Here is a 114,286-nt window from a genome sequence, read left to right on the forward strand (position 1 = left end):
CACACGAAGTTGTGTGTTTATGAGTGTGTTTTTTGCTGGCTTGTGATGTCTGAAGCCTGTATTGTTATGTGCGCTCCTCACTACTTGCCTAGATTTGACTTCGTTTATTGACTCGCCAGCACGCTGTTTGGAGCTGGAAAAGATCAAATGAGCACATTTGTGGCAGAGTGCTTCCTAGAATGGTTGTGTACTCTTCCTAACCTGCTGATTACGGCGAGTGCTTAAACTTGTGATTGTGTTAATGCTTCACACAAATCCCACCATCCCCCTCTCTGCTGTCCTCCACAGTTTTGAGCTTTCTCCATTGATAATGAATGAAGAATGGCGGCTTATTTCATCTGCGGCACCGCATTCAGATAAACTATTCCAGATAGAAATTCGTATTCTAAAATAGTTTAAATTGTTTTCCCCCCACATCAATCTACACACAATACCCCATTATGACAAAACAAAAACAGGTTAAGATTTTTTTGCTCATGAAAAAAAATACAAAACTGAAATATGACTTTTACATAAGTTTTCAGATCCTTTGCGGTGTTGAGTCTTCTTGGCACACCTGTATTTGGGAAGTTTCTCCCATTCTTCTCTGCAGATCCTCTCAAGCTCTGTCAGGTTGGATGGGGAGTGTCGCTCCAGGTCTCTTCAGAGATGTTCAAGTCCGGGCTCTGGCTGGGTCACTCAAGGACATTCAGAGACTTGTCCCGAAGCCACTATGCGTTGTCTTGGCTGTGTGTTTTGGGTCGTTGTCCTGTTGGAAGGTTATCCTTCACCCCTGTCTGTAGCCCTGAGCCCTATGGAGCAGGTTTTCATCAAGGATTTCTCTGTACTTTGCGCTATTCATCTTTTCCTAAATCCTGACTAGTCTCCCAGTCCCGTGCTGAACAAAATCCCTACAGCATAATGCTACCACCACCATGCTTCACCGTAGGGAGGGTGCCAGGGTTCCTCCAAATGTGACGCTTGGTGTTCAGGCCCAATAGTTATATCTTGGTTTCATCAGACCAGAGGATCTGGTTTCTCATCGTCTGAGTCTTTAGATGCCTTTTGGCAAACTCCAAGTAGGATTTCATCTGCCTTTTACTTTGGAGTGGCTTCCATCTGGCCACTCTACCACAAAGGCCTGATTGGTGGATTGCTGCAGAGATGGTTGTCCTTCTGGAATTTTCTCCCATCTCCACAGAGGAACTCCATCGGGTTCTTGGTCACCTCCCTGACCAAGGCCCTTCCCCCAATTGCTCAGTTTCTGGGTACCCAGCTCTAGGAAGAGTCTTGGTGGTTCCAAACTTCCATTTAAGAAGAATGAAGGCCACTGTGTTCTTGGGGACCTTCAATGCTGCAGAAATGTTTTGGTACCCTTCCCCAGATCTGTGCCTCGACACAATCCTGTCTCGGAGCTCTACAGACAATTCCTTTGACTTCATGGCTTGGTTTTTGCTCTGAGATGCACTGTCCACTGTGGGACCTTATATAGAGAGGTGTGTTCCCTTCCAAATCATGTCCAATCAATTGAATTTACCACAGGTGGACTCCAATCAAGTTGTAGAAACATCTCAATGATGATCAATGGATCAGCATGCACCTGAACTCAATTTCGAGTCTCGTAGCAAATGGTCTGAATACTTATGTAAATTATGTTTGTTTTTTTGTTTTTTAAATAAATTTGCAAAAATGTCTAAACCTGTTTTCACTTTGTCATTGTGGTGTAGTGTGTGTAGATTGATTGATTTAAAATATATATATATATATGTTGTATACATTTTAGAATAAGGATGTAACATCAAAGGGTCTGAATACTTTCCGAATGCACTGTATTCAACTTCTCAGATGCATTCAGGTTCAGTTTTCTAAATTCAGATTCAAAACCAGAGACATCATCCTGGGCCCTCAAACCAACAAGAGGCAAGGTACAACCAAGCCCACACACACACACCAGAACAACAGTGGAGCGCACCATAGGCCTGCTGAAAGGACGTTAGCTGTCTGGGACAAGAGGCACACTGCAATACAAATACTAATTTCATATGCCTATGAAATGACATATCTTCAAATGACATTACATGAATGTAATACAATGTGCAAATTCCTTTTTAGGTTTTCTACATTGTCAAGGCTTGCAGTGTGCTCCACAACATTGCAATCAAAAATGTCATTCCACTGAATGACCAACTGAGACCTGATGAGCCCATGCCTGACAGGGAGTGTTTCCCACCACCCATAGCCCTGGCACTGAGGACCAGAGTCAATAGCATACACTGGGTTTAGGTATCTGTTCTTCCAAATATTGTAATCAAATCGACAAGGAAAACACATTTACATTGCGCCAGAATTTGTCTCACATGTTTGACACAATCAACAAGTTCTTTCAATTATTGATTTCTATATCAGACTGTTGCATACATCCTCCAGCTGCTGTTTGAGTCCAATAATTGATGTGTTGATCTCTTCTTGTTGTTTCAGGACTGCATCACAGGCTGACTACATTGCTCGCGTCGCGTAGCAAAATAAATGTAGAAATCTATATTATTCAATTATTGCACCCACGTGCCTGGGTTGCCAAGGACTAAAATAGAAGTCAGTTCTATTTGTGATGCAGATCGCGCTGCAAATCCTGCCTCTCCCATCTCCTCATTGGTTTATAGAAGCAGGTACCCCCGTGCCAACTCCTTATTGGTTATACCCACGCGGGGGACTGAAAGACGAACGAGGTCAGTGGCGATAATGCACCTAATTTATGAAAGTTGCCAATCACAATATAAAGTCAAGAGAAGAAAAAGCCTGGAAGGAAGAGATGACTAGAAACGATTTGATGGCCGTTTTATGTGTGGATTAATTGTCGGAGTAGAGGACCTTGTGCATTTCAGGTAAAATAACAACTCAATGTTTATATCCCAGGACAAATTAGCTAGCAACAGCAAGCTAGCTAAATAGGACAAATTAGCTAGCAACAGCAAGCTAGCTAAATATCCATAAAGGTTTAATGCTTTTCGTAATGTAATTGGTTCAGAGTTTGTTTTGATATTTTAACATGTGTTTGGCGACAAAATACATTTATGCTTGATGGCAACCGGTTTGGGTTCCATGTGAGACCTCTGCAATTATGCTGCCAATGTGCTGGTCCATAGCAGACAGTGAAGAGTCACTCTGCCCTCCTGTTTTTTTTCTTTCTTTGATTTCTCCATGTTGGCAAACAGAAATTAGTGACATTTCTTGCAGCTTTAAAGGGAAGGTTTGTGAACATAAATGGTCATTTAGGGTGGTTATTTATGTAAATGAGACTTCCCGTGCACTAGCTCAGTGTTTTAGAACGTGTCTGATTTATCAAGGCAAAATACTTTCAGGTGTGTGTAAATCAAGCATACGAGCAATTGCTAAATACCAACCTTTTTGTACTTGCGAACTTAAAAAAAAGACAAAGCTAAGAATCTCTAGATTAACTACCATGTAGTTATGAATAAGTTGGCAAAATGTCTTTAAATTGACAATTCTGCGAACTGTCTTGTTCAAGTTTTAAATTGATGTAATACCTGTTAGCAAAGGTGTCAGATTGAGATGATGTGCAGGAGCTTGCAGGGATTTGTAGTCTTTCATGATGTCTACTTTGATGCAAATTTTTGTAATCTGAGAGTAAATGGAGACAAATAAAATGATAAAAGTCATCTTCTCCGAGAGAGATTTAAATGGTTATCAAAACGTTACGCCAGGGTAAGCCTACACGAAACAGTCTTTATTTTGAAGTGTTTCTAAAATCCCCTATGAAAAAAATGAATGGTGGAAAAACGATTGGAACCGTTTCCCTGTTTGACAGCTAGGTTTTATGGGTATTATGACACTTCCAAATGCGGGTCTCTATAGGCTTTAGCTAAATGTGCGAACAGTCTTTAATCTGTCCTCCTCTGCGAAGTTGCAGCGCTTGACTTGGGCAGGAGCGCACCAGAGCTGAGTACCAGCATTTCAAATGTTCTACTGCTTGAGCTCCTGTTACTTTAGAAAATATTAGCTCAAAAGTATTGTGGAGCTTCTGGACCTAAATATAAACAGTACCTGCACCCAAATTGAGTACTGGCACCTATTTCAGACCAAGTCAAGCACTGTAAAACACCAGGATGTTGTCTCCGGTTTTCAATCTGAATTTGAAATCTGAATGCATCTGAGAAGTTTAATATATGAATTTACATCAACTTTAAATTATAGTTTGCAAACCAGGTACACAGACAGTGAATGCAATATCTACAACATTGAAACTAAATATATAAATATTTAATTGTAATATTCAATTGAATTTTAAAACGGAATGCAATATTAATTCAATTCAGTTTGAAATGATTAAATAAGTTCAATTTATGAATAAAATGTGTGCGTTACAAAATAAAATAATATTCAATTTCAAAATACAAAAAAAAAAAATATGGAATTCAAATACAATTTCTGTTGCCACTGAAATGACCCATAAATAAACAAACCACTCCCCCGCGTGCGTTTGCCAAGTTGCCCCAAATCCACCAGATGCATATGCGTTTTGAAAATATTGAACGCATGGTACACAGAACACACCACCACCTAGTGCGGCATCCCTAACGTAGCGTGCGTACTGCTCCTTTGACATTGAATGACTTCAACGTCAAAGAGTTTGCGGCATCTCGTGGACATGAGGCGTTAGTTGTACAGCAGGTCACCATAAGAAATACATGTATAAAGCCAGCTATGTCTCTGATAAGTAAAAAAATATATATCAACCATTATCACTATCAATCCGATTGCATTTGTGTCGTTCCTTTATTTCCCTCGAAAAATCATGTACATTGTGGTGAACGAAGTTTTGTAGTATGCAAATCAATGGGGGTGTCAACAATTTAAAATATTCCATAGAGAGGTGAAAACATACTATGAAACAAACAGCCAATGCTAATGTATAAGTTAATTGAACTAATTGAACAATCAATGTAAAAGTTGTTCAAAACCTTAATATAGATAGATGTATTAATTAAATTTGATCCCATATTCACCATGCGTTTCACCTATACATCAACGTAATGGTAAAGCCCAAAATGCCCGGGTTTCCGCGCGAAAAGACGGCCCGCGCGCCTGAACTGCATATAGCTAGCCTACATTAGATGCCACACACGTTGTTTTTCAGAGAGCTCTGATTTTAGCACATCGTTTTAACGATTCTTTGTTGTCTTTTCTTGTTTTTATCTAAACGAGTTTTATATTTTAGTCTATCACGCTCACACTTGAAATGCCAGCCAATACCTCCTTGTTTCTGCCAGTGGATGTCAGGAAAAGGTAACGTTACAAGCTAGCTAGCGCAAATGTAATGTTGCGGTGCTGTCATGTTCGGCTAGCTAGCTTGCAGCACACTGCGTTCAGTTCACCCTTTGTCCTGTCAAATAAGCACACATGCATGGCATGGGATATTCTAATTCTCACCGCATCACACGATCCACCATTCCATGCACAATACTGCGAATTAATTTTGCCACGCTGAAACGGCTCTACTAACTGGATGGATAGCTAGCTAGCATCTTCCACGGTTGTCCTATGCCATGTCTAGCTATTTAACTGTACCAAAGATGCGTTGTGCTTGGGATTAGATTTGGCGCCAAATAATACATTTTGGCTCATGTCAGCTGTTGCCTTTCACTTCAATATTGGATACATGCATGTTTTTATTTCCTAGTTGGCTAACTAATGTTAACGTTCGCGTTAATTGTTAGCTTGCTAGCTATCATCGACTATTTGTGAAATGTTAGCAACTCAAAACGGCTAGCTATCTACATTGTTATGCTGTAAACAGACATTAACTAGCTGGCTTCTTGTTCGATGCTTGGTACAGTAGCTAGGATGGGAATTCAAAATAAAGTCAGGTTCACAATCAAGTGTCAAGCTAGATGTCGTTAACATTTAGCGTTAGCGACCTGTCAACAAGTTGTGCCATGCTAATATGGTTTACTGTTCATGATTAGATCATTGTAGCGAGTGGGTAACACTTTGTTTTTTGTTTACAGGCTGGAGGTGTTGGAAAAAGATGAAGATGGGCTCTCCGATGAGGTGAGTGACCTGAACTACCAAGTTGGACATTAAGGTTTCGAATGCCAAAGACTTATTTACGTTTTCTGTTATTTCAAACGTTGACTAATGTCCAGAAAGCCGATCATGACTATCCCTTTGTGAAGTTGTGTTAGTCGTATGTACAAGATACACATGGTATACATCGTCCAACGAAATGCTTACGGTACTTGCAGGTTCCTTCTCGACAATATGAAATAATATAAGCGAAAGTAAATGGCTCAGACTAGAATGAACTTTTTAGCATAAGTATAATACAAGTATAATACAAGAATGCACAGTCTAATATTTACACCTGTTTTGGGGATTGGGGGGCAAGTGTTTACGTTGTGCATTATTTAATGTGTGGCATAAAATCGGGTGGATGAGTGCATATGTGTGTGGAGGGCTGCTTAATGTTCAGCATTCTGATGGCTTGTATACAAACTGTCTCCGAGCTTGTTGGTATAAGACCTCATGCTCGATTGTCTTCCTCACCGTAGGTGAGTGAACAGCTTGTGGCTAAGCACTTAAAATAACTTAGCACCTTCCAAAGCATGTCTTAAACCAGTTTATTTAACTCATAGGACTGTGTCAAAGAAAAGGTGAAGCTGGTGCAGGACTTCCTGCATCCGGATGCCCAGGACCAGCTCAGCAGCCTGAAAGCCAAGATGAAGAGTTCAGAGATCTCAATGGTGAGTTGTGGCTGCATCCTGTCAATCTAATGAATCCACTCACTCTGGCCCATCTCTCACTCCATAGAAATATTATATTTGGGTTTGTCCAAAATGGCACCTTATTTCCTATATAGTGCTTTTGACCAGGGCCTACATGTTCCCCTCAGGATGGCTACCTCTCTAAGGTGAAGGCCATTTTGGGACGTGAGCTGTGTGTGGAGAATGGCTCACATGGTGATGTTGTGGTGCAGAACTGCAGGAATGGCAAAACAAATGGCTCTGCAGCAAATGGTGACTCTCACAAGGAAGAGGATGAAGAAGTAATCATGGACACCAAAGAGGCTGATGCCATGAAATCTCCTTCTGCCCCCAAAGGCAAGGGAGGACGGAAGAGCAAGTCAGACTCTGAGCCCAAGAGTGAGTAGGAGTGGCTGGGAACATCAATTTCTCCCTGGATTAATCTATACAGTAGCAATTTCTGTGTCTCATGCTCTGAAAGATTTGTTCTGATGTTCCATCTAATTGTTTTACCAAGCAACTTGTAAAACCAACACATCTTAGAGAACTGTACATTTTGGGACATGACCAAGTGTTGAGGCACATGGATGCAATCGATTCCAAATTCTTAAATAATAAAACATTGTTTCTTTACTTTTGTCCAGAATCTCCTGGTTCCAGAGTCACAAGAAACTCTGTCTCCGGAAAACAACCCACCATCTTATCAATGTTCTCCAAAGTGTGAGTAGGAACTCATCTATGTTTCCCTTAACCTTTCAAGGTCTTATGCATTCTGCTCAGGAATAAACTTTTCCCTTGCAGTCAGAAGCGCAAGTCTGACGAGGTGAACGGAGAGGTTACGAATGGAGAGGTTACAAATAGAGAAGTGGAAGAGAAGGAGAAAGTAGACCGCGACACAGAGGAAGAGGTGAGGATCTTATTGTGTGGCACCTGTCACTCAGACATGTGATTTACTCTTATTAATCAATGCACCTAAACAGTTCTTTCTGTTGTAGACACAAGAAGAGAAGCGTTTTAAAGTGGAGCCAGACAATAAGTAAGACCATTCACCTTTTAACCTCCCACTTCAATTGGCCACACCCTTCCTTCAATCTGCATTGACTGTCTCCATCCTCTCTTCTCAGGCCAGTTGCAGAGGACGCCACTAGTGAGAAAATGAAGGCAGTGGCTGCAGCTAAGGTGAGGCCCATTCCTGTGCTCAAGCTGTTATATAATTTCTGAGCAGAGTTGCCATGTCAGTGTCACTGATGCTCATCTCCTGTTTCAGACTCCACCCCCTAAATGTCCAGACTGCAGGCAGTATCTGGATGACTCGGACCTCAAGTTATTTCAGGGAGATCCTGATAATGCGGTGAGAAACTCCAGGCTGTAATACTACAGAAAATGGGATAAGGTGCCATTTTAACATGTCATTAGGGCCAACTGGATATTTGTTTAATGATGACTTGCACTAAATAGGATTTCATAGAGTAAAACAATATGGATTTATTCTAGTTATGGTTTCATTGATTGACTGGTTAAACAAAAACTCTTCTTGATTATGTTTGTATACTTACAGCTGGATGAGCCAGAAATGTTAACAGACGAGCGCCTCTCTCTGTTTGACTCGAACGAAGACGGCTTTGAGAACTACGAGGAACTACCCCAGCACAAGATTACTAACTTCTGGTGAGTGGTTCCTCCATACTGTCCCTTCAAAATTGTATACCGCATCAGCCTTTTAGTGCATGTTTTTTGCTGTCACCTTGGTGAAGGTGAACTGTTCTTTGTTGTAGTGTTTATGACAAGCGTGGCCACCTGTGTCCATTTGACTCTGGGCTCATTGAGAAGAACGTTGAGCTGTACTTCAGCTGTGCAGTCAAGCCTATCTATGATGACAACCCCTGCATGGATGGTATGGCCCTGACCTTTTTCACACTAACAATGTTTATATACTTGGTTTCCTCCAACCATAGTTGATTTACAATCTTTACTAAATAATTTTATGTAAGATATACTTGAGTGGTGTACCTATGGCTAACTACTGTACTGCTATTTTTCTAGGTGGGGTTCCTGCCAAAAAGCTTGGTCCCATCAACGCCTGGTGGATCACTGGTTTTGACGGAGGAGAGAAAGCCTTAATTGGATTCACTACAGGTAATATAATCAAGAGCTTCCTTTTAGGTTTAAGTGGATTGAACGTTAAAACATTAGCCTAATGCCTATACTCATGGTGTGTATATAGTGACTCAGACCTCTAACCCATGACGTCTTCTCTATCTCCAGCCTTTGCGGACTACATCCTGATGGATCCCAGGGAGGAGTACGCCCCCATCTTTGCTGTGATGCAGGAGAAGATCTACATGAGCAAGATGGTGGTGGAGTTCCTGCAGAAGAACCCTGACGTCAGCTATGAGGACCTCCTCAACAAGATTGAGGTGAAATACTAAGATCGTTTGGTGTAGATGCTTGACTAGGGTCTTGTTTATTAGTGCAAAATGTTCAATGTTGCCACTACTGTTTATTATTGGATAAGTGCAGGTAGTTATTTTTCTGTTTGGTGTCTCTCAAATGGCCCAAATCTTCACACATGGCAACATCAGCTTCCGCACTGACTTGACTCGCCAGCTCTCCTCTTTGCCCCTTAGACCACAGTGCCTCCTGCTGGACTGAACTTCAACCGTTTCACAGAGGACACACTGCTGCGCCACGCCCAGTTTGTGGTGGAGCAGGTGGAGAGCTACGACGAGGCCGGGGACTCGGACGAGCAGCCAATCATCGTCACCCCCTGCATGAGGGACCTGATCAAGTTGGCTGGGGTCACCCTGGGAAAGAGGTAATGATAGGACCTGGTAATGTCTGATGTTGCAACAAACTTGCTGTTTTATAAGCACAACCCCCCCCCTCCGTAGTGCTGTCTGCTTCTCACTAGGCTGTGTGGCTGGAAGAGAATCTTAACTCTCTTAGCATGAAGTTAAAATGGCAGACTGTCGGTCAATAGCTGGATTGAAGATGCACTTCAGTCTAATTGGCTGTTTTTTTTCTATGTTCAAACCGTAAAGTTAAAGGTCCAGCCACCAGAGCTGTGTATGTTCACATGCGGATTTGTGTTGGGGACAATAAAGAAGGTTATGTTTGTCTCCCTGCTGTTTGTTCCCTCTGATCCCTGGTGTTTAACACTCCTCTTGACATTCCCTAATGCAGCATGCTGTTGTACTGGTAGGTATTCTACAGCCCTTCGGTCTGAAAATATCCTTGGCTTGTTTGGTGTGCATTGCAACAAATGTGTTGTTATAGAGCAATTTGGTGAACTGTATAGCTCATCTCAATTTGTGCTGTTTGTCATTAAAAAAAATCTGCATGCCTACTAAAAGCACGGCTGCTTTGGCTGTCGAGAGCTTGAACACAGCATTACTACATTTTATACTAATATTATAATAATTGATTGCATTGGGCCAACACCTAACCACCTGCTTCTTTGCCTTCATAGGAGAGCTGCTAGAAGACAGGCCATCCGCCATCCCACCAAGATTGAGAGGGACAGCAAAGGAGGGCCCACTAGAGCGACTACCACCAAGCTGGTCTACAAGATCTTTGACACTTTCTTCTCTGACCAGATTGATCAGAATGAGAAAGATGGCGGAATCAAACGCCAGCGCTGTGGTGTCTGTGAGGTAACTTACTAAGTGCCGACCTGAATGAGGTTGAGCCAAGACTTGGAGGAGCCTTATTTAATTGGACTTTGAATAAGTGCAAACCTTCTGCCAAGCGAACTAGTTAAATTCTTATGCAACTAATTGGTTTCCTGTTCATAATTGAAGAATTTATTTAACTAGGCAAGTCAGTTAAGAACAAATTATTATTTACAATGACGGCCTACCAAAAGGCCTCCTACGAGAGCTGGGATTAAAAATGAATTACATAAAAATATAGGACAAAACACACATCACGACAAGAGAGAACAATACATAAAGAGACTTAAGACAACACAGCATGGCAGCAACACATGGTAGCAGCACATAACATGGCACAAACATTGGGCACAGACAACAGCACAAAGGGCAAGAGGGTAGAGACAACAATACAACATGCAAAGCAGCCACAACTGTCAGTAAGTGTCCATATTGTCGTTGAATGAAGAGATTGAGATAAAACTGTCCAGTTTGAGTGTATGTTGCAGCTCCTTCCAGTCCCTAGCTGCAGCGAACTGAAAAGACGAGTGACCCAGGGGATATGTGTGCTTTGGGGACCTTTAACAGAATGACTGGCAGAACGGGTGTTGTATGTGGAGGATGAGGGCTACAGTAGATATCTCAGATAGGGGGGAGTGAGGCCTAAGAGGGTTTTATAAATATCAACCAGTGGGTCTTGCAACAGGTTCACAGAGATGACCAGTTTACAGAGGAGTATAGAGTGCAGTGATGTGTCCTATAAGGAGCATTGGTGGCAAATCTGATGGCCGAATGGTAAAGAACATCTAGCCACTCAAGAGCACCCGTACCTGACGCGCTGTAAGTTACAACTCTGTATTCTAACATGGGTAGGATGGTCATCGGAATCGGGGTTCGTTTGGCAGCTGGGGGTGAAAGAGGAGTGGCTACGATAGATGAAACCAAGTCTGGATGTAGCTTTGGTATGCCCTAGTTTAAAACACTCATGTTCTCATTCCTCTGTCTACAGGTTTGCCTCGTTCCAGACTGTGGCAAGTGTTCAGCCTGCAAGGACATGATCAAGTTTGGGGGTAGTGGTCGCAGCAAGCAGGCTTGCCAGAAGAGGAGGTAAGTTGGCTGATCTTTAGTGCCCCTTAGTTGCCTAGGTGAATGGTTCATGCCATGGCTGTTTCTGAACACTCATAACATTTTGTTCCAGAACACTGTTCCTTCCCATGAACTCATTCTGGAAAACCCCTAAACAGTTCTGAGACTGTTAAAACAAACTCTACTCTCTCTAAAAAAAAAAAAATGAAACTGCCACTGAGTGTGAACTGGGTCATGGGGTGGAACTGGGGATGGGGCTACACTAGTCAGCTAATGAACCTCTTCAGAGCCCTTTATTTCAAATTGGGAGCTTATGTTGTAGGTATGGTGGCTTGAACTCATTGGCTAATGTGATCTGCTCTCTTATCAATGTAATTACCCCACCAGATGCCCCAACCTGGCAGTAAAGGAAGCTGAGGATGATGAGAACATAGAGGAGGAAGAGTTATTGCCTGTAAAGGCCCCTTCAAAGAAAGTGTCCAAGGCCAAGACTAAGAAGCAGAGCAATGGCAAGCTGACCTGGGTTGGAGACTCTATCAAAGTATGTACTCCTTCGTGTTGTAGGAAGTTCTTAACCTCAAACTGGTCAAAATATCCCTTAGTACACTAGACTTGTAATATCAAAAATGTGTATGTAATTTGACTGACTTGGGATAAAGGTTCTCTCCCTCCTATGTTCAGACTGAGGGGAAGAAGCAGTACTACATGAAGGCGCGTATGGACAATGAGGTGCTAGAGGTGGGAGACTGTGTTTCTGTCAGCTCTGATGACCCATCAATCCTGCTCTACCTGGCCAGGTAGGTTCTATAGCAGTTTAAGAATCTTGACTTGGCCTTTTCTATTGTTTTCTGTATGGCTCAGGGGTTGACCGTCTTGTCTTGGGTCTCCAGAATCACATCTCTGTGGGAGGATAACAATGGGAAGTGGTTCCATGCCCACTGGTTTTGCCGTGGTACAGATACTGTACTGGGGGAGTCCTCTGACCCTCTGGAGCTGTTCCTGGTTGAGGACTGTGAAGACATGCAGCTGAGCTACGTAGAGGGCAAGGTCAACGTCATGTACAAGGCCCCCTCAGACAACTGGTTCATGGAGGTAAGAATTCATTGGCTTTATCGCTCTTTAAGCAGTTGCCAGCCTGGTCCCAGATCTGTGCATGCTGTCTTTCCAACTCCTACAGTCCTTGTCATGCCAATTGTCTATACAGCTACTACTCCATGCACCTCATCACTGATGTATTTCGTACCACTGTTTTCAGGGTGGCATGGTAGAGGACATCAAGGTGATTGACGATGACAATGGGAAGAATTTCTTCTACCAGCTGTGGTATGAAGGAGACTGTGCCCGCTTTGAGACCCCACCCACCTTCACACCCCAAGAGGACTGCAAGTACAAGTGAGTCAAAATTGACATTTAAAGCGCTGATAGGGCTGTCAAGTACTTACATTTGGAGCTCTGAAAATCTAGTACTGGAATACCTTAAAGCTGACATTTCCTCTGTGTGGTTCTTGAAAACTAATTTTGAAATTAGTTGTAACCAAGGTTTTTAAATAAGCTCTTCTGCTCCAATTTAATTTCTGAGTAGTTTGATGTGGACTTTCATTTCTTTCCTGCAGTTTCAATTAACTGGTGTTTTAAAACCATTATTAAATGGTTATTTTGACATCAAATGTTGTCTCGAACGTGGCTTGCCATACAATGGGACATTTTGGATGTTTTTTGTTTAAGAAACATGATACAATACCCGATATCTCAAATGACAAAATGTTGAATTCCAATGCATAGTGCCTTTGGAGAGGCTTGCCAAGTGGTAATGCTGTTTTTCTTCTATACTGCAATTCAATACAAATTGAGGTCTTCAAATTACAATTCAGTGCTTGAAAGTCCTTGAATTTGACTTTGCAATGTCTGAACCTTTTAAGTGTTTGACATTTGCTTGGAGGATTAATAAGTTTGTCTTGGGTTACCGTGTCTCCTGTATTTCAGCTTCTGTGCCAGCTGTAGTAGGGCTGAGGAGAGGGAAGAGCAGGAGACTCCTCGGGTGTTTGAACCCATAAAGGAGGAGGACCACGACTCCAAGGCCTTATATGCTTTGGCCTGCCTGAAGGGAGAGCAGTTCAGAGTGGGAGACAGCTGCTACCTGCCCCCTGATGCATACAACTTCAGGTGAGTGGAACATCCAGGAATACTGACGATTATACATGGCATTGTTGAATACTTGTTTCTGATTGGTATGTTTGGTTTGCTAAACTAGCAAGTCTGTTTAGTCACCAAGGCAACTAATGTAGTGATCTCGTAAACTTGCTATCTACTTCAGTGGATGTTGAAAGCATTTCTAGTGGCAAATGTGTTCATTTATAGCCTTGGTATAACAGGCATAAATAACTCTGGACTCTGCATTCTCTGGACAATAATGCAACTCCGTGGCACTTTAGTTTGGCTCCGCTAGCACATCGTAGAACACCTTCCACGTTCATGATTTGCATAGGATGCAAAGCCCCTTGTTTCTCTTACATCAGTGATATTCAAAGTCGGATTCACCAGGTAATTGCGGTGGGGTCACGACAACACAAATTAAGAGTACAGGTTATTGTATGCAAATGTTTTTGGGAAAGATCTGTTAATAAGGGATAAATCTTATGAATTGAAGATCATTTGATGTAAATGTATTGAGTTTGTCGTTAGATTTGGAGGGGTGGGTCCCTAGAGATTCTGGTGCGAAATTGGGGTGCCTGCTGAAAGATTCAATACCACAGGCAAATCCTAGTGTTGGCAAATTCAACATCAGCTTTTGAAAAACGTTTTTATATATACATCTCCCCTTACCATAACATTTTCTTGTGCTCAGTGTGAAGGCAGCCAGTCCAGTGAAGCGTCCTCACAGGAAGGAGGATGTGGATGAGGAGTTGTACCCAGAGTACTACAGGAAGCATTCAGACTACATCAAGGGCTCCAACCTGGATGCCCCTGAGCCCTTCAGAGTGGGACGCATCAAGGAGATCTTCTGCCACAGACGCAGCAACGGGAAGGCTGACGTGTCTGAAGTCAAACTGCGCTTGTACAAGTTCTACAGGTGAGCACCCAAGTCCAATGTTATGGTAGAACTGCAAAGAAGGACCCCTTGGATCCATGTCAAATTTAGTGACTTTTGTACAATAATAATTTCGGCCTAAAATGCATCTTTTCACTGTAAGGAGGTGAACTCTTGGCAATATAAGAATGTCTATAATTTCGTATTCTGTGGTTTTACTTTACTCTTAATGTTCACCCTCTCAGGCCTGAGAACACTCACAAGGGGGCGAAGGCAGGTTACCACACAGACATCAACCAGTTGTACTGGAGTGACGAGGAAGTGACAGTCAACATGTCGGAGGTGCTGGGCCGGTGTCGTGTGGAGTACGGAGAGGACCTGAATGAGACAGTTCAGGACTTCTCCTCAGGTGGACCTGACCGATTCTACTTCCTTGAGGTGAGGCTGGACTAGATGAGAAGCAATTGAGCAACTTTAACTTCCCATATTAATATTGCATGCTAAGTAGCTGAGATGCTCATTTGAGGAAGTTTGCTCAAGATGGTAATATCGGTCTCCTTCTCACCCAAAGGCTTATAATGCCAAGTCTAAGAGCTTTGAGGACCCACCCAACCATGCCCGCTCTGCTGTGAACAAGGGCAAGGGGAAAGGGAAGGGCAAAGGTAACTACTCTCCTCTGATACTTATTGCCAGTCACATAGTTCTCTCCTTTTGAAATGTCCTCTTGCCTATTACAGGTTTAGGCTTGTCATGAGGCTTCTGACTACTGTTGTAACTGTGGCTCCAAACCCCCTGCCCTCCAGGTAAAGGCAAAGGGAAGTCGTCTTCTGTTCAGGAGCCTCCAGACCAGGAGCCTCAGGACCCCAAGGTGCCCAAGCTTCGTACCCTGGATGTGTTCTCTGGCTGCGGTGGGCTCTCTGAAGGCTTCCACCAAGCTGGTTAGTAGTTTCTTTACTTCAACAGCTTGGGAAATGTCTAAGTTGTGTTTGTGACCACGAGGGAACTTTTTTAATATACAGGTAGAATTTGTTACAAGAGTAATGTTAAGTGTTTGTCAGGCCACATAGTGACTGCAATTTGTTGCTCCTACCTGTCAGGTATCGCCGAGACTCTGTGGGCCATTGAGATGTGGGACCCAGCAGCCCAGGCCTTTAGACTGAACAACCCGGGCACCACAGTGTTTACAGAGGACTGCAATGTGCTGCTAAAGCTGGTGATGTCTGGAGAGAAGACCAACTCTCTGGGCCAGCGGCTGCCCCAGAAGGGAGACGTGGAGATGCTGTGTGGAGGCCCTCCCTGTCAAGGCTTCAGCGGCATGAACCGCTTCAACTCCAGAACCTACTCCAAATTCAAAAACTCTCTGGTGGTGTCTTATCTCAGGTCAGTTAAACATGAGTATATTATTGATCTGTCCAAGTACAGAAGCTCCAGTCTAAGTGGTTGCTGTGTAGTTGTATACTTTTCCCCTAACGTGTATTCTCCTATAGTTACTGCGACTACTACAGACCCAAGTTCTTCCTGCTTGAGAACGTGAGGAACTTTGTCTCCTTCAAAAGCTCCATGGTCCTGAAACTGACTCTCCGCTGTCTTGTCCGCATGGGCTATCAGTGCACATTCGGAGTCCTTCAGGTGAGTTAACTTAAGGTGACGTGTTTCTTTCTGATTGATGAATCCAACAGTCTGCAGTATTACGCAATGTTTTTAGTTATTGTGAAAGTCATTCATGGGATATGCTTAAGCTTGACCTCTGCTGTCCACTCCTCCCAAGGCTGGGCAGTATGGTGTAGCTCAGACGCGGCGCAGGGCCATCATCCTGGCAGCCGCGCCTGGGGAGAAGCTTCCTCGCTACCCAGAGCCCCTACATGTGTTCGCTCCCCGGGCATGCTCTCTCAATGTGGTGGTGGATGACAAGAAATATTTCAGCAACGTCACACGGTAACCAGCCACCAGTCAATGTAAAAGCGTGTGGTTGTATAGCTTGTGATGTGAAGGATGAGGGTTGTCTAGTTTCTGATTTGTTCCTTCCTGTTTCAGAGGTAATGGCGGCGTGTACAGGACCATCACAGTCAGGGACACCATGTCTGACCTGCCAGAGATCCGCAACGGAGCATCTGCTCTGGAGATCTCCTACAACGGAGAGCCCCAGTCCTGGTTCCAGAGGCAGATCAGAGGCACACAGTACCAGCCCATCCTCAAAGACCACATCTGCAAGGTACAGCTGCTGCCTCATAGTTACAATCACCTGGTGGCTCAGCAGTAACTTGTTAGAACAGCCATAGGTGTGGCTCGGTCTTTGGAGTCTCTTGGATGCCTCAGTGCAGCTTAGTGAAAAGCTGTTTGGTTTTTACAGGAGCAAAGAGCACCACACCTGGGGAGCAGATGTTTAGTGCCTGTTATGCTTGCGACATTGGTTAAATGAGAACTTTCACGAGGATGGGTGGATGATAGCTTTCCCTGAAACCAACTAAGTCCCTCTTTGGTTCCCAGGACTTGAGTGCCCTTGTAGCGGCCCGTATGAGGCACATCCCCCTAGCACCTGGCTCTGACTGGAGGGACCTGCCCAACATGGAGGTCCGGCTGAGGGACGGGACCTCATCCAAGAAGCTCCGCTACACCCACCCTGACAAGAAGAATGGCCGCAGCAGCTCTGGAGCACTGAGGGGTGTTTGTACTTGTTCAGGAGGTACTCAATTTTATGGATATTTAGGCCATACAAATGTTATTAAATGCTCAATGATTTCATTTGTTTCCATTTTAAATACAATAGCAACCTTCAACACCTAGCAACCTAATCAAGTTAGCCTCTTTGTGAAAATAGTGGGTGCTTTGAGTGTTCATAACTCTGACAAATAGTCTTAATTAACCTGTTCATTTTTATAGCACTTTTTCAGGTCAGATGGCCAATGTAATTTGGATGGCAAATCCAAGGGTTTGTTGTAATGATATCTGTAGACGACATGTTCTGATTGTCATCCTGTCCTCTAGGGGTTCCCTGTGACCCTGCTGACAGGCAGTTCAACACTCTGATCCCCTGGTGTTTGCCCCACACGGGGAACCGCCACAACCACTGGGCCGGCCTCTACGGCAGGCTGGAGTGGGACGGCTTCTTCAGCACCACCGTTACCAACCCTGAGCCCATGGGCAAGCAGGTAAAATCTAATACTGTACCAGCTCTAGCGAAATTGATGAATGGCTAGGACCATTTCACCTCAGGACACAGCCATGTAGTAACATGTACTGTGGTTGTAGTTTGTAAATACTAGTCTACAGAAATGTATTGGTCTCCCTCCTGCAGAGCTGTAATGTTGGGTGCTTTGGGTACTAAATGTCCTGTCATGTTTTAGGGTCGTGTCCTGCATCCAGAACAGCACCGAGTGGTCAGTGTGAGGGAGTGTGCACGCTCTCAGGGCTTCCCTGATACCTACCGCTTCTTTGGAAATGTTCTAGACAAACACAGACAGGTACTGGACTTGGGTCTCTGTTCTCCATCAAGAATTCAATCCCCTACTAGAAAATGCCTTGAGTGACACTTTTTGTCCCCCCCTCAGGTTGGCAACGCTGTTCCTCCACCACTCTCTAGAGCCATTGGACTAGAGATCAAGAAGTGTGTCTTAGAGCGGATCAAGGAAGAGAATGACAATACAAAAGAGAATGAGAAAGGTTAGGCCTGCTCAAAGTGCATCCTGTGGTGGTTACTGCTATTTGGGCATTTGGCTGAATTACTGATAGTGGCTTTAATGTGGATGGGAAGCGTGTCATCAGTATCCATACTATGAATGTCATTTTCCTCCCTCAGAGAATGGGAAGCAGGAGAAGATGGAGGTGTCGGACTAGTACCCGGACCTATTCCAATCCCCTTTCCACTGAGAATCAAATTCCCCGGAGATTCTGAAGCCCACCAAGCCACGGGAGCTCCTCGTATTTTTTAAATGAGCTGGCCAGTCTGCAGTACCATTCCATGTTTATGATTTTTAAATGTGATTTTAACCGTGTTTGGAAAGTGAAAATAAATTGTATGTAGTTTTTATATGTTGTAATATTTCAAATAAAGCTCTTAAATGGCAGTTCCTTGTAACATTGTCTTGGCATCAGATTTTTAAAACAGAATCTGAATACATGCATGATTAGACTTACAGTATCTGATGCCTAGTAAAAAAAAATGAACAATGGGTTAACTGCCTGTTCAGGGGCAGAACTACAGATTTGTACCTTGTCAGCTCGGGTTTGAACTTGCGACCTTCCGGTTACTAGTCCAATGCTCTAACCACTTGGCTACCCTGCCGCCCCATGACTAGAGAAACTTGTGCTTTAACGTCAAATGCTGTTAGGGATGAACTAGTGGTTCCCCCCCAGTCATGCTCATTTTCAATATTATGATGGCAGTAATTGCCCCCCCAATTGAATTAATAGGTTACATGACAATTTACCTACAAACAAGTGATACGCAGTCAGAATGACAAGTCTTTATTCAGAGCCACATCTTACTACATGAACAAAATCTGGCATTCCTCCTGAAATGTCATCTCAGTTGTTTGATGGTCTGCGAGGGGAGAAAAGATGAATTTAGTGAAGCATCTAGATTTAAAACAGCCACTGATTAGGCTTTCAATGCATACGAGTGCTCCATCTGACATGAATTTCCCATAAGTCTAAAACAATACTCACTTAGCCCATTCCACATTGAGGATAAGATGATCGTATCCAAATCCTGACACTCCTGCGATGGCTCTGGCTGCATCCTCCCTGCGGTGGAAACTGATGAAGGCAAAGCCCTGAAGGACAATCAGAGGCCATTAGAAGGTAAACAATTCCAACACGACAACCAGTTGAACTTCTGACTAGTAAACGATCCCACAACTTTCAATTAATCTTTTTAACCTGCACAAGCAAGTTAATGGTTATCATACACTACTTCTAAACTATTCGAACTTCTACTACTCTCACCTTGGACTGGCCTGTGTTTTTGTCCTTTGCCAGGTAGATCCTGGAGATGGAGCCGAAAGGCCTGAAGAGCTCCTGCAGATCAGTCTCACGTGTGTCCTCAGACAGGTTGGTCACACGGATGGTGGCGTTGTCATCAGCTGTGGAAGGATAGTTACAGTTTGTGTTTACCAAAATGCCTGGCTTTGTTGGAATTCCCCCAATGAAATCAAGAGGAGAAATGTTTTAAATCTCTGATTGGACTGTTCCATGCTGAACCTGGACCTCGAGTGTTGTCCAGACATCAAGATACTTCTCAAAAGAGACTACGATGTTGGTCTATAGACTCGTATGCCCCTTATTATCCTGGCTGCGTCACATCCAGCAGTGATTGAGCATCCGATAGGGCGTCATTGTAAATAAGAATTTGTTCTTAACTGACTTACCTAAAACAAAAACTTTTTTTATAGAAAACAGAGGAAGATTCAAATCATACGTACATGCACCACGGCGATTGGGTTGCATGGACTCTCCTCTACGTGTGCTGCCGTCCCTCAGACTGGGGGGCACATACTTCCCAGTTTTGCTCCCTGCAGCTGGTGCGGCAGGCTCAGGCTCGTCTGAAACAAAGTTTAAAAAAATATCCATCAGTGATGTCCATTTAACAAAAACGTTAACCACAATCATGACTGTGTACATTTTACAGCACAATATAACTTTAAGCTATGGGCAATTATGACAATACCTCCTGCAGTCTTCGTCGGGTCTCCAGTGGACAGGCCCAGCTGCTCGGCCAGCTCCTTCTGCATGGGACCCAGAGTGTCCTTGTAGGGGCAGCGGGTGGTCCAATGGTCTCCTTTACAGATTCGACAGGACACTATCTTCTGTCCCTTCAGCTTGTTCATGGGGTCCTCTTCCACATCTTGGGCATTCAGGTCCTGAGAGAAGGATTCAGGTTATTACATATCTGATTTATACCAGAACTAAAAAGGTGACAATGAACTAGGATCATATAAAAACAAATGAACTGGTGAATTGTTGCAACTGAAGATATGAAGAGGCAATTCCTTCCCAGGAGATCTCTGATGGCTCAAAAAGAACAATACTAGGTCAGCTTCTCCTCACCTCTTTGCTGGAGATGAACACCATGAAGACATCATCACTGACTGTGGTATCAGCAACATTGGGACCTGGTGGGTCATACTCGGAGTTGCCAAACTTCTTCCAGTTCTGATTGGCGGGGATAGAAAAGCAATGTTAAATCAAAATACCTTCACATTTTAACCCCTTACACTTGTGGGAATTGGCCTAAATTGAAATGTGAATAAGGATATGCATGATGACCATGGCAGCAACTGAAAGAACACTTTGGAAATGGGGAAATTATCAGACTAAAGGTGATGACAACAGTTCACCTGACATGACTGAATCCAAACATTACACTTGATTTTATGTGCATTTTACATTTACTGCACTTTGACGCATTTGTTAACGAAATCTGAACATTTTCTGGATACATTCAGTAACAAAGAATGTGGAAAACTTGGGGTACGTGCAACAAAAGAACAAAAAAATGATGAGGGTTTGAGTGAGGACTAACTGGTGTTTTCAAGTAGCCACACCTCTAAAGTGTGAACAGTTCCCAAGCAATTTTAATGCACTTTTATGACTCAAAGATTCTTTGACTAAGGTGCATTTTTGAGCTCTCCTATATGTGCTGTTGAGGAACTAGAGGAAGCACACGTGCAGTTATTTTGTTTGGAACACAGTCCTGCATCCCTGCCTTTACCCAATTACTGTTGATGTTTACACAATACAAAAATGATCCATTATAAATCACAATCTGGGTCAGAAGGGCATCATTTGAAAGCTTGTTCTATTGCCAACATAACTAGCTAAATGATAAAATATGATCTTAAAGTTAGGCTTTCACAAGGCAACTCAGAGAAGTCGATCGTAGTTTTGGTGTCGTGAGTGCAATTCAGAAGCCTATTCAGGGGCAAATCATCTTCACAATACCAAACAAACAAACTCCGGTAAAGCTGTTAAGAAGCCTTTTTGACCAAGACTTGGCGCTCCGGTACCGCTTGCCGTGCGGTAGCAGAGAGAACAGTCTATGACTAGGGTGGTTGGAGCCCCTGGCAATTTTTGGGTCCTTCCTCTGACACGCCCAAAAAATTGCCAAGGGTTCCAGCCACCCGTGTCATAGACTGTTCTCTCTGCTACCGCATGGCAAGTGGTATCGGAGCACCAAGTCTAGGTCAAAAAGGCTTAACAGCTTCTACCCCCAAGCCATAAGACTCTTGAACAGTTAATAAAATGGCTACCTGGAATGTTTGCATTATCCCTACCCCACCCCAATTTTTAAGCTGCTGCTCTGTTTATTATACATGCATAGTCACTTTACCTACATGTACCTATTACCTCAACTAACTGGTGCCCCCGTACATTGACTCTGTACCAGAACCCCCTGTATACAGCATCGCTACTGTTACTTTATCGTTGCTCCTTAATTATTTGTTATTTTTTTTCCCCTTAAAACTGCTCTGTTGGTTAAGGGCTTGTAAGTAAGCATTTCACTGTAAGGTCTACAGCTGTTGTATTTGGCGCATGTGACAAATAAACTTTGATTTCTGTTCAGTATGGGGGGGTATAACCCCATGTCATCTTGTAACTGTACATCAAACATAGTGATCATAGATGTTGACAGTGTATATTACATGAGTCTTACGATATGTGAAGTGCCCATTTGGACTAATGTGTGTTTGGCTTGCTTGTATGACATCAGTGGTATTTATTATAATCCTTAACATCTCATCTTTCAAAACACAGAGCCTCGTAATTTACAGCATTTTCCTCACTCAGACAAAACAATTCTAAAGTGACCCAATTAGCAGGATTGATGGGAGCAACTTCTTGTCACATGCAGTGCTCAAGTTCAGAACAGCTGTCAGTCAAACCCATACAAAGCTGTCAGGTGACCCTGAGCTCTGACGTCGTGCATAGCATGTTATTGTACAGCCACTGCCTCCAAATCTGCCATTTCCCACCCATATACAGGTACGAGTGTAAAAGGTTAATGTACAATCCTATCAAACTCAATACTGGGGTGTTGTACAACCAAAAGGTTAAGATTGCGCTAAATTCCAAAAGAAAACACTGACCTTTCTCCTGGCAACAGCTTTGGAGGCCTTCCTAGTCTCAATCTTGAAGGTGCGAATAATCTATAACAAATGACAAATGTTCTTTTCTTGGTTAGTTCCATCTGATTCAGACATCAGGGGTAGTAGACTATGTGGGAAGGAATCAAGAAACCCGCTCTCCTATTTGGATGGGCATTATAACAACAAGTACCTTGAACTTCTTTCCATCCTCATCGATCTTGTATTCCGTGATGGTTTTGATATTTCCTTTGACGGTTTCTTTTGGAGGGGGTAGGGTACCTGGTGGTGGGGATGACAACACACAAATGAGGCCCTGATAGTTAACAATAATATCGATGCTGTCTGTTAGTGGATTGTTAGCTGCCTACCACCAACTAAGGCAAGCCAACTACAGCATGACGAGTAGACTTTGTTTTCCTGACAGACAAACGTTATTTAGCTACCAAGGTTACTTACTAACTTACTAGCTAGCCAACTAACTTTACAGGGGGGGGTAGTCTTCTCCCTGACAAATCACAAAAAATGTCTTACTGACTACGAAGTGTGACAGAGAAACTAAAGACTATAATGGAAGTCAAAAATACACGTGGAAATCGCCCGGTTTAGCTAGCAAGTTAACGTCAATGCTAGCAAGCTAATGTTAGCCCGCTTCTTACCTTCGTCCCCCTCTTCTTCGACCTGATCTGCCCAACTGGGCTTGGAACTATAGAGAAAGATTAACACACAGTTTTTGAGAATTCAAACACATGATATATACGATAATCATTATATATGTATTGAAGAACTCACTCGTCGTATTCAATCGACGGCATTCTGTCTATGCGCGCAATGGCCAGAGAACAACGAAAAATACACGAACGACACAAACTGAAAAACTTACCAAATAGGATAGCTAGAGCGCCACCAATGGGTATGGAGGCTCCTTAATGCAATTTAAACGATAGGGCACAAAATCTTATTCGATGAGGTTTAAAGGCGGTTGGCAACCAATTAATGTTGAATTACCGCCACCTAGTAGACTGGAGTATAACTATCTTATTTGTTTGAATTTGTTTTGGCCTATCCCTCTTAAAACTTCCGACGCGGGAAAGAGATGGCAGCCTCGCTTCGCGTTCCATGTTTACATACCCTACATTACTCATCTCATATGTATATACTGTACTCTATACCATCTACTGCATGTAGCCTATGCCGTTCGGCCATCGCTCATTCATATATTTTGATGTACATATGCAGTACTCTGCTGCCTGTGACTGGAACGAATAGCAAAAATCGCTGAAGTTGGAGACTTTTATCTCCCTCACCAACTTCAAATATCTGCTATCTGAGCAGCTAACCGGTCGCTGCAGCTGTACATAGTCTATTGGTAAATAGCCCACCCATTTTCACCTACCTCATCCCCATACTGTTTTTATTTATTTATTTTTCTGCTCTTTTGCACACCAGTATCTCTACCTGTACATGACAATCTGATAATTTATCACTCCAGTGTTAAGCTGCAAAATTGTAATTATTCGCCTACCTCCTCATGCCTTTTGCACACAATGTATATAGACTCCCCTTTTTTTCTACTGTGTTATTGACTTGTTAATTATTTACTCCATGTGTAACTCTGTGTTGTCTGTTCACACTGCTATGCTTTATCTTGGCCAGGTCGCAGTTGCAAATGAGAACTTGTTCTCAACTAGCCTACCTGGTTAAATAAAGGTGAAATAAAAATAAAACAAATAAAAATATTCTTATTCATTCCTTTACACTTGTGTGTATAAGGTAGTTGTTGTGAAATTGTTATGTTATATTACTACATGGTCGGAACTAGAAGCACAAGCATTTCGCTACACTCGGATTAACATCTGCTAACAATGCATATGTGACCAATACAATTTGATTTTGATTTGAATTTGAAATCAACAAATACCCTACCATCTAAACCTACACTTTACAAAAATAATAATAGTAATAATAATAAACAATATAAAAATAAACCACCACCCTGCTCCACTTTTTAAATATATTTAGTCTTACCAACAGCCTGAAAGGATGAGACACAACCACTTAACATATTGTAAATCGTCTGAAGTCAAGTCTCGCACAACAAAATAAACCTCTCTGCAGTTGCCACCACAACCTCGATTTTCTGCGATTTACATTACATCCCTGCAGTTCAGTTGATAACCATTGCTATAATTGCTAAAAATACAATCTTACTGAAACATATATCACTTGTTGGCCTATCCCTCTGTACTGGTACAGATCTACTACTTACACCACTCCTCTCAGGATCCCTCCCCCTTGACCCATCTTCCTTCACTGCCTCAGCACATAACTACTGTAACCCTGGAAACATCAACCTGCCTCTCTTGCACCAGACATTTCTGACCCCTACAATTAACACGACTTTCCCCAATGCTATACATTTCTTTGTCTAATGCTCCATTCTGCACGTCTCACACCTAAGAACTTCCCCCCTACACACACTGGGGTCACATGCCCGTAAGCAGGGTTCATCAACTCGATCACGGGACAATTTTTTTCTGGAGAGGAAGGTCGGGGCCAGAACATAATTACAAATAATTTGTAGATTTTTTTTTTTATCCATTATTTTACCAGGTAAGTTGACTGAAAACATTTGCAAAATTGACTGAGAACATTCTCATTTGCAGCAACGACCTGGGGAATAGTTACAGGAGGGGGATGAATGAGCCAATTGTAAACTGCCAATTATTAGGTGACAGTGTTGGTTTGAGGGCCAGATTGGGAATTTAGCCAGGACACCGGGGTTAACACCCCTACTCTTATGATAAGTGCCATGGGATCTTTTAATGACCTCAGAGAGTCAGGACACCCGTTTAACGTCCCATCCGAAAGACGGCACTCTACACAGGGCAATCACTGCCCTGGGGCATTGGGATATTTTTTTTAGACCAGAGGAAAGAGTGCCTCCTACTGGCCCTCCAACACCACATCCAGCAGCATCTGGTCTTCCATCCAGGAACTGACTAGGACCAACCCTGCTTAGCTTCAGATGCAAGCCAGCAGTGGTATGCAGGCTGCTATGCTGCTGGCAAAATCGACCGCAAGATAGGGGTGGTATACAGAAGATAGCCCTATTTGGTAAAAGACCAAGTCCATATTATGGCAAGAACAGCTAAAATAAGCAGAGAGAAATTAAAGTCTGTCATTACTTTAATACACGAAGGTCAGTCAATCCGGAAAAGGTCAAGAACCTTTAAACTGTCTTCAAGTGCATTCGCAAAAACCAGGCCATGGTGGTACTGGCTCTCATGATGACCACCACAGGAAAGGAAGACCAATAGTTACATCTGCTGTAGAGGATAAGTTCATTAGAGTTACCAGCCTCAGAAATTGCAGCCCAAATAAATGCTTCACAAAGTAACAGACACATCTCAACATCAACTTTTCAGAGGAGACTGCATGAATCAGGTCTTTATGGTCGAATTACTGCCAAGAAACCACTACTAAAGTACACCAATAAGAAGAAGAGACTTGCTTGGGCCAAGAAACATGAGCAGTGAACAAGACAGGTAGAAATCTGTCCTTTGGTCTGATGAGTCCAAATTGGAGATTTTTGTTTCCAACCGCTGTGTCTTTGTGAGACGCAGAGTAGGTGAACGGATAATCTCTGCATGTGTGGTTCCCACCATGAAGCCTGGAGGAGGTGGTGTGATGGTGTGGGGTGCTTTGCTGGTGACACTGCCAGTGATTTATTTAGAATTCAAGGCACACTTAACCAGCATGGCTACCACAGCATTCTGCAGCAATACGCCAACCCATCTGGTATGCGCTTAGTGGGACTATCATTTGTTTTTCAACAGGACAATGACCCCATAAAAAGCTATTTGTATTCGTAGAAAAAAGGTTTGTACCCGTAGAAAGCGATTTCCATAAATCGCTGGCAGCCTCTCATTCGGCCATGTTGATGCCTGCCTTACAAGGCTGCAGAAATTATAGTACGTAACCACCATCGCTTTCTAGGGGTACTACAAATTATAGTACGTAACCACCATCGCTTTCTAGGGGTACTACAATTTATAGTACGTAACCACCATCGCTTTCTAGGGGTACTACAAATTATAGTACGTAACCACCATCGCTTTCTAGGGGTACTACAAATTATAGTACGTAACCACCATCGCTTTCTAGGGGTACTACAAATTATAGTACGTAACCACCATCGCTTTCTAGGGGTACTACAAATTATAGTACGTAACCACCATCGCTTTCTATGGGTACTACAAATTATAGTACGTAACCACCACCGCTTTCTAGGGGTACTACAAATTATAGTACGTAACCACCATCGCTTTCTAGGGGTACTACAAATTATAGTACGTAACCACCATCGCTTTCTAGGGGTACTACAAATTATAGTACGTAACCACCATCGCTTTCTAGGGGTACTACAAATTATAGTACGTAACCACCACCGCTTTCTAGGGGTACTACAAATTATAGTACGTAACCACCATCGCTTTCTAGGGGTACTACAAATTATAGTACGTAACCACCATCGCTTTCTAGGGGTACTACAAATTATAGTACGTAACCACCATCGCTTTCTAGGGGTACTACAAATTATAGTACGTAACCACCATCGCTTTCTAGGGGTACTACAAATTATAGTACGTAACCACCATCGCTTTCTATGGGTACTACAAATTATAGTACGTAACCACCACCGCTTTCTAGGGGTACTACAAATTATAGTACGTAACCACCATCGCTTTCTAGGGGTACTACAAATTATAGTACGTAACCACCACCGCTTTCTAGGGGTACTACAAATTATAGTACGTAACCACCATCGCTTTCTATGGGTACTACAAATTATAGTACGTAACCACCACCGCTTTCTAGGGGTACTACAAATTATAGTACGTAACCACCATCGCTTTCTAGGGGTACTACAAATTATAGTACGTAACCACCATCGCTTTCTAGGGGTACTACAAATTATAGTACGTAACCACCACCGCTTTCTAGGGGTACTACAAATTATAGTACGTAACCACCATCGCTGGACATTTGAAATGGAAGTTATGGGGAAAAAGTCCACTATGAAACTGACATTAAATGTGGAGAATGATAGGTTACATTTGCATTTGTTGGCCCTCAAGTAGGCTATTAATTTCTATGCCATTCTAGGCTACTGTAGCCTACCATTTGACACAGTACAATAAATATTTTGAAATGACGATCACTGGAGTCATTGCAAATCAATTTGTGCCACGTGTAGCCTACCTGGAGCTGGCAAACGGATTTAATAAATATAACAGATTTTTTTGTTGTAGCCTTGTGTTATTATGCAATTCTTAATGGCCATGTTTAGTTAATTCAATTGGAAGTTATCAATTGTGATCATGGTCACAGCTCTATCGTGTAGGTGTCATTCTCCACATTTAATGTCAGTTTCATTGTGGACTTTTTCCTGAAATGAGATGTTGTCCTTTCAGGGCCGTAGGCTACCTGCATCTAGCTCAGCAAACAATGGCAAAGTTGGATTGCAACTTTAAACCCAGATTTTAGTCAGTAGCCTATGACTATTGAAATAACAAGTCAATCTTGCAAGTAGGCCATTTATAATAGTTTGTAGTCTTAACATCTGGCACATAAAGAAGGCACAATTATCAGAAAATAGCCTAACATTAGTTTTTTGAAGTTTGTCCAAGTGTTTCTTGCACATATTGAGATCATCTGTCCAGCTTTCATCACTCAAACTCTCCTGTCGGATATATCTATAGTTATGCACATGCACAAATGGGATTTTTTAAAGAAAATATGTCCCGAGGGTGGTGTGGTATATGGCAAACATACCATGGCTAAAGGCTGTTCCATTGCACCACGCAATGCAGAGTGCTAGAAAACAGTCCCCGTGGTAATTAGAGCACTACAAATAAATGTTTTGTCATACCCATGGTATACGGTCTGATATATACAGTTGAAGTCGGAAGTTTACATACACCTTAGCCAAATACATTTAAACTCAGTTTTTCACAATTCCTGACATTTAATCATAGTAAAAATTCCCTGTTTTAGGTCAGTTAGGATCACCACTATTTTAAGAATGTGAAATGTCAGAATAATAGTAGAGAGAATGATTTAATTCAGCTTTTATTTCTTTCATCACATTCCCAGTGGGTCAGAAGTTCACATACACTCAATTAGTATTTGGTAGCATTGCCTTTAAATTGTTTAACTTTGGTCAAACGTTTCAGGTAGCCTTCCACAAGCTTCCCACAATAAGTTGGGTGAATTTTGGCCCATTCCTCCTGACAGAGCTGGTGTAACTGAGTCAGGTTTATAGGCCTCCTCGCTCGCACACGCTTTTTCAGTTCTGCCCACAACTTTTCTATAGGATTGAGGTCAGGGCTTTGTGATGGCCACTCCAATACCTTGACTTTGTTGTCCTTAAGCCATTTTGCAACAACTTTGGAAGTATGCTTGGGGTAATTGTCCATAGACTGCTGCGCCAGTAGGAGCCAATCAGCATTCAGGGCTCGACCCACCCAGTTTACAATTATTAACTTTACTAACAAAATGTTTGTTTGAAATGTAAACTGATATGACACATAAATGTCGAAATAACATACAAAACTTCATATGTATATATTTTACTAAACAGGTGGGGCTACTTGTCTGAATGACAGGTCGCCACTGCACCTACGATACTTCGCTCTGATTCACTTCTATTTCTCACTTCTACTTCTATCCCGTCTTTGATCCTGCATACAGCTCACTCTACCATTCTTATTTAACAAACCATCTCCCTTTCCCCCGCCATTTTTAACCGATTCAAGCTCACTCTATTTATTCCTCTCTCTTAAGACCTCCTCTGCCTCACCTTTTCCCTCATGATAATACTGCATTTCTCCTTACATACATTTTGTTCTTGCCCTCTCGAGGGATGACGTTTATCCGGCTGTCACAATCTCCATACAACCAGCACGAACCCCTCGGGATGTAACGCTCAACAGTGCATCCCACTTCTAAAGCAGCTGATCGTCTTGATGTTCCTCTTTATCAATAGCTACAGCGGCTCTTTTTCATTTCTAACTAGCGCGCTTTTCCATCCCTCGTCTCCTAGGGCACAAAATGGCGGTTATATTAACTTTTTCTCCTGTGCTTTTGGTGTTCACGTTTTTCTCCTGTTCTGTAAGCTCATCAGGTGAAAACTGTAAGCAATGTAGGAATGTAGCTACATTTGAAATAGCTATTTTTTATGTGTTCAATTTCTATTATCCGATACTGTAATAATAAATATAGAAGAGGGCATAGTTTAGACTTTATGAAAGGAAACATGACCATCAGAACATTGGAAGGAAGTGCATATAGCTGCAGTTATTTACAGATAAGTCATCAACTGTGTGTAACACTTGCTTATCAGAAACACCATAAGTGCAAGCTTCCAAAGAGCAGAGAGAGCATCGTTTAATTCATGTATTATTCATTGCCATATCTGCTGAGCTCCTTCCACAGCAGGCCACTCTGATGTTATCAAACACAGCCATGTAGAGCAGTGGATGGATGCACATGTTCAGTGTAGCCAGTCCCTTGGACACTTGGTAGGCCTTGTACACCCAGTCGCAGACTGAGCCAAGTTTGTGAACCTTCTGGTAGAAATAGTAGCTCTGGAGGAGGTGATAAGGCACAAAGGAAATGGCATACAGCACAACCACTGCAAACACCATCAGGGCCACCTTCCGTTTCTCCAGGGAGGTTATATTCACATTCCTCCACACCACCCTCAACACTGCGCAGTATGATGCAAATGTGACCAGGAAGGGAATAAAACACCCAACCACAGACAGAAAGACTTTGTAAAACAAGTGAGAGTATGCAACTGCATCACTGTTGGTGCAATAGGAGTAGGATACACAACAGGTTTTGTTGCTTCCCTCTGGACATGTGGAGGCAAACTTCAACACGGGAGAGGAGATGGCTGTCACAAAGATCCAGATGGCGACACTAGCAGCCTTGGCTTTGGCGGGGTTCACATGGTTCCGGCTGAAGAAGGGATACACAATGGCCACATAGCGGTTCACACTGATACACATGATGAAGTAGATGCTAACATACAGGTTGCAGGTGAAGAGGAAGCGTTCTATCTTACAGACCGCCACCCCAAACAGCCAGTTCTTGTCCTGCATGTAGTAGACTATGAGCAGGGGCAGAGTGAGGACATAGAGCAGGTCACTGATGGCCAGGTTACAGGACAGCACCACACCAGTGTGCCAGCTGTTCCTATCCCTGGTAGACAGGAGTCTCAGGGCAAACAGGTTACCAACCAACGCCACGCAGAACTCAACACCGTACACTGAAGGCAATAACTGCACTTGGAACTTGTCACCATGACAAGAAGAGTTGTGATCCATAATGTTTGTGTATTGATTTCTGTGGGAGATTAGAAAATAGGAGGGGAAAAGGCTGTGCAAACTGGCTCCCAAAGGTGGTATTTGTTAATCTCTGTGGAAGAAAAAGGATAAAGATATTCATTATATTCTGTTCTGAAGTGGAGAACCATTCTTTTACGCAGTTCATCCTGATCCCCTAAGAGAAACTTTGCATTGTGCCAGCCAATACATCAGTCACAACAGTTCATAAAATCAGTCAGTATCATTGTCGCAATACATGTAATAAATTGATAGTATTAGTAGTGGTTTAAGAAATCTTCAGAGCTGTTGTCTTATCAGAAATATACATCTGTGGTCAACAATAAATAAAAACACTGCAGCTCTCCATACTAATTTGTGCAATGGATAGCAAATAATAATCTAAAGTACCATGGACCAAGGTGGTGTAAATCTTAAACCAACAGAATGTCTGTCCAAAACACCCCACGGAGCCATAAACATGATAAACTTATTTTCTCTTTAAGAAAATCCACAAGACCATTTCAGATGTCTGTCTACTCAACAGACACAAAAACCCGAAGTATACACCAGTACTCAAAAACAGGCAGGTCAATTATCAAAAGTCCACATTCACAAAATGTACACTTTACAGATATTTAAATGTATAACGGCAATGACCTCAGAATAAAGCCAGATTAGTACTTACTCATTGACAGATAAGGCTACAGTTCCTGGGGTAGATGTTCAGAGACCAGTAGAACTTCCCATGATTGATTTGTTACAGGTCAAGATTTAAAGCAGTCACTTCCCCTTTTGACCTTCCGCCACCCTTACAAATCAACCCCTTCGTAGGCATTTTCAAGAAGTGTGACGAACACTGCATGCCCCTTGTTCTATTTGTAGCACAGTACCAAATGAAAATGTCACAACTCAAGTCGCATGCTCACCAGCCTCGGCTCCAGTTAACGCTCACACTTTGAAGTGAAAGCCTGTGGCAGAGACGACACGAGCCAGCCCCAAGAAAAAAAGGCTACACACAATAGAGCTGTACTTTGCATCCAGCAATTTATTTACCAATGCTTATTACATTTATATAAACATGTTCACAAGGTACAAAATGACATCATTGCATTTTCAACCAGTCCTCCAGCTGACTTGTAGCAATAACGAAGTCCTATCATGAAGGAATACATTCCTGTTCATGTTGATCAGAAACTGCAGACCACAATAGTGAGTCAATACTGCCATTCTACCCGGGTAGAGCGCTCAGCATGCATCAGTCCAGGCTTTCGAAGGGTTATGAAGCTCAGCTCTTCCCCTTCCTCTGTTTGAAGCCCCCCTTCACCCCTCCCGGACGAGGTTTGCCCTTAAACTTAGAACCCCCATCACCCCCAAATTTCTTTCCCCGCTCAGACTTTCCTCCAAATCTTTTATCCCTATCACCAAATTTCTTCCCTCCAAACTGTTTGCCCCCATCCCCAAATTTCTTTCCTGCAAACCTCTTGCCCCCCAGGTGACATCTTTCCAAAAGATTTGCTCCCATCCCCAAATTTCTTTCCCCTTTTCCTGTCCCTGTCCCCCTCCATTCGGTCTCTGGGTTTCCCTCCTGGACCAGACCTATGAGGTGACTTGGAACTAGATTTGTTTTTTCTGTCGTCACCAGAGAACGGTTTCCTCTTCTTGAAGGGTCCTCCCGAGGGCCTTTCAGGTCTTTGCCTCCTCTTGGCTGCAGGGAACATATCTAGATGGGGAAGGGAGAACAATATAGAATGTGCTTTTGGTCGGTCAACGTAGCACAAAAATATAGTACAAACAAACACAAACTATAGAGATTTGGTTCAGTACTGAAAGAGTACTTACCTTCATCTGGCTCCTCCCCTACAGCCTGTCTGTAGTACTCTGCCTCGTCGTCAGATTCAACAACCGGAGGCCTGTTATCCTGGTTCCCAGGATCCTCCACTTCAGGGTCATGCTCTTCCTCCTCCTGGCGCTTCCTCTTGATGCCTGCCATGCTTCTTTTCCTGACATTACAGAAACAAACATCACTGTTCCACTCCAAATCAGGTGGAATGAATAGCAGTTCCAATGTGCTAGAACACTCACTTGTTCTCCTCCCGTAACACTTTCTTTTGGGCAACATCCTGCTCTTGTTTTTTCTTCCGTTCCTGCTTTTCTTTCATCTGCGCCTCTTTTCGGACCAGGATCTCCTGAAGCTCTTCCTCAGTCTTGGCGACTATCAGAAAATACATTGAGGGCCTGTGTCAACATTTTACCATGACCAATCAACAGAAACAACCATTCTCGGTGGATGTGTCAGTAAGCGTCTACTTTTATGTTGTTGAAATATCACAGGTAATCATTGTTATCTTTTCATCATGTACATAGACATCTAAATCAAAAGGAAACTGACAGGTGTACTTACTGACTGCATGGTAGAGTATGTTCCCCTCTCCCATTCCCTCCTCGATCTTCACCAGCTGCATGGTGATGCGTGGGCCAATCTGAAGAAAAAACAAACTGATGCTGTAGAAACCTACCAGAACTACTTACAATGTCACATCAGTAGGATCAACTGCTGAAGGCACCATGGTGATAAATGTCAGGATGTGTCAGTAAGCGTTTACTTTTGTGAAATATCACAGGTAATCATAGAGATCTTTTCATCATGTACATCCCACAGACAGAAAATGACAAGACAAGCTGATGCTATAAACCTAGCATTTATAGTCACTGCCAGCACAGGAGTAGACAATTCTATTGAAATGCTGGTTACAATGTAATATCATTAAGATCAGCCACTAAGTCACCATGGTAATCACCTCAGTCAGTCTCACAGCGCTCTGTTGAGACGCCATGTTACCACGCCCGGAGTAGATCTGTGGCAGCTCCGTTATGTTGTGATCTCCATCTTGCTCTGCTTCACTTTCTGAAAGATTAGCACCTCTGAAAGAAAGTTAGCAGGGTAAGAGAACACATAACAGCTGGCCAAATCAGAATTACTTTGTAGGTCGCTCACGTCACAGCCAACATAGACAAGGAAGTATCAGCCAAATAACTTTATGATACAGCTCAAATTCATCAAAGCAATACTGAGAACCCAAACGCATGCAGACAGACCAGGTAGATCAAGTACAGCAGGAGATACTCTGCAGTCTGCTAGGACTACAACAACCAGGGCTCTTACTTCATCAGCAGCTCACTGATGTCCTCAAACTTGCTCATGTTGGGGAACTTTTCCTGCATCAGTTTCTTCACTCCTCTACTCATGCCCACAGGGACTACTTTCAGGCTGCTGCAGAGGGGGACAGGGAGAAGGACATGGTTGAGTGTGGTCTGAACCATTTAGTCAGCTACAGGATCCTGCATGATGGGCGCATCAGTGCGTTTACTTTGAATATACATCACTAAACAGTCAATTCACAACGTGTCATCCTCTGAGCCCAACAGTCTTCCTATAGAGTAACCAAGCCACCTTGAATTAAAATGAGTGCACAAAACATCTTGTATACGTACTAATGGCGAAATTCAATTTCTTGAGACACTGGATCGTAGTTCACCAAAACACACCTCTTTATGGCGTTGAGGGCTACCTACAAGAAGCAAACCTGTTAAAATGCATACTAACCCAATTCTCATCAATATAATAATAAAGGATAAAAGGATTGTGGGATATCAGAAAGCGTTTACTTTTGTGTGATCGTCACAGATAATCAGAAGACTATACTATCATCATATTTCACAAATCCTCAAGCCAGCAAAAATCCAGGTACTGCTGCCTTTGACATACCTTGTGCACATTGATGGAAGGGAACATGTTTTGGAACATGGTGGCCATAAGTTTGACATGCATGCCCTCCGAGCCAAAGTTATTGAGGACCAGCAGTGCATGATGTGTGAACTGCTGTTCATGCATTCTGTGCCTCTTCAGTGACGAGACCACATCTTTAATAAGGGAGTACTGAAAATGAGAAAGACCATATTCAGGAAAAGCAATTGAAGCCCAAAACCCCATATTTGCTTGTTTCTAGTATTGGGGCTCATCAGTGCGTTTACTTTGAACATATATCACCAAACAGTCACGTCAAAATCTATCATCCTTTGAGCCCATTTCTCCCAGTAAGTTATTTGGGTTTGTGTACTCACTTTGGTCACCCGGAAATGGAGCATAGGGCCTTTAGGCAGCCGAGCAAGCCTCTGGAAAGAGAAAAAAATCTCAAACACTCACTCATTTACCATTAGGACCTGGTAAACAGCACAACTGTAGATATTGATGCATCAGTGATAAAACATCTTAATCATGAATTCAGATATTCTCATAACTCAATCATCTGCATCAGCAATTGGATAACCAAGGAGGTGGCTGACGCAGCATATACTTCATTGATCAATAGTGATAAATCATAAAGACATTCCCTTTGAAAGGCCAAGGGTTTAGAGAGCAGCTGTTAAAAAATAGGGACTGTGTCTACTATTAAAGCCCCCCATAGTACAGTAAAGCAACATGAGTGTATTCATTACGCCGATTCTGTTGCAAAATAAATAGTTTACCCCCGAAAAAAATAGTACCCCTCAGACAAAAAAACGAGTTTCTACTGGACATATTCAAGTATGTCCCTCCCTCCTAGTTTGGTTCTTAAACAGTCAAACGGTTTCAGAGATTAATACACCCTTGGGGTTGGCAGACTTATTTACCATGTTGACACTACTGGGAGTCTTGGTGAAGATCATGAAGTGTGTCACTCCCAGTGGTCCTGCTACAGCCACAAAGTCCTTCAGCACATTCTTCTTCCTCACCTGTCAATCACACGCAGGCAAGCCATCAAATCCATTATGAGCACATGTATGTACAGGCTCAGAACAGTGCAAGATCACAGAATTATGATTCGCTTCATAAATTCACAAAATATATTAAGTAACAACATCTGGATTGCAGTAACTTCACTCTGATTCAAGTCAGTTATAAATACTAGTTCAGCGTTTCATGACATGAACAAACGGACCTTAAGGGATTCTGCAGTGAAGGGCTCCATGACCCGCCGCATGTCCTCAACTAGCTGACCGACATTCTTGCCGACTTGGCCACGGTGAAACACAAAGGAGTGAGGGACCGCACCGAACACCTCTTCTGCCACATGGTTCGCACTCAAACGTGACTTCTTCTGGTTTTTGGTCTGAAATTGAATTAACACGTTAGTTTTGCTGGCCAATATACTTTTCTACGTTACGAGTTAACGCCGATACTGTAGCCGTTGTGGATGTAATCAGTTACAAATATTTTAATCATTGTTCAGATATTCTCATAAAAACATCATTTTATCCACCTAGCTACACGTCCACATGCCGATGAGACGACCTCCAATATAATTACAATAATCTGAATAGTGTCAATAACTAGATACTATAGCTAACGTTAGCCAACAACTACTTAACCGCTTACCTTTGACTTCCCCATACTGGCAGTTTAAGTTTGACAAAATACTATTATAAAACGTCGTTGATGAACCTAGCTATGTAAAAATCGAGCATATTCCGCTATGCCTCTCCGTGTCCTCCATTTCAATCAGATACTGCTTTTCAACCACGTGGATCTCACTGCGCCGGCGCGGTGTCACATTGAAAAACGTTCGTCTTATTCAAATGCCCAACCAAATTTTTGTTCTCACCTTCCAGCATGTGTATTTGGCAACCAACCTGGTGTTGCTAGAGGAATTTAAAGAACATTTGCAATATGAAATCTAAAAGGTAAAACGTCATTTTAAGGGGTCCTTATTACAGTGTAATTACATGTAACAGATGTCGTAGTTAATTGTAATAACTCAGTTACATTGTAATAACATGTAACTGGTGGTAATTGCAGTCTGTAATTACAGAGGTGTAACAACAAATGCTTGTACCATGTTTGTTACAGAGGGGCAAGTTTCCACTAAATTTACCAATTTAGTGTTTAAATTCACCAATTTAGTGTTTAGTTTCTTCTCAGCTGCATCTGATTCAGTAATAACTGTCACAAGATTGTAATCTCTTGTGGACAGATACACTGGGTTTCCGAGATTACAACGGTTGGAGGCTCAATAGGCTCTAATTACCAACCCTTCAATCTGCACCCTTTAAAATCTCCAAATCAAATTTGATTGGTCACATGCTCATGTTTAGCAGATGTTATTGCGGATGTAGTGAAATGCTTGTGTTTCTAGCTCCAACAGTGATGTAATATCTAACAATACACACAAACCTAAAAGTAAAAGAATGGAATTAAGGAATATATAAATATTAGGATGAGAAATGTCGGAGTGGCATTGACTAAAATATAGTAGAATACAATACAGTATATACATATGAGATGAGTAAAGCAAAAATATGTAAACATAATTAAAGTGACTACAAGTGTTCCATTATTAAAGTGACCAGTGATTTCAAGTCAATGTACAGTATATAGGGCAGCAGCCTCTAAGGTACAAGGTTACATAACCGGGCGGAAGCAACCTAGTGATGGCTATTTAACAGTCTGATGGCATTGAGATAGAAGCTGCTCCACTCAATGTTGTTGCTTGCACTTGCTCCCAAAGTGTACCATCTGGGTTAACTTGGTTGAGTTTATAAAAACATGTTATGTATCATGGCTCAGGCTAAGACCCAGATGCAGACACAGGAGGCAGATAGTACGAGTATCAGAGTTTATTACAGTACCAGAGTTTATTACAGTACCAGAGTTTATTACAGTACAAGGGGCAGGCAAAGAGTCATAATCCAAATCAGAGTCAGGCAGGATCAGGACGGCAGGCAGGATCAGGACGGCAGGCAGGATCAGGACGGCAGGCAGGATCAGGACGGCAGGCAGGATCAGGACGGCAGGCAGGATCAGGACGGCAGGCAGGATCAGGACGGCCAGAACTGGGAAGACTAGAAAAAACTAGAGCACGGGAATATGCTGGTAGGACTTGATGGGACAAGACGAACTGGCAACAGACAAACAGAAAACACAGGTATAAATACACAGAAGATAATGGGGACAAATGGGAGACACCTGGTGGGGGTTGGAAACAAGCACAAGACAGGTGAAACAGATCAGGGTGTGACAGCTATATATAAATCTACCTCACTGACTGGGGTCTACCATACGGGTGTCATCCCAGATTATAATACAAAAATAATGTATAATTCATGTTTACGCTACCCATTATGAAAACCTGAATCTCCTTGCCATTCAAGTAAGACGATAAACCCACAAGTACACCACAGAATAACACAATGCAATTACTAGGTGTTAGACAGGATTTAGCTAGTTGAAATTAAGTGTATCTTTAGCAGGGGTGTAAAGTACTTAAGTAAAAATACTTTCATACTGGTGGTATCTGTACTTTACTTTACTATTTATATTTTTATAACTTTTACTTTACTACATTCTTAAAGAAAATAATGTACTTTTTACTTCATACATTTTCCCTGACACCCAAAAGTACTCATTACATTTTGAATGCTTAGTAGGACAGGAAAATAGTCCAATTCACACACTTGTAAAGAGAACATCCCTGGCTATCCCTACTGCCTCTGATCAGGCGGACTTACTAAACACAAATGCTTCATTTGTAAAGATGTCTGAGTGTTGGAGTGTGTCCCTGGCTATCCGTACATTAAAAAAAAACAAGAAAATGGTGCCGTGTGGTTTGCTTAATATAAGGAATTTGAAATGATTTACACTTTTACTTTTGATACTTAAGTATATTTAATACCAAATACTTCTAGACTTTTACACAAGTAGTATATTACTGGCTGACTTTCACTTTTACTTAAGTATAACAATTGGCTTCTTTTTCCACCACTGATCTTGAGGGGTACTTACTTAATAATAAATGAATGTGTACTTATATAGTACGTTACCCATCCTGACAACCTGGCCCTAACTTTAAAGCTTCTGGAAGCACCATCCAAGTGAAAAAAATGAACACACTAGTACTCCACAGAGTACATGTAATATCTGTATAAGTACAATGTAATTACTATGCGTTACACTGGATTTAGCCAGTTAAAATTAAGTGTATCTTAAGGTGTACTTACTTTTAATTATGGTGTACCTACAAAGTACGTTACCCATTCTGACAATCTAATCGTTACCCAAGTGGGACAATAAACACACTAATACACCACAGAGTATAACTATATCTGTAATATCTGCATAAGTACAAGGTTGTTGCTATTTGTTACACAGGATTGAGCTTTTTAATGTGTAACTTTATAGTTACCTATGAGCAATTTCGATATTACGTATTACTCATTACCAAGTGAAAATACCTACAAACAAAAGATGAGCTTCTACTTTGGTCAACTTTATTGCAACATGTAAAAAGACCTTTACATTTCTTACAAAATAATAAGGATTTCTATTGTTAGATTCATAATTTGATTAATTATTTTAAACAAAGATATAGGCCCACTCAATAACATAAAAATATCTATTCTAGTGGTGACTCAAATCAAATTTTATTGGTCGCATACACTATACACTACCATTCAAAGTTTGGGGTCACTTAAAAATGTCCTTGTTTTTTTAAAGAAAAGCACATTTTTTGTCCATTACAATAACATCAAATTTATCAGAAATACAGTGTAGACATTGTTAATGTTGTAAATGACTACTGTAGCTGGAAATGGAAGATATTTTAATGGAATATCTACATAGGTGTACAGAGGCCCATTATCAGTAACCATCACTCCTGTGTTCCAATGGTACGTTGTGTTAGCTTCATTAAATAGTACCCGCAAAACACCGGTCTCAACGTCAACAGTGAAGAGGCAACTCCAGGATACTGGCCTTCTAGGCATAGTTGCAAAGAAAAAGCCATATCTCAGACTGGCCAATAAAAATAAAAGATTAAGAACGGCAAAAGAACACAGACACTGGACAGAGGAACTCTGCCTAGAAGGCCAGCATCCCGGAGTCGCCTCTTCACTGTTGACGTTGAGACTGGTGTTTTGCGGGTACTATTTAATGAAGTTGCCAGTTGAGGACTTGTGAGGCGTCTGTTTCTCAAAGTAGACACTCTAATGTACTTGTCCTCTTGCTCAGTTGTGCACTGGGGCCTCGCACTCCTCTTTCTATTCTGGTTAGAGCCAGTTTGTGCTGTTCTGTGAAGGAAGTAGTACACAGCGTTGTACGAGATCTTCAGTTTCTTGGCAATTTCTCGCATGGAATAGCCTTCATTTCTCAGAACAATAATAGACTGACGAGTTTCAGAAGAAAGTTCTTTGTTTCTGGCCATTTTGAGCCTGTAATCGAACCCACGAATGCTGATGCACCAGATACTCAACAAGTCTAACATGTGGAGACCATTCGTTCACCTTCTCTGCGTCTCACAAAGACACGGCGGTTGAAACCAAACGTTTCCAATTTGGACTCATCAGACCAAAGGACAGATTTCCACCGGTCTAATGTCCATTGTTCGTGTTTCTTGGCCAAAGCAAGTCTCTTCTTATTATTGGTGTACTTTAGTAGTGGTTGCCATAGCAGGCGGTGATATAGCCCGACAGGATGCTCTCAATGGTTCATCTGTAAAAGTTTGTGAGGGTCTTAGGGGCCAAGACACATGTATTCAGCCTCCTGAGGTTGAAGATGTGCTGTTGCACCTTCTTCGCCACACTGTCTGTGTGGGTGGATCATTTGAGTTTGTCCGGGATGTGTATGCTGAGGAACTTAAAGCTTTTCACCTTCTCCACTGAGTTCCCATCGATGTGGATGGGGGCTTGCTCCCTCTGCTGTCCCCTGAAGTCCACAATCAGCTCCTTCATTTTGTTGACATTGTGGGAGAGGTCATTCTCACCTCCTCCATGTAGGCTGTCTCGTCGTTGTTGGTAATCAGGCCTACCACTGTTGTGTAGTCTGCAAACTTGATGATTGAGTTGGAGACGTGCAGGAAGGAGCTGACTCAGATTTTTCACTAGAAAATGTATGCCAAACAGGAAACATTGATTACAAGTTTAACAAACCATACAACTCTGACAACTTTGAACAATTTACACAGAACATTTCTCAAAAAAACACATTTACTGGGAGAACTGTGCAGATGCAAAGTTGGTAACAGAATGATGGTAAAATCTCCCTCAGTTTTCTTATGCGACCAAGTTTCCGAAAACTGGGGTGGCCGTCCTCTGGCACCACCTGGTATAGAGGTCCTGGATGGCAGTGTAACGGTTTTCTTGAGTCGAAGGAGAGGCGGACCAAAACGCAGCATGGTTATTATTCATGGTTCTTTAATAAAGAAACTATACATGAATAGACTAACAAAACAAGAAATGTGAAAAACCAAAACAGCCCTATCTGGTGCAAACACAGAGACAGGAACAATCACCCACAAAACCCAACACCAAACAGGCTACCTAAATATGGTTCCCAATCAGAGACAATGACTAACACCTGCCTCTGATTGAGAACCATATCAGGCCAAACACAGAAACAGACAAACTAGACACACAACATAAAATGCCCACTCAGATCACACCCTGACCAAACAAAACACAGAAACATACAAAGCAAACTATGGTCAGGGTGTGACAGGCAGGCAGGTAATCAGGCCTACTACTGTTGTGTAGTCTGCAAACTTGATGATTGAGTTGGAGACGTGCAGGAAGGAGCTGACTCAGATTTTTCACTAGAAAATGTATGCCAAACAGAAAACATTGATTACAAGTTTAACAACCCATACAACTCTGACAACTTTGAACAATTTCTTTGAACAAATATCTGCTCTGAATGAAGATTCAAAGGTGTCTGCAGAAAGAATGGGATGTCAGGAAAAACAAACAGCACATCCTCATTTAAGTAGTCTTTACCAAGTCATGTATGTTTCCTGGGGCAGGAGGTAGAGTGTGGCTTCGGCGATGGCATCCAATAGTGAGTCCGATAGTGAAAGTGATGTAGATACTAATAGGTATGCCTATCCAAGATCGAGGATGATGGATGAAGATGTCGAGTTTGAATCTGATGACGCCGGCAACAATGGGAAAGAAGTTGATGAGAATATTGGATTGACTACTGATGCTAAAGGTCGGATAAAGAAAGCAACATTTACAGTTAAGATGCTGTCTAGTAGGCCTACTGCTCATCCCACCACTCTCTTTATGGATATGAATATGATCATCTTCATGGTGATGTATATACAGTGGGGCTAAAAAGTATTTAGTCAGCCACCAATTGTGCAACTTCTCCCACTTAAAAATATGAGAGGCCTGTAATTTTCATCATAGGTACACTTCAACTATGACAGACAAACTGAGAAAAAAAATCCAGATAATCACATTGTAGGATTTTTAATTAATTAATTTGCAAGTTATGGTGGAAAATATGTATTTGGTCACCTACAAACAAGCAACATTTCTGGCTCTCACAGACCTGTAACTTCTTCTTTAAGAGGCTCCTCTGTCCTTCACTCGTTACCTGTATTAATGACACCTGTTTGAACTTGTTATCAGTACAAAAGACACCTGTCCACAACCTCAAACAGTCACACTCCAAACTCCACTATGGCCAAGACCAATGAGCTGTCAAAGGACACCAGAAACAAAATTGTAGACCTGCACCAGGCTGGGAAGACTGAATCTGCAATAGATAGAGCAGCTTGGTTTGAAGAAATCAACTGTGGGAGCAATTATTGGGAAATGGAAGACATACAAGACCACTGATAATCTCCCTCAATCTGGGGCTCCACGCAAGATCTCACCCCGTGGGGTCAAAATGATCACAAGAACGGTGAGCAAAAATCCCAGAACCACACGGGGGGACCTAGTGAATGACCTGCAGAGAGCTGGGACCAAAGTAACAAAGCCTACCATCAGCAAGGGCATTGAAGATGAAACGTGGCTGAGTCTTTCAGCATGACAATGATCCCAAACACACCGTCCGGGCAACGAAGGAGTGGCTTCGTAAGAAGCATTTCAAGGTCCTGGTGTGGCTTAGCCAGTCTCCAGATCTCAATCCCATAGAAAATCTTTGGAGGGAGTTGAAAGTCCGTGTTGCCCAGCAACAGCCCCAAAACATCACGGCTCTAGAGGAGATCTGCATGGAGGAATGGGCCAAAATACCAGCAACAGTGTGTGAAAACCTTGTGAAGACTTACAGAAAACGTTTGACCTCTGTCATTGCCAACAAAGGGTATATAACAAAGTATTGAGATAAACTTTTGTTATTGACCAAATACTTATTTTCCACCATAATTTGCAAATAAATTCATTAAAAATCCTACAATGTGATTTTCTGGATTTTTTTTCTCATTTTGTCTGTCATAGTTGAAGTGTACCTATGATGAAAATTGCAGGCCTCTCTCATATTTTTAAGTGGGAGAACTTGCACAATTGGTGGCTGACTAAATACTTTTTTGCCCCACTGTAAATGAATAGAGGATATATCACCATAAAGGTAGAAATACTACTTTTCCTTATTTTCCAGATTTGGGTATTCTACACACGGGCTATTACTGTAATGAGCTCTGGCCCAAAGAAGACCATATTTGGTTGGTCCCAACTGTGGTTTGTGACAACTATGATTACCCGTTGTAGCCAATTGAATTGCAGTAATTCCGTTACAGATTTTTCAGTAATTACATGACCAACTTCAGAACAGAATTAAATCAGATTTTATTTGTCACATGCTTCGGAAACAACAGGTGTAGACTAACTGTGAAATGTTTACTTACGGGTCCTTTTCCAACAATGCAGAGTTAAAGATGAAAATAGAAATAGTGACACAAGGAATAAATACACTGTGAATAAAGACTACAAATAATGAGTAAAAGCCTATTCCCACTCAGGAAACTAAAAAGATATGGGTCCTGAGGTCCTCGAAAGATTCTACAGCTGCAACACCGAGAGCATCCTGACCGGTTGCATCACTGCCTGGTACGATAATTGCTCGGCCTCCGACCGCAAGGTACTTCAGAGGGTAGTGCGTACGGCCCAGTACATCACTGGGGCAAAGCTGCCTGCCATCCAGGACCTCTATACCAGGCGGTGCCAGAGGAAGGCCACCCCAGACATAGACTGTTCTCTCTACTACTGCATGGCAAGCGGTACCAGAGTGCCAAGTCTAGGACAAAAAGGCTTCTCAACCGTTTTTACCCCCAAGCCATAAGACTCCTGAACAGGTAACCAAATGGTTACCCGGACTATTTGCATTGTGTGCCCCAATCAACCCCTCTTTTTACGCTGCTGCTACTCTGTTCATCATATATGCATAGTCACTTTAACCATACCTACATCGACCTGACTAACCGGTGTATATAGCCTTGCTACTCTTATTTTCAAATGTCTTTTTACTGTTGTTTTATTTATTTTCTTTACTTACTTCTTTATTAGTCAGTGTAAATATATGTGAGTGTGTGGGTAGATTCTACTGTGTGTGCATAGAGTCAGTGTAAATATATGTGAGTGTGTGGGTAGAGTCTAGTGTGTGTGCATAGAGTCAGTGTAAATATATGTGAGTGTGTGGGTAGAGTCTAGTGTGTGTGCATAGAGTCAGTGTAAATATATGTGAGTGTGTGGGTAGAGTCTAGTGTGTGTGCATAGAGTCAGTGTAAATATATGTGAGTGTGTGGGTAGAGTCTAGTGTGTGTGCATAGAGTCAGTGCAAGAGAGTTGGTGCAACAAGGGTTAATGCAGGTAGTCCGGGTAGCCATTTGACTAGCTATTTAGCAGTCTTGTTTAGAAGCCTTATGGGTTGTGGTGGAAGCTGTTCAGGCTCCTGGTGGTTCCTGACTTGCACGGGTACCGTTTGCCGTGCGGTAGCAGAGAGATCAGTCTGCGGCTTGGGTGGCTGAAGATTTTGACAATTTCTTGGGCCTTCCTCTGACACCGCCTGGTATAGTTTTAATCACTTAATAATTCATAAACAAACTTGATCTCAGTAAAAACACTGTAACTAATTGGTAGGTCTACCTTTACTTGTTACTTCTGTGACCTTTCATTATCCTCCCTCCTCATGAGTGAGAGAAATGAGAGGTTTTTGCTAACGGAATTACAAGGCAGAAGGAATGTAATCTAAACGACAAAATATAAGTGTTGATATTCGTTGGCAGAGGTCTTTACATTATTGTTGTTTTGATGTATTTCTAAAACATTTTAATACTTTTTCTTATAGATGATTTCTAAGACTCATTTTCCATCTGTTTGACCAGAAATGAAAACCATTGCTTATTCCACATTTTTTAGGATGAAAATGGTTGGAAAATGTATATATGCCTTAATTTGTAAAACCATAGACTCTTAACTTTCATTTGACACCACATTTGACATGTTCCTGTGAACTTCACATGGATCCTTTTCAGATGAAATGCCATCTGTACGTATCTACTAGCACACAGCAGTTGAAAGAGACTATCCAGGATGACTGACAGAATTATTCCTCGTCATACAGTGGATATTCACCTTCATCTGCATCTTATCCATATTATAACCCTCAATGTATTGTTTTTATGTCTGGCATGGTTCAATAAATTATATTGATTACTCATAGGCTACCTTTTCAAGCTGAACGACAGTAAACAGATGGAAGTGCCTGGGAGTAGGCCGCTGTGAGAGAACAGCAGCCTGAAGGGAGGCAACGGGCAGAGACAGAGAGAGGGCTCCTGCCTCCTGCACTGAGGGCCAGAGGCAGCTGAGCTGGGAGGATGGGAGGAGAGAGAGAGAGAGAGAGGGGGGGTGTCATTAGGGTAGTTTGTAATTATGTCTCTCTTTGTTTAGAGGGCCTGTGACAGGGATGAAGTGAGGGGGAGGTCTTGCTGCTGAAAAGATCTTGTGTATCAGTGTTGTGTGTAGTTCTCTTTTTCCCTTGAGTCTTTCTTACTGAAGCTCAGTCTCTCTGGTCTGCCTGTCTCTGTGAGGCTCAGACACACCAGGAAAAAGGGTCGCCGGGCTGCATGCTACAGCCACAGCAGTGGACTTTCTCATTGGGAGGCAATTCTGAGGCAGTACACCATTCTGAGGCAATGCTAAGGAAAGGTCCAATAGTCCTGACATCTGGATTCTGGATGAGGATGCTTTAAAGAAGTCCATTCTGTACCCATTGGAGCTCAGGATTCTGGGATACACACAGGAACACAGTTGACAGAGTTTGCCAACTGACTCTATACTTCTGAACAGGACTGAGGTAAGTCATGCTCCCTCACTTTGAAAGTTACAAAGATAGGATCCCCTTTCAGATTTAATAACAACAGTGCTGCTATTATAATGATAGATGATCAATGGTTCATGTTTGGCGATATGGTACAGGGCTTCTGACACTACCATTTGGCAATCATGTGATGTATTATTTTTCTTTGGTATTCCAGTTTACTTACAGACACTTGTTGGTACCAATAATGTGTTTCATTGAGGTTGAGGAGTAGTGACCCCCGCAAATATAGTGTGTTGTGTCAATGTTGAGGTGATAATGGTGTTTACGGTGTTGACAATGGTGGTAGCCAGAGTTGACCCTGAAAGGATTGTGTTGATCAATGGGATGGAAGTGTGAGTTGACTCTGTCTGGGTTTTGTCGACCATTGTCACCCCAGTGCTGACTTGCTAATAAACTCCAGCCAGGCAGACAGTGTTAAGGGTGTTAACTTTCACCTTCCAGGGGAACATCTGGTGGGCTGTCAAGGCTTGAGAGACAGTCTGAGCTGCATCTTAAGATATTGTGGTGGCACTTTTACATTCTCTGCTTTCCACTGAAAATGCCTGTATGGAATTTTGCATCTGTGTGGCCACCGTCTGACTGTGATGTACTTGTTGGTGTACAATTATAGTTGTTTGAAATGGGGAAAAGCTATTTTTACTGAATGAATACATCTCTACATGTTCTAGATATAGAGTATCATGTTTTATTGGGGAAATCTGCTAATGAATCTCTATCACTGCTTATTTCCATGGACAGAAGAGCAGTTGAACAGGTAGATGGAGAAGGCGCTGCCTATTGGCCTGTCTCTGTTGCTGGGGCTCCTCCTAGTCATGCCTGAGGTGGGGGGGCGGAAGGAAGAGTCCCAAAAGCGCCTTTCCCGCTCCTCAGAGCTAAAAGAAGGCCGCTGCTCCTACACATTCATTGTTCCCCAGCAAAAACTGAAGGGGGCGCTGTGCGTGAGCACCGAGTCCACCACCGGCGCCGCCAACCACTCAGAGGTAACGGCTCTGCGGGGGGAGTTGAACCGTCAGCAGGAACAGCTGGAGAAGCTGAGAGGCCAGCTGGAGCAGGAGGGGGCCCTGGTTACGGAGGTGCGGGCGCTACGGAAAGAGAGCGGCAGCATGAACTCCCGCATCGCCCAGCTCTACGCCCAGCTGCTGCACGAGGTTATGTACAAGAAGGACCAGGTGGTCAAACAGAGGCGGGTCGAGAACCTACTGCTCAACGCCACCGCACAGGTAATCAGACAGAGAGCATTGTGGGAACAGTTGTGTTCATAAGGAGGGAAGTTAGAATCATATAACTGCATACCTGCTCCTACTACTGCTCTTTACCGTCTTAGTATCCTTTACCTATTGATGACAGGCATGTAGCACCTTGATACATCCCTGATTGGCCCGTTGTCTGTTGCTCGGTCATGGTGGACCAACATCCCAGATGCTGCAGATCTCCACTAGTTACAGGGAGCTGGAGAAGAAGTATGGAGCCCTCACCTCCATGATGAGCAACCAGAGTCAGCTCATCGCCCGGCTGGAGAAGCTGTGCCAGGCCACCAAGAACACTACCCCACCTCCACAGGTAGGGGGAGCTCTGTATTTATCAAACCACTGGCATTGTTCTCAAGCACTGACCCTGACCCATGAAGCTAAAGTGGTTCCATAACATACTACAGTACCCACAATGCTCTGTACAAAATTCTTTATATATTTATGTTGTATTGGACAGATGACCTCTGAACCCCTGAGTATCCAGTCCAGTGGGCCCCTGAATGACAGCTCAGAGTCCAAGGAGATGGCTAATGATGTTCAGAGAGACCAGGGCGCCCCTCCACTACAGCCACAGGAGGAGAGAGAACACCTGCAGGGGACAAAGGTGCTCCCCACCACCATGGCCGACACCCCTACCGACGCCCCCTTCATAAGCTTCCCTGTCACTAAGACCCCAGGTAAATCACGGCACCCTCAGAGCTTACAACTGCCAACGGCGCATTCAGCTTAACCAACACTGTCTATGTAGGAATGAAAGTCTGTCTTTGTAAGACCGTGTGAAAGAGTAACACTATGTATCTTCCCCGGGCAGCATTATCACACATTATAACACCTTGTTTCTATTTCAGTCAATACATCGCATATCTCATTGGTTCCTGCTTTGTTTCGATATTGTTTTTCACTGACACGTCTGACAACAATCATCAACATTAAGCTGTTTTCTTTTGGCCCTTCAAATGCTTCATTGTTTGCTGTTCAGACCTTGAGTTTGTGTTTTGAAACAGTGTCAGTATTTTGTCAGTGTTATTTACACTCCAGAAGACACTGTGCAGAAGCTTGGGGACTCACTGACCCGCTGATAGAACTTTATCTCTCTGGGAATGCCTAAACAATGTCGAATAACTGCCAGCTGTTCTCATCAGAGTAGAGAAGGGGCTTTGTTAATGAGTAACACACACAAGGTTTGACCTTGATATAACATTTGCAAATTCGTCAATAATATTTGTTATAAATAACAATCAAATGGGCCAAAATATAATCCTCTCTTTTAGGAAATAAACCATAAAAAGTAGCTAATCCAGAATTTGGCACCAATAATCAGATTTGTCAGCACCTCCTCTTTAGAAAGAGCGATTAAGATAAATTCCAAATTTAAATATATTTGAATTTAAAAAAAATCTAATTTACCAGCAGTACCCACACACACACACACACACACACACACACACACACACACACACACACACACACACACACACACACACACACACACACACACACACACACACACACACACACACACACACACACACACACACACACACACACAACCTAATCACAGCCCTCTTTAGGACACTGCTATGTAACCTTGAATTACAAGGCGATACCCCCATACAATGCACGGTGTGCACACAACTGGAATGTGTAAGATTACAAGGCAGAGCATTCAGATGGGTGACACCACCTTGTACGGACAGGCTTTCTGTGTCCGTTCCCGCGGGGTACGCTTATCTCTCCCAGTGTGACATAAGACATACAACATGTGTGGTGAAAGAATGTCTTCAGGCAGTAAAGAGATAAGCTGAAGCAAAGCGAGAAAACATGTATCTGTGACCCTGTTGGCTCTAACACAAACACAATTCCAGACCACTCTCCCCATTACATGCCTCACTCACTCCCTCATTTCCAGGATTTGGTTGAGCCTACCCAGTGGCAGATGGATGGAGTTTGGACGTTCTGGACTTCCATTAGTTCCATTGCACCAGGCAGGCTCAATCGAGCACAATTATGACTATTTGAACTCAGGTGTGTTCCGAAATCCTAACTGCCTTTGCGAGCCACATACCTATACTACCTCTGTCCCTCAGGACCCTGGAGGGACTGCCAGCATGTGCTGGACTCGGGCGAGACCACCAATGGGATCTACCTGCTGCGTCCACAGAGCGCCAACCGGCTTCTGCAGGCCTGGTGTGAACAGACCAAGACCCAGGGAGGCTGGACCGTCATCCAGAGGAGACAGGACGGATCAGTCAACTTCTTCAGGACCTGGGAGCAGTACAAGGTGCTCTCACCTCCAATGTGCATTGAGCCACTAAAAGTGAAGCGCTCAAGAGCTTGTTATGACGTCAGACAGTGTGCTATTACCATTGCAATACAAAACACACAGTGTGTGTGTGCACTGCAGACCCATAATCCTTTCCCCTCCTCCATTTGCCTTTCATTTCAGCAGATTATATGTGATGAAACATGAGCTCTATAGTTACTGTAATTGGCAACCATCACAGTGGGCTATAAAACCAGAAAAACAGCTGGTATTAGAGCTCAGAGACTCAAGAGTATCCTTCAGTTGAGGACGGTTTAACACCACAGAAGTCATGAAAACTATTGCTACAGTGAACATAACCCTAAACTATCTGTCGTACCCCTCCACCACAGCAAGGCTTTGGGAACCTGGATGGAGAGTACTGGCTGGGTCTGGAGCACCTCTACTGGCTGACCAAGCAGGCCCACTACAAGCTTCGGGTGGCCATGGAGGACTGGCAGGGCCGCCAGGTGTTTGCAGAGTACGACAGCTTCCGCTTGGAGCCTGAGAGCGACTGGTACCGTCTGAGGCTGGGGGAATACCAAGGCAACGCCGGAGACTCAATGTCCTGGCACAATGACAAAGCCTTTACAACTCTGGACAAGGATAAGGATGCTTATTCAGGTGAATCCTCTCTCACTCTCTACTACCCTCTCTCTTTTCTTTTCTGCCTCTTTTCATGGCTGCCTGTTTGAACACCCAGGTTTGGCTTGATGAGTTGGTTTCGCTCTCCATTTCCTCATTAGGGAACTGTGCCCACTTCCAGAAGGGGGGCTGGTGGTACCACATGTGTGCCCACTCCAACTTAAACGGCGTGTGGTATCGAGGGGGTCACTACCGCAGCCGCTACCAGGACGGGGTTTACTGGGCAGAGTTCCACGGGGGCTCCTACTCCCTCAAGACGGTCACCATGATGATCAAACCCACCTAACCCTCTCCCCATTGGTGGCACCTTAATTGGGGAGGACGGGTTCGTGGTAATGGCTGGAGTGGAATAGTTTCATGATGCCATTCCATTCACTCCGTTCCAGCCATTATTATGAGCCGTCGTCCCCTCAGCAGCCTCCTGTGTTAAACACACATGTCAATCAGGCATCAGGGCAATATTATGGTTCCGTCATGGATGAGGAAGGATGTTAATGAAGTTCTTATATGTTAAACAGGTATGTTAATAAGACAGCGTTAGACTGACATGCCAACACAACATGTGGAATTGTTTTCTAACGGCAATGTATTTATTTAATAAAAAATTGCAAAACAATGTTTGAACATTACTTTTTGATATTATCTATCTATCCTCTCACACACATACAGTACACACACCACAAGGTGAGTTAGGAGTCCATTTATTTTGCTTATGAGAACTGACTTTGTGGTTTGATGCAGTGGTGTAAAGTACTTCAAGTAAAAATACTTTAAAGTATGACGTAAGTCGATTTATGGGGTATCTGTACTTTACTATTTAGATTTTTGATGACTTTTACTTTATTACATTCTTGAAGAAAATAATGTACTTTTTACTCCATACGTTTTCCCGGACACCCAAAGTACTTGTTACATTTTGAATGCTTACCAGGACAGGAAAATGGTCTAATTCACACACATAAAGAGAAAATCCCTGGTCATCTCTACTGCATCTGATCTGGAAGACTCACTAAACACAAATGCTTTGTTTGTAAATTATGTCTGAGTGTTGGAGTGTGCCCGTGGCTATCTGTAAATTTAAATAAAAAAAACAAGAAAATTGTGCCTTCTGGTTTGCTTAATATAAGGAATTTGAAATGATTTATACTTTTACTTTTGATACTTAAATATATTTGAGCAATTCCGTTTACTTTTGATACCTAAGTTTATTTAAAACCAAATACTTTTTTTTACTTATACTCAAGTAGGACTTTACTGGGTGACTTTCACGTGAGTCATTTTCTATAAGGGTACCTTTACATTTTCTACAAGGGTACCTTTACATTTTCTACAAGGGTACCTTTACATTTTCTACAAGGGTACCTTTACATTTTATATAAGGGTACCTTTACATTTTCTACAAGGGTACCTTTACATTTTCTACAAGGGTACCTTTACATTTTCTACAAGGGTACCTTTACATTTTCTACAAGGGTAACTTTACATTTTCTACAAGGGTACCTTTACTTTTACTCAAGTATGACAGTTGGGTACTTTTTCAACCACGATGTCATGTTTCCGTTTTAGCAGTTTCCTCTTTACTCAGCATCAGGGCAGGGTTTGAATTTCCTCTTCGAAACACTTGCTTCACACAGTAACCTCTCTGCCTGAGATACAGTAACTGGCATTAGCACAGTGTTAAGACCGAGCCTGGACCAACAGGTGGACCATCAGTCAGGGCATCCTCTCTTACGACATCCCCCATCCCCCTCACCTTGCTCAGCAATACCCCCACCTTGCTCAGCAGAGAACGACCATGATCTCACTCCAGAGTATGTTGGGCCTCCTCATGCTCATGCTCATGCTGTTACATGGAGGTGAGTGTTTAATTTGTTCCATACTTATCTATTAATATCTATTGCTGTGATATCTGTGTGGATTATTTTTATGTTGACCGTAGTTATTATCTACTCTGGTGATATAGTAACTGTTTGCTGTCTCCCAGGGTGGTACTTAAACATGTGCTCAACTCCCACAAACCGAACTTGAACGGAAGTTGATTGTTGATAAAGTAAATTAGTTTTACCCGCACGATGGTCAATTTGAAGACTAACATTTGAGAGCAATTAAACTCAAGAAATTAAGTATTTCATGAGCAATAAAAAAAATGAATATTGATATGTCGCAATAATGCAATAAGGTAACAGTCATTAGTAGACAGGGTCCTGAGTTTTTCCTGGTCAGGTCACAACTCATGATCCTAATTAAAGAATACAATTATATAATAACATAAAATCACAAGAAATACACTTACACTCACTCAGGTAAAACACAGACACTGTTGATGTCATTGAGTGATATGACATTGTCTAAACGGGTGTGGTGGGTGTGAATGTCCATGCTGTACAACATTGAGAACAATGTAAATGACTTCTGAAAAACACTGATGGTGGGTGTGGTGCATTGTTGTTAGTATGGTAGTTTGTCTTGTATGTGCTAACCTATGGATGCTCCATATTCGACAGATCCACCATTGTCAAAAATAAGAATGCTTTGACCTTCATTTTGGAACACATACGGGATCGGTGTCCCATCCACGGGACGGTTGAGCTAACGTAGGCTAATGCGATTAGCATGAGGTTGTAAGAAACAAGAACATTTCCCAGGACATAGACATATCTGATATTGGCAGAAAGCTTACATTCTTGTTGATCTAACTGCACTGTCCAATTTACAGTAGCTATTACAGTGAAAGAATACCATGCTATTGTTTGAGGAGAGTGCACAATTTTGAACATGAAAAGTTATTAATAAACAAATTAGGCACATTTGGGCAGTCTTGAGACAACATTTTGAATAGAAATGCAATGTTTCATTGGTTCAGTCTAAAACTTTGCACATCACTGCTGCCATCTAGTGGCCAATCTAAATTGCACCTGGGCTGGAATAATACACTATGGCCTTTCTCTTGCATTTCAAAGATAATGGTACAAAATAAATACAAAATAACAGTCTTTCACATTAACACAAACGTCAAAGTGTTTCCTTTCAAATGGTACCAACTATACGCATATCCTTGCTTCAGGGCCTGAGCAACAGGCAGTTAGACTTGGGTATGTCATTTTAGACATAAATTGAAAAAAGGGCACACACAGCCTACATATCAATACATATACACACAAACTATCTAGGTCAAATAGGGGGGTGGCATTGTGCAGTGAGATGTGCTCTGTCTGTTTTTTGAAACCAGGTTTGCTGTTTATTTCAGTAATATGAGAAGGAATGGAGTTCCATACCATAATGGCTCTATATAATACTGTACGCTTTCTTGAATTTGTTCTGGATTTGGGGACTGTGCTTGCACAATAGGAAATAACATCTGAATATTTTGGGCAAGGCGATTCCCCTTTCAACACATTTTAGAAGAGATGAGATCATCAACAGCATAACGTAATATTTTCCTCACAGCACCCTCAACTCCAGGAACTATGACCACCCTCCAGCAACAGCCAAGTCAAAAGCTATTTTACAGCTCATCTCCGTGCTCACATTATTTAATTCACCCTCACTTCTCACAAGGCAGAACAGTTTACATTTGATGTGGATTTCACATTGATGTCTTCATTCTTGTATGTTTTTACAGTAGTTACCTTTCCTCTTGAGCTCAACCCTCCCAGAGTGGTGGTGAGATATGGAGACTCAGTCTCAGTCAACTGCAGCACATCATCCACAGACCATGAGGGGATGGGCTGGGAGGCCACATTCGGAGGTAAAAGTTTTGAACAAGATGTCAACGTTGTCACCTGGACTATGGATAACCTTACTGATTGGATAATAGAACCCAAATGCAACATCACTCTCAATGATGGCGAACAACTCTCAAAAGTACTTCCAGTCATTCTCTACAGTGAGTATTTTCCTCCTTGTGAATATGAAAGGTATGTTTCTATTTAACTGTATATCAGCATTGAGGTTTTTTTTACATTGTTGACCTCGTCTACAGAGACTCCAGACAGAGTCTCCATCTCTGTTCTGAGCCACTCTGGTCCCATGGTGGAGGGGACACAGTACCAGCTGCAGTGTGACATTCAGAGCATCGCTCCTCTACAGAACCTGGTTGTGAAGTGGTACAAAGGGACTGAACCCTTAGAAAATGTAACTTACAGAAACGTCAATAAGAGACCAGAGGATGTGTCAGCTACTCTGATGATCAGCCCCAGTAGAGATGATGATGGAGATCAGTATAGATGTAGAGCAGAACTGGACCTGGGACCAGAGGGACCACAACCCCATCCTACAGTGACATCAGAACCTCTCAGCATTACTGTGCACTGTGAGTTGGCTATTAATCTCGATCTTTTTCATGATCATAAATCAAAAACATGGACAAGCCTCTCACAAGCTTGTTATTGACATCTTGTGTAAGTCATGTTTCTATCCTTCAAGTATGTTATTATTGGACTATTTTACAAACATTTAACTAATTCTAGCGACACATGCTATTAGCTTTCCACACTTCTAACCAATCTTAAAGGTAGAATAGGCCTAATAGTGATTGAGACAGGTTTTACATAATTGTTTACAACCTTTTAAGTTACTGTATTTTAGTCTCAACTGAATTGCATGGCAACCCATCTGACATCCCATAAGTTGCATCGTTTTGAGTGGTCTACTCTAAAAGTACCTCCTTTTCTCCTCAGACGCTCCTGAGTTCCTTCCAGGAAATGACACAGTGGAGGTGAGTGCAGGCAGTGATGTGTCTCTGGACTGCAGTGCTGAGGGGAACCCTCCTCCTGAGCTGAGGTGGACCAACAACACTGCAGAGGGAAATGCCAATGAGACCACTGTGGGGCGCCTGCGTACTCTCAATATCTCCAGAGTAACAGCTAATGCAACTTACAACTGCACAGTCACAAATAGACTGGGCTCCATCACCAAGCAGATACATGTCCTAGTAGATGTACCTCCACAACAACACCCAACGATGTTCTCCACAGCACCCTCAACTCCAGGAACTATGACCACCCTTCCAGGAACAGCCAAGCCAAAAGGTATTTTCCAGCTCATCTCTGTGCTCACATTATTTAATTCACCCTCACTTATCTCACAAGGCAGAACAGTTTACATTTGATGTGGATTTCACATTGATGTCTTCATTCTTGTATGTTTTTACAGTAGTTACCTTTCCTCTTGAGCTCAACCCTCCCAGAGTGGTGGTGAGATATGGAGACTCAGTCTCAGTCAACTGCAGCACATCATCCACAGACCATGAGGGGATGGGCTGGGAGGCCACATTCGGAGGTAAAAGTTTTGAACAAGATGTCAACGTTGTCACCTGGACTATGGATAACCTTACTGATTGGATAATAGAACCCAAATGCAACATCACTCTCAATGATGGCGAACAACTCTCAAAAGTACTTCCAGTCATTCTCTACAGTGAGTATTTTCCTCCTTGTGAATGTGAAAGGTATGTTTCTATTTAACTGTATATCAGCATTGAGGGTTTTTTTACATTGTTGACCCTCGTCTACAGAGACTCCAGACAGAGTCTCCATCTCTGTTCTGAGCCACTCTGGTCCCATGGTGGAGGGGACACAGTACCAGCTGCAGTGTGACATTCAGAGCATCGCTCCTCTACAGAACCTGGTTGTGAAGTGGTACAAAGGGAATGAACCCTTAGAAAATGTAACTTACAGAAACGTCAATAAGAGACCAGAGGATGTGTCAGCTACTCTGATGATCAGCCCCAGTAGAGATGATGATGGAGATCAGTATAGATGCAGAGCAGAACTGGACCTGGGACCAGAGGGACCACAACCCCATCCTACAGTGACATCAGAACCTCTCAGCATTACTGTGCACTGTGAGTTGGCTATTAATCTCAATCTTTTTCATGATCATAAATCAAAAACATGGACAAGCCTCTCACAAGCTTGTTATTGACATCTTGTGTAAGTCATGTTTCTATCCTTCAAGTATGTTATTATTGGACTATTTTACAAACATTTAACTAATTCTAGCGACACATGCTATTAGCTTTCCACACTTCTAACCAATCTTAAAGGTAGAATAGGCCTAATAGTGATTGAGACAGGTTTTACATAATTGTTTACCTTTTAAGTTTAAGTTTTAAGTTACTGTATTTTAGTCTCAACTGAATTGCATGGCAACCCACCTGACATCCCATAAGTTGCATCGTTTTGAGTGGTCTACTCTTTCTTCTTAGACGCTCCTAAGTTCCTTCTAGGGAATGACACAGTGGAGGTGAGTGCAGGCAGTGATGTGTCTCTGAACTGCAGTGCTGAGGGGAACCCATCTGACATCCCATAAGTTGCATCGTTTTGAGTGGTCTACTCTAAAAGTACCTCCTTTTCTCCTCAGACGCTCCTGAGTTCCTTCCAGGAAATGACACAGTGGAGGTGAGTGCAGGCAGTGATGTGTCTCTGGACTGCAGTGCTGAGGGGAACCCTCCTCCTGAGCTGAGGTGGACCAACAACACTGCAGAGGGAAATGCCAATGAGACCACTGTGGGGCGCCTGCGTACTCTCAATATCTCCAGAGTAACAGCTAATGCAACTTTCAACTGCACAGTCACAAATAGACTGGGCTCCATCACCAAGCAGATACATGTCCTAGTAGATGTACCTCCACAACAACACCCAACGATGTTCTCCACAGCACCCTCAACTCCAGGAACTATGACCACCCTTCCAGGAACAGCCAAGCCAAAAGGTATTTTCCAGCTCATCTCGGTGCTCACGTTATTTAATTCACCCTCACTTATCTCACAAGGCAGAACAGTTTATATTTGATGTGGATTTCACATTGATGTCTTCATTCTTGTATGTTTTTACAGTAGTTACCGTTCCTCTTGAGCTCAACCCTCCCAGAGTGGTGGTGAGATATGGAGACTCAGTCTCAGTCAACTGCAGCACATCATCCACAGACCATGATGGGATGGGCTGGGAGGCCACATTCGGAGGTAAAAGTTTAGAACAAGATGTCAACGTTGTCACCTGGACTGTGAATAACCTTACAGATTGGACAATAGAACCCAAATGCTACATCAATCTCAATGATGGCGAACAACCCTTAAAAGTACTTCCAGTCATTCTCTACAGTGAGTATTGTCCTCCTTGTGAATATGAAAGGTATGTTTCTATTTAACTGTATATCAGCATTGAGGGTTTTTTACATTGTTGAACCTCGTCTACAGAGACTCCAGACAGCATCTCCATCTCTGTTCTGAGCCACTCTGGTCCCATGGTGGAGGGGACACAGTACCAGCTGCAGTGTGACATTCAGAACATCGCTCCTCTACAGAACCTGGTTGTGAAGTGGTACAAAGGGAATGAACCCTTAGATAATGTAACTTACAGTAACGTCAGTAAGAGACCAGAGGATGTGTCAGCTACTCTGATGATCAGCCCCAGTAGAGATGATGATGGAGATCAGTATAGATGTAGAGCAGAACTGGACCTGGGACCAGAGGGACCACAACCCCATCCTACAGTGACATCAGAACCTCTCAGCATTACTGTGCACTGTGAGTTGGCTATTAATCTTGATCTTTTTCATGATCATAAATCAAAAACATGGACAAGCCTCTCACAAGCTTGTTATTGACATCTTGTGTAAGTCATGTTTCTATCCTTCAAGTATGTTATTATTGGACTATTTTACAAACGTTTAACTAATTCTAGCGACACATGCTATCAGCTTTCCACACTTCTAACCAATCTTAAAGGTAGAATAGGCCTAATAGTGATTGAGACAGGTTTTACATAATTGTTTACCTTTTAAGTTTAAGTTTTAAGTTACTGTATTTTAGTCTCAACTGAATTGCATGGCAACCCACCTGACATCCCATAAGTTGCATCGTTTTGAGTGGTCTACTCTTTCTTCTTAGACGCTCCTAAGTTCCTTCTAGGGAATGACACAGTGGAGGTGAGTGCAGGCAGTGATGTGTCTCTGAACTGCAGTGCTGAGGGGAACCCTCCTCCTGAGATGAAGTGGAACTACACCGCTGCACGCAATGTGAAGTTGTCCACTGAGGGGCGCCAGAGGACTGTTAGAATCACCGCAGCTACGTCTACCAACGCTGGGATCTACATCTGCACTGCCACGAATATAGTTGGGACGGCCACCAGAACAACATTATTAACTATGAAAGGTATTATACCTGACCGACTGTGGGACATGTTATGGTAGAAACGTAGTTAACCCTGATGTAGTGATTCATGTTGTCATAAGACATACTTCATATTCTTTCAGTAAAATGAATGAGCGGGCGGCAGGGTAGCCTAGTGGTTAGAGCGTTGGACTAGTAACCGGAAGGTTGCAAGCTCAACCCCCGAGCTGACAAGGTACAAATCTGTCGTTCTGCTCCTGAACAGGCAGTTAACCCACTGTTCCTAGGCCGTCATTGAAAATAAGAATTTGTTCTTAACTGACTTGCCTAGTTAAATAAATAAATCGCATTCAATTCCACAGAGCTGAAACACGAATCCTAGATCACGAGCTCGCCTGAATTAATTTATAAACAGAATTGGTCTGAATCATGTCTAAACTCTCCTGTTCTTCTTCTATTTCCTCCCCTTCAGGTGGCTCCTCCAGTATAATTTGGGCGATTGTATTAGTTTTCCTGGTATTTGTCCTGATAGTCCCGATAGTCTTCTGTGTGAGGAAGAAAAGACAAGGACATTATGATTTCATACCAGTCAACCAGCCAAACAACGTTCCACTGATGCCAATGTCTACAACAGGGGAAGGCAACCATGATCCAGAGGGGTATCCTACGAAGGTTTGAGGAGTTACCTCAGTAAATTAGATAAACTCTGATTTCAACTCGGGATAGCCAGTCATAGGAAAGTGTCTCACCCTTTAGCCAGGTACATTTCAGAACTAATCTGCTCCTGGGCAGGCTAACTCCAGTCCAGTAGAGGTTACTGAGGGGAGGACGGTCCATAATAATGGCTGGAACGGAGCGTGGATACCATTCCACTGATTGTGCTCCAGCCATTACCACGAGCCCGTCTTCTCCCGATTAACTTCTTGATACTACCCATCCCGTATCCGGGATCGTGAATACAGCCTCAGGCTCATTAGCATAACGCAACGTTAACGATTACTGAAAATCGCAAATGAAATGAAACTAATATGCCTGCTCTCAAGCTTAGCCTTTTCTTAACAACACTGTCATCTCAGATTTTCAAAATATGCTTTTGAACCATGGCAAATCAAGCATTTGTGTAAGAGTATTGCTAGCTAGCTTAGCATTTAGCGTAGCATTTAGCACGCAACATTTTCACAAAAACCAGAAAACCAAATAAATAAATTAATGTACCTTTGAAGAACTTCGGATGTTTTCAATGAGGAGACTCTCAGTTACATAGCAAATGTTCAGTTTTTCCTGAAAGAATCTTTGTGTAGGAGAAATCGCTCCGTTTTGTACATCACATTTGGCTACCGAAACGAACCGAAAATTCAGTCACCAAAACATGGCAAACGTCAAACTTTTTCCAAATTAACTCCATAATATCGACCGAAACATGGGAAACGTTGTTTAGAATCAATCCTCAAGGTGTTTTTTCACATATCTCTTCATTGATATGCCGTTCGTGGAAGCCTGCTTTCGTCTCAGAATCCCATGGAAAAATACCAGCAGCTGAAAATGACGCACCAATTTCGACGGAGGACACCGGGCGGACACCCGGCAAATGTAGTCTCTTATGGTCAATCTTCCAATGATATGCCTACAAATACGTCACAATGCTGCAGACACCTTGGGGAAACGATAGATAGGGCAGGCTCATTCCTGTCGCATTCACAGCCATATAAGGAGACAATGAAAAACAGAGCCTCAAAAATCCTGCTCATTTCCTGGTTGCAGTTTCATCTTGGTTTTGCCTGTAGCTCCTGTTCTGGGGCACTCACAGACAATATCTTTGCAGTTCTGGAAACCTCAGTGTTTTCTTTCCAAAGCTATCAATTATATGCATAGTCGAGCATCTTTTTGTGACAAAATATTGAGCTTAAAACGGGCAGGTCTTTTTATTCAAAAATGAAATAGCGCCCCCATAGATTGGTTCCAACAATCTCCTGTGAACTCCACTTCCACTGAAGTGACTGAGCCACGAGTTGAAGACCAATTAAATAAGAATCCCCCCCGCTTGTAAATATTGTGTCATCGTGTACTTAATTTGAGGAAGACAATATTTTATTAATAAAATGTTTGTTTTTTTGTGTATATTTTTTGGAGGGGGGTGGGGTTCAAATATATCACATTCCACATTTTGTAATGACAGAATGCATTTTAAACTTCACGCACAGTAACACTTTTGTACAACATTAAAATTATTTGGTCTACATGCAACACTGGGATTTAATAAATAAAATCCTTAAAAATACATTTAATCCACATCATTGAACAATTCATTCTGAATGAAAAACGAAATATAATTTATTTCAAACAACAATGAGACTGCGTGATCTGCAAAATTATTTAAAATGTAAGATTAGGTTGGCGATTCAATCGGAGAAATGTATTTTACTTGACTTTGAATGTGACTTTGAGTAACACATCTATGTGAGTTTACTGTTAATATACTTGTATAGGATTTGGAGTCAATGTCAACTATGTGTAGTCTAGACTAGGGCCGCAACTTTGGTTCTAGAAGTGGGGGGACATAATATTATTATTTGTTTTAAAATATCCAGTCAGATAAACACTCCAAACAGCCTATGCGACGGCTCGGAGACATCCGCGTGGTCTTAAAGCACACCGTTGCCTAGTTTTGTATCACATTCCAATGATAAAACTGGGGAGGACAAAATTTACTTTCAGAATGTGGGGGGGACATGCCCCCGTCTCCAGTGAAAGTTGTACCCCTGCTAGGAATTGTACTGTATAAGAAAATAACAACATGAAATGTATTACTGCCATGTGCTGGCTGCCTTCTTGAACAAATAGTGTTGTAAAATTTGAGGATTTATGTAAGTATGAAGTAGCTATGTGTGTGTGCTTACCTTAGTCTAGAAAATGAATCAGAATACTGTTGATACATAGGCCTTGATTCAGTGGTACAGTTTGTTGAATTCTGTTTGCACAATCTAACTATGAGCTTTTTTTAGTGTGACTAGCGTTTTTTAAATGCTTTTGTAGATTTTTGCCTGTTCAAGTGTCTTGCATCTGACAACCTACAAAGGCATTTAATAAGAATGTTCCTATTTCTATATCAATAGTTAATTGTATTGCTTGCTGTAGTCTAATTACAATAGAATCTGAACATTCATTTTCCTTTATAAAACTATTTTCAAAGATGTTTTTAAAAGTGACTTGTGTATGCCCATAAATAAACAAGATTCACTGATTATGACATGCCAATGCCAGTCTGTCGCCAGTGAACATTTTATTGAAGGAAAATACATTAGGGAACTGTCCCTTTAAGAATTAGGATTTGGGAGTGACGCGGATCTGAAAGCAAGTTTTTCCCTCTTTCCTTTGCAACGAATATTGTTTAGATGAACTAGATTAGTTAGTTAAATTACAGGGAGAAATGATTCTCACTGTTTAGAAACGGAAAGGATACAGAAGGGGTATTTGAGCGTCCTCGGAATTCATCTTCCAGGATTGAGGCGACCTCCAAATTGGGATAACTTTGAGGAAGTTCTTTGTATTCAGGGATCCGCTGATAAGAAGACGTTAAACATGGACTGGGGAACGGATCTCTGGGTGAGTATGCGAGCAGTCTGGGATCTGCCAAGGGCTTTCGCTCTCGTGAAGTTTTGCAAAGTATTGTTTTTGCCACTTTTAATGTGATGTAGCATGTATGTTCTTCTACGAGTATGAGCATACCAAGAGACTGGGTTTGATGGAGGTCAAACTATGCTGAGATTTCTTTCCCTCTTAGAACATCTGTCCCAGCCATACTCAACTGGACCCAGAACAGGGTCAAAATTGACCGCGTGTCCCAAGTGTACATTTTTTGGAATTAATTTGGGCCTCGTCCTCTGGTATCATATACACATACATACGATATTGTACAATTGCAGGAAATACGCTTTAAAATACATATTGGAGCGGAGATTTTTGTTTGAATATCATTGCCCCCTGGCACAACCCCTAGATGGGACCCTGGAGGTCTTCCCTCAAGAAAATTTTACTGTTTTAAAACAAATGTCGTGCAATTCTATGTATTTTGACATGACGTTGGCCAATGACCGGGGTGGAAAAAAACAACAAATGAAACCACAGGTTAGACGTATTTAGGTTGCTTTGAACATGAAATGAACACTCAATTTGACGACTTTGTTACTTTTTGGGGATAATGCATTTTTGTTGTTGTGGTTTGACACTTTCAGACAGGAATGAAATGGAGATGGGGACACAGGCAAATGCTAGAAACAGTGGGAAGGTTGGAAGCAGGTATTTGACCCCTGTTCCCAGGTGGAAAGTTGTATGCAACACATGCCGTGGAGTGTCACCAGTACACCAAGGCTCTGCACAGGAATATTTAATATTAATGGTTGATGGTAGTGGGTAACTCTCTTTAAATAGGGCTGGAAGAAAATCCTTCTTGCTCTCCAGGAGAGTTGGCCACACCTGATCTATGTTTCTCAAGTGCTGGGTGTTTTGAAAATGTTCTTGTTATAACAACATTTTATTTAAATCACCCAAACTTGATGAAAAATCAAATACATATCAATATTCAGGTGGTTTGTGCCTACTCAGGAGATAGATTGGAGGTAAGGCCCTGGAATAGACCAGCGTCTTATCCAGGGGGTGTACTATATATCAAGCTGCCTCACGCTACAGAAACAAGAGCTGGGCTCCTGCCCTGTGAGCCGTTCCGACTCGTGCGAGACTACCTACTTACTTGCTTACTATATAGTTGAAGATCCTTGCTGTCATCTTACTCTACCATCGCTGCCTAGCTTGTGCACAATACTAAAATATTTGATTCCTGGAGCATTTAATATCAATGCTTATTTGTATAATTTATTCAAAACTGTTCATGAATGACAGCAAAGACACAAGTAGCCATATCAGACTTCAAATGTGTGATTATACTGGCAAAATCGGGAAGAAGTGTAATAATAAAATGTGTGGGGAATACCTGTAGTGTTTTTGCTTACAAACATAGTTATTACCCTATATTTTAGCCCATTGTTAAGAATGAGAATTGTTCCACAGATCAGACTAAAGTAAATACATAATAAAATCTCCTGAAGACAAGATTACATAAATCTGCCCCTACACCCAGCTGCATTCTATGAAGCTGATTCCTACTCCAATATGTGATCGATGCTGCTTGAACACTAATGCACATGTTTTGGGAATGTCCTGTGTTGTCCCAGTTCTGGTCACATGTTTTAAATTGCCTTACTAAAGTTATGGGTTTCCCTGTAAACAAAGATCCACCTTTTTATTTAATTTTTTTATGATGACTCTGCATTTGTACTGCAACTGGTTCAGAAAATGAATCACTTATGTGGTGTTAACATCAGCAAAGAAAATGTTATCCTTAGTGCTTGGATTACCCCTACAATCCTCTCACCTCAAACATTTTCTAGATATTGTTCGTATAGAGTGATCAGTGGCCGTGATAAATAAAGCTTGGGAAAACCCAGTTGAGGCATGGGATGTATTATGCAAAACTGAGTAATGGACCTACATGTTAAGGGCCAATGTGTGAGAGTAGGCAGCTCTGAGTCTGCTTTAAGTTTGCTATAAAACCCCCTAGAGTTGATGTCCGTGCCCTGCGGAACTCTAATTAGCATAATAATACAAATCTGTCAATTCAAGCAAGAGATCAGTTTTTTTGCATTGGATGCGTCTCAATCCACCGCATCCGTTGATGTCGCAGTTCTGCATCTGCGGTGGAAGGTGGCAGAACTAGAGCAGGGTTTGTCAGACCATGAGACATCCCTCGAAAAACTGTCTTCTCACAAAATCGTATGTAGCATCGGAACGGTTTGGCCTATGAACTATTATGACTCCTCTAACACCATGGGACGCGCCTGAAGTTGGTACAGCTGATCTGCCAACTTCTGTCTGTAGCATCCAAACAGTCTGGCCTACACTAATATGACCCCTCTGTGGAAAGGTTAGACTCACAAACATGTACATGTCTGGTTGTTTTGCTCTAGGATGCCCACTGGCCTCACAAGACTAATCTGAAGGTCCCCCGGCACCAGTTGAAAAAATGTATGGAAGCAGATACTGGAAGTATTCAGACCCCTTCCCTTTTTTCACATTTTGTTACATTACAGCCTTATTCAAAAATGGATTAAATGCATTTTTTCTCATCAATCTAACCACGCTACCCCATAATGACAAAGCAAAAACAGTTTTTACTTTTTCATTTTTTTACTTTTATTTTTTTTACCTTATTTACATTAGGTAATGTAAATATATTATTCAGACCCTTTGCTATGAGACTCGAAATTGAGCTCAGGTGCATCCTGTTTCCATTGATCATCCTTGAGATGTTTCTACAAGTTGATTGGAGTCCACCTGTGCTAAATTAAATTGATTGGACATGATTTGGAAAGGCACACACCTGTCTATTTAAGTTCCCACAGTTGACCTTGCATGTCAGAGCAAAAATCCAGGCATGAGGTTGAAGGAATTCTCCGTAGAGCTCCGAGACAGGATTGTGTCGAGGCACAGATCTGGGGAAGGGTACCAACACATTTCTGCAGCATTGAAGGTCTCCAAGAACACAGTGGCTTCCATCATTCTTAAATGGAAGACGTTTAGAACCACCTAGACTCTTCCTTGAGCTGGCCTCCTGGCCAAACTGAGCAATCAGGGGAAATGGGCCATGGTCAGGGAGGTGACCAAGAACCCGATGGTCACTCTCACAGATCTCAAACTCTGTGGAAATGGGATAACCTTTCAGAAGGACAAACATCAATCAGGCCTTTATGGTAGAGTGGCCAGACAGAGGCCACTCCTCAGTAAAAGACACTTGACAGCCCACTTCCAAAAGGCACCTAAAGGGCTCTCAGACCATGAAAAACAAGATTCCCTGGTCTGATGAAACCAAGATTTAACTCTTTGGCCTGAATACCAAGCATCACGTCTGGAGGAAGCCTGGTACTATCCCTACGGTGAAGCGTGTTGGCAGCATCATGCTGGGGGAATGTTTTTCAGCGGCAGGGACTGGGAGACTAGTCAGGATCGAGGGAAAGATGAACGGAGCAAAGTACAGAGATCCTTGATGAAAACCTGCTCCAGAGTGCTCAGCTCCTCCAGACTGGGGTGACGGTTCAGCTTTCAATAGGACAACGACCCTAATCACACAGCCAAGATAACACAAGAGTGGCTTTGGGACAAGTCTTTGTGACCCAGCCAGAGTCCGGGCATGAACCAGATCGAACATCTCTGGAGAAACCTGAAAATAACTGTGCAGCAACGTTCCCCATCCAACCTGACTGAGCCTGAGAGGATCTGCAAAGAAGAATGGGAGAAACTCCCCCAGGTGTGTTAAGCTTGTAGCGTCATACCCAATAAGACCCGAGGGTAATGCTTCTAAAAATGTGTGATTTAAAAAAAAAAAGAAATTAGCAACATTTTATAAAAAACTGTTTTTGTTTGTTTATTTTCCTTATCAATGTAATCCATTTTTTAATAAGGCTGTAACGCAACAAAATGTGGAAAACGTCAAGTGGTCTGAATACTTTGTATACAATGTACACATACGCATGCATACTAAACAAAAATATATGAACGCATACGGAACAAAAATATATGAACGCAACGTGCGTTTATAAGCGTTTCAAACATGTTACTGAGTTACAGTTCATATAAGGAAATCAGTCAATTGAAATAAATTCATTAGGCCCAAATCTATGGATTTCACATGCCTCGGAATAGAGAATGCACCTTAACGAAGGTAGGGGCATGGATCAGAAAACCAGGCAGTATCTAGTGTGACCATTTAGAAAAAAAGTAAGCTTTATTTAAATAGGCAATGTGCCTCATGCAGCGTGACATATCTCTGTCGCATATAGTTGTCAGGCTGTTGATTGTGGCCTGTTGTCCCACTCCTCTTCAATGGTTGTGCGAAGTTGCTTGGTACTCCCCTGTAGTCATTTTGTGGCCTTATATTGTCCCCCAGCACAAGGTGCACCTGTGTAATGATCATGCTGTTTAATCAGCTTCTTGATATGCCACACCTGTCAGGTGGATGGATTATCTTGGCAAATGAGAAAAGCTCACTTACAGGGATGTAAACACATTTGTGTACAACAAGAATTAAGCTGTTAAAATATGAATATCATACTGTGGACACGGAAGGCATTGCATGCAATTCCCTGGTGCATTTAGTGCTCAGATCTCTGACAGCTGAACCGTGAGGTGGACAATTGTTTTAGGAAAGTAGCCTCAAAATAGTCTATAAAGTTTTGCATATGCTACACATCGAAACACAAGGAATAGTGCTTTTTGTAATTTGTTTAAGGGTGGTTTTTAAAGACTCGTAAATGTGGCTAATTTGGCCAATATCCCTCATTTATTGATGCTGTTGGCTGCGCCAGGTTGGATCTGAATGCATATGGATGTCCATAAAATTTCTCAAATATCTGGTCAATAAAAATGTTCCCTGTTGTCCGGAGCCAGATTGTCCTAAAGGAAACTCTGAAATGACTATTATTTTTGAATTTTCACATGAAAATCTGTTGCCAATTGGATAGGTCCATATAATTTTTGGCACCTTGAGTTGGACCAGCATGTCACTCTCTGAACAGATACAAATGTTACACTGTTTACACAGGCAGTCCAATTCTGATATTTTTCACTAATTTGTCCTTTGCCCAATCAGATCAGTTTGTTTTGCCCATAAATGTAATAGTGTGTATTTGCAGCACGCAATTTGTGACGTTCCTGCACGTGGGCATTCCTGAATCTGGATATAAGTTCCCCCCCCCCTCCATAAATGGGCAAAAGAGCATAATTGTGTCTGTGTAAACGCAGCCATTGTAGCAGGTACATAAGTTGTAGCACGATTCGTAACTCAAATCAAAGTGCTGTCATTGGGGACCCTGAAGAACAAAGCAGCTTGTGCTGGTCTCTTGTCTCTCAGATCATTATGCTATTAGCTAGCTAGCCAAGTTCAAGTCAATGTTTAATTTCTCAAGAAAAAGCTTATGACCCAGATGGTTGTGCACAAACTGCCAGACATTTAGAATGTCTAGGGCCTAGGCCCATGTTTTGAGCTTGAGTGAATTTAATTGACATTCCTTGCCCCAAGACTAATTTTTTCCTAAGGAAGGATCCACTTTTGGGAGGGCCATGCCCGCAACAAGTTGTCACACTGTTGGGCGCAACTTGATTCCCAGAAATAGGACACTTTTGCCTCCTGCTGCCCATCATGCGCATGGATGGAGCACACAGTCTCACACACACAGTTGACATATTGAATGATGTCAGTTACATGATGGCACATTTACTCCAGATCCTTCAATGTTTTCAACAGTGCACTGTACTGAGCACGCCAGTGGTCACCAACCCAACTCTAGTCCTGGAGAGAGGGTTTGCCAACCAGGCTAATTACTGACCACCAATACCTTTTATTGAGGAGTTTAAAATAGCCTGGGAAAACACTGTAGCGAACACTTGCTTTCCAGGACCAGGATTGGTGCCGACTAGAGTACCGTGTGACAACAAGCAATAGCTCACTTTCTAACATAGATGGCTGGATGGATCTTTGCTCTCGCTCATCGATCTCACATGGTTATAATGAGTATACTGAGTTGATTTCATCCTCTGTTGACTGCCACCGGTTGTCATGGATTCCCCAGCCAATGTGCACAAGAGATAGTTACAGTGGGAGCTGGTAGGCGACACAATGGACAAGACAAACAGAGAAACAAGCAGTCTTTTCACTAGAAAATCAGGCCGAGAACACACTGCCCCTTAATGTTGCCACACGGTTTATCTGAGAGCTAGGCTATGGCTACTCCACCACCCACCCAGTGATCTGACCTCCTACACACACACACACACACACACCCCGTATGGTGAATATGTAAATGGAGAGTTACAGAGAGGAGGGTGGGACGGTAGGTTCTGACCTCATTACCCATGTTCCCCCTGGGCCTCTCTATTCCTCATGTCCTCTTTCCACCCTCAGTGCTGTGCTGCATGGAGCACCAGCAACCTAATTAGGTTTGACCTCGTTTAACGAACTCAAAACATCTCATCAATCCATGCTCTTGTATCTATTTATTTATTTATTTGCCACATCTGTTTCCCTTTTTAACCCAAGAGACATTTCTTCAAACCTCTACTTTTCTCTGAAAACATGTAAACTCAAACAGGTTTTATTAGCTGGTAGTTTACTGTACCTTCTATCAGGTGTTATTAGCTGGTAATTTAGAGAATGACTTCAATTTGCACACAGATCGAACCAGGTTTTCATATGTTTGTATTTATGTGTGAGGGAGACTATTGGAAAACATTCATTCAACATTTGTTCTCTCTCTCGCCACAATGTCCAGACTGCCTAATTGGTTGTGATTGTGTTTGGCCAGTAACGTTCGTGGCCAACTGTGCTGCCTGCTCTGTGGCATCTGTCCCCTGCTTTCCTTGCCGTTAATCCAGCAGTTATTTTAGGCACCTAGTGTTCAGTGTGTAAGATCAGTGTATGGGCATTAGCCCTGGCTGCTAGTGTGACTGAGTGAGGACAGGCTCTCTGTGTGTGTGTGTGTGTGTGTGTGTTCCACACAGAGCCTGTAAAGAAATGTAGCATGGCAGACGGTCCCTTTATAAAGTTCATGAAAGATAGTCACTAAGGTAGCAAACCCTCTCTGTGGTCATGGAGTAGGATACTTAAGTCATTTTTTTGGAGGTATCTGTACTTTACTATTGATATTTTTGACCGCTTTTACTTCACTCCATTCCTAAAGAAAATATGTACTTTTTACTCCATACATTTTCCCAGACACCCAAAAGTACTTGTTAATTTAAAAGTCCAATTCACACATTTATCAAGAGAACATTCCTGGTCATCCCTACTGCCTCTGATCAGGCGGACTCACTAAACACATGCTTGGTTTGTAAATGATGTCTGAGTGTAGGAGTGTGCCCCTGGCTATCCGTTAATAATAATACAAAAATACAAAAAAAGAAAATGGTGCCACCTGGTTTGCTTTATATAAGGAATTTGAAATTTAATTTTTTACTTTTACTTTTGATACTTAAGTATATTTTAAACCAAGTACTTTTGGACTTTTACTCAAGTAGTATTTTACTGGGTGACTTTTACTTAAGTCAATTTCTATTAAAGTAAATTTAAAGTAAAAATTATTTTTCTTTTACTCAAGTATGACAATTGGGTACTTTTTCCACCATTGAGCAGGATAACTTCCCATGCCTAGGGTGTTGCCTTTACAAGTTAACCTGTCTGGAGTTGGGGGGGTGGAGGTAGAAGACTGCTGGGTTGAGGCAGGGCCAACATGGATGGATAGGCCTACAGTCATTGGAATATTACGGTTCTTTGTGTCCGTGTGTCCTAAATTCTATCATGAAGCCAACAGTATGCTAATGAAAAACCCAACTGAATGTCCTAGCTTACTGAAACTTTAAATTGGAACCAATTTCTAAACAAAATTGTCTTATGGAGAGGACAAACAAGGTTATATTTGTGGAAGACATCCACCCCAGCCAGTAGGTTGAATGGTTGTGAAACAACAATCAGCTTGGTTTATTTACAACTTAACCTCTAAGACAGCAGGACTCTGTTAAACTTGAATGAAAACCAACCAGTTTGTGTGTTCTCTCCGTGTCTCTTGGTGGTGTTTCGGGTGAACACAAAAAGAGCACACTGTGTGCTATGGCCCTCATTTTCCTGCCCCGAAACATTTGATCAGACTTCTAAAAATGTAGTCCTCTGTGTTCTACACATGCACACATACAGCAACTCGCTCGCAATGTCTCATACAAGCCCGCATGTTCACGTGCTCTTCTCAAATCAAAGGCCTTAGCTGTTAATTGTTCACACTCTTTTTATCGTGTGCCCTTTGAAGGGGTAGGATGGGTCAAGAACATGGCCCAACATGATAGGAATCTCTTCCCATTAAATGGCCCTCCTCCATACTGTAACTACAGAGTTCCTTGATATCATCCTCACTCTCTAACAGGCTTGTCTGTGCTTGAAGTGGCCATAAAGCACCCAGCCAAAAAAAAAGAACTAAAGAGACGAGAAGAGTCCTCACTGCATGTCAAAGTGTGGGAATTTCTGTTCATGATACGTGTGCTAGCAAGCCTATTTAGTTTGTCTTGTGTGAGTTGACGATACGTTTGCTTATGAAGTGTAGAGAAATGAAATAACGATGCGTTACGTTTGAGTTTTTTTAGTTTGGCCCATCCACCACCCTCTTCGGAGGACAAAAATAAACGTTGTTTTTACAGCTTTTTATTTTTTTGTACATTTATATACACAGTTTTACATACATGGCACTTCTTTCTTTTCTTCACAGTAGTTACACAGCAAGAATATACACCGATGAACACAAAATATTAACTCAACATGCAACAATTTCAAAGATTTGATGGAGTTACAGTTCGTGTCAGGAAGTCAGTCAAGTGAAATAAATTCATTAGGCTCTAATCTATGGATTTGACATGACTGGGTGGTGGTACAGCCATGGGTGGGCCTGGGAGGGCATCAAATCCAGCTTCATTTGTCACATGCGCCAATACAACAGGTGTAGTAGACCTTACCGTGAAATGCTGAATACAACAGGTGTAGTAGACTTTACCGTGAAATGCTGAATACAACAGGTGTAGTAGACTTTACCGTGAAATGCTGAATACAACAGGTGTAGTAGACTTTACCGTGAAATGCTGAATACAACAGGTGTAGTAGACTTTACCGTGAAATGCTGAATACAACAGGTGTAGTAGACTTTACCGTGAAATGCTGAATACAACAGGTGTAGTAGACCTTACCGTGAAATGCTGAATACAACAGGTGTAGTAGACCTTACCGTGAAATGCTGAATACAACAGGTGTAGTAGACCTTACAGTGAAATGCTGAATACAACAGGTGTAGTAGACCTTACAGTGAAATGCTGAATACAACAGGTGTAGTAGACCTTACAGTGAAATGCTGAATACAACAGGTGTAGTAGACCTTACCGTGAAATGCTGAATACAACAGGTGTAGTAGACTTTACCGTGAAATGCTGAATACAACAGGTGTAGTAGACCTTACCGTGAAATGCTGAATACAACAGGTGTAGTAGACTTTACCGTGAAATGCTGAATACAACAGGTGTAGTAGACTTTACCGTGAAATGCTGAATACAACAGGTGTAGTAGACCTTACAGTGAAATGCTGAATACAACAGGTGTAGTAGACTTTACCGTGAAATGCTGAATACAACAGGTGTAGTAGACTTTACCGTGAAATGCTGAATACAACAGGTGTAGTAGACCTTACAGTGAAATGCTGAATACAACAGGTGTAGTAGACCTTACAGTGAAATGCTGAATACAACAGGTGTAGTAGACCTTACAGTGAAATGCTGAATACAACAGGTGTAGTAGACCTTACAGTGAAATGCTGAATACAACAGGTGTAGTAGACTTTACCGTGAAATGCTGAATACAACAGGTGTAGTAGACTTTACCGTGAAATGCTGAATACAACAGGTGTAGTAGACCTTACCGTGAAATGCTGAATACAACAGGTGTAGTAGACTTTACCGTGAAATGCTGAATACAACAGGTGTAGTAGACTTTACCGTGAAATGCTGAATACAACAGGTGTAGTAGACTTTACCGTGAAATGCTGAATACAACAGGTGTAGTAGACCTTACAGTGAAATGCTGAATACAACAGGTGTAGTAGACTTTACCGTGAAATGCTGAATACAACAGGTGTAGTAGACTTTACCGTGAAATGCTGAATACAACAGGTGTAGTAGACCTTACAGTGAAATGCTGAATACAACAGGTGTAGTAGACCTTACAGTGAAATGCTGAATACAACAGGTGTAGTAGACCTTACAGTGAAATGCTGAATACAACAGGTGTAGTAGACCTTACAGTGAAATGCTGAATACAACAGGTGTAGTAGACTTTACCGTGAAATGCTGAATACAACAGGTGTAGTAGACCTTACAGTGAAATGCTGAATACAACAGGTGTAGTAGACCTTACCGTGAAATGCTGAATACAACAGGTGTAGTAGACCTTACCGTGAAATGCTTACTTATGAGCCCCTAACCAACAGTGCAGTTCAAGAAGAGTTAAGAAAATATTTACCAAGTAAACTAAAGTAAAACACAATAACAAGTAACACAATCAAATAGCAATAACGAGGCTATATACAGGGGGGTACCAAGTCAATGTGCGGGGGTACAGGTTAGTCGAGGTAATTTGTAGGTAGGTAGGAGTGAAGGTAGGATTGAAGTGACTATGGTGCTACTCGCTGTTTATTTTCTATGCGATGTACAAACAAATGGAGGGGGGGGGGGTTGATTTTAAGTAGTCAGGTGGCCATTTTGATCACCCACTGGGGAGCCAGGCCCAGCCAATCAGAATGAGTATTTTTCAAACAAAAGGGCTTTATTACAGACAGTAATGCTCCTCAGCACCCCCTCCTCACCACCCATTGGACGATCCTGCAGGTGAAGAAGCTGGATGTGGAGGTCCTGGGCTGGCGTGGTTACACGTTGTCTACGGTTGTGAGGCCGGTTGGACATACTACCAAATTCTCTAAAATGATGTTGTAGGCAGCATATGGTAGAGAAATTAACATTAAATTCTCTGGCAACAGCTCTGGTGGACATTCCTGCAGTTAGCATGCTAATTGCACGCTCCCTCAACTTGATTTCAACCGTGTTGTGATGTTTCAAATAGATTCTGAACCTTCCTAATCCCATAGTATCTACAGATTGTAAATGAAAGATTAATATTTTTATTGAAACTATCATATTGTTGATTGATTGACTATGACTTTCCAAATCTCCCAAAAGTCCTATTTGTGGGGTTAATTTGAGGTAAATGTTGTGATTTGTCAGCCATTCCTGAACCTGTGACCAGGAACAAGCTACATAGGGGAAATACCAGAATAAATGATCTAATGATACTGTCTCTTTGCAGCAAAATCTGCAGAGCTGAGATGGCTGTATGCCCTATAAACATAACATTTTTTTTATTGAAAAACTCTTTTAAGTTGTTTTGTATCAGTTCATAAACCATGTGCCATAGAATCGGTACATCAAATCTCTTCTATTTTACAATCTGTATGGCGCCGCTGTCAACATTTTGGTCCTCAAATGAAACTGGTATGTTTTTCAATTTATGACGATTTCTTTTAGCCAATTTTGGCCTTTTAAAGGGAACACAAACAAGTTCCCTACCTTCGCTTCCTTCCACTTGCCTCCTCCAATTTTGGCCTTTTAAAGGGAACACAAACAAGTTCCCTACCTTCGCTTCCTTCCACTTGCCTCCTCCAATTTTGGCCTTTTAAAGGGAACACAAACAAGTTCCCTACCTTCGCTTCCTTCCACTTGCCTCCTCCAATTTTGGCCTTTTAAAGGGAACACAGACAAGTTCCCTACCTTCGCTTCCTTCCACTTGCCTCCTCCAATTTTGGCCTTTTAAAGGGAACACAAACAAGTTCCCTACCTTCGCTTCCTTCCACTTGCCTCCTCCAATTTTGCAGTTTTGCGGTAATGAGTTGGTTATTTAGTGTTCTATGCAATTCATATGTGGGATGTTTCTACAGAGTCCATGTACCACAGGAAGAGTGGGGCGCTTCCTATTTCCTGTCGGTAGAAGGTCGTCCTCCTCCCTGTGGCCTCTCGCTCTCTCTCTGGCCCTGTTCAAACTTTCTCTCCCCCTCTCTTTAGCAGCAGAACACAGCATGATTTAGCACCTCAAGGCTGGGGGTCAATGGTTGGGTATATGTGGAGAATTCTTGGAAGGCATAACATTTGGGTAGATATGGTGACTTGAGATTCAGTATCAACAGTCTGTAAACTAAATGTTGCCTCGGACTGATTTAATATCCAGCATTTCCTGAGATGACGTCACTCACCCAATGGAACGCGCCCTGTCATTCTTATTGAATGGTGACGAGCTTTTCATGCATCTCGTGTGTATCGCCTGTAATATCTCTTTCTCTCTCTCTCTCTTTTCATGTTCCTTCTCCCCAGGACCAATATGACATCATAGAGAAGCACACGCTATCCGGGCTGGAACTGGTAGAGAAGTATGTCAAGTTTGTGAAGGAGAGGACAGAGATAGAGCAGAACTATGCCAAGCAGCTGAGGTAGGCCTCATTCTTCATGGTTTCTCATTCCTCAGGCCTCATTCCTGCCTGTGTGCCCACAGCAGTTGATGTTTTTGCTCAAAAGCTGTTTTATGAAATGTATGTGGTGTCTTATGACTAGTTTGGGGCAGAATTGAACTTGTCTCCCCCTGTTGGCATTGCCCCAGCCCAGACAGTCCCAGAAACACTGCCCTCATTCTCAAGCTTGAGCCTGCATTACTGCCTCCCCTTTTCTCTGTTCCTCACTCTCACTCCACGTGTGTCTGTCAGTATCTGCTGCTGTGCTCTGGTGGAGAGGAGAGGAAGTGGGAGCAGACTGGCACATGATGGACTGGATGTGGTCAGAGAGAGCTCTAATGAAAGAATGAAGAATAGGAGAAGTGGCTGTGTTTTAACATAGATGTTATTCTTGACTGTAGTTTTGCATTGGCTTTCCCTTAAAGGGGCAGTGCAGTCAGAAACATGATATCCTTTGTTTTTTTTATATATATATCTCCACACTGAGGTTGGAATCATACAGTGAAATTGTGACAATTATGATAATGCCCTTTTAGTGTAAGAGCTGCCTGAATTTTCAGCTTGTTTGGCTGGGTGGGTTTTTTAGACCTAGATGATAATATAAGATCAATAACTGCTAGCTTTCAGGTTACACATCCTTCCCATTAGGCTCATCTCTGACCACTCCCAGACTGACCACTCCCAGACTGACCACTCCCAGACTGACCACTCCCAGACTGACCACTCCCAGACTGACCACTCCCAGACTGACCACTCCCAGACTGACCACTCCCAGACTGACCACTCCCAGACTGACCACTCCCAGACTGACCACTCACAGTCTTTTGTTTCTTTTTGACCATTTGAATTCAAAACAATTTACACTAAGGTAATTAATTGTTACCTAGAAATTATTTTGATATTGAGATAAAAATGGCAAAATGGAAAGATCAGCTGTGCCAGTGGACCGGGGCAGTCTTGCCTACAAGAAGCAAATATTTGTGTGTGTTGTTTCTTAGAGGTGTGGATTGATTTTCAATTTAAATAATTTCTATTAAATGCAAACTGTAACCAATTTAGGTTAGTAGAACGTCTTCATTGAGATTTGAATTGATGCCATGTGTTTTCCTATCATTTAGGTTAATTAAGTTTGCATCTGTGCTTTTGACATATTCTATCTTCCAGACTACTTACCATATCTTCCCCCTCTCCTAATATTGACAGAAATCTAACAAAGAAATACAATCCTAAACGAGGCTGTAAAGAGGAACAGGAATGCAGGTGGGCTTTTGTGTGTGTGAATGAATGTGTGTGTGAATGTGTGTGTGCATAAAATAAATGTGCTGTATTTGTACCTGCCCAGGCCAGCTGTGATCTTCAACATGACTTTCAGTTCCTAATCAGACATAGAGAAGGAAAACAAAGCTTGACTAAAATAATACACCAACAATACATGACGTAATTTCAATGACGTGTTTTCAAACTGCTTTCCTGTCTATAGTACTGTAGTTGGAGAGGCTATGCCAGCACCTGCAGAGCAATGCAAATGACTGCTACTGTACCCCCTGAGAGGGAAACGGGAATAAGGAAGTAATGGACCTATCATTACCTGGCTAACACAGCTATTTAAGCTACCGTGTATGTAACTTCCTGTCAATGCCCAAATCCATTACAGATCTCATCTCTTCTCTACCCTTCTTCTCCCATAGGTTTTCCAACCACCAGTCCTTCCTGGACATCCTGAATGAGATGAACGACTACGCAGGACAGAGGGAGCTGATTGCTGAGAACATGATGATGAACATCTGCATCGAAATCACCAAGTATCTGCAGGAGCTCAAGATGGAGCGCAAGACGGTGAGCGAGAGAGATCCACACTGAGAGGGAAGGAAGGAAGAGTTCAAAACTCAGATTATTATAGTTAGGGCGAGTGAAGATGGGTGGGATCTAGGGAAAAGGAGGGAGCTTATAAAGGAGACAGGAAGGACCATCGGATATTTGTAGGTTCCTCTGTTATGGCACGAAGGTAGCCTTGATTGGGATGTCTCGTAGGGGATGGTCACTGTCGTGTTGTCGCCCTCTGAAAGCAGAGGAATGCCTTGGCCCAACCCCAATGGAATATAGAACACACACAAACACTAAAAAGTCTCCCAGTAGACATGACCCACAGACAGACAGACTGCTATTTGTTTACCATCTGTTTTGTTCAGTGGTTTTTGGTGGCTGTTGTTTATTCTGTACCCAATGCCAATGGCCCTGTATAAGTAGGGACCGTCATGTCATCATCCTAGTGTTCTTGGTGTCTCATGTGTCCTCTCTCTGTTTGTCTGTTTGCAGCATCTGTCGGAGGCCAAGAAATCCCAGCAGAGTTTGGAGAGCACCTATAAGCAGCTCGACAGTGTAAGTTTGTTTACATGTCAGGCCGTCTGCCAATAACTCCTCTCTTCCAAAGGGAAAATCTACGTTGTTAGTAGAATACTAATGTATACATCCTCTCTATAGAGTAGGCCTGTACTTTGCTTGTCAGTGAACAACTGTTTATTCTTTCTGTTCAGTCAAAGGCCAATGTTTTTGTCCAGTCACTGTCCTCCATTGTCTACAGTGGTGAAAGCTGTCAAATGTTTCTGAATGCTCTCTCATATTGTCTGCTTTTTGTCTGCTGTAAGTGGGGTCATTGTTACATCGGTGAAAGGGACGTTTGTGCACTAGTTGTGAGTGCATGCATGTGTGTGTGTGGTGACTCAGGTGACCAGTATTTGTAATATACAGTAAAACGAGACGAGGAGCTCTTTTTAAAAGCAGGGGTAGGGAACCAAAATGAGACCAGAAACCTGCAGCACTCTTGCCCATTGCTCATCACTGTATGGGTCAGCACCACTTCAGTAAAGTCGGGTGCAAGTGTTCACTACCCTTGGGTGAAGCAGAGGTCTCGCTTGTACACAATAGTAGAGTCTATTCTCTTCCATTCAAAAAATGCCCACTGAGCACAGTATTGGGTTAGTTAAGATCAACATGGATGTGTTTCGGTCTCTCTGTGTTTAGAGTAAGAAACGTTTTGAGAAGGAGTGGCGGGAAGCCGACAAAGCTGCTCAGTTTGCCGAGAAAACTGACCAGGACATCAACGCCACAAAGGCCGACGTCGAGAAGGTAGGAGGACACCAACACTGAATAAAAAGAACACAGGTTTTCATGTTCCGTTGCAGAACGTTTTCCTACAGTGTGCCCTACTGAACACATTCCAGCTGTCCTACTTGTCCTGTTTCCCCTTTAAACAGTGGAATGTGAGCCACCATACCGGCCTGTGTGTGTGAGACCTGTGTGTTTGTTTTGTTACCTGTGTCCAGGCCAAACAGCAGGCCAACATGAGGACACACATAGCGGAGGAGTGTAAGAACGACTACGCAGCCCAGCTGCAGAAATACAACAAGGAGCAGAGCCAGTTCTACTTCAGCGACATGCCTCTCATCTTCAACGTAAGGCAGAGCCTCTAACCCATCCATCCTGAGCTTAACCTAGCTTTCCTTCCTTCTGCTGGAGCTATTTTAAATGCGAACATTGGGTTCAACAGACACTAAAAATGTGCCTCCTTGCCCTATAGAAACTCCAGGATATGGATGAGAGGCGGGTGAGGAAGCTGGCGCAGGGCTACGTCTTGTTCTCAGACACGGAGAGGCACGTGATGCCCATTATCGGGAAGTGTCTGGAGGGCGTCACCAAAGCGGGCACTAATGTCAACGAGAGGAATGTGAGTCGGCCGTACTCTACTGCATGTATACAAAACAAACCCAGACGTAACGTACGTAGATGCATGTGGTCCAATGAAGTTTGACAGGATTTTGAGGGAAATGGGTATGAAACACAAATGCTTTGAAACGTTTCGGTATTGTTGGTCTGTTTTTCACTGTCATAATGTAACCTACTGTCCCTGCAGGACTCCATAGCTCTTATAGAGCAGTACAAGTCAGGCTTTGAGCGTCCTGGGGACCTGGACTTTGAGGACTACAGTCAGGGCATCAACCGTGCCTCCTCAGACAGCAGCCTGGGCACCCTCGGTACACCCAAAGGCCCCCTGGAGCTGCTGGGCAAGAACAGGAGCAAACCGTTCTGGCTGTTCAGCAAGAAGAGTAAGGTAGGCTGCTAGTACCACGCCTCCTCACAGACACAATGACTAGTTTACACTCCCTGGTACAGCCCACTCCCATGACTCAGTTCTGACTAGCTGAGTGACTTTCTGAGTTAGGAAGAGACATTATTATCCTAATCTACAATTCATGCCCAAATCAGGTTATTTCCCTCCTATGAAGAGTGGATTTCTTAGTGTTTGAAATGATCAGTGCTCCAAGGTGCAGGTAGATCAACCGTGAGCAGTGTGTGTCAGTGTTGAGGCAGAGGGGCTGAATCAGGGAGACAGAGTCTGGGAACGTCCTGAAGCTGTGGTCCCACACACAATCTTTCCTGTTCCCAGAGCTCTGCATGTACATACTGCATGGCTCCCCTCTCTCTCTCACTCACACACACACACACACACACACACACACACACACACACACACACACACACACACACACACACCTTTCTAGAACTGGTATGTGCATGGCTGTGTCCCTGGCCTGTCTGGGAATAAGCCCCCACTGACTTTCTATAGCATGTGACTGACTGTGGTTTCCAATAGGTCAACTCTACTAGCAGGCAACGTTCAGCAGAGCTTGTTCTTTCATCAGCACAGACGGGCACAAACGCATTGAATTTTCCGCTACAAACACACTGCTATTATACTGTATTATACTGGCCCTAAAAACAACCAAATGACACCTTTGGGAAATGCCAACTATTAGAGATGATACTGGGACAGGGAGGGATGACTAGTTCCAGGTGAACTCATTTTTGCTGTGTTCTCTCTACACCGTCATTGGAGATCATGGATGGCGTTGGACCACTAGCGGCCATCTTGATCTAGAATATATCGGATGTCCCTTAAACAGGCCTCCTGAGCCAGTCTGAAATGACTGAAAATAAACTAGACAGGAATGTTGAGAGTACGGCAACCCAACACCGAGCTAACCTACATCATGGCCGGCCTCTATCCCCTGCTGCATCTCTCTCTCCTCCCTCCAGTCTCTTCCAGCACTTTCCTCCTGCTGCATGTCTGATTGGCTTACCCTGCTGACTGCTGTCCAATCCTGTTCCTCTAATACACCCAGCCTACCTCCCGTCTCCTGTCTGTGTGGTGCACCACTCCTGTGTCATTGCTCCTGCTCTCCCCAAAGTGGCGGATCAGTAATGATCAGAGTTAACTTTCATATTGGCCTGTGACAACACTGACTCAAACAGCTCCTAGTTAAAGTGTTTTTTAGTCCAGGACTCCTGTAGGTCTAGGCTGATCTGTGACTGAGAAACCAGCCTGTAGAGTTGACTATATTCTCCCTCGCTGCTCCTCACTTGGTCATGTGGTTACACCATCACGCCAACGTTCAGTAGTTCCCACCAGTTTAGAGACCTGCCATGTGTCTTATTACAAGCATGTATACCAGGCCCAGACCTATAGGGTGTCCTTGCTACAATGTTCAGTCTACCTGTGTATCTGTGTCCAGATTGAGGTTAACCAATGGAACCTCCCATTGGTCTGCTCCAATCTGTCAACCTTGTTCCTCACGTAGGCTCACTCTACTCTACCCTTCATCGTGGCGTGTGTTTTGTTGGGGCTGTGGTGCTGTACTGGTGTTTCATGTGAATGATCTGGTGACTGTGGGCTTCTGCAGGAGTAACTGCTGCAGTGTTGTCTTCTCTGTGTGGTGTGCTTAAGGTGTTGATGGTGTCTCTCTCTTTCCCTTGTCATCTGTTTTTGTCCTCCCCTCCCTCTCTCCCTCCATGCCACCCCCTCCCTGGGTGTCTGTGCTTCACCCTGCCCCAGCTCTCTCCCTCCCCCTCCTCACTCACCCCCTTGTCCACGCCGCCCGCCCCCTCGCCCACTAACGGAACCCCCTCCCCCAAGTTCGGCCGGGACCCATTGTCGTACTGTTTGAAGGAGATCAATAAGACAGTCAAACCCAGAATATCCTCCTTCCGGACCCTCGGGCGAATGGTGAGTCATCAGGGTCAGGGGCCACAACGTCTCCTCACAAAGGCCTCCGCTAACCTGTTTGGTGGATCAACCTGTTCTGTCTTATTGTTCCATGAAATTACTGAATACGTTCAATCAAAACGGACTAAATTAATGAGCAAAATGTTTCAGGTTTCAGGTGTTGACCTTTCAGAGTCATACACTGAATATACCAAACATTAAGAACACCTTTCTAATATTGAGTTGCACCCCCCTCCGGGCGTCCCCTTTTTTTGCCCTCAGAATAACCTCAATTTGTCGGGGCATAGACCTTTATAAGGTGTTTAAAGCGTTCCACAGGGATGCTGGCCCATGTTGACTTTGCACAGTTGTGTTAAGTTGGCTGGATATCCCTTGGGTGGTGGACCATTCTTGATACACACGGGAAACTGTTGACTGTGGAAAAACCCAGCAGTGTTGTAGTTCTTGACACAAACCAGTGTGTCTGGCACCTACTACCAGACCCTGTTCAAAGGCACTTCAATCTGTTGTCTTTCCCATTCACCCTCTGAATGGCACACACACACACAACGCATGTCTCAAAGCTTAAACATCCTTCTTTAACCCTTAGAGCAGGTTTCCTTCATGTTTTTTATACTCTGAATACACAGTGCATTCAAAGTATTCAGACCCCTTGACCTTTTCCACATTTTGCTATGTTACAGCCTTTATTCTAAAATTAATTACCTTGTTTTGTTTTCTCCCTCATCAATCTACACCCAAATATGACATTTACATAAGTATTCAGACCCTTTACTCAGTACTTTGTTGAAGCACCTTTGGCAGCGATTACAGCCTCAGGTCTTCTTGGGTATGACGCTGAAAGCGTGGCACACCTGTATTTAGGGAATTTCTCCCATTCTTCTGAAGATTTTCTCAAGCTCTTTCAGGTTGGATGGGGAGCGTCTATTTTCAGGTCTCTCCAGAGATGTTAAAGTCCGGGTTCTGGCTGGGCCACTCAAGGACATTCAGAGACTTGTCCTGATGCTACTCCTGCGTTGTCTTGGCTGTGTGCTTAGGGTCTTTGTCCTGTTGGAAGGTGAACCTTCACCCCAGTCTGAGGTGCTGAGCGCTCTGGAGCCGGTTTTCATCAAGGATCTCTCTGTAATTTGCTCCATTCATCTTTCCCTCAATCCTGACTAGTCTCCCAGTCCCTGCCACTGAAAAACATCCCCACAGCATGATGCTGCCACCACCAAGCTTCACTGTAGGGATGGTGCCAGATATCGTCCAGACGTGACGCTTTGCATTCAGGCCAAAGAGTTTAAATCTTGTTCTCATCAAACCAGAGAATCTGGTTTCTCATGGTCTGAGAGTACTTTAGGTGCCTTTTGGCACTCCAAGCGGGCTGTCATGTGCCTTCTACTGAGGAGTGGCTTCCATCAGGCCATTCTACCTTAAAGGCCTGATTGGTGGATTGCTGCAGAGATGGTTCTCCTTCGGGAAGGTTCTCCCATCTCCACAGAGGAACTCCCGAGCTCTGTCAGTGACAGTCTGGACAGGTGTGTGCCTTTCCAAATCATGTCAAATCAATAGAATTTACCACAGGTGGACTCCAATTAAGTTGTAGAATCATCTCAAGGATGATCAATGGAAACAGGATGCACCTGAATTAATTTCGAGTCTCATAGCAAAGGATCTGAATAATTATGTAAACAGATTTAGACATTTGCAAAAATGTCTAAATCTGTTTTTGCTTTGTCATTATGGACTATTGTGTGTAGATTGAGAAATGTTATACATTTTAGAGTGAAGCTGATAACATAACAAATAGTTGATGTCTGAATACTCTCCGAATGCACTTTGTATATATATTTAAGCAATAAGGCACGCTGCGGTATGGTATATGGTCAATATACCACGGCTAAGGGCTGTTCTTATGCGTGACACAACACAGAGTGCCTGGATACAGCCCTTAGCCACAAACACTGAGGTGCCTTATTGCTATTATAAACTGGTTACCAATGTAATTAGAGCAGTACAAAAACAGTTTTTCAGTCTGATATACCACGGCTTTCAGCCAATCAACCTTCAGGGCTCGAACCACCCAGTTCTCTCTCACACACACACACACACACACACACGTGTTGTCTGTCTGTTTCTCTCTCCCTCAGAGGCTCACTCCAGAGAGGATCATAGTAATGGTAATACTAGAGTGGTGTCTGTGTGGGGTGTTAAAGGGTGTCTCAGCCTCTCACATTGACAGGGAATCTCACACATGACCACCTCTCCATCCGTACAATTGGACAAGCATCTTGGTCTCAAACGTCACGCTAAAGTCTGCTTGTTTACCTTCTCAAATCAATGCTGTAATGTTCACGCTCTAGTTTAGCTGCTAGCACATGAACTGGAACACAGCCAGATTCAAATTCAACATTGGATGCAAAGCAGAGGGCTGAAAACATGGCCTGTCTGTCTGTTTGGAGTTAGAGTTGAAGAGGTGGCCACCTGGTGGATTAGGGGTGTAACAACACTTAACTTTCAGTTTACCTCCATTGTTTTACTGGTCTGTCACTATGATAAACTCCTTCCTTTAAACGTTCACCACAAAACCCTATGGAAGAGTTCCTAAAAACAGGTTCTTATTTGGGTGGATGTGCTGCCAATGGGATGGTATTGGGAATGATTATATGGGTGACAATGGTGGTGGTCTTGGGTTCAGCTCACTGTAAAAAAACGAAGCATATCTGTTTGTTCAATCTAAAGCAAAAACAATGTCATTACTAGAGGGTAAAAATGTTTTCTTGTCGTCAACCATTTCCCTTGGGCTGAACCCTAACCACAGATCGGCATTTCCTCTAGAGGTGGTTGTGGGTGGCGGGGTGTGTTCCTCTCCTACCACGTGCCATGGTGATGGAGAATGGGTGTGTGTGTGTGTGCTAAAGTGACTGCTCCGCCCTGTGTGTTTTCTCAGCCCACGGTGACAGAGGACTTCGGTCATCTCCCCCCGAGCAGCGCAGGAAGAGGTTACAACAGAAACTAGATGACATTGGCAAGAAGTTGCAGAAAGAAGTGGACCAGAGGTGTGTGGGTGTGCGTGTGTGTGCTAAAGTGACTGCTCCTCCCTGTGTGTTTTCTCAGCCCACGGTGACAGAGGACTTCGGCCATCTCCCCCCCGAGCAGCGCAGGAAGAGGTTACAACAGAAACTAGATGACATTGGCAAGGAGTTGCAGAAAGAAGTGGACCAGAGGTGTGTGGGGGGGAGTTTGACTGACTGCTTTGACAACCATCTCTGTGACTACTGACAACTTCTCCCAACATAGAATTCCTGTGTGTGTGTTGTTTACCAATTACTGCTCTTCACAGGAGATGCATTTCCACAGAGAATCAATCCACCTCTCTTCTCCTCTCTTTCCCTCTCTGTGTGTGTGTGTGTTGCTCGGTCTCTCTGTGTGTGTTGCTCGGTCTCTCCAGTGAGGCCCTGGAGAAGATGAAGGATGTGTATGAGAAGAACCCCCAGATGGGAGACCCTGCCAGTCTGTCTCCCCAGATCAACCAGACAGCCCAGAACATGGAGAGACTGAGAGGAGAGCTCAACAAGTATGAGGTAATGGACTCCCCTCTACTGGCCACAGTCATGTACTGCATGCAATGTTCCCATAATGCAAGCTAGAATACATATTGTTTGTTACCTCTTCACATAGTTCTTTGTAAACACAGACCTCGTGTTTTTCTTAATTTAATATACTAACCCTTCCCTCTCTTTGGCTTGGTCTCACTCACAATCTGTCACGAGCACAATCTATAGGAAATAATGGTATATTTCCTCTGTGCTTTGTTTCGTAGTCATGGTTGACCGAGGCAGGAAGGCGAGGGGACTCGATGCTCAGGAGAGATACGTTACGAGAGGATGCGTTGAGCTACCGGTCTCACTCCAACAACAACGGCAGCACTCACGAACCATACAGGTTAGAACCCAGACGCTGAGGCTTCACTCGTGGCTGTCAGTGAATGTACTGTAGTCGTATACCTATATTTATTATTAAGCATATGTGTGTTTCTCCCTCCAGCCCTGACGGAACCCACTCTGAAGAAGGCACCCCAGATCCCTCTCAGGCCATCTACGCCGAGTTTGACGACGACTTTGAGGAGGAGGAGGAGCTTGTCGCTCCCATCGGCCAATGCACAGCCATGTACAACTTCCCAGGTAGGTGTGGATGGGTCACAATGACACCAATGTACTCAACACTATTATGGTATAACACACTTGTACGTGGCGATAGTGTAACATGCTGTCATGTCCCTGCTAGGTGCCAGCGAGGGGACCATCACCATGCAGGAGGGGGAGGTGCTGTCTGTAGTGGAGGAGGATAAAGGTGATGGCTGGACCAGGGTCCGCAGGGCCAACGGGAACGAGGGCTACATCCCAACATCCTACGTCAGCATCTGCCTCGGCAAGTGACCCGACTCCCATCCCACCCACACGAGGCCTGCGGGAACGGCCAGTCATCACTGATGATGATTCCAAAATACTGTAGCAGCTCTCTCATGGGACCAATCAGAAAGAGGGGATAAAAGGCACTGTGGGCGGAACCATCTGGGTGTCCATAAGGAGACTACTAGGGCCAATCGAGTCGCTTTGATTTCCTCGCTGAGATGCGCACCCATGATTTCTTTCCCCTGCTGGCCAGAGAAGATGCAGTCAATTGTGCTTTTGGTTCCTTCTGGCTTGCACGTCTGTACCAGGTCACTATACTTACCACAAGCCACACATTTTCATCGTAGTTCTCCTTGATATTATCACAGTGCGTTTGCGGTTGTGGTTTAGTAGTGGATATCATAGCAGGACTGATGACATAGATTAGAATGCAGCACCAACCAACATGTCCGTATGCCCTCACCTCACTGTGGGAAGGCTTCTCCTTTTCACAGTGAGAGGGAGAGAAGTGCTGTTGTCAGGGCTGTACTGGAGCGTTTTGACATTAGGCTTGTGTTCAGTAAGGCTGAAACGTTTTGAACCAGAGGTACTACCTGAACTTGTCCAATGAGAACACAGTGCTACAGTGTTGCCCTACTGAACAGGAGCCGGGATTAAGAGGAAGTGTCCCTGACACATTAGTAAGCATAACCTGCTCTGTCTCACTCCCATGCAGCCAGAATGTAAACGGATCACATTCTTGCTCTTCGTATTTGCGCACGGCGTTTTGGACAAAGAACATTTTCTCAGATAAAGGAAGTGTCTCAACACAGATCTATGGGCACTGCATTTCAGTAGGAACGCCCTGTTGACACAGCCCCACTATTCAGATCAGATATACTCACCAGTTGGCGTGACTTCATTTTCTGGTGCTCTGCGGTATAAATAGATTAGCCCCCCACAAGGCCAAAGACTACCAGTAAAGGCCCCTTAGAGAGACATGCACATACTGATGACAATGAAGACATGCTTCAGACAATCAAAGCCGTAGCTTCACTACAGCTCAGATTCAAGCCACTGACATAAATGGTCTATACGAGAGCTCTTTTCGAGATGAATACCAAAAAATTGTTGCAGACAGAATATGTGCAACGTTAAGACTATCGTATTTATGTTATAAAATAATATATTTTTAGCTATCACTACACCACTATTGTCTTATTAGCTTTTTAACCTGATGAATAAAGATGTGTACCTTCATCAGGTGAATGTGTCCATTTTGTCTGGGGTTTAATAGGCGCTGCAGTTTTGAGCCACGCAGGAATATTCCTAACGTAAAAACTCGCATGTCCAGGTGCCTTTTCTGGTTAAAAGCATTGTGTATATACTTAACATCCAAATGCCTTCAGTTTTTTTTAAGGCTAATAAATGTAACATACATTTCAAAGTTCAAGTGGTTGTATCATTTATTCATGTTCTTTTTATTGCGAATATTTGTCTTGCATAGAGCCATCCCTTGTATTATTAATAAGAGAGCAAGTTCTTCCCCAAGAAATAAGATGCATTTGAATGAGATGAGAAAATGCCTAGAAATATCAGGAGCATATACATACTCTTAAAGGGAAAGGCTGTTGGAGTCTCCTTAGGGGTTCTTCAAATTGAAACTGCGGGAACCCCTATAAGTTCTTCGAAGAACTCCTTTTAATGGATCCTCAAATAACCTTTTGGGGTACATTTTTTTTAAACTTTATTTTACCGGCAAAGCAGACTAAACAAATCTTTCCAATGACAGCGTACCAGATAACAGTGGTGTAACTGCCTTGTTCAGGGGCAGAACGACAGGTTTTTACCTTGTCAGCTCAGGGATTCAGTCCAGCAGCCTTTCAGTTACTGGCCCAACGCTCTAACCACTAGGCTACCTGCTGCCCCAATTGGTTAATGTGTTGATGTATCCATAGCCAGAATGATTTTGCAGTGCATGGTGATCTAACAGGTATCCTGTTATATTCATCAGAGGTGGAGGGAGGATCTGTGAATCCCAAAAATAGTAATTATACAGATGACCAGTATTCATACCTTGGTTTTTCTGGTAAATGTGAATTTAAAACAACTTGTGTTAGTGGTTTTCATACACATACCATGTCCATAATGTTGAGGCCTATGGGGTGTTCTTTAAAGAAGTAAGGGAGGAGGATGCTAAATGTGATCTGCATACCAATACCAATTGACATACCTTTGTATGCCTCATCTGTATTCCTGCAGACACAAAAGTGAGCAGTTCAGTCATCTGCTCGCTATACAGCAAGCCTTCAACATATTGTTATAGCCCACATATTCTTACCTCTTTGTTGATTGATATCCATTAAATTGTCCATTTTCTGTTTTAGAAAGATAGATGTTATCATCATAAAACAATATAAATTTAGGTCATACAGGGGACAAACCTTATCTTAAACGGAGTAGATCTTTACATTGTTCAGTTAAGTGACTTCCCTTGCTGTCTCAAATTAAAATCCAAATGTTTCTGTTGGGCAGTTAGGTTCCTGCAAGAACCCCCAACAACTAAGGAGGTTCCTCACAGAACCCAACCTCCTACAGGGTTCTTTAAAGAAACTTTTAGGGGCAATTTTCAGAACCCTTGTTGAACCCCTCATTTTTAGAGTGTATAGCAGAGTCACAGCAGATGGCACTATTGCTGTAGTGTATAATGTCTTGTGATCTGATATCCAAACAGCCTTGTCCTCTATCCTGCTCTCTCTGAGCAGGGTATTCAAACAATATATTAAGCCTTCCTAAACCTCTTTATTATTATGTACACCAATAATTTGCATGCATCATTAACCCCTATTCACTTGAAAACATACCAACTACAGAGGTTATTTTCACACATGTCCTACTAATCACGGTACACTTGCTCTCATTCCGAACATTGGCCTCTGCTTGATCAAAACGAGGACTTTTTTTTTGTGATCTAAAAGTCCTTCAACAACTGATTGATCTTTTGAATAATAATGATGCTCTGTGTGGGGGGCCCTCACAGAGGAAATGATACCTTTCCTTTCTAACACCTAATTGGCTTGCTGCTGCGCTCAAGGCCAAGTGACCACAGGGCAGCATTGACCGGTCAGTTGATTGAGCTTGGTAATTTGTATGCACTAGTCTTACTCTCAGGAACGATAAAGGTCAGATGGTCCATAAAATTGCCTGTCTTCGCATTGGGGTTGCCCGGGTAACAGAATCAGCCTCTCGTGTAAAGAAGCCATCCTCACTGCGACTGGTAAACGGTTCGATGGTTCCTCTGTTGTCATAACTGATGCGTTAGCGATGACGTTGTCCTCTCTGTTGAGCTGGGAGGCTGAATCGCTCCACTAGGTTGGAAAGTTTGGTCAGAATTCTTTGGGATGATGCAAGTTTATTTTATTTGTTCAAACTAGGCACTGGAAAACTTAGACTGTGGCTTTAAGAAACCAAGCAGATAGGCTTTACGGTGTAGGCTTCCTCCAATCAGAAAGGAACATCCGGTTGTTTGCCCTCTGAATGTCAAGGGATAGCCTAATATTTAAAAACTGCTGTGGTTTAAAATATTTCCCTGCATGCAGCAGTGGTTGACAGAGATCAGGGTGCTTGACATGGGCAGAGTGCTAACCTGTTGTCTGTGTTCTCATGTAGCCTAAGCCTATTGCACCAATGCATCTAGATAAACAGTCAACAAAATACACTGCTCAAAAAAATAAAGGGAACACTTAAACAACACAATGTAACTCCAAGTCAATCACACTTCTGTGAAATCAAACTGTCCACTTAGGAAGCAACACTGATTGACAATACATTTCACATGCTGTTGTGCAAATGGAATAGACAACAGGTGGAAATTATAGGCAATTAGCAAGACACCCCCAATAAAGGAGTGGTTCTGCAGGTGGCGACCACAGACCACTTCTCAGTTCCTATGCTTCCTGGCTGATGTTTTGGTCACTTTTGAATGCTGGCGGTGCTTTCACTCTAGTGGTAGCATGAGACGGAGTCTACAACCCACACAAGTGGCTCAGGTAGTGCAGCTCATCCAGGATGGCACATCAATGCGAACTGTGGCAAGAAGGTTTGTTGTGTCTGTCAGCGTAGTGTCCAGAGCATGGAGGCGCTACCAGGAGACAGGCCAGTGCATCAGGAGACGTGGAGGAGGCCGTAGGAGGGCAACAACCCAGCAGCAGGACCACTACCTCCGCCTTTGTGCAAGGAGGAGCACTGCCAGAGCCCTGCAAAATGACCCCCTGCAGGCCACAAATGTGCATGTGTCTGCTCAAATGGTCATAAACAGACTCCATGAGGGTGGTATGAGGGTCCGACGTCCACAGGTGGGGGTTGTGCTTACAGCCCAACACCGTGCAGGACATTTGGCATTTGCCAGAGAACACCAAGATTGGCAAATTCGCCACTGGCGCCCTGTGCTCTTCACAGATGAAAGCAGGTTCACACTGAGCACGTGACAGAGTCTGGAGACGCCGTGGAGAACGTTCTGCTGCCTGCAACATCCTCCAGGATGACCGGTTTGGCGGTGGGTCAGTCATGGTGTGGGGTGGCATTTCTTTGGGGGTGCTGCACAGCCCTCCATGTGCTCGCCAGAGGTAGCCTGACTGCCATTAGGTACCGAGATGAGATCCTCAGACCCCTTGTGAGACCATATGCTGGTGCGGTTGGCCCTGGGTTCCTCCTAATGCAAGACAATGCTAGACCTCATGTGGCTGGAGTGTGTCAGCAATTCCTACAAGAGGAAGGCATTGATGCTATGGACTGGCCCGCCCGTTCCCCAGACCTGAATCCAATTGAGCACATCTGGGACATCATGTCTCGCTCCATCCACCAACGCCACGTTGCACCACAGACTGTCCAGGAGTTGGCGGATGCTTTAGTCCAGGTCTGGGAGGAGATCCCTCAGGAGACCATCCGCCACCTCATCAGGAGCATGCCCAGGCATTGTAGGGAGGTCACACAGGCACGTGGAGGCCACACACACTACTGAGCCTCATTTGGACTTGTTTTAAGGACATTTACATCAAAGTTGGATCAGCCTGTAGTGTGGTTTTCCACTTTAATTTTGAGTGTGACTCCAAATCCAGACCTCCATGGGTTGATACATTTGATTTCCATTGATAATTTTTGTGTGATTTTGTTGTCAGCACATTGAATTATGTAAAGAAAAAAGTATTTAATAAGAATATTTCATTCATTCAGATCTAGGATGTGTTATTTTGGTGTTCCCTTTATTTTTTTGAGCATTGTACTATCGATCTTATTTCACTGTACTGCTCTTTCTGTGAAAAGGTGCTAACGATACATCTACTCAGGACATTATTCATTAATCAATAAGTTGGGAGAGCAGGAAAAGCTCCTGCGCTTAAAGCAAACTGAATGATCCCTTCTTCCTCTAAAAGTAAGATGTTCAAAGACTAAATGACAGGAATAGATGGGGGATTCCTCAACAGGCATGTGAGAGTGATGGAACAAGAGATGTGGTGGCAAGGCAGAGGAAAAGTAAACAGGAGAGACACGACCAGAGATAGCTGGAGATCTACTAGGTAATGTATGATAGGCGATCTGCTTGCATAAGGGATTTGTATAGATGTGTGTGCATTTGTTGTACTTGGGCTCAATGTCAACACTGATGTTCATGTTCTCAGATATCCATGTGTGCATTAAGTGTAGATGTTTGCTCTATTTAGTTTCATGTTAGGATGTAGATTGAAAAGTCAGAGAAAATGAACAAAACCGGCTTCACTTACGAGGAAACCCTAGGTACATGTGCCTGGTCACTATGTTTGTCACTCTCAGCCACTGGCCCAAGCTCCCGACCGTCAGGCCACCAGCCCTCCAAGAGCTGCCCCTCAAACCCCCCCCCCCCCTCCCAATACAATAATTCCATTCCATCGACTCATACACCCTGTGCCATGGAATCAGTACAGAAAACATCTCTTCCCAACTATTTTGCAATCTGTATGGCACAGCTCTCAACATTCTGGTCCTCAGATGAAACTGGTATACTTTCCTATTTCTGCTATTTTATTCCTCTGCCAGCTTTGATCCTTTATACTGGGCAGACAGACCAGTTCCCTACCTCCTCCCACTGCTACCTGCCTCCTCCATTTTGGGGGTAATGCTGTAATCAATTGGTTGTAATCTTGGATTGAGCAGACCTTCTCATACTCCATAAAAGACATAACTCTACCATTCCAATTTACAATATAATTTAAAAACAAAATACCCTTTTCCATAAATACAGGTATTTTATCAACCAGCACATTTGAGTTCAGCCATAATATTTGTTCTATCTTTTCAGGGGAATGAAATTGAAATTGTAGCCAGCTCTGCAATGCTTGTTTGAATGAATCGATTAATGAGACATGTCAAGCTGCACAAAGGCAAAAAGGCCATTTTTAAACAACGGATGAGCTTTTCTTAGTAACCTACATGAGAACCATTTAGGGTTCTAATAAAACTTTTGAATAAGTGAAGCTTTTAGAGTGAGGTTTAGTGCTTTTATACTTAATAATCTCTGCCCACCCAGTTCATATTCATTATATAGATAGGGAGTGTTTGTGTCAGGGTGGATCATGGAGCATCACTCACAGGAGCTTTCGATTTCATAGGTAAAGAGTACAACCTCAACTCCCAACTGAGATGTCCTGTGGTTTTGTCGGTAGCTGTTAAATATCCGAGTACCGATAACTGATGATTATTGATTATGATGATTGATTATTGATCAGCTACTGTAGATGTAGAGCTACATGGGAGCATATAGATATGTAGATATGAGTAACAAGCTGATCCTCTGTAACTATCTCCAGGAGAAGTCTGTCTCCGTCAGCCACCATCAGACTGTTTCTATCACACTCGCTCTTTATTCCTGAATGATCCAACAAAACAAGATATGATGTCTGTGTCGAGCACAGTACTGGTGATTAAAGATTCAACAACCAGGTCCACCATCAGTTACGTTTTCCTGGAGAAAGAGGCACTGGAGAAAATAGGGAAAAGCTTCAGGTTTCTGGTATAGCTGTGTGTGTGGAGTTGGAACTTCAGTCAGTGGATTCTCAATCACAGAAACAATGTACTGTACTGCATGATTGATTTCCAGAACACCAGACAATTCTGAGAATGCTATGCTGGAACTGTAAACAAACAAACATCAAACTTTACTCTGCTTATAATAGTTCACATCTTTATGCTCTGGGCCAGCCCTTTCCTCAAACGAATGCATATCCAATCTCTCGTTATGCAATAATTCTGAAAGCAGCTGCTAGGCCTCTGAAAGAAAACCGAGAACAGCAGAACTAAAAAGTGGGGGATGGAGGGAGAGAAGGTAAATTAGAGAGAACATTCAGTTAATCTTTCCCTCTTGCCTGATCTGTGTTGTCTGCTCTGTATTACCTACCCTGTTGTCTGCCTGGTTGTATGTCTGCCAGCCTGGTTGTCTGTCTGCCTGCCTGGTTGTCTGCCTTTCCTGGTTGTCTGCCTGCCTGCTCTCTGGTTGTCTGCCTGCTCTCTGGTTGTCTGCCTGCCTGCTCTCTGGTTGTCTGCCTGCCTGCTCTCTGGTTGTCTGCCTGCCTGCTCTCTGGTTGTCTGCCTGCTCTCTGGTTGTCTGCCTGCCATCTGGTTGTCTGCCTGCTCTCTGGTTGTCTGCCTGCCTGCTCTCTGGTTGTCTGCCTGCCTGCTCTCTGGTTGTCTGCCTGCTCTCTGGTTGTCTGCCTGCCCTCTGGTTGTCTGCCTGCCCTCTGGTTGTCTGCCTGCCTGCTCTCTGGTTGTCTGCCTGCCTGCTCTCTGGTTGTATGCCTGCCTGCTCTCTGGTTGTCTGCCTGCCTGCTCTCTGGTTGTCTGCCTGCTTGCTCTCTGGTTGTCTGCCTGCCTGCTCTCTGGTTGTCTGCCTGCCTGTTCTCTGGTTGTCTGCCTGCTCTCTGGTTGTCTGCTTGCCTGCTCTCTGGTTGTCTGCTTGCCTGCTCTCCTCTCTGGTTGTCTGCCTGCCTGCTCTCTGGTTGTCTGCCTGCCTGCTCTCTGGTTGTCTGCTTGCCTGCTCTCTGGTTGTCTGCCTGCCTGCTCTTTGGTTGTATGCCTGCCTGCTCTCTGGTTGTCTGCCTGCCCTCTGGTTGTCTGCCTGCCCTCTGGTTGTCTGCCTGCCTGCTCTCTGGTTGTCTGCCTGCCTGCTCTCTGGTTGCCTGCCTGCCTGCTCTCTGGTTGTCTGCCTGCCTGCTCTGCCTGCCGAGGGGGATGAATGGGATTCCTTAAATAGCTCTGATTAATTAGAGGTTTTAATTGCAAGTGTGCCTGTAGCAGCAGCAGTACCAGAAGCAGCTGGACTCATACTCCATACAGTAAGTACTGTTTATATGTTCCCTCTCACTCCACTACCATTGATGTGCTGAAGTGGTGTAACCCACAATACACACCCCCACACCAGCTTTGTTTTTTTGCCCCCATTCCCCATATCTTGCTCTTTCTATCCTGTTGCGTCAGCACCCTCCTTTTTGTTCTTATCATCACTCAGGTCTCTCTTCCTTGCATCAGACAGTTGGCTCCACCCGTTTTCACTCACTGCATTGATCACAGAACCCCATTTTATACCGTTTGAGAGAATATCTCCAACCGTGGTGGAGTTTGACAGTATAAATACTTGGTATTCCTTTAATCCAAAAGAAGCAGTGTTCTGTATGTATGTGTTTATCACCTTAGTGGAAGCTGCCTGGCAGGTTGGTACTAGTAGTTGTGACATTACCTGGTCTTTCCCACCCTATCCTCTCTGTGCTGTTTGCGTATGCAGGGGAGTCCGTGGTGATTGATGAGTGGGCCGGGGAAGCGGAAATCTATCCCCTGGCTGCGGGGCGGGCCCTATGATGGATGGCCCCTCACAGCTATGCTCTGGGTTGGACCGATGGGCCACGGGCCTGAGAGAGAGAGCCCACTGTTGCCTGCCTGCCTGGGAGAGGGAGGGAGGGATGTGGAGGAAAAGGCCACAAGCAGTCCATAATATCGGCATTTCTCACCAAGCTGAGACTTCATCGGTGCTGTTATGAATGCAGCAGAGCAAACACCAGCTGTAGGGAGTCCTTACTAAGGATCTTTAATCACCATGAATGTACAAAAGTATGACTTGGCTTAGAAGGTATCTCTATACTGCTTATGAATACTTCATAAATCCTTTATACGTTATTGTTTGCAGGGATATCAGGCAGACCATGTTGACTTTTACTTAGCTTCGGTTAATAACGACTTGACTGAACAGAACTGTAGCAGCAGAAACAGGTCAGTTAGTTAGACACTAGTTCTGCCCAGTCAGCCACACTCTGAAAGGGCAGGTGAATGACTTTCTCACCACCAGTCGCATCCATCATGTGCTTCAAATCATTAAGGATAAAACTTCAGCACGGTGTCCTTTTGTATGCGCTGTATGGCTGACAGGGATGGTTTGTAAATGTGGTTCTACAACCAGGGAGGAAGCATGTTCAATGATGTCAGATAGATTGGCTGTCAGAGAATATGTCCTCATCTTTCTTGACTGTTTGCATTCTCCCTGCAGTATACACATATACTGGGGGGGATCTATGAGCTTTTCTCAGTGAATGCGTGACACCTTGAATGTCAACATCAGCCGGAACATTGCTTTGTGTGGTAGAGACTGAATCCAGACTGTCACACACACAGACATTAATGTGTTGGTAGAACCACCTCTGATTCCTCCTCTCGGAAGCCCCGGGCTGAACGTCTCACTGTAGCGAATAAGCTGAAAATCAATCACAGTGATGCACAGAGTGTGGCTAGAACCTGACAGAAAATTAATATAATCTGTGTTTTTATTATCTCAAGAGAAACACTCCCTAGGCTCTGAGACGAGTTTGGTGGGAGGTACTGTATTAGTCCTGACAGCCCTAGCTCTGTGTACATAAACACGTAGCTCCTGTTGGAGTCCTACTGCCTGTTAGTGCTGACGTCGCCTTTGATAAACACATTATAGATGCTTCCACAGTGACCTGCTGCACTATTTATGAAGTCCCAAGGGATATCCTGACTACCTCCTCAATGCAGCAAAGAATATGCTAACGAATGTCTGACGGAGGGGACTTTGAGACATTACATCCTGCTATTCAAATAGATTCATAAATAAGTCTTGGTACCGCGGTTAACCACGGCCACGTTGTTTGTTCCTTTTACAGTTACAAGAATCAGCTCTTTATGAAGAGGCTCCTGTATTTTTTTATTCAAATACAAAACACCCGCGTCTCACATGCACACACATCGCATCTCATCCGCAATATGTCAGTGGTTGCAGTCGATTTTGACTCGCCTGCCATCCGATATTGTGTGCTGCGGTGGACCAACGTTGTGATACATTTGGATGCTGACATTTAACCTGGTAGGGAGACGCGGCAGCAACCTTCATCCTGGCTGGGTCTGTTCCTTTTCACCAGCTCTATCCTCAGCAGTCATGGACAAGCAGAAGGGCAATGAAGGGGCCATTGACCCAGGAGGGAGGAAGAGAGTGGGAGAGGGAGCGGATTTTAAGTGAGAGGGGCCAGGAGGACCACTGCTTTCAGACGGAAAGATCAATCATCAGAAAGTGACTGAATTCTTGGCTGCAGAAGCCCCAGGGAGAGGGAGAGAGCAGAGATAAGTTGGAGAACTCGGATCCAGCAAACCTTATCTGCGGTCAGTGCTCTTCAAGCTTCAGCACAAAACTCTCCCTGCTTTCCCTACTCTCTCCTGGTTTTTACCAATATTTTAGTGGCTGATCACTCTAAGCTTGAACCAATATATGTTTCAGCTTCTCCAGAACTGTGATAAATATATATATTTTTTTAGCAAAATTGCTTGTTTATCTAAACAAGCTTGATGTGTATGGACTTGCCATCCCCAGGCACACGGACAAGAAGTTACAGAGAACAGAATCCACATCAGCATATTTACAAAAGTATGTGGACACCTGCTCACTGAACATCTCGTTCCAAAACCATGGGCATTAATATGGAGTTGGGCCCCCGTTTGCTGCTATAACAGCCTCCACTCTTCTGGGAAGGCTTTCCACCAGAAGTTGGAACATTGCTGCAGGGACTTGCATCCATTCAGCAACAAGAGCATTAGTGAGGTCGGGCACTGATGTTTGGTGATTAGGCCTGGCTTGCAGTCGGCATTCCAATTCATCCCAAAGGTGTTCGATGGGGTTGAGGTCAGGGCTCTGTGCAGGCCAGTCAAGTTCTTCCACACAGGAAATGGTCTTCCCCAAACATTTGCCACAAAGTTTGAAGCACAGAATCGTCTAGAATGTCATTGCATGCTGTAGTGTTAAGATTTCCCTTCACTTGAACTAAAGGACCTAGCCTGAACTATGAAAAACATCTCCACACCATTATTCCTCCTCCACCAAACTTTACAGTTGGCACTATGCATTGATGCTGGTAGCGTTCTCCTGGCATCCATCAAACCCAGATTTGACCGTCTGACTACCAGATGATGAAACATGATTCATCACTCCAGAGAACGCGTTTCCACTGCTCCAGAGTCCAATGGCAGCGAGCATCACCCCCCCCCCCCCCTCAGCCGATGCTTGGCTTTGCATATGGTGATTTTAGGCTTGTGTGCGGCTGCTCAGCCATGAAGATCCCGACAAATAGTTATTGTGCTGACGTTGCTTCTAGAGGCAGTTTGGAACTCGGTAGTGACTGTTGCAACCGAGGAGCTACACGCTTCAGCACTCGGAGATCCCATTCTGTGAGCTTGTGTTGTCTACCATTTTGCGGCTGAGCCATTGTTTCTCCTCTACCTTTTCCACTTCACAATAACAGCACGTACAGTTGACCGGGGCAGCTCTAGCAGGGCAGAAATTAGATGGATTGACTAGTTGGAAAGGTGGCATCCTATGACAGTGGCACATTGAAAGTCACCGAGCTTATCAGTATGGGCCATTCTACTGCCAATGTTTGTCTATGGAGATTGCATGGCTGTGTGCTAGATTTGATACATTTTCAGCAACGGTTGTGGCTGAAATAGCCAAATTCCCTAATTTGAATATGGGTTTCCACATACTTTTGAATATATAGTGTAAATTGAGGAGCTGATGTTTTTTGAGAAGGTAAATGTGTTATTTTCTGACATCAAGTTCAGTTGAACGAGAAAGCAGAGAGTGAGATTTGGGGGAGAGATGACAGTGAAAAAGAGAACGATAAGATCAAGAGGGCCTAAGAGAATGTGTGTTTGGACAGGATATAGGGGAGAGTACTGTCTCTGCTCATTTGCTCCCCAGGCAGGATGATTTCCCTCGTGAAAGGCCATCAAAGAAAACTCTATGAAGAAGAAATCACATCAGGAATTCACTTTTGGAGGACCTGAATCAGTGTTTTTCTAACCCCAGGCAGGGTAGCGTAGAGCCTGCACGCCCGCGTCTCTGGAGGATCAGGCTATACGGTCTGTTTTCCCATGCGGCTCTATCTCATCAAATCTCACGTTTGACATCTCTCTGCTCTTTTCCTGGTGCATAATTGCGATTATATGCTGTGCAGAATGTAGATGTCATGTGATTTACCAGTTGGCCTCTTGTTAGAGGAGCTACTTAACTGGTTTAAGCTCTTGATTGTTTGTGTTTAAAACTGACCTCTGTACCGTGACAATTTAACACGGAGCTGCTGAAATTACTAATTGGCCACGCACTTAGGCTGCGTATACACAGGCAGACCAATTCTAATCTGTTCTTCACTAATTGGTATTTTGACCAATCTCACCAGATCTTTGTCAGAATTGATCTGACTGATCAAAAGACCAATTAGGGAAAAAAGTATCAGAATTGGGCTGCCTGTGTAAACGCTGTTGGCTCCTCTACGCTCTCTCCTCTAGTCATACAGTAACCTCTGTTCCAATGACACACGTACATACATGCACGCAAACCACCCAGCGGCTAGAGGACCCATTACTGTTCTGTTGAAGAAAACATGTGAACCAGCTTTGCATAAATTAGTGCACAGACTGCCATCCATCATTTAAAGTCTCCAAGCAGCCTGTCATACATACATGGCATCATTTTATTATCAAAGAACTTTCCATCAAAGGTTGCAGAAGCGGTGACATAAAATATCTTCTGCAGATGTAGATGATGTTGTCTAGCTGCCGGTTGTTCCCTGAGATGGAACGAGAGGGCAGAGGTTTCTGCTGCTAGCTAGTTTGATGAGACAGGCCAGCTCTCGCCTGGGGAGCTCTAGTTTGTCTGGCAGCGATGGCGAGGGGAGTAGAGCAGTCTGGGTAGAATGGCGGGTGAGTGGACTTGTGATGTGGCTCTGTGTGTGAGTGTGTGAGTGCATGCATGCGTGTCAGGAGGGATGGAGGGATGCCCAGACCTAAGTTGTTTCTGGGAAAAGGGACTGCATGGGGGAGTGAGTGCCACAGTTGTTCAAAACGTCTCAGCTGTTTAGTTTTTTTTTTTAATGAACATAAAGTGATCATATAAGATAAACTGCATCAAACTCACTTTTATTTTGAGAGGACAGCAGGTGTGTGCTGTGATCTGACTTGTAGCACTGCGGACAGACCAACACTACATCTGGGCACTTTCACTGTATGTAGGAAATTAGACCGTGGTCAACTCAGTGTTTATGCTTCTGACTACATGTACTTCTGTACATGCCAGTCAATTCATGTACTTTTTCGTCACCAATCATTTATCAACCAATCAAATCCCTCATGTTTTCGAGTTAAGCACATGCATATATGTCACCCAATCAGAGAAGTTCTAGTACTTCAGTTAGAGATGCACTGTAATGAAGTGGCTTCTAATTACGCCTCATTTCAGGACAGCTCTCCCCATGTTAGTTCAGAGCAGAGTGAGGTGCTTTGTGTCCTGGCTAAGGGTCCTCTCAGTAGGCCCACTAAGCACTTCAATTTCCCTCGAATTCTGCAGCCTCTTTGTCCGAGGATAAACACCAAAGCTGTGAAATATCCACTGAATGCACTGGGCTTTATGTAACTCACACTCGTTGGATGGAAAGACCCATTCTGACTCGACAAAAAATAATGTTTTCAAGGAGGGAGAGCGGATTTTAGGACTATATTAGGACTAGATCAGGGCTGCTGGAAGATGAGGAAAGGACCCATGTTATTCTACAGTATAACGAGTGGATTGAGCTTTGTGTGTTTGGTGGGGGGGGTTGAGTGAGAGGATGTTTGTTTGGACTGGAGGAGGGAGATGTGTGAGTCAGTTGCATTTGGGGCTCGGAGCTGCTGAATGAAGTATGTGCCTGGGTATGAATAATTATCCTCACTGTTCTGCGTCAACAAGCTGACACACTTTCATCTCTACGTTCCGAGGTTCAGAAAATAGATCTGGGTGTTGCTCTAAACAGCAGACAGGATCCGCAACTGTACAACCATGAGACTTGATAAGGAGCAGAGTTGTTGTCAGTGTTACCGGGGTCTTTATTCATGCTACAGGCATATGCAGTACCTGGTGGTTTATGGGAATACTGGCCCACATGAAACAGTACATGAGAGGATAAAGCATTGGTTTGTCAAGATACTGTAACTGCAAAACACAACATCTCCTTTGCTGTTTGATCGTTATGAAGGCATAGTCTCTGTCCTCTATAGTTTCCGAACAATTTAATTGATTCAAGACATTTCTATGCTTATTGCAGTTCGCATTGTTGTGTGAGATTCCGTGTAGTTTTTATGGGACGTAGCTGCCAGAGAAAAGAGACCGTGTCTGAGTCTTGTTGTAGCTCTACTGTGTTTATTTGTCTGGGGCTCTTGATGAAAAGCCATGTCGCTCTCCATTCTCACTGTGTTGAATTTTCAGTTATTACGCAGAAATTAAACATGGCTGTCACTTTACCTTGCCAATGAGCTCCATCATGTTGGGGGGGGGGGGGGATAGAGGGAGAGATATGTAGACTCACGTGATCAAACACTTTGCATCTGTCTCCTGCTGTGAATGATCCTCCCCTACACAACCCCTTGTTCCCTCAGTTCCTCTGTCTCCAAACTATTCTATTCGTTATTTTCATGTTCCCCACCATCTAATAAAGTAATCAACCCAGGCCTTCACCAAGACGGGAAAAAAACAACAACCCACTGGTTAAAATACCCCAAAGCCTTCCTGCCGAAAGAGGAAGAGTTTGGAACTCATCAAAGATTTACCGACTGTGACTTTTCATATTTATTTCTACCCGCCTCTGTTTTGCATATGAGTTTGTTTTCCTCCTCCGCTCCCATGCTGATAGATCCCCTCCCAGCCAATTCTGGTTTCCACAGTGATGTGGCTGCTATTGCCTCTGCTCAGAATATGCACAGCCTAATGCTCAGTTTTGTATGAGGGGTGGTGAGTCCCCTAAGCCTCGGGGCTAGGACTACAGTCTGGCATAAAGGTCTATCTGAAATGACATTATTGTTTCATTATTAAGCACATCTGGAAACAGTTCTACATTAATTAAGCAAATTCCTGCTGCAGTAAACCTGATGACTACATTAATTACCAAATACCAAAATCCAAATGAAAGTTTAATATTTCCCCGTCATGCTTTGAACTTTTCAGCAATAGCTAGTGTTAATAATTGGAATGTTTCATCAGAGTCCTTTAAAACATGAATGATTCATCTCATATTCAGCATTCCATCATTTCTGATCAAATTCCCTGGAACTTAGGTCCACCTTCCACTACACTTCCAGGACCCAGGCGCACACACACACACACACACACACACACACACACACACACACACACACACACACACACACACACACACACACACACACACACACACACACACACACACACACACACACACACACACACACACACACACACACACACACACACACACACACACACAGGTCTCCTACAGACCCACTGTATATGTTATTTCTGCTGCTGAGAGGTCAGGAAGTTATTAGCAAGTTCATGAATGTGGCCGTCCTTCTCATTTCCTACCTATTATTGTTCCATTACCCTCTACTGTGTGGATACTTGTAATTACACATTTATTCTCAATAGTAAAAAGTACAATTATATAATAGCAGTATTTATTTGAAGGCAGCTTACAGCCAAGACTGTATGAGGCTTTTAGTCCAGTTGTCCTTGATGGTCTGGCTTTAACTGTTATGTTCTGCTTCCATTCTGTCTGTGTTCTCAGTGTTCTGGTCTTGAGTCAGTGAATCATGAAGACTGTGTCTACCCACTGCCTAACTAACTACTCCCTTCTCCCTACCTCCTCCACTGTTCCTGTGTCTCTGAACATACAGCAAGGTCTGTGCCCCTTGTAACCATACTGCCTAAGAACTGCACTGGGTGTCCTAAAGACACTGATATGGAGCAGCAGCTGAAGAGCAATGAATGAGGAGGTAGACCAGACGTGAGGGACCTCTTGGTGTGTGATGGAGAATCCCAAACCACCCCCTCGCCCCTCCCAACTCGCTCAGAGGGCTCTCCGCATTGTCACAGGTTACCGACAAAACTCTGAGGGTGACTTCCAGAGAGTGGCGAGGAGATCAATAAACCCATCAACTTTGGAACACACTCTTGTCTTGAATGAAGCAAGCATGAAATTCATATGAACAAATCCCCCCAATATATAAACCTCAGTTAAGAGTTAAACCTTTAATTTGAAGGTATTTGTGTCAAGTCTCAAAATCAGACATAAACTAACGCACGTGGAATATAATCAGGCACGCCTCTCAATTTAAAAAAATGTAATTGAATAAACTCCAAACATATCGCAGTGCATGTCAGGATAGTACTTCGCTCTGAAGCCTGCAGCCTTGCAGGTTCATGTCCATCTGGGGGAATAATTAGCCCCTACACCCTTGATAATGTTCACTCCCTCAGCCTTGGAACACTTGTGCAAATGGCGAAGGGGTTGATTTGGGGTTCAGCCTGTGTGTGTGTGTGTGCGCGCGTGTGTGTGTGTGTGTGTGTGTGTGTGTGTGTGTGTGTGTGTGTGTGTGTGTGTGTGTGTGTGTGTGTGTGTGGTGTGTGTGTGTGTGTGTTTTGACTGGGCTGGGCCTCTGGTAGGATGTGAATTATAACTCTCCTCTTCACCACTAGCTCTTAGTGTCTGGAAACTCACCTCAAATCCTCTTTTCTGCAGACAAAGCACAATGCCGTGGAGGGAGAAATTAGTTTTAGGTTAAGGGTTTGTCCCATTCAACAGATTACATGACTCTCCATCTTAAATGACTTTAGCCGACGCTCTTATCTGGGCTTACTCACAGCTTTCACACACTAGCAGTTTCTGAATTCCAGGCATGGAGTTGTCATTGTGGATGAATACAGAACTAGTATTTTGTGTCGAAGTGGGACCAATCTGCATACCCAATTCGGCCACTTTATATCCATACAACCTCTCCTCTTGCTCTCTTTATTCCTTTTGGTTATGTGGGAACAAACCTACTTTCCTACGCTTCCACTCCCACTAACCTGTCAGTACATCTCAGCACAGAAGCCTCTCCATTAAAGTCCTCACTCCCCTTTGTAAAATGGAACATTCAAATCAATTCTTCCTCTTTTGCTGCCAATTCTGCTTCACTTTTAGCTGAAGTGCTTCCCCACTGTTGAAAAGGCTCCAAAATATATCCAATTTGCATGTTTCTCTCAAACAGACATTTCGGTCTTTTCAGCCAACACAAACCCTTTCTCCAAGGCCATCAGTCACTCCTACACTTTAAGTCTCCTCCCTCCTCCCTCCTCCCTGTCTGCTAGTAGGGCTCTCGGTACTGGAGTCCCCATTTTCACAATAAATGGCTTTTGTCGTCTTTCTCCAGAGCTGGCCCTCTAAATTACTACAGTTGTTATACCGTGTGAGTTGGGCGCTTTGGATGGAGACCTATTTACTGCAGAGAGGAATATGTGATAGATAACACAAGGGCACAAACACAAAGAAAACGCAGAACTGCCAACCTGAGAGGACTTAATTTGGACTGTAAATGCCGGTTGTCACGGCACTACTTTCTGCATCACAACCGACAATGTTTTGCGTTGGGTTTGTACACATTCAAAAGAATCCTTGAAATAACAAATGGCTGTGAGAAGTCCAAGCAGCAGTTCAATCACCAGAGGGGCGGAGGGGCGCCAGGCGTTTCTAGGGTGTAATTGGGCTCTTGTTCTTTACATGAGTCAGCAATTTACTGTGTACTCAAAGTTAACGATTTACTGCAATCTCTCTCACTCTCTCTCTCTCTCTCTCTCTCTCTCTCTCTCTCTCTCTCTCTCATGAACACACAGATAGCATTGTTATGTACCTCTTGACAATGCACATTTACAATATTGTATACACTGAATACATTCCTAATATTGCGTTGCACCTCATCTTGATACACGCGGGAAACTATTGAGCGTGAAAAACTCAACATTGTTGCAGTTCTTGACAAACTACCACCAAGTGGATTTAACAAGTAACATCAATAAGGGATCATAGCTTTCACCTGAATTCACCTGGTCAGTCTAAGTCATGGAAAGAGCAGGTGTTCCTAATGTTCTGTACAGTCAGTGTATGACTCATGCACTCAGAAGAAATAGAGACTCTCCCTCTCTCTTTCTCTCTCTATCCTTCTCTCTTCCTCTCTCTCTCTCTCTCTCTCTCTCTCTCTCTCTCTCTCATTCTTTCTATCTCCCTCCCTCTCTCTACCTCTCTCTTTCTCTCTCTCTGTCTCTCCCTCTTTCTCTCTCTGTCTCTCATTTACTTTCAACTTACACCTACTAGCCATATATTCATATATTGTCCACATCTAAGTGCACTCTCCTGTTGAAAACTGTCTTAGGTGTGAACTGAGCCTGGTCCTGGTCTAGCAGCATATAAAATGGAATGAATCAATAGGTGCCTTACCGGCACATCTCTGTTTCCACCAAAGTGAATGAATGAATGAATGAATGAGTGAATGTCTCTCTGACTGAGACAAATGACTCTCTTTTGTGACTGATTGGACTTGTTGCTGCTGCTGCGCTCTTACCCTCCTATCTCTCTCTCTCTCTCTCTCTCTCTCTCCTTCTCTCTCTCTCTCTCTCACTCTCACTCTCTCTCTCCTCTTGCTACAGCTACCCGTATAGTTAGAAACGCAAACTTTAGATGAGAAGAGAGGCGAGATGGAAAATTGATGTTAGCTCAGCTTGCTTTGCAGTCCTATTGGCCAAGCACCTACCCCATTCAAACTCCCATAAAGTCTCCCTTTGCATTTGCACATGACTATTTCCCTCTCCCCTTTCTCCATCCCCACTGCTGACATTAGCACAAGTCACATCAGTTGCAGTGAGCCGGCCCAGCATCCCGGTACTGACCGAAACATGAATACGGGCCAGTGGATGGTCTTTTCAACACTGAACAATAAGGTATCATCACCTCTAAGGAGCGATCAGGTAGTCTTTGGCTACTATTCTGCCTCAATATCTCTATCTACCAAAACCAGGTCTGGAGAGATGTATTCTCTGGTAGGCTCTGTTGGTGTCCCTATTCTCCTCGGTGCCTGTGGTGAAGTGCCCCAACTCAAACAGCTGATGAAATGTCCCATTTCCATTCAATTCAATTGTGTTCCTATAAAGAATGGAACAAACCCGAATAATTAGAAAGCTCTTATCTATAATTTATAAGCAGATTCAATTAGAATCACCTGCCTGCATGCGAGGAGGCATAGGCTGCTCGCTGGCTGGCTGGGGGAAGCTGCTCACAGGAGCACAAATACAAATGGCATCATCAATAACTGGTGCTACTATGATTTATAATCATGTGTGTGGAAGTAGAGAGCAATATGCTCGGTACTGTAGCTGGGGACACGGCTATAGGTTCTTTTCCATAATGTCTCAGGCCGATACGCTTGCTGGCTTCTCTAAGTGAAGAGGTAGGAGGAAGATATATGGCCCAACAACATTTCCTAACATTCCCATCTTCATTTGGTGTTGTCCGTTGCTGGTGGACGGTAATGGAATGTGGACTACTATTGCGTGTGTACCAGTCTCCTCATATCAGCTAACCACAAAGGAAATGAAACCAGGATAGGGCCCTTGTGCTGTCCTGCATGTTGTTCTATATTGTCCCCTACAGGAACAGTGAGTTCTATCGTGCCGCCATCCAGAAGCTCATTTACATTTACATTTACATTTAAGTCATTTAGCAGACGCTCTTATCCAGAGCGACTTACAAATTGGTGAATTCACCTTCTGACATCCAGTGGAACAGCCACTTTACAATAGTGCATCTAAATCATTAAGGGGGGGGGGTGGTGAGAAGGATTACTTATCCTATCCTAGGTATTCCTTGAAGAGGTGGGGTTTCAGGTGTCTCCGGAAGGTGGTGATTGACTCCGCTGTCCTGGCGTCGTGAGGGAGTTTGTTCCACCATTGGGGGCCAGAGCAGCGAACAGTTTTGACTGGGCTGAGCGGGAACTGTACTTCCTCAATGGTAGGGAGGCGAGCAGGCCAGAGGTGGATGAACGCAGTGCCCTTGCTTGGGTGTAGGGCCTGATCAGAGCCTGGAGGTACTGCGGTGCCGTTCCCCTCACAGCTCCGTAGGCAAGCACCATGGTCTTGTAGCGGATGCGAGCTTCAACTGGAAGCCAGTGGAGAGAGCGGAGGAGCGGGGTGACGTGAGAGAACTTGGGAAGGTTGAACACCAGACGGGCTGCGGCGTTCTGGATGAGTTGTAGGGGTTTAATGGCACAGGCAGGGAGCCCAGCCAACAGCGAGTTGCAGTAATCCAGACGGGAGATGACAAGTGCCTGGATTAGGACCTGCGCCGCTTCCTGTGTGAGGCAGGGTCGTACTCTGCGGATGTTGTAGAGCATGAACCTACAGGAACGGGCCACCGCCATGATGTTGGTTGAGAACGACAGGGTGTTGTCCAGGATCACGCCAAGGTTCTTAGCGCTCTGGGAGGAGGACACAATGGAGTTGTCTTTTATCCTCCACGAAGGCAGCCCGTACGCCCGTGTTTTAGATGTATTTCTATATGTTGGTGTGTGGCGGCTGATGTGCTTGGAGGGAATGCTGGGAGGTTAATTAGCTTCCTGCGTCCCGGGAGGCTCTCTGAAATCTGGCATGCCTGTCATCCATTACCTCATTACTAGAGCCCGGCGCCTCTCAGGGCATTTGTGTGTGGATGTATATATTAAATACAAATAAATAATCACTGTGTATCATGTTGCCATAGTTCTGATGATACTACAGTAATGTAGTTGTTCCTTCCATACCAGTGAGTGTGTGTCTGACTAGTAAACCAGCTCTTTGGGGTGCTGTACAGCAGGTACCAACAGGTCTCAGACCTGTTCAGCGCTGGACTCTATGTAAATGACTACAGTAAGCAGATGTAAGTGGCTGCTCATGTTTAAATCACAGCATTGCCCCTCTGAACTCCCTCAGGGGCAGAAGCTGAGTCTGACACATCATTTAATTCTCCCCTTTGGTCCAGAACAACCCTGTGCTGTGACCCAGACCTGCCTAACCTTTTAGCGCCAACTTCACACACAGCAGACTCATTGGTCAGGAGATGATGATAAAGTACTTCCTATTGGGACCGGTACACCTCAGCCAAAGCACCGGGACACCTCAGCCACAGCACCAGGACACCTCAGCCACAGCACCAGGACACCTCAGCCACAGCACCAGGACACCTCAGCCACAGCACCAGGACACCTCAGCCAAAGCACCGGTACACCTCAGCCAAAGCACCGGTACACCTCAGCCAAAGCACCGGTACACCTCAGCCAAAGCACCAGGACACCTCAGCCAAAGCACCGGTACACCTCAGCCATAGCACCGGTACACCTCAGCCAAAGCACCAGTACACCTCAGCCAAAGCACCGGTACACCTCAGCCAAAGCACCGGGACACCTCAGCCAAAGCACCAGGACACCTCAGCCAAAGCACCGGTACACCTCAGCCATAGCACCGGTACACCTCAGCCAAAGCACCGGTACACCTCAGCCAAAGCACCGGTACACCTCAGCCAAAGCACCGGGACACCTCAGCCAAAGCACCGGGACACCTCAGCCAAAGCACCGGGACACCTCAGCCAAAGCACCGGGACACCTCAGCCAAAGCACCGGTATACCTCAGCCATAGCACCGGTACACCTCAGCCATAGCACCGGTACACCTCAGCCAAAGCACCGGGACACCTCAGCCAAAGCACCAGGACACTTCAGCCAAAGCACCAGGACACTTCAGCCACTGCACCGGTATACCTCAGCCACAGCACCGGTACACCTCAGCCATTGCACCAGGACACCTCAGCCACAGCACCAGGACACCTTCCCATTGTCATTTCTACTGTTCTCCTACACTTCAAACAGCTCAAATATCAAATCAAATCAAATTTTATTTGTCACATACACATGGTTAGCAGGTGTTAATGCGAGTGTAGCGAAATGCTTGTGCTTCCAGTTCCGACAATGCAGTAATAACCAACAAGTAATCTAACTAACAATTCCAAAACTAATATCTTATACACAGTGTAAGGGGATAAAGAATATGTACATAAATATATGAATGAGTGATGGTGCAGAGCAGCATAGGCAAGATACAGTAGATGATATCGAGTACAGTATATACATATGAGATGAGTATGTAAACAAGGTGGCATAGTTAAAGTGGCTAGTGATACATGTATTACATAAGGATGCAGTAGATGATAGAGTACAGTATATACGTATACATATGAGATTAATAATGTAGGGTATGTAAACATTATATTAGGTAGCATTGTTTAAAGTGGCTAGTGATATATTTTACATCCTTCCCATCAATTCCCATTATTGAAGTGGCTGGAGTTGAGTCAGTGTGTTGGCAGCAGCCACTCAATGTTAGTGGTTGCTGTTTAACAGTCTGATGGCCTTGAGATAGAAGCTGTTTTTCAATCTCTCCGGTCCCAGCTTTGATGCACCTGTACTGACCTCGAATTCTGGATGATAGCGGGGTGAACAGGCAGTGCCTCGGGTGGGTGTTGTCCTTGATGATCTTTATGGCCTTCCTGTAACATCGGGTGGTGTAGGTGTCCTGGAGGGCAGGTAGTTTGCCCCCGGTGATACGTTGTGCAGACCTCACTACCCTCTGGAGAGCCTTACGGTTGTGGGCGGAGCAGTTGCCGTACCAGGCGGTGATACAGCCCGCCAGGATGCTCTCGATTGTGCATCTGTAGAAGTTTGTGAGTGCTTTTGGTGACAAGCCGAATTTCTTCAGCCTCCTGAGGTTGAAGAGGCGCTGCTGCGCCTTCTTCATGATGCTGTCTGTGTGAGTGGACCAATTCAGTTTGTCTGTGATGTGTATGCCGAGGAACTTAAAACTTACTACCCTCTCCACTGCTGTTCCATCGATGTGGATAGGGGGGTGTCATCTCCTTAGTTTTGTTGACGTTGAGTGTGAGGTTATTGTCCTGACACCACTCTCCGAGGGCCCTCACCTCCTCCCTGTAGGCCGTCTCGATGTTGTTGGTAATCAAGCCTACCACTGTTGTGTCATCCGCAAACTTGATGATTGAGTTGGAGGCGTGCGTTGCCACGCAGTCGTGGGTGAACAGGGAGTACAGGAGAGGGCCCAGAACGCACCCTTGTGGGGCCCCAGTGTTGAGGATCAGCGGGGTGGAGATGTTGTTGCCTACCCTCACCACCTGGGGGCGGCCCGTCAGGAAGTCCAGTACCCAGTTGCACAGGGCGGGGTTGAGACCCAGGGTCTCGAGCTTGATGACGAGCTTGGAGGGTACTATGGTGTTAAATGCCGAGCTGTAGTCGATGAACAGCATTCTCACATAGGTATTCCTCTTGTCCAGATGGGTTAGGGCAGTGTGCAGTGTGGTTGAGATTGCGTCGTCTGTGGACCTATTTGGGCGGTAAGCAAATTGGAGTGGGTCTAGGGTGTCAGGTAGGGTGGAGGTGATATGGTCCTTGACTAGTCTCTCAAAGCACTTCATGATGACGGAAGTGAGTGCTACGGGGCGGTAGTCGTTTAGCTCAGTTACCTTAGCTTTCTTGGGAACAGGAACAATGGTGGCCCTCTTGAAGCATGTGGGAACAGCAGACTGGTATAGGGATTGATTGAATATGTCCGTAAACACACCAGCCAGCTGGTCTGCGCATGCTCTGAGGGCGCGGCTGGGGATGCCGTCTGGGCCTGCAGCCTTGCGAGGGTTAACACGTTTAAACGTTTTACTCACCTCGGCTGCAGTGAAGGAGAGACCGCATGTTTCCGTTGCAGGCCGTGTCAGTGGCACTGTATTGTCCTCAAAGCGGGCAAAAAAGTTATTTAGTCTGCCTGGGAGCAGACTCACACCTCCATGGCAGTGTTTGAATAATATCACCTTCAGATTCCTACAAATGTGTATAGTTGGAGTCTCGATATGAGCTGAATCAGGGGGAAGTGGTACTCGCTAAGCAAGCAGTGTGACGTTCTTTACACATGCACAAACACGAACAAAATCATGTGGACAAAATCATAATTCAAACCATAGCATGATGACCGAAGTAACATGTGAGACATACTCAGCCGAGTAAGGTCTGTAAACCATATTTCATGCACGGTCTGTACACACACTAAAAACACACACATGTCTGTAGTTTTTGTCAGTTGTAGTCAGTTCAGTATTTCAGTGAAGCTGAGGGTCTTGACAGAGTAAAAAGCTGCTATTAATGTCTATAGTACTGTAGGAACTCAGACTCTGTCTCTGTGAAGACCTCAGAGTATAAAACCCGCTGTTAGACCCCATGTTGCCCTCCTCCATCCTTACTCCCTTCTTCCTCCTCTATCTCTATCTCCTGCTAGGCAAGGAGGATAGCTAACTCGTCCTCTCCCTCTCTCTCCTCCTCCTCTCTCCCTTTCTCTCCTCCTCTCTCCCTCTCTCTCCTCCTCTCTCCCTCTCTCTCTCCTCCTCTCTCTCTTTCTCTCCTCCTCTCCCTCTCTCTCCTCCTCTCTCTCTTTCTCTCCTCCTCTCTCCCTCTCTCTCCTCCTCCTCTCTTTCTCTCCCCCTCTCTCCCTCTCTCTCCTCCTCTCTCTCTTTCTCTCCCCCTCTCCCTCTCTCTCCCCTCTCTCTCTTTCTCTCCTCCCTCTCCCTCTCTCTCCTCCTCTCTCTCTTTCTCTCCTCCTCTCTCCCTCTCTCTCCTCCTCCTCTCTTTCTCTCCCCCTCTCTCCCTCTCTCTCCTCCTCTCTCTCTTTCTCTCCCCCTCTCCCTCTCTCTCCTCCTCTCTCTCTTTCTCTCCTCCTCTCTCCCTCTCTCTCTCCTCCTCTCTCTCTCTTTCTCTCCCTCTCTCCCTCTCTCTCCTCCTCTCTCTCTTTCTCCCCTCCTCTCTCCCTCTCTCTCCTCCTCTCTCTCTTTCTCTCCCCCTCTCTCCCTCTCTCTCTCCTCCTTTCTCCCTTTCTCTCCTCCTCTCTCTCTTTCTCTCCCCCTCTCCCTCTCTCTCTCCTCCTCTCTCTCTTTCTCTCCCCCTCTCTCCCTCTCTCCCTCTCTCTCCTTCTCTCTCTCTTTCTCTCCCCCTCTCTCCCTCTCTCTCTCCTCTCTCTCTTTCTCTCCCCCTCTCTCCCTCTCTCTCCTCCTCTCTCTCTTTCTCTCCCTCTCTCTCCCTCTCTCTCTTTCTTCCCCCCTCTCTCCCTCTCTCTCACCTCCTCTCTCTCTTTCTCTCCCCCTCTCTCTCTCCTCCTCTCTCTCTTTCTCTCCCCCTCTCTCCTCTCTCTCTTTCTCTCCCCCTCTCTCCCTCTCTCTCCTCCTCTCTCTCTCTTTCTCTCCCCCTCTCTCCCTCTCTCTCTTTCTTCCCCCCTCTCTCCCTCTCTCTCTCTCCTTCTCTCTCTCTTTCTCTCCCCCTCTCTCCCTCTCTCTCTCTCCTCTCTCTCTTTCTCCCCCCCTCTCTCCCTCTCTCTCCTCCTCTCTCTCGTTCTCTCCCCCTCTCTCCCTCTCTCTCTTTCTTCCCCCCTCTCTCCCTCTCTCTCACCTCCTCTCTCTCTTTCTCTCCCCCTCTCTCTCTCCTCCTCTCTCTATTTCTCTCCCTCTCTCTCTCCTCCTCTCTCTCTTTCTCTCTCCCTCTCTCTTTCTATTCCCCCTCTCCCTCTCTCTCTCCTCCTCTCTCTTTCTCTCTCCCTCTCTCTCCTTCTCTCTCTCTTTCTCTCCCCCTCTCTCCCTCTCTCTCTCCTCTCTCTCTTTCTCTCCCCCTCTCTCCCTCTCTCTCCTCCTCTCTCTCTTTCTCTCCCCCTCTCTCCCTCTCTCTCTTTCTTCCCCCCTCTCTCCCTCTCTCTCACCTCCTCTCTCTCTTTCTCTCCCTATCTCTCCCTCTCTCTCTCCTCCTCTCTCTCTTTCTCTCCCCCTCTCTCCCTCTCTCTCTCCTCCTCTCTCTCTTTCTCTCCCCCTCTCTCTCTCCTCCTCTCTCTCTTTCTCTCCCTATCTCTCCCTCTCTCTCTCCTCTTCTCTCTCTTTCTCTCCCCCTCTCTCCCTCTCTCTCTCCTCCTCTCTCTCTTTCTCTCTCCCTCTCTCTCTCCTCCTCTCTCTCTTTCCTTGGTAGGAGGAGGGTTGAAGATGGTGGGATGCAGTAGGAGGAAGGGATGGAGAGGAAGAGGGGGAAGGAGAGGAGGAGGTAGGTTGAAGTGAGGCCAGGGAGAAAAACCTGTGCAGAATGTTTGCTTTCCAGGCTGAGTTGTTGTTGCTGCCTGGGTAATAAACCTCTAGAGGATCTAACATTGTTAGAGTCTGGCTGCCTCCCTCTCCCTCTCCCTCTCCCTCTCCCTCTCCCTCTCCCTCTCCCTCTCCCTCTCCCTCTCCCTCTCCCTTCCTTCCTTCCTTCTCTCCTTCCTTCCTTCCTTCCTTCCTAACTTTTTTTCTCTCTCTCTCTCTCTCTCCCTTCCTTCCTTCCTTCCTTCCTTCCTTCCTTCCTTCCTTCCTTCCTTCCTTCCTTCCTTCCTTCCTTCCTTCCTTCCTTCCTTCCTGCTCTCTCCCTATTTTCTTCCCCCATCCCCCCCCTCTCTCTCTTCCTTCCTTCCTTCCTTCCTTCCTTCCTTCCTTCCTTCCTTCCTTCCTTCCTTCCTTCCTTCCTTCCTTCCTTCCTTCCTTCCTGCTCTCTCCCTATTTCCTTTCTACTATCCCCCCCTCTCTCTCTCCTTCTCTTTCTCCCTCTCTCAATCCTGCACAAGGCACACACTCCATGCAACCAAGTACACACAGTTCTGCATAAATTCCCTCCTGTCTGACCTACGCACACACATATGGACACACACTGAGTGACGTGGTGTGAACTGTGTGAGTAAGAGCGAGGGGATGACAGTTGAGAAATATAATAAAGAATTGCCTCGAACCCCTCTGCCGGAGCCTGCCATCCTATCAGTGATCCATGCTACATCTCCATAGTAACCACAGGCATCATGTGTCCTCCAACTCCCCAGCTGGCTTTTTGTTGAGTCAACTTCACTGATAATAATGTGTGTGTGTGTGTCTGTGTGTGTTTGAGAAAGATGTTTATGATAACATATGCTTGCCATTTGCTTGATGGTTATCGATGTTGTCCTGCACCAGCGGTCCAACTGTTGAATAGAAGGAAATTATTGAATGAAAAGAGTGATTTCCTAAAGAGCTGTGGTTCTTTCACTGTGAGTCCATCTCTTCTCTTTCTCTAACTCTATAAACCCTGCAATCATTTCATCAACCTCTCTTCTCTTCCGCAGGGCCGCTCATCATTACCTTTCTTACCTCTTTTCAACACTCGCTCGTTTCTTTACCCATCCCTCCCAGCCCCTCCTCCACTTTCCCAGTCCTACATTCACTCCATCCAAACACACTTTCCTTTGGGCTTCTTCATTGGCTTGCATGGCTCGTCTGCGTGGGCTGCCAAAACTCTCAAAGTATTGATTATGCAACAAGCACATAAACCGCTGTATCCACCTGATTCAATAATCAACCAAATGACTGCACCAGTGTTCATGTTGTATTATCATTCCATTTGCAGCATCAATAAAACCTGGGTGATTATTATGGGCAGTACAGTTTGATAGCAGTTGTAGAAGTAGTTATGTGGATTGTACATTGATTTTCTCCTCTTTGTCGAGTCTGAACCACAGAGACAGAGAAACAGGCAGAGAAACAGGCAGAGGAACAGGCAGAGAAACAGGTAGAGAAACAGGTAGAGAAACAGGAAGAGAAACAGGAAGAGAAACATGCATAGAAACAGACAGAGAAACAGTCAGAGGAACAGGCAGAGGAACAGGCAGAGGAACAGGTAGAGAAACAGGCAGAGAAACAGGCAGAGAAACATGCATAGAAACAGACAGAGAAACAGACAGCGAAACAGGCAGAGAAACACAGAGAAACAGGCAGAGAAGCAGGCAGAGAAGCATGGAGAGAAACAGACAGAGAAACAGGCAGAGAAACAGGCAGAGAAACAGACAGAGAAATATACTTGTTCTGTTCTAACTGCATGTGGTGCTCTCGCCCCTTACTCTCGCTCTCTCTCTCTCTCTCTCTCTCTCTCTCTCCCACTCACTCTCTCTCTCTCTCTCCCACTCTCTCTCTCTCTCTCTCTCTCTCTCTCTCTCTCTCTCTCTCTCTCTCTCTCTCCCCACTCTCTCTCTCTCTCTCTCTCTCTCCCACTCACTCTCTCACTCTCTCTCTCTCTCTCTCTCTTTCTCTCTCTCTCTCCCCTCTCTCTCTCTTTCCCCTCTCTCTCTCTTTCCCCTCTCTCTCTCTCTCTCCCTCTCCCTCTCCCTCTCTCTCTCTCCCTCCCTCTCTCTCTCGCTGAGTTGCTCAGCCACTAAATGATCAGAAAGCTTTCAACTATGTCATCGTTTTCCTTCCATTTTCTCAAAGGAATTGTGATATACTGTAATGTCTGCAAAAAAGTTTGTATAAACTGGTTTATGTTTAGTTTAAGTTTATTAGAATCTAGAAATCACAGCTTTGCAGGATCCAATGCATCATGTTCCAACTGTCAGGATCTGACCCGTCATCACTGTTCTGTTTTTCATTCCAGTCCTTGATAATGGGCAGGTCACAAGTTGAATGATCAGCACACTACTGCCACTGCTACAGACGGCCTAATCAAAGTCTAGCTGTAAGAACCGACGCTGGAGATGAGAAGCAGATACGGAGAGTTGAACATTTAATGTAGCACAGACAGGGAACAGGACAGGAACAGCGTCAGAACCGGGGAACACAAAGACATAAGACAATTAATACAGAAGTGGGGAGCAGAATTATAGGGGAGGTAATAACACAGGGATTGAGTCCAGGTGAGTGCAATGAATTGCTGATGCGCGGAACGAGGGAAGCAGGTGTGC

General features: G+C 43.8%; 7 protein-coding genes across 12 annotated transcripts; 4 read left to right on the forward strand and 3 right to left on the reverse strand.

Moving 5' to 3' along the window:
• Positions 1-5,036: 5,036 nt before the first annotated feature.
• dnmt1 (DNA (cytosine-5-)-methyltransferase 1) lies at positions 5,037-18,568 on the forward strand. 2 transcript variants are annotated; one of them, XM_064986254.1, is made up of 35 exons: positions 5,037-5,283; positions 6,006-6,048; positions 6,633-6,740; positions 6,890-7,139; positions 7,385-7,460; positions 7,542-7,647; positions 7,736-7,776; positions 7,865-7,919; positions 8,008-8,091; positions 8,299-8,408; positions 8,516-8,634; positions 8,784-8,876; positions 9,006-9,157; positions 9,368-9,555; positions 9,924-9,938; positions 10,210-10,393; positions 11,400-11,497; positions 11,864-12,017; positions 12,158-12,273; positions 12,367-12,568; positions 12,732-12,868; positions 13,460-13,639; positions 14,322-14,546; positions 14,750-14,942; positions 15,076-15,166; positions 15,308-15,442; positions 15,602-15,884; positions 15,992-16,133; positions 16,273-16,439; positions 16,539-16,716; positions 16,992-17,187; positions 17,490-17,653; positions 17,849-17,965; positions 18,053-18,164; positions 18,301-18,568. In XM_064986254.1, the coding sequence occupies exons 1-35, from the start codon at positions 5,237-5,239 to the stop codon at positions 18,336-18,338; spliced, it is 4,599 nt and encodes a 1,532-aa protein (XP_064842326.1). In that variant the 5' UTR covers positions 5,037-5,236; the 3' UTR covers positions 18,339-18,568. The 2 variants fall into 2 exon arrangements, with proteins under 2 accessions (XP_064842326.1, XP_064842327.1); XM_064986255.1 differs by lacking the exon at positions 9,924-9,938.
• Positions 18,569-18,952: 384 nt separating this feature from the next.
• Positions 18,953-23,483, reverse strand: LOC135554158 (eukaryotic translation initiation factor 3 subunit G). The gene is made up of 10 exons (XM_064986259.1): positions 23,378-23,483; positions 23,245-23,291; positions 22,779-22,867; positions 22,589-22,648; positions 20,550-20,654; positions 20,170-20,362; positions 19,925-20,044; positions 19,449-19,585; positions 19,170-19,276; positions 18,953-19,044 (listed from the first exon to the last, which is right to left on the reverse strand). The coding sequence occupies exons 1-10, from the start codon at positions 23,398-23,400 to the stop codon at positions 19,029-19,031; spliced, it is 897 nt and encodes a 298-aa protein (XP_064842331.1). The 5' UTR covers positions 23,401-23,483; the 3' UTR covers positions 18,953-19,028.
• A 6,396-nt stretch (positions 23,484-29,879) lies between these two features.
• p2ry11 (purinergic receptor P2Y11) lies at positions 29,880-31,808 on the reverse strand. Its single transcript, XM_064986257.1, has 2 exons — positions 31,667-31,808; positions 29,880-31,072 (listed from the first exon to the last, which is right to left on the reverse strand). Exon 2 carries the CDS (start codon positions 30,979-30,981, stop codon positions 30,043-30,045), a length of 939 nt encoding a protein of 312 aa, XP_064842329.1. The 5' UTR covers positions 30,982-31,072; positions 31,667-31,808; the 3' UTR covers positions 29,880-30,042.
• A 198-nt stretch (positions 31,809-32,006) lies between these two features.
• ppan (peter pan homolog) lies at positions 32,007-36,558 on the reverse strand. Its single transcript, XM_064986256.1, has 12 exons — positions 36,398-36,558; positions 35,961-36,131; positions 35,653-35,754; positions 35,104-35,154; positions 34,748-34,918; positions 34,474-34,550; positions 34,145-34,252; positions 33,780-33,903; positions 33,383-33,461; positions 33,064-33,193; positions 32,821-32,981; positions 32,007-32,701 (listed from the first exon to the last, which is right to left on the reverse strand). Exons 1-12 carry the CDS (start codon positions 36,410-36,412, stop codon positions 32,400-32,402), a joined length of 1,491 nt encoding a protein of 496 aa, XP_064842328.1. The 5' UTR covers positions 36,413-36,558; the 3' UTR covers positions 32,007-32,399.
• Positions 36,559-46,016: 9,458 nt separating this feature from the next.
• On the forward strand, positions 46,017-50,873 carry angptl6 (angiopoietin-like 6). The gene is made up of 7 exons (XM_064985660.1): positions 46,017-46,090; positions 46,856-47,337; positions 47,537-47,677; positions 47,825-48,044; positions 49,455-49,648; positions 50,023-50,293; positions 50,416-50,873. Exons 2-7 carry the CDS (start codon positions 46,876-46,878, stop codon positions 50,598-50,600), a joined length of 1,473 nt encoding a protein of 490 aa, XP_064841732.1. The 5' UTR covers positions 46,017-46,090; positions 46,856-46,875; the 3' UTR covers positions 50,601-50,873.
• Positions 50,874-51,912: 1,039 nt separating this feature from the next.
• Positions 51,913-61,687, forward strand: icam5 (intercellular adhesion molecule 5). Its single transcript, XM_064986260.1, has 11 exons — positions 51,913-52,170; positions 53,937-54,200; positions 54,297-54,626; positions 54,994-55,344; positions 55,469-55,732; positions 55,830-56,159; positions 56,678-57,028; positions 57,153-57,416; positions 57,513-57,842; positions 58,206-58,469; positions 58,900-61,687. Exons 1-11 carry the CDS (start codon positions 52,110-52,112, stop codon positions 59,103-59,105), a joined length of 3,015 nt encoding a protein of 1,004 aa, XP_064842332.1. The 5' UTR covers positions 51,913-52,109; the 3' UTR covers positions 59,106-61,687.
• A 69-nt stretch (positions 61,688-61,756) lies between these two features.
• trip10a (thyroid hormone receptor interactor 10a) lies at positions 61,757-86,492 on the forward strand. Of its 5 annotated transcripts, none has more exons than XM_064986261.1 (16): positions 61,757-62,030; positions 74,475-74,590; positions 75,812-75,868; positions 76,297-76,444; positions 76,925-76,987; positions 77,630-77,734; positions 77,932-78,060; positions 78,186-78,332; positions 78,519-78,716; positions 80,499-80,669; positions 82,802-82,831; positions 83,769-83,878; positions 84,103-84,235; positions 84,475-84,596; positions 84,699-84,835; positions 84,939-86,492. In XM_064986261.1, the coding sequence occupies exons 1-16, from the start codon at positions 62,007-62,009 to the stop codon at positions 85,088-85,090; spliced, it is 1,842 nt and encodes a 613-aa protein (XP_064842333.1). In that variant the 5' UTR covers positions 61,757-62,006; the 3' UTR covers positions 85,091-86,492. The 5 variants fall into 5 exon arrangements, with proteins under 5 accessions (XP_064842333.1, XP_064842334.1, XP_064842336.1 ...); XM_064986263.1 differs by lacking the exon at positions 61,757-62,030 and adding an exon at positions 76,089-76,177 and having other exon boundaries at positions 74,560-74,590; XM_064986262.1 differs by lacking the exon at positions 82,802-82,831.
• The last annotated feature ends 27,794 nt before the right edge of the window (positions 86,493-114,286 follow it).

This window comes from Oncorhynchus masou, chromosome 14 (genome assembly GCF_036934945.1).
Source record: "Oncorhynchus masou masou isolate Uvic2021 chromosome 14, UVic_Omas_1.1, whole genome shotgun sequence".
Lineage (NCBI taxonomy): Eukaryota > Metazoa > Chordata > Actinopteri > Salmoniformes > Salmonidae > Oncorhynchus > Oncorhynchus masou.

Bases quoted from the DNA above. Each gene is read 5' to 3' on its own strand.
- ppan (XM_064986256.1), bottom strand. The intron at 35,755-35,960 runs GTCCGTTTGTTC...TGTGATTGACAG, and splicing joins TCACTGCAGAATCCCTTAAG to GTGAGGAAGAAGAATGTGCT. The intron at 33,194-33,382 runs GTAAGTACACCT...ATTTTCTGATAG, and splicing joins CATACTCTACCATGCAGTCA to TCGCCAAGACTGAGGAAGAG.
- LOC135554158 (XM_064986259.1), bottom strand. From the start codon at position 23,400: ATGCCGTCGATTGAATACGACGA. The intron at 20,363-20,549 runs GTGAGGAGAAGC...TCCTTCTCTCAG, and splicing joins TGTTCATCTCCAGCAAAGAG to GACCTGAATGCCCAAGATGT. The intron at 19,586-19,924 runs GTACGTATGATT...ATCCTTCCACAG, and splicing joins ACCCAATCGCCGTGGTGCAT to CTGATGACAACGCCACCATC.
- dnmt1 (XM_064986254.1), top strand. From the start codon at position 5,237: ATGCCAGCCAATACCTCCTTGTTTCTGCCAGTGGATGTCAGGAAAAG. The intron at 8,635-8,783 runs GTATGGCCCTGA...CTATTTTTCTAG, and splicing joins TGACAACCCCTGCATGGATG to GTGGGGTTCCTGCCAAAAAG. The intron at 15,167-15,307 runs GTAACTACTCTC...CCTGCCCTCCAG, and splicing joins GGGGAAAGGGAAGGGCAAAG to GTAAAGGCAAAGGGAAGTCG.
- angptl6 (XM_064985660.1), top strand. From the start codon at position 46,876: ATGGAGAAGGCGCTGCCTATTGGCCTGTCTCTGTTGCTGGGGCTCCTC. The intron at 47,338-47,536 runs GTAATCAGACAG...CCAACATCCCAG, and splicing joins TGCTCAACGCCACCGCACAG to ATGCTGCAGATCTCCACTAG. The intron at 50,294-50,415 runs GTGAATCCTCTC...TTTCCTCATTAG, and splicing joins GGATAAGGATGCTTATTCAG to GGAACTGTGCCCACTTCCAG.
- p2ry11 (XM_064986257.1), bottom strand. From the start codon at position 30,981: ATGGATCACAACTCTTCTTGTCATGGTGACAAGTTCCAAGTGCAGTTA.
- icam5 (XM_064986260.1), top strand. From the start codon at position 52,110: ATGATCTCACTCCAGAGTATGTTGGGCCTCCTCATGCTCATGCTCATG. The intron at 56,160-56,677 runs GTGAGTTGGCTA...TTTTCTCCTCAG, and splicing joins TCTCAGCATTACTGTGCACT to ACGCTCCTGAGTTCCTTCCA. The intron at 57,029-57,152 runs GTATTTTCCAGC...ATGTTTTTACAG, and splicing joins AGGAACAGCCAAGCCAAAAG to TAGTTACCGTTCCTCTTGAG.
- trip10a (XM_064986261.1), top strand. From the start codon at position 62,007: ATGGACTGGGGAACGGATCTCTGG. The intron at 78,061-78,185 runs GTAAGGCAGAGC...CTTGCCCTATAG, and splicing joins ACATGCCTCTCATCTTCAAC to AAACTCCAGGATATGGATGA. The intron at 84,236-84,474 runs GTAATGGACTCC...TTTGTTTCGTAG, and splicing joins GAGAGCTCAACAAGTATGAG to TCATGGTTGACCGAGGCAGG.